A 140,985-nucleotide genomic window follows, 5' to 3' on the forward strand; every position below is an offset into this window, starting at 1 on the left:
CAGTTTTGTACTGAAACTACCATTGTTGCTGAATTATGGGGACAGACATCCCCATTTGGGGGCTGCCAGGGGAGAGGCAGGAGGCTGCCTATTCAGGAGCCTTAGGGCAGCAGCTCTTTACAAACTGTTAGAGGAATCTTCAACATCCTGACAGCTGACCAAGTCCCACCAACACATACTAGCTGGTTGCAGGGGCGTTTGGGCAAGACAGATCCAGGCCCTTTCATGTTCTTACTTGCCTTGGAATTTGCAGTTCAGGACCCCCACCCTCCACCCTGCGCTGGGCTCTGCAGGGCGGCAGGCAGTCCGCTCAGGCGCCTTAGGAAAGACCCAGCGCCATACCTGGCGATGCTGTGCTCCACGCGGACATCTTCCAAGCTCTCGGACTCCTCAGGGACCCAGAGATCTCCAGCGTCCAGGGGGTCTGTGGGAGACAGAGCTGTGAGCTTCCAGCCCCCCTCCTCCTTGAGGCAGCCGGCCTCAGTGAGGCGAACCCCCGGGGCTCTGGTCCTGTGTGGATCAAGTCATTAACCTCTCTGAGCCTCCATTTCCTCACCTGGCAAGAACACCTCCTCAATACCAGCATTGCCAGGATCCAGTGCCAGCACCTCTGTGTGTGCCCAGCACCTCGCAGGAGCTCAGTACCTGCGACTCCCACCCTCCCTCCAAACACGGGCTGTGAAGGGCAAATGGGATCCTGAATGCGCTTGGAGATCCTGGGTGCCCTGTCAAGCTGTCTACACACGCCATGGGTTACTGTTATGTTGTTGTTCATCTGCCACCTCTCGGGAGCTGGCTGAGCCTTAGACCCCAATAGGACTGCAAATGCATGTCTTTTGCTGCTCCCCCTTAGAGAAGTGGTGGAGGTGGGGTCTGTGTACAGGGGTGGGAGTCTCCCCTGGCCTCCCACCGCAGGCAAATACCACTGGGCCCTCATTCCCATGGGAAAGGGCTGTATTGGGAGGAGGAGTTGGGAAAGGGGGAGTCGGAAAAGGCATCCGTGACCCCGGACTTGTTCTCCCGTGGGACACAGCTGTGTTCTGGTGACTCGGGCAGAAGGCTTCCCTGGAGGCTGGTCCCCTTGCAAAGCGCGGGGTGGGAAGGAGCCACCCTGTCTCACCTACTCAAGCCTGGAATGAGGGTCCCAAGTCGGTTCAGCAGTGGGAGGCTCGGAGCAGGGTATCACTCCCCCTGCCAACCCCCAGGAACTCCCAGGAGCCCTGTGGGGTCAGCAGGACAGACATCGTCGTCTCCGCTTAAGGATGGAGGAAACAGAGGCCCAGAGAAGTGAAGCACGTTGCCCAGCACAAGCAAGTGTTCCTCTCTAGGGGCATTTTTCTGCACCAGGTTGGTGCTTAATTTGTGTTGATAGGTCCACTGGTTGGTTGGATGAGGGAATAAATTAATCTCCTCCTTGTTAAGGACCACCTATGGTATTCACATACTAAGCAGATGTCAAATGGATAGAGCTGTTTGGGGAGCAGGACCAAGCCTAGCTCAGATAGTGCCTCAGTGCAAATTAGAGAAAGGTGCCTTTTCTGTAGGCGGTACAGCCCTCACCAGGGAGTACAGCCTGGTGAAGGAATCCGGGCTAGGTTTTGGTCCCCTTGTACAGTGAGCAACCTGCACAACTAACCATGGCGCCCTAAGTGGGGGGACAAGACCCACACTGTGGGTTTTCCCAGGATCCTTGAGAGCTCAGAAGGTGGTCCTTCACACAGATGCCGAAAACATGCGGCCTGTCCCAGAGGCAGGCCAGAGGAGCAGTCAGCTGCCCACTCACCTGCCAGCACCTCCACCAGGACCTTCCTGAGGGTGTCGGCCTCACTGCCATGGAGGCTCTGGCACTGGTAGAGGCCCGTGTCGTGGGCTTGAAGATTGCGCAGTGTGACGGTGAGGGTGCCGCCCAGGGCGTCGTCTGCGATGGCCGTGCTCCCGTTTCGCCTCTTCAGGAAGGACAGCAGCCACACGTTGTGTGTGCTGACCACACGCTGGCACGGGCCCTCCTCGCCCAGCTGGCGGCACCAGGCCTTGCGCCTCCCCCAGTGCTTCAGGGAGTCATAGGGGCAGGACACCTGCAGGGACTGGCCCGCCACGCCCAGGAACACGGTGGTGTTGTGGGCTCGGGCCAGCTCTGTGGAGAAGACACTCATTCACTCCTTCATTCATTTATTTCCAAATATTTATCAAACGTCTACTGTATGCAGTGAACCAAACAGACAAAATCCTGCCCTTAAGGAACTTAGGTTCTTACACAAGCTGGGAGAGGACGGCACAGCCCAGGCATGCGTTTGTGGGAAACTGAGAACCGGGAAACCAGGGGCCTGGATCTGGCATGCTCACGAAACTGTCCCTCTCTGGGCCTATGTCCAGGGACACTTGGTCTTAAAGTCTCCTTTAGTTCTCTTCTGCTCATCTCCTCCCTGGCAGATGCACCTGGACCTCTCCCTTCCCCCGTGCATCTGGAGCGCAGGGCTGGTGGCCCTCGCAGGCCCGGGGCTGGTTCCGCAGGGACCGGCCTGGGCCCCCTGAGCCCCCGCCATGCTTGCCCTGCAGCTGCCCACGCTGGTACCGACCCCGCGCTCTCCTCTCTCCTGACCTTTAGCTTCCAGCTTCCCTATTTCTGTGGCTTTGTTCCCCTTTCAGGAAGGACTTGTCTCGGAGTTATTTTGGGGGATACATGTGGCTGCTATTTTGGGGACCCTTCTTGGGGTGGGGGAGAAGGGCTTGGAGCACCAGCCTGTTGCCAGGGCAGGGCTGCAGGGGAACCAGCCAGAGCCCTCTGCTCCAGCCTCTCCCCTGGGTCTCCCCCTCCGCCCCATCCTCAACCACTGCTGTGACAGAGACTTGAAAGATAGCGCTGTGGAGCTGGCGGCCTGCCTTTTGGAACTAGAGAGACCTCATGGACAGTGTCCCTCTCCACACGTCACCCTGTCCATCCTCAGCCTCCAGACAGGCCATTACACCCCACCTTTCTCCCTCCACTTGCAGCTGAGAAGCTGTGAGGACAAGACTGTTTAGGACAGACAGTCCCCCTGTCCCCCAGGCTTGCCCAGTGCTCTGAGAGAGCAAGAGGTGCAAAGTCAATTGTAAGAATTTGGGGTGTCAATCCCCCTGACTCAGGGACAGAAGTCTTTAGCCCCCTCACCTCTCATCAAGAGCAGAGGACAAGAGGACCTTCAGGGCAAGGAGGGAGTGCCCCAGAGGTGCAGAGTGACAGTCCCGGGTTATTTCCTCCTTCAAATTTTAGGGACTCATAATTCATAGCTCGTAATTTTAGGGGCTTTTACCAGTGCCGCCCCACACTTCCCCCAGCTACCAGCTGGTGCCCAAGACGCCACCACCAGAACGTCCCTCCCAGGCAGCCAGAGTCCACTGGCCCCTGTGCATCCACACGCATGAAAAGTCTGACGGCGGGTCTGACGCTGGGGCGGCAGGGAAGGTGTGAGGGATGTGGGCAGGCTGGGGGGCACAGTGCTGCAGAACAGGGCGCTTGGGCTTCAACCTCCCTCCAAGTTCATTCAGCTCGGTGCCCCCACCACGCTCCCGCCGTTTGCTCCAGGAAGGAGAGGGAAAGAAGGCGTCACGGAGAGGGAGGACCCTACCTGTGGTGAGGAGCAGGAGGAGCAGCCAGAGAGGCCCCATGCCAGCTTCCCCGCTGAGGGCAGACACAGGGCGCCTTGTGCAAGATTCCTCTTTCCTCGAACTGCACTAAAGCGGGGATCAGGCACATCAGGCGCTGCCACAGGAACTGGGCTCCCAGGATTGAGCAACAGTCAGAACTGGGGTCTGGCCTTACGACTCTGGGAGGGCATGCGGGGGCGGGGGAGGAGGAGTCGGCCACGCAGCCCTGGCAGGGGGAGGCTCAAGATCCCAGGCCTCTGAGGAGCCAGCCCACCCTGCTGCCGGTGCCAGCCAGGGTGGCCCCCACGTGCCTGGGGCTGGCCAGGGAGCAGAGCTGCTTGGTCTCCTCACAGAGCCCTGTCTCCCCAGCCGTGCTCAGACCCTCCACCAGCTGCAGTCCCTGCCATTTTCTGGTTCCAGCCTTGCAAGGGACAGGGAGCAGCTGGTCCTCTTGGGGGCCAGGACCCTTGCCCAGCCAGTCTAGTCCTTCCCTCTGGGCCTGGCATTCCCATAGCCGGGCAACCTGGCTTCAAGGCCTTCCCTCCTCACTTCCTGGTGTGTAACCACGTGTCCACAGCCCCTCTGTGGCTCAGTTCCTGGATCTGTAAAATGGGACTAAGGAGAGTGCACGGGGTTACGGGGAGGAAACCATGAGTCAAATACAGGTAAAGTGCTTCCGAACAGGGCCTGACACGCAGCACTCAGCAAATATTAACTATTATTATTACCCTAGTTAGCAAGGCAAAGGGAAAATGTGCTCTCCTTGAGAGGGAGACTTTTCTCTTCCACCTGGAATTTCCTGCCCAAGTTCTGCCTCCTTTTTGCACAGCTGAGCATCTCCAGTGTGCATGTGTTCACGCTGGCATTTATTTTGTGTGCACACAGGCTTGAACTCCCGGTCATCCTACAGGAGAGACATTTGCTGGAGTTCGGGGGTAGGGTGTGTTTTTCTACAGGTGCTCGTCCCCATGAAGGGTGATCCAGGCACAGGCCCTGCCTGTGCAGAGGCACAGAGGTGTGGCATGGCCTAGTGGGGGGGATGGGAAGGAGGGGAGACGGGAAGTAATTCCCAGGGGTGGGGAATCATGCTGTCCTGGGGTAACAGCAGGAGAGGCTGGAGAAGCCTGCAGGGCCCTGCAGATTATCGGAGTCTAGTTTCCTGCAAGCACTCACTTATCTGTTCTTTTATTCATTTATTTACTCGTCTGTACTGTGCATCCACCGTAAGGACAGGGAGCGTGCCGGTGAAGGGGACAGTCCCCCGCATAGAAAGCCAACTGCCCAGCCTTACTCCAGGGGCCTGGGGGATCAGGGGTCTGAGGCCACCTGAAGGTCACTCTCTAGGTACCCTTCTATGGTCCTTTTCTAAAAGTCAGCTTTACTGGTGCATAATTTATGTACAGAAAAATTCACCCCTTTTAGGTGTCGAATTGTATAAAACTCAGACATCTGTGTAACCACCACCATGCTCACCGTGTCTATGTGACAACCACCACAGTACAGAACATTTCTATCAGTTTGATAAAATTCCCTTGTGCCCATTTTAGCCAATCTCTTTCTCTCCAATCCAGGACCTGGCAACCTGGCAACTGTGGGTCTGAGTTCTGTTCCTATAGCCTCCTCCCCTTTCTAAAATGTCATGTACATGGAATCATGCCGTATGTAGCCTTCTGAGCCTGTCTGCTTTCACACGTCATAATGCATTCAACACGCATGAAGCTGCAATTCTCAGTAATACATTCCATTTCATTACTGAACAGTATTTCACAGGTAGTTTATCCATACTCCAGTTGACGGACAGTTAGGTTGTCTCCAGTTTGGGGCAATTATGAGTAAAGCCACTGCAAATATTCATGTGCATACATTTTGTGTGGACATATGTTTTCATTTCCCTTGGATAAAATCCTAGGAGTGAGAGTGCAAGGTCACATGTAAGTGTATGTGAAGCTCTATAAAAGCTGTCAAACTCTTTTCCGAAATGGCCATACTATTTTTGCATCCTTGATGATAATTAATATTGTCAGGTTTTTTCAAAGCCTTTCTAATAACTTTAAGGTGGTATCTTACTATGGTTTTAATCTGCATTTTCCTAGTAACTGATAATATTAAATATCGTTTTACTGTTTATTTGCCATGTGTATATCTTCTTTGGCAAAATATTAGCTCAGAATTTTTGTTTATCTCATATTGGTTTATTATCATCATTATTGTTGAGCTGTGAAAATCCTCTATATACTCTGGACACCAGTCCTTTATTGGATATGTGATATGCAAACATTTTCTTCCAGTCTGTAACTTGTTTTCTCATCTCCTTAATAGAATCTTTCAAATGGGTAGAAAATTTTAATGATGATGAAGTCCAATCTATTGATTTTTCTTTTATGATTTGTGCTTTTTTGTGCTCTACTAAGAAGTTTTGCTTACCTCAAAGTCACAAAGATTTTATCCTATATTTTCCCTTAGAAATTTTATAGTTTTAGGTTTTACATTTTGGACTATGATTCATTTTGAGTTAATTTTTGCATGTGATGTAAGATGTAATTTGCAGTTCTCTCTCTCTCTCTCTCTCTCTACATATACATATGTCCAACTGTACTCATGTCATTTGTTGAGAAGACCATCTTTTCTCCATTGAATTGCCTTAATGTCTTTGTTGAAAATCAATGTCTATTTCTTGACCATGTGTTCTGTTCCACTCATCTATGTGTCCATTCTTTCCCCAGTATCATGCTGTCTTGACTACTTACTGTAGCTTTATAGTAAGTCTTAAAATCAAGTAGTGCCCATAATACTCTGAAATAAAAAATTTTTTAAAAGTCAAGCAGTGCTTCTTCTAAATGGTTTTGACTATTCTAATTACTTTGCTTTGCCATGTAAATTTTAGAATCCGCTTGTCAATTTCTACCCTGCACTCCTCACCCACCAAAACCCTTCTGGGCTTTCCGTTGGCATTGCGTTGACTCTGTTGTTCAATTTGGGGGGAAAATAAACATTGTAACACTGTTGAATCTTTCAATCCATGGACACAGTGTAGCTCTCCATTTATTGATTTCTTCTATAGTTTTTCCCATCAATTTTTTCTAGTTTTCAGCACACAAATCTTGTACATACATTGCTAAATTGCTACCTAATTATTTCATGATTTGCGGTGCTATTTTAAATGTTTCTAGCTTTCTGTATCTTAGGCAGAAGCAGAACTCAGAACTTCCATAAAGTACTTTCTTACTTGCTGGCCCATTTATGCATCATTCGGGCCCTTTGTCCTCCTTGCTTCCTACCTGAGGGATGGGTCTTTTTTGTTCCTTTAAATCCCATAGGAAAGAGCAGGCACCAACAAACCTTTCTGATTACTCACAGCACATGAATATCAGATGCTCTCTTCTTTCAGCTCATGCTAATTTGTGGTTCAATTCTCTGACCCTCATATCTGAGCACGGAAATATTTCTGCATCACCTACTCCTAGGCACAGGGTTCTTCCTGTCCCTTTGCTAAATCTGAGTTCAAGGATACCTGCCACCTCACATTTGGTTGCAGAGATTTTTCCCCCTATCATTCATTACATGTGAATGTCACCATTTACCAATGTGTGCATTCATTCAACCACCACGCATGTGCCAGTCCCTGTGCTAGAGAACTCGGTTCTCTTGGAGCCTTGGTGTTCCTAGGCACAATGGTGGCCATTGTTAGGGAAAGCCCCAGACCCAGAAGCATAAGTGGACACATGACATACTCCTGATGTCTAACTTCGGTGGAGACCTCACAGCTGCTGGGTAATCCTTTTCAGAATTCCTGAAGGCTCCCTAGTAAACTCCCTATGGCAGCTGTTCCAAATCCTCACCCTCCTCAAACACACACCCTAATTCCCTCTCCTTCTTCCCTAGAAATAAATCAAGATCATCAGATGTGAGCATCCTCACCCTCTTTCAGATTCTCCATTTTCCTCCCATCCCCACTCTAGCCAGCCTGAGCCACCGGGAAGGTGCCAGATTCCCATCAGAACCATGGCCAGTGCCTGCACCTGCACCAGGCTGTGGAAGCGCATACCGAACAGCCGGTATTGAGAACAGGCTTCTCAAAGCTGGAACAACTCAAATTCTATAAGGGCACACCCAGAGCCCCACCTGAAAAAGCCCTTTCCCAGCCTGGCCTGAGAAGTGGGTTTGAGGGTATGGTTGGCAGTGTCTACCTCACCCTTGGCTGGCGCCACCAAACTGCAAACATCAGAGCCTGTAGTTGTCACTCACTGATCAGCAGCCACTTAAGATTTCCCTTTCCCAGCTCCCTCTTTGATTCTGTCTTGCTGTGACTTGACCTCACCTTCCTAGATCCAAACCCCTGCCATCAAGTCCCTCCATCCTACCTCTGACCCTCTCAGACTTACCCTTCTTCCCACTTCTCTCTTTCTATTTGTAGCATCCTTCTCTGAAGCCTCCAGCTCAGGCAGTTCTTCCATTCTTAATATATTTCATGAGTTGAGGATCTCAGTCCTTGTTCCACACCAGCGACTCCTCTCTTCTGGGCAGGACCTCTCCCAAGGGAGTGTGTGTGTGTGTGTATGTGTGTTGTGGGGTTGGATTAGGTCACAGGCAGACAGACAATAGTTCAGTTTGGCAGCAGCTGGTGGCCCAGCTGGAGTGATGCAGGATTGTAGCCCCAGACAGAAGCTCTGGTAGAGAACATAGGAGATGAGAGATGAACCGAGGTGCTGAACCTGGCACAAGGCATTGTAGGTGTCACAGAGCTGAGGCAGAAGCATAGGGAGCCTCACCTGCCACGTGACTGAATCAGAACTGGTCCAGGCTCTGGCCAGGGTCAGGGAGGATGCCCAGCCTACCGTGGGGGCTGGAAGTCTGGGGGGGACAGGAACTGGAAATACAGAGTGGAGGTTAAGTACACAGGCTTTGCTTCTCACAGATCTGTTACTTACTAGCTATGTGGCTGTAGGGACCAAGGCCCTTGGCCCCCTAAAGGTTTGCTGAAAAAAAGTCACTGACATGAGGCAGTTTGAGTAATAGGAGAAAAGGCACACAAATTCATTTAATGTGTATACACAGGAGCCTTCAGAACAAAGACCCAATCTTTGTTCTAGTAGAATGAAGAATCTGGTAGAGCCATATCTACCAGAATGAAGATACAGGAGAAACTCGTCGTTTTTATGCTTAGGTTCAACAAGGTATGGGCAGTTATATAGAAATATGATTGGACAAAAAGGGTATGATCTAAAGTTAGTAGATTGAGTGGGCAAATCCAGCAAGCCCTGTCTGTCTAGATTCTTCCTGGCCTCTCTGAGCGTGTATTCCTTTCTTCTGGGTGTGGGGCAGGACCTTCATGGGAATGAGTTCGACCTACAGTCGAACAAGGTAGGTCAGATAATTTCTTTATGGCCATTTTTACATAGAATAATTTAAGGTTTCACGGCTGGCTTTTGGGAAAAGGGGTTCTGGCTTTTATGACTTGCCTTGAGGAAGAGGGATTCCAGTTTCCATGGCTAGTCTCAGGGGAGAATGGGACTGAGAGGCAGGAGGACAGGAGATCAGAGAAAAATTTTTGCTGCTGAGGTTTCATTTTGGGGTACTGTTTTCTGAGCCCCAACATGGCCTTGGTCAAGTTTCTTAACTCTCTGAGCCTGGCTTCACTATCTGGGTATATAAAGCTATGGTTTTATTGTTAAGTGCTTTAAGAAAAAGGAGCTGGTATTATTTTCCTTCCTCTTCAGTATATTTTTCTCTGAAATCTTCCTTTCTTCCTCCTGCCACGTCCATCCCAGGAGTCCATTTTCCTTTTCCAAGGTGACTGCTCTCCCTGTGCCTTGGACAGTCCCCAGCAATTTGCTTTCCCAGCTACGTTCTTTCTTCCAGTGTCTTTGACTTCTTCCCCCCACATCCCATATCTTTCCCCCAATGTTTGCAAGGGCACAGTCTCATGTGTCTTGAAAAACCCTTCACATGCCTCTGTTTCCCTTCAGGCTCTGCCCGACAAGTACTCTGAGACTGCCATCTCCACCCCCTGCCATGCACATGCTGCTTTTTTAAAAATTGTTTTCAACTTTTTCACTATGGAGAATTTAAAAAACATACAAAAGTAGACAGAAGAGAATAATAAACCCATGTACCAATGACCCATCCTCTACAGTTTATCAACTCATGGCCAATTTTGCTTGGTCTACTTCTTCTTCTCTTGTATTATTTTGAAGCAAACCAACACACACCAGTGGTCCCAACATTTTTGGCACCAGGGACTGGTTTCATGGAAGACAATTGTTCCACAGATGTGGGGGGCAGGGCCAGGGGGTGGTGGTGGCAGGGAGGTGGATGCCAGTGACAGGGAGTGGCTATAAATACATATGAAACTTCGCTGGCTTGCCCGCTGTTCACCTCCTGCTGTGTGGCCTCCCCGTCCTGGTTCCTAAGTTTCATGGAGACAGTTTTTCCACAGACCAGCGAGGGTTAGGGAGCAGTGTTGGGGGGTGAGGTGGAGCTCAGTGGCCGGGTCCCTAACAAGCCATAGGGACCAGTACCCGACTGCAGCCTGGGTGTCGGGGACTGCAACCATACACCATATTATGTCTTCCATAACTATTTCAGCTAAAAGACTCTTTCTAAAAGATTAAAATAAAACCTAAAAAGAATTCCAATTGTTTCAATAATGTCACATATATTTTACAGGTTTTAAGAAAAATTCTGGACTGGACACAGTGTCTTATGCCTTTAATCCCAGCACTTTGGGAGGCTGAGGCAGGAGGATCGCTTGAGGTCAGGAGTTCAAAGCCAGCCTGGGCAATGTAGTGAGACCTGTTCTCTTCAAAAAAAATAATAATAATAATTTTTAAAATTAGCTGGGTGTGGTGGCGTGCACCTATAGTCCTAGTTGGGAGGCTGAGGCAGGACGATCACTCAAAAAGAGAAAAAAAATTAGACTCAAAGAAGTTTACATGTTGCAGCTGGTTATATGTCTTGTATGTCTGTTTTAATCCATATTCTTCCCTCTTCATCTTTTTCTTCCCTTGTGATTTATTTGTTGAAGAAGCCAGATTGTCCTGTAGAATCTCCAGTGTGGAGTTTGCGGATTCACTTTCTCCTCCGGCCTCTGCATTTTCTATAAATTGATACTTAGCTACAGAAGCTTTTCAGATTTTTTATTTTGGCAAATACTACATAGTCAGTGATGTGTTCTTCCACCAGGAGGCGCCTGACACGGGGTGGAGGTGTGATGCTAGCCACAGTTCTTGCTCAGTGCCCCAGACCCATTAATTCATTCGAGGTTGCAAGGGTGATTATTCCTTTTTAATGTCTTACTCAGAATACTTTTATAAGGAGCGACTGACTCTCATTCCCTACTTGGCTTGCATAAGAAAGGCAGGAGGAATGTTTATTCTTTTTGTTCTTAGCATGTTTTAAAAATAGTGCATTGGAGGCCAGGTGTGGTGGCTCATGCCTGTAATCCTAGCACTCTGGGAGGCCGAGGCGGGCGGATTGTTTGAGCTCAGGGGTTCGAGAACAGCCTGAGCAAGAGAGAGACCCCATCTCTACTAAAAATAGAAAGAAATTATTTGGCCAACTAAAAATATATATAGAAAAAGTTAGCCGGGCATGGTGGCGCATGCCTGTAGTCCCAGCTACTCGGGAGGCTGAGGCAGTAGGATCGCTTAAGCCCAGGAGTTTGAGGTTGCTGTGAGCTAGGCTGATGCCACGGCACTCACTCTAGCCGGGCAACAGAGCAAGACTCTGTCTCAAAAAAAAAAAAAAAAAAAAAAATAGTGCATTGGTTCATTAGCACTCTTAGATTGTGACTGATTACATTTTAGTTTGGGTATGATTATAAATGAATTATTTAAATATATTTGATACATTTGATACACATTTAATATATTTGATAATAACCCATTGTAGTTATTATCCTTGTTGATCTTCAGCCTATTCTCTGACCAGTGGTTAGTTCTTGATTCCCATGGGCTGACCCAAGTGGTCTTTGACAGCCTCTTTGCCGTCCACATGACAAGATGTTCCAGGCAGAGCCTGTACATTTCTTACTACACTTGGGTCAGTCATTTTTCAGGAAGCCCTGGTAACTATGGGTGCCCATTGATACTAAGTTAGTCATTGTCTGTAAGATTTTTTTAGTGGCCAAAGGTATAAAATATGTCTTTTAAAATTAATTCTTCAAGAGTTTATATTGGTACTTCTGATAGAAAGTCAAGACTAGATAGAGCTATTATTTAACCTCTTTTACCCTGCATCTGTATGTCCTTTCTCTCACATTGAGACTCTTGGTTGATAATGAGATGAACAGGGACCCCTCTTAGGGGCCTGTGGGGGCAGGGAGGGATAAGCGTGGAAATAAAGGAAAAATCTTGAATCCCTTCAAGGGAAATTACGGGCACGTAGATAGCCTTGAAAAGTAGATGAGCAACTGATAAGCAAGAGGATGGTAGCAATATTCCTCCAAGCAAGCCAGAGTCACCCTCAGGTTCCCTATGGAAACTTAAAGAGAACATCTTAGCATATGTTCTTGAATTGTTTTCCAGAAAGCCTCCTAGGATGGAAAATGCAGATAAGGGGGAACTGAACTGTCACCTTGTTCTTTGTTCTAAATTTCTCCCTGAGAGGACTGGAGAAAGTCACACCCACCTGTACATTCCTTTCTGCTAAATCAAAGGATCTCTGACTCCACCTATGACCCATAAGCCTCTGCCACGTTTTGGAGCCAAACCAATGTATAACCTTCACATATTGATTCATAATTTTGCCCGCAACTTCTGCTTTCCTGAAACATGCCCCTGCCTTTTAAAATCCTTGCTTGTAAGCCACTGGAGAGTCCAGGTCTTAAGCATTAGCTACCTATATTCCTTGTTTGGTGCCATACAATCAATGCCTTTTTCTCCCACTGCAACCCCCAGCATCAATGTCTGGCTTGGCTGTGCTGGGTGAATGGACCCCAGTTTGGTTCAGTAACAATAAGGACCTTGGAATGATAGGATTAGACTATCACATAATTACTAATTTGTTTTATTTCACATTATGGTTGAAGAATCTCAGAATAATAATACCAGTGCTCTTACCAACAATATGCTTGTGGAAAACCATTAAAAAGATTTTTGGCTGATTTTTTATTCTTAGCGTTTATCCCATTGGGGTGTAGAGTTAAGTTACTGTGTGTTGTTCCCCTCTGTGTGTTATGCTACCAACTTGTTCCATAGCTTTTGTGATGGTGTGATATAATGAGAAATATATATTTGGCCTCTGTCCCTTGTTTCTGATACAGGATTCCTAACACCCTTGTAGATAAGATTGCTAGGAGAATCTTTGTTTCTAATATTTTGTCTTTGACCAGATTCGTGACACAGAGACCTTTGTAATTTTCTGAATGAGAGGACTCTCTGGAGCAGAGCTCCTAAATCCCTTGGAATTTCCTGGGTGATAGGAGCCTTTTTTATTCTAATGAGGCCACCTTTGATGAGCTCCTGGATAGCCTCAGAAAGGGGGCTGGTTGGCAGAGGAACCAACCATGTGATTAAAGAGTGGGAATTTTAGCCCTACCCTCCCTCGTGTCCAGGGAGCAGAGAGGGGCTGAAGGTTGAGTTGATCACCAATGGCCAATGATGTAATCAGTCATGCCTATGTTAACTAAAAAAAATTAATGTGGTTTTACTTTGGAAAAAAGAGGGCTTTATTTCTTATAAAGTGTGGCAACCTATTGGATGTCCATTCCAACAGGTTGGGAAGCACAGCCCTGGCTAGAAGCCAGGCACATGTGCTTCAAAGAAGAGACAAAAGAGAATAGGATTTTATACTGAGCAGCGTGGTCAAATATGCACATTCAATAAGCAATAGGAAGAGTCATGATGTTTTTGAAGGAAAATCATATACAGGGAATTGTGCTTTATCTTTCCCACCCCATTGTTGCTGAGATTCAGTTTTGAGGTGTTTCTGAAGGTCCCCTTGGCTGAGAGGGGTCCATTCAGTTAGCAGAGAACTTAGGACTTTATTTTCAGTTCACAGTCCCCCCTTCTGACCAAGACGTGCAGAGGCAGTAGTGACGGCCAAACCTTATTTTGTTCCATCATTGACGGGGTGCAGTGGCTATTTGCCCCAGGTCCATCTAGGCCCTCAGTGGGACCCTTACGGCCCAGGAGAGGTTTAGAGCCATAAAAGCTTACAGCCAATTAAACGTTTTGGGCCAGATGGGAATGGGGGTACACAGGTACTAATTGATCCCTTAAAACCTTTAAAGTAATATAGTTGACAACCAAAAGCCAAAAACAAGGTTATAAAATTAACTTATCTATAAGTATCCAGCTACTGTAGACTTGGTTTTAGTATAGACTTGTAGCAATTAGTTATATAAATGTAAGCATTGTGTTAAGACCATTCTATCCCTCAAACTGGCTCTTACAATCTCACATGCCTCCCTCTTCTGCAATAGTCCCTAGGCCTAGAGGGAGGAAGGTCTGTCTGTGTAGTAATGAGGCATTCATTACTCAATGTACCAATGAGGTACAATCCCTCAATGTACCAGTGAGGCATTGGTAATGGAAACAAACCAGGCCCAGTGAGATTTTAGATGAGGAAGATTTGTGGGGTTTGTTGAATCATCCCTAGTCTTCAGGATATTACAACTCTGATTTTCTCAGAAGTAAAATGAGCATATGGAAAAACAAATGTTAATATTTGGAACAGTTTATCCTGGAGTTTATATGTCACTAGGTGTGCTTATAGGACCTCAGGAAAAATATCATTGAGTCAAAGTCAGAAAAAATGGAAGAAGAATTTGAAAACATTATCTGAAGATTTATAGCCAGAAAAGAATTCAGGATTCAGTCTAAATTGTGTGATTTCTAAAGTTAATAGAAAACTGCTTTTTGAGAAGAATTAAAGTAAAATAATAATTGTCTATGGATGACAAAAGATCTTAGAATAGCCATGGTTAAAAAGACAATTGACAAAGAGAATTCTTTCTCATCCTGCACTGGGAGTTCCCACGCTGACATTTAATAATTAATGTTTTAGTATTTTAACTTATAAATAACTCAGATATTTTATGATTATCTTTAATTTAAATATTACTTTAAGATTTTAAATTACTGAAAAGAATTTTGAAATTATAACACAGATATCATCTCTAATGTCCTCCTCAGCATCTTAAGTTTTAAGTAGCCATGTAGCATCCAACATGGCTGCAAAGATCAGAACTTGCCTGCGTCCTCAATTTACATACCAGGTGTACCACTGAGGACAAAAGACAAGATGCCTGGAGAATGGAATCCCTGCTTGAATGGCCAGGAGGCAAAGCCGAGGAAGGGAAGAAGGGGCTAGATCAGGCTTGGTTGTATCTTATAGCTGTTGGTCTAGGCACTGAGAACGTGTCCCCAGGCCTCACCATGGCCACCTATCCAGACACCAGAATCCAGAGGCTCAAAATACAAGTTTGTCACTGAGAATGGAACAAGTAAAATATATATATATATATGTATATATATATATGTGTGTGTGTGTGTGTGTGCATGTGTGTGTGTGTATGTGTTTCTTTTTATAAGCCTGAGCCCTTTATATATCAATACAAAAATCCTCACGTGTCTCTCACAGATGGGAGAAGACAGGAAATTAAAGGTCTTTCAAGGCTTGAAAAGCAGAAAAACAGATTTTCAGAGAGAGAAGGGAAAGGGCTGGACAAGTTAGCAGACGGTGGTCTTGTGCAAATGAAGCCCTGTGGGTAATAGCCCTCAGAGAGTAGATGGCAAATGTTTCTTTTCAGACTTTTAAATGTGGAGATGCCACCCTCAGTTAAATTTTTCTTTTTTTCTTAAAAGACAGTTTTTCAGCTGTAATTTTAAAGTATGTTAAAGAAATACACCTTGGAGCAAAACATTTCCAATCTCTTTAGTCCAATTTGAAGTTAAATGATTTTATATATCAAAAGCCAAAGTGATACTTTTGGAGACATTTGGGTTAGAGGTTGTTAGAGATAGACAAAAAAGCGAGACCAAAAAAAAACAAAACAAAAAAACACCCAAATTGGGATAATGAGAAAAAAAAAAACAAAAATTAAACATATCGTCCTGTATCTTCATTAATTTCTTAGTTCCATGAATAAATCAGTCTAGTTGGGCAGCTGTGTCCCATTTCAGGAGCTGGTATTGCAGAGGAATTTTTAAACAGAGGAAAAAAACAAAGGTCAACATTTGGAGCAATTTGTTTTAAACTAGTTTGGAAGAAAAAACAATTGTTTAGGAGCAAAGATGGAAGGAGAGGAAAGAAAGAAAAGAAAGAAAGAAAGAAAGAAAGAAAGAAAGAAAGAAAGAAAGAAAGAAAGAAAGAAAGAAAGAAAGAAAGAAAGAAAGAAAGAAAGAAAGAAAGAAAGAAAGAAAGAAAGAAAGAAAGAAAGAGTTGACTCTAAATATTTTGCATGCACCATTTTTTTTGGAGTCTCTTTTAACTTTAAATCATTAAGGGAGGCTATGAGAGACTTTTGATTCCATTTAGAAAACTTGAAACACCAATTATAGCATTATCTTCTTTGTTTTGGAAGGTTTGATAGCCACTTTGTTTTAATGGAGCGCACAGATAAACTAGAGGTTTCCTAAGACTTCATTGTCACTGGCAAAGCTTTAAATCATTTCAGGTTAGATTTCAAACATTTATGAGAATTTTTTAAACATATTAGTCACTGGTGTCTCTGATGATGGTGGATCAGAGACCATTTCCTTAGACCGTCAACAGAAAAGAACCCAAACTCTGTACAATAATTTAAAGAGGTTTATTCTGAGCCAAGTACATATGGCCATGAGTTGGAGAGCCACGCCCAAGAAGCCTTGAGTAAGTGGTCTCACTGTGGCTGGGTTACAGTTCGGTTTTATACATTTTAGGGAGACAGAAATTACGCGTAAAGTCATAAACCAATGCATGGAAGGTGTACATTGGTTTGGTCTGAAAAGGCAGGACATCTCGAAGCAGGCACTTACAGCTTATAAATGGGTTTAAAGATTCTTTGATTTGTACTTGGCTAAAGAAATAAAGCTTTGTATAAAAGCTTGTAATGTTTTAAGTTAAGATAAGGAAGTCTGTTAATCAGAGATAAGCCACCGGACATATACCTGCAGGTGTGGTTTTAGCTTTGTCTTGTATAGCCTTAGGCCTATTAATGAACTACAAGGATATCTCCTAGAAGGGAGGGGGCATAACAAGGCATGTCTGATCTCCCTTCTCATGGCCAGCAACTTAGCTTTAGGGTATTTCTGGGGTCCCCTTGGCCTAGAGGGGTTCCATTCAGTCAGCCAGGGGGCTTAATATTTCATTTTATTTCACAGAACTAAGGTTTTTATAACTGCACTTGCCTTTATGGGAGCATCCTCTCCAAGTGCCAAAGCACGCGCATCCTCATAGACCCCTCACCAGCTGAAATCAACTAGGTCCCCACAAACCTGGGACCTATGAAAACATTCCCTCTGGGGTTTGGGATGGAGAGAACCAGGGAAAACCGGAATAGCTCCCCCAAACCCAAGGCTAACAAAGGCATTCCCTCCAGGGTCTTGAATGTAGGGAACCAGAACTGGGGAGAGATGAAGGGAATGGTTGAAGAGAAATAAAGTCTCCAAGATCTTCATCCTAAAATTGGGAGATCTTGGATCCAGGCGAGCTTACTCAAGTTTCTCCCCTGGAGGTTGGGGAGACAACCGAGCTATCAATGGACTCATGCAGATGTCAGTGCATTGAAATCCAATCACACTGTGGGAAACTGGGGGTCTCCCTGGGTCCCTTAGTGGTCGTCATTTGTTAACAAAAAAAAAAAAATTAACAAAGTTTTTACTTTGGAAAAAGAAGAGCTTTGTTTCTCATAAAAGGGAGCAATCTGTTGGGTGGCCATTCCAGCAGTGCCCTGGCCGGAAGCTAGGCACATGTGCTTCAAAGAAGAGACAAAAGGAAACAGGATTTTATACTGAATGAGGTGGTCACATACACATATTCAACAAGCTGTAGGACGAATCATGAATATTTATGGAAGAAATCATATGCACATAATTGTACTTTATCTCTCCCATACTGTAAGGGATGGGGACTCAGTTTTAAGGTATTTCTGGGGTCTCCTTGGCTGACAGGGATCCACTCAGTTAGCAGAGGACTTAGGATTTTATTTTTAATTCATACCTACATAATGAAGTCTCTATAAAACCCCAAACGGACAGGGTTCAGAGAGCTTCCAGATTGTTAAACAGGAGGAGACTGGCACGCCCAGAAAGGACAGGAAGCACCCTGCGCTTTCCCACGTACCCGGCCCTATGCTTCTCTTCCATGCGACTGTTCATCTGCATCCTTTATAATATCCTTTCTAATAAATGGGTAAACTTAAGTATTTCCCTGAATTCTGGGAGCCACTCTAGCAAATTAATCAAACTTGAAGAGGGGATTGTGGGAATCCCCGATTTATAGCCACATGATCGGAAGCACAGGTCACAGCCTGGGATTTGCAACTGGCATCTGAAGTAGGGGCAGGCTTGCGGGATCTAACCTGGAGGAAGAACTGAATTGAGTTGTAGGGGGAGTGAAGGGAGGCCCTCAGCGAGTCACCAGAGAGAATTTGGGACATGTATGGCCAGACCATCTCAGACCAGAAAGGCACATTTGGGCTTGTGGTCTGAGTGTGAGCAGAGAACTCAGGATGCCCACGGGGCAGAAATGGGAACCCAGACTCTGACCACAGAGATCTGCCAACTGAGGACTGGTCCTGCCAAGGCTGGAAGCACAATGCCTTAAAAATGAAAGAAGATTGTTAGAAAATTGTCAGTGCTCTGAAGGGAATGAAAACGGTTCTTCCAGGGAGGGACTCATTCCCACCAATAGCACTAGGCGGACCCCATAGACGGCGGTGCTGTTCCCCGTAACACCAACGTGAGCTAGGCCACCAGTCCTTCCCTTTACAAACACAGCACACTCGGGACCAAACAAGGAAATAGATCCCGAGACCTACGTGCATCCTAACACTGTATAACTGTGAAACCTTTTAAAAACTATTCTAAATTTTGGGGGTGTCAGCAGGAGCTCTGGAGTTATCATTTGTGCCTGGATTAGAGCAGAAAGCAGAAATAGTCCCTAAGACAAATCAAGTGCTGCAAAATTTAACTGATTCTCCAAGACTTTTAAGCAGAATTTTCAAAATAGGAATTTAGAAAAATTAACTAATTTTTAAAGACCTATGTGTTAAAATTGTAACTCAAGATGTAACCGCAGTTACTAAGTAGATGACATATGTCAGTGATATCAATAGTTACTTGGTAAATACTTGATGTGGAGTCAAAACGTCATACCTTCAAATCACAGGCAACTTCTCCCAGAGTCAGCTGCTGAGCTTGGCTGGGGCCCAGCTTTAAAGGGAGAGTATGTCTACTAACAATATAAAATACGTTAAGCATTTTAAAAATCTTTCCAAAACCACATTCAGTAACTTTTATGTGAAAAATACATAAAAATTCTCTCTAAAAAAGTTGTCCATAATTCCACCCCTTAAAACACAAACATTTATTGAGTGCTTACTATGTGCTAGGCATTGTTCTAAACACTTTACATGTTTAGAACATCATTATGTATTAATGATTATATTGGCACTAATTAATATATTAATTATGCATTAATTAACAGAGTGTGTGTTAATTGATACATCATTATCTATGAGGTAGGTAATATTATTGTTCCAGGTAGCTGAGATTCAAAGATATTAAACGACTTGCCCAGAATAACAGAGCTAGCGCAAGCTGAAACTTAGATTTAGAACCAGGTAGTCTGGTGCCTGACCCAGACCTCTTAACAACTTTATTGACTGGAATTTTCCTCCACTCCTCTAATCCTATTCCTTAGAGATAATTGTTATTAATATTTTGGTGTTTGTTCATCTGGTCTTTTTTTCTGCTGTTACACACACACACACACACCCCACACACAAATGAGCTCATGCTAAATGTGCTATTTTGTGGTGTGCATTTTTTTATTTACTGTATCTGGGACGTCTCTCCATATCAACAGATAGAATTTTACTTCATTCTTTATAATGTCTACATAGTATTCCTTGGTATGAACATAACATAATTTATTTATTTACTCATCCTCCTACTCATGGATATTAAAAGAGTTTCTAATAGTTGGTTCTTGCAAATTGTGATAAACATAGCTTACTTTTCCTTACATTAAAATATTTAGAGAAAATATATTACTAGAATGGATTGTTTTCACATGACACTTACTAATATCTTTTAAGACATCAATGTGTTATGAACCATTGAGAAGCGAATCTCAATACTTTAATAGCTACAGGAAGCGTACGGGGCTTAGCTTGTGATCACTGCTCTCGTGCTCCAAGGTAACTGACAGGTAGCAGACCCCACCTATGGTCAATCTCCTGCTCACATTTCCAAACTATCATCACAGCCTCAAATATCACAACTCCTAAAACAGAGACCTAAAATGTCAGGGACCAGAGAGAGATGAAGGACCCATACTTTCACCCACCTCAGGCCCAACTCATTGATTTCTAAGTTCTTGGCTGAGGAGACATGTCTTCTTCAGTGGGGACACTAATGACCTACCAGTGGGCGGGCAAAACATTGCAGAGCCAGGAAAAACTGGCTTGAGGAGAGATTTGATTGGGTGACGTGAGAGAGAAGGTAGCTGCCAGGTATTGCCAGCAAGATAAATGAGGACTTTGAAAATATACACTTGTGTGTCTCCTTGAAGAACAGAATAAAGTTCTCCACTATTTTGATGACTTTTTTTTTTTTTTGTCAGCCTGGGTTTCCTAGAATGAAACTCCATGAAGGAGAGGACCCTCACAAAATCCAGTCTGTAAATCGGTTACACAAATGTTAGTTGAGGGTGGAGAAAGGGGCTCGTTTTGAGAAATCCAACAAGGATTCCCAGGAGAAGGAAACTCAGGCAGGTGAAGAGGTGGTAGCAGTTAGGACAGAGAGGACAGCTCAAATTTTGGAACCCTACAGAAGCGTCCCTAAGGATTTAGAACTTACATTAAGAACGTTTATTTCACAATGTCTTGACTTCTGGAAAAGACTAAGTGGTTGTTCACCAAATCATTTTCTTCTGAGAACACAACTAGCCTCTATCTTCCAGGCTCTCTTATAGTTAGAGGTGGCCACGTGACTGCGTTCTGAAAGAAATGAAGTTTGCCACTTCCAGGCCTGTCCCATAAAACCTCCTGTTCTCTCTCTCCTCTCGTTTGCTGCCCAGACATACAGCAGCCAGTGGAGGGCCCTGAGGCTCCACAGGATAACAGAGCCACTAGTGGGAAGAAACCTGGGTTCCTGAACGACTGTGTGGAGCAGAGCTTCCTCACAAATCTCCATTCTACCATGACAGCAGTGAGAAATAAACTTTTGCTAGGGTTTTTTGTTACAGCAGCTAGCTTACCCTGAGTGATACATTGTGGCATATGGGTATTTCTTCTACCTCTCTGGTGGCTTCTTCTCTGTCTCTTTCCTTGAATCCTCTTCTTTCTCTAATCATCTAAACAAAAGTGTCACCCAAGGGTCAGGGCTCCTCTGGCCACTTTCCCCTGGGTCAGCAAGTGACCCTAGACCTGATCTCTCTTTTGAGCTACAGACTCTGATCAGCAGCTTCCTAAGCTTAGCTGTCCTGCAGCTGCACACAGGTGTAACGGCTTCCAAACCCAACTCATGCTCTTCCTCCCTCCACTGCTTCTCTCTTCTAACTCATCGTTCATTGGCCACCAGCTTCTCCTCGTCAAGCTGCCTGGACATGTCTGTGTGTTTTCAACTCCTCCCTTCTTGTCACCGTCTACAGCAGGCAGAAAGCTGCCAATGCTCCTCTTCTCTGTCCCTCACATCCATCCCCACACCTCTGCCAAACACTGTCCTCAAGCCGGGTGGTGGCAGCCCCAAGCCCTCTCTTCACTGCCACCCCCTCTTCTTCATGTTACAACACCCTGGGCTATGGCTACATCAGCTCTTGCTTGGAATTTTGCAATTGCTGTTTTTTAAAAATTAAGAAATATTTTAAGCACATAGAGAAGTATAGAGAATAATATAACTAATGCTTGTACCCATCACCCAGCTTTGTCAAACTTGAATGTTTTGTTGTATTTGGAAATGAAGAAGAAAAAGAGCGAAAACTGTTTAGATTTACGAAATGGAAACTTATGTTGTCTCTTATGCTATAGTAGATGGAATTTTTCAGTGAACTTACTTAACACTAAAATTTGTACATAGTGCCATATTTAAGCTTTTCCCTCATTTCCATGTCTAAGTGTTATTTTATGTTGCATAAACCTCTGATGTAACAGAAACCTGATATCAGCACATACCCAAAGTGATTTTATACGCATTTTTACAGAACAAATGCCATTTGGGCTGCTTAAATGCATTCATGGAACTATATATATTTTCTGTGATTATTATCATGAAATCTCAGAAAATGTGAAGTCATCTATCTCTTTATTTCTATGACTATATATGTGTGTGTAAATATATACGTATATAGATTTATCTTATTTTATTTTATTTGTTTATTTTTTTGAGACACGGTCTCACTCCATTGCCCATGCTGGAGTGCAGTGGTCCAATCATAGCTCACTGCAACCTCCAGCATCTGGGCTCAAGGGATCTTCCTGGCTCAGCCTCCTGAACAGCTGGGACTACAGGCATGCTTCACACCTGGCTAATTTTTTTTTAAGATGGGACCTTGCTATGTTGCCCAGCCTGATGTATACACACACACACACACACACACACACACACACACACATATTTTTTTAAAAAAATAAATCATTACAGACATATGTGAACCCCCTACCCATCTGCTGAATGCAAATGTATCTAGTTGAGATTTGAATTTCTCCGATTGCTGGTGAAGTTAGACATTATTTATGTACCTTTGGCTTTTAAATTTTCTGTGTTTTGTTTGTTTTTGCCTATATGCTAATTAAAAATGGTCTGTCCTTTTTATTGATTTGAATAAGATCTTTATGAATTCCAGCTACTAACCCTTTGCCAGTTCTATGCATTGCAAATGCCTTCTCCCTGTTGGGTGGCTCATCCTTTCACCTCACTTCTGGTGCCTACCACACACCAAACTTTTCAATTTTAATACGGCGAAGTACATCACATTTTTCACCTTTTATGGTTTGTGCTTTTGATGTCTTGCTCAAGAAATCTTTCTGTACCTTGAAGTCATAAAAACTCAGATTTTTGTCTAAACATTTTATTACTTGGCTACTCATGTTTAGATTTCTAACCCACCTGGAATTTATTTTTTGGGTAAGACATAAGGTAGGAATCTGATTTTTTTTTCACATATGGATCGATAGTTGTGTCAACCCCATAAAATATTCCCTCCTTTCCGCCTGATTCATTATGCCTGCTCATCAAATATCGAGTATCCCTATTTACGCAGGTCTGTTTCTCGACTCTCGATTTTGTCGCCTGGGCTGGTTTCCCAGTCCAGGATTGCGTGGCAATTATTATGACTTCCTAGTAAGTTTTGGCTTCTGGTAGGGTAAGACCATCTTCTTTCCTCATGGCCTTGTTCTTCAAATTTGTCTTGGCTATTTGTTTTGATTGTTTGTTGCTGTATAATAAACTATCCCACAGCTCAGTGGCTTGAAACAACCACCAAAAGATCAAATAGGTCAGTGAACAAAATCTTTACCTGTCATGTCATATGGACAGAGAGCACAGGGAGGTGAAGTGAAGGGAGGACCCACCATAGGGCTGGATGGGCAGGGCCTCAGCGAGAAGGGTGCTGCTCACACGTGATGGCCTAAAGCTCCCCAGGGTTCCAAAGGTCAGGGAGCAGCACTCCCTCTCTACCCTGTCCTCCTCCTCTCCACCCCTGGTGTACCCTGTGTGGGGCCTGCAGTTGCTCTGGATGCCTGGGTACTGGGACAAGGAAAAGGCGCACACTCCTGGGGCCATTCCTCCGGAAAAGTGCCTCCAGGCCTTCGGTGGTAGCAGGAACAGCCCTCTCCCTCTTATCTGGGGCCTGTGGTTATTGGGTATCTTACCCTTGAACTCTCCAGCTGAGTCAGCTGCACCACTGCTATCCCCTCCTACCTCCTGGAGACTTGTATCAAAAAATCATGCTCCCCCATCCTCCGCATCCTCCCTAGCACCTGCAGCACTCCTCTAGCTACAGCCAGGACTGCTTTGTATTGTCATTATTTTCTCATTCATCTACCCAACACACACACACACACACACACACACACACACACACACAAACACACACACACACACACACACACACACACACACACACACACATGAATCCTTAAGGGAAAAAGGACCCAGAGCACAGCGGTTAAAACTTCAGAGTCTAGAATCTACCATTTACTAGCTGTGTGACTTTGAGAAATTACTTAACCTCTCTGTGCCTCAATTTCTCCATCTGTAAAATGAGGGAAAGTACTGACCTTACAGAGATGTCTGAGCCATTAATTCATGAAATCTGGCCCATAACAAGCACTCCATAAATGTCAGCTTACGAGAATTAATCTCTGTATCCCCAACCCTAAGCACAGTGACTGGCAGCCAGTGGGCACCCATAAATGCTTGTCTAATGAATACAGACCAGTCATAACTCTAGGAGCTCTAGTCCGGGTAAATCCTTTGGGTTTTGACAGTTTGCGAGGAACCTCGCCCCCTAGATAGCTCCTAGTGCAGCAGCCAGACCAGCACAGGCAGGAAACCCAGGTTGAGGAGCACATGGTGAAGCCGGGCTCCCCAGTGGGTACCTCGTCTAAAATATAGACCAAAAGAAGGGCACTGTCAAAACCTGTAACTATGAAGGACCAGAGGTCAAATGAGGCCACAGGTCACCTTCTCAAAGCAAGGCCAGGTTGGGTGGGAGGTCAGGGTGCAGCAGTTGCCCAGCCTCCAGGAGTCAGAACTGGAATGCTGGGGCAGAGACCTCAGGAGCCAGGGTGACACTCAGCATCCCTCTCCCTCCCTGTCCCTGCCTCTCTCAACCTGAGTGCCTGGCCCCTATAAGCCTACACAGTTTGTGTCCCCGTGGAGCCACAGGTTGGAGACAGAATGACATCCTTGACACTGGGACCCTGGGAGGTGGATGACGGCAGCAGAGGTGTCACAGTCAGAAGTGACAGGAACTTACTCGCCTTCCTCCTACAGGAAGAACTCATATTCTTGAAGACTGGCCCACCAGACCCCAAACCTCCCACCTACTCCTCTCCAACCCTTCACTCTCTTTCTGGCCATGATGCAACCTGACCTTTGTCCCATCTATGGGCAAAGCTGATGTCTCATGGTGACTGCAAGCAAGCCAGGTCCTGTTTGACAAAAACATTCACAAACCAACTGCCTAAGCAGGAGATGGTGAGTTCCCTGTCCTCTGACTGTGTGACTCCTTACTGAGGTTCATAGAGAGGGCTCGGGCATTGCATTGGCAGGTGGAGTCAGTGACCTTTAAGGTCACTGTTGAGAAGTGACGAATCTGCAATTACAAGCAATCTTCCTTCCCCATGACGTAGCTAGGACATCACCCTTCCACTCACCCGGCGTGGAGTTCCCAGAATTCAAGGTTACTTCTTGGGGGTACATGATGAAAAAGGAACCCTGTTTCCACAAGGGCCTTTTGGAATGAACTTAGACTAGGCAGGAGGCATCCCCCAGGCCACTCTGCTTGCCTAAGATGCAGTTAGCAGAGAGGATGATGGATTCTGTGGAAGGCAGAGGAGCTCATGCCAGTTCTGATGGAGCTGTGTAGGTGGCACAGGCAAGGAAGCTCCCCTGCCACATTCTGCCTGGCAAGGGCCAGGGCTAGGGCCAGGAGGCTCCTGAGCTATGCACACTGCCCACAGCCCAGCCTTCCTCCTGGCAAGGTCATAAGAATTTCATGAGTGGAAGGGGTGTTCAGATCCAGAGGCCAGAAAGGAGAGGAGGAGGCAGGTCTGGGGGTGGGGAGTGGCCAGAACTTCCTAGCCTGCTTAAAGGTCCTGAGAGGACAGTTAGCATGGGGCACTCAAGGAGAGAGGCATCAATTGGGGAACTTGCACAATCTGTCAGAATGTCATACCCCTGGTCAGGAAGGAAGGAAGGAAGTGACGGTCACAGAGGGAGGTAAGCTGGATTACTCAGAGGCACGGGGTCCCAGGCCCCTATCTAGTTGGACTTGTTTTAGTGGATCCTGGGGAGAGGAGAGGGTAGCTGTCCAGAAGTCCCCTATTATCGAATCTCAGCCCTCAGACTCAAAGCTTCCAACCTCTGAGTTGATAAGGACTTTCCTTTCCTTTGCTCCCCTTTCCTCACCTCCCTTGCAGGAGGGCATGGCCCCAGCTAGTTGGTAGCTGTCTTTGCACATGGAAGTCACCCATTGCTGGTAGAGCAGCTCTGCACCATGTGAGCGTTAGATAAATGCTCACTGCCTGGCGAATTCTGCCTTCAGTTCCCAGGCCCCTCCTCTAGAGTAGCTGACTTGGAGGACTGAGGTCCACTTTTAGCGATGCTGGCGTATTCCACAGACAGAATGGGGTCAGGCACGGGCTTCAGATTGGGGAGGGTGTTGGCATAGATGGAGTCCTCAGGGCTGGAGTGGTTTAGGTGGATGAGTGAGGCATAGCAGATATTCCCAGTGTCCTCACCAGAGACCATCTGCTGAGCAAAGTCCTGGGAATCAAAGAAGACAGAGATCCATTGTATGGATCACAGCTAGAGGGTGTCAGTGGGCCTCTGCATGCCCAGAGCTGGGTGGAGGGCAGGGACAGGGATAATATGTGGGACAAGGTGTTGATCCTACAGAGCCTCTGGGAATGAATGGCTGGGAAAAGTTGCTTCTGAAAGCAGTGAGGTCACCATCATTGAACATGGTTAAGAACAGGCCAGGGAAGGTTACACAGAGTGTGGGCCATGGAATCACCAACATCTCCTGGGAGCTTGTTAAAAATGCAGAGTTAGGGTCGACCCCAGATCTATTAAAGCCAAGTGTCTGGGGTAAAGCCCAGGAAACTTTGTTTTAACAAGCTTTTAAAGTGCTTTTATGGTGCTTGAGTAGCATTGAGCTAGAAGAACACTTGCTAGGGATGTTGTTTGTAGGGCAGATTCCAGCATTCAAAGGTTTGGCCAAGATTACTTTAGATCCTCCCAATCCTGCAATTCTGGGATGCCAAGAGACTCAGATCTTTAGACAGGACAGGCCAACACAAGGGAAACTGCCTAGTCCCCAGCCCCTGCTGAGAGAGCGCCCTAGGGAGCCATGTTGTTTGCCATGTGAACCCTTCCCCACAGCTGATTGGACCAACGGCAGCCAATCTGTAGACTGCCTCATCACCTATGAAACAAAGAACACTGTCTCTCATGGAGGTGAAGTTCAAAAGCCGGGTCAGCCAACTTCTTTCTTTCTCTAAGGGATTTGAATTGAGAAACATGGAGAAAGGGGGCATGTAGATAAACCACAAGGCAGCAGAGCATCAGTCAAGTTTCGGAATAAATAGAAACTATCAGTTAAGTGCAATCCAGGAAGTTAAAAAAGAACAAGCTGTGGTTCTCTGTGTCCCAGGGAAGGGTCATTCCTACTCACAGTGGTCTCCTCCTTCTGGACTGAAAGGTCATCGTAGATGTGGTGTGAGTCATCCGCATCTGGGAAGAAAACAGTCAAGGTTAGGGAAGGGGCCTCCCTCCCTGCCCAAATTCCGTGGAAATAAGGGGCAGGGGCTGGAGGTCCTGGATGGGCAGAAGGGTCCTGGATGGGCAGAAGAAACCCGGATGGGAAAGAGGCCAGGGGACATGTTCCTGCCTGGGGAAGTCCCAGTGCCCAGCAATAGTAGTATCCAGGGATGCTAAAGAGCAAAACAAACTGTGATTCATTTACATAAAACTGGTAAACTTAATTTGCAACTCCAGGTCGCTGAAAATTCCAAATTTAAACATCAAACTTACTTATAATCTATTTGCTCGTGGAATTATATGTCGTAATGTCTTCCAAATTTTTTGAACCAGGAACCCCAATGCAATACACAATTTATCTACTACCACATACACAAACACACACACTCACACTGTCACACCCCTATACACACTCACACACTCCTGAAAGAAAAGTTTAATGAAAAACACATGCAAAGCATTTTGACATTTTACCCTTCTGTTTTGTTTTGTAAAGATGCTATTGTGATCTACTAAATTGATTTTAGATAGTTTGAAAAATATGTGTATAAAATTTTACAATCCACGCCTCCCTTAGGATTTTTATAGTTTGAAAAATTAAAACCAATGAGAGCCAATATAACTCTGACCTGCTTACCCATTTCAATCTTGTCAATAGAAACATCTTTTGGGTATATGGTTAATAAGCACACAGTACCTAACTGCTGAACCAACCAAAAACCAAACAAAAACAGCAAGAAAGGAGGTAGGATTCGTCAAAAGGGACTAATCTGATAAATTTTGTACAAGATGCTGCAGATTTCACATTTGATTAACGCTAAAAACTTAAAACTTTGAAAATTCAAAAGTCCTTGAAGTATTTTTAGGGAGACAAAATTTTAAAATGATAGCAACAATTAAAAAAATACACTTAACCGAAAGGTCTTTACATAAATTTGTTTTAAAAGCCTTAACTCAAAAGATGGCAAAAATACATGGTCCAAAATGGATGCTAGCACATCTAGTTTTAGGCAAATTTTCACTAAGTCGCATTGGCTTTGAGTGAGCTGACCCCGAGTCTCTGAAGAGAACTGGTCCACCCTCAGTACTGCCCAGACTGCCACTCTGGCAGTGGGGAAGAGGGTCATTTGGGGTTCCTTTCGGGCCTCAGTTTCCTCATTGGTAAAATGAGCATAACAAGCCTTGTCTCCAGGCCTTTCAGGTGCTGAATCAGTGGCTAAGCACTCTGTGGTCCGCCCAGAGCCAGCAACAGGGGCTCACCTTTCCCGGCTCTTCCTCGGGCTTTCCTGAGGTACAGGACCAAGATGAGGGCAAGCGTCAGCACCAGCAGCAGCAGGACAGCCACGGCCACCGCCACGTCCAGGGTGATGAACTTCTGGTTGTCTGGGGGGCTTTGGAATAAGGACCAGCCGGGTGAGGAAGGTCAGAGCCCAGCCCTACCTCCTGTCCTGTTGTCACGACAGGCCCTCCCCAGCTTGCAGCCTCCCCTGAAGTCACCTCCTGCTCAGCTGACCAGGAGGCAGCCACAGGGTCAAGGACTCTGCCCCACCAGGCCGTGCAGTCTCGGGCAAGACATTCCCTCTCTGGGCTGGTTTCCTCCTCTGTACAACGGGAATGTTGCTGTCTCAAGTCTTTGTTTCTTTCTCTTTGCCGACTGGTGTTCCTTAGCTTTCCTTCCGGGCCCTGTGGCAGGGTCCGCACTCACCTCTCCCAGCATTCTTCCCTCAACCATTCTCATTCCGCCTCCTTAACCTCAGCCCTTCTCTCTGAGATGCGGTGAGCGCAGAGCACACTGCCATCGCTGACAAAGAGCTCTGCCAGGTGACACGTGCATTTTAACAGGTCCTGTCTCAAGTCAAAGGAAGAACACGAGGGCAGACTTCCTTACACCACCTCTCAGGAAAGGTGTCTGGGCTGTCATGGGTGAAAGTGGGAGAGGAAGCAGTTTAGGGACAGCGCTCAGCTCAGGTGACCAGCTGAGCACCATTTGGTGTCTGGTTTAATCTCTTGAAGCAAGGAGCTGTGGTTTGCAAAAGCCCAGGATTCACGGTGTGCAGTGACAGCAGGTAGAGAGAGGGGAGGGGAGGCCAGAGGCAGGTCCCAGTGCTGGGGCCTGGAAACCATCAGGCAGGCTAGAAAGGAAAGCAGGACGTAGGTTGCAGTAACGACAGTGTGCCCTTCCTCCAGACCCTCCGTGGCTCTGGGATAGCTCCCCTGCTCTTGTGGAAAGACAGAGCAGGGCTGGGAGGGGGCAGAGGTGAAAGAAGCAGCCCTGGTCATGTGCCGGCACTGGGCTGGGCCGTTCACGTCCGGGCTCTCGTTTAATCTTCACTATAACCCTGTGAGACAGTGGTTCCAAACTGCAGGTGGTTGTGACACACACCTAAAAGTGTCTGGAGACATTTTTGGTTGTCACATCTGGGTGGTCAAGGGGAGGTCTGTGCTACTGGCATCTAATGAGTAAAGGGCCAGAGGTGCTGCTGAACATCCTGCAAGTCACAGGACTGCCCCTACAACAAAGAATTTCCTGGCTCCAAATGTCAGTAGTGCCGAGGATTAGAAACCATGATGTAAGGTGGGAATGTTATTAACCTGATTCTGAAGATGAGAAAACTGAGGCTCAGGCCAAGTGACCTGAGGTGACCCATCTGACCCCATTCCTTCCTGTTGAGACCCAGGTATCTGTGGCAGTTGTGGTAGCTGGGGGCATCCAGCATGGTCAGCAGAGGGTGGGAGGTAAAGGAGGGTTGGGAGGACAGGGATGGGGGCGCAGTACCTGTCAGTGACAGGGCTGGTGGCAGAGGCCAGGACCGTTACCCTCCTGGTGCTCCTGGTGCTCACAGTGGTGGGGAGTGTTGAAGCTGTAAGAGGTGACAGAAGAAGAAACCCTGAGGGAAGAGCCCTCTTTTAGCCCCCTGCCCCGGGTGGGCGGCACCCACGCATGGCCCAGACCAAGTGAGGACTCTGAGAAGCCCCAGATGCCCTGCAAAGGAAGGGAGGTGTTGGCTGAGTTCTGCTGGAGTTGCCCACAGTGACGGGCCACAGTATGAGTGGCTTTAAATGAAGTATCACATAGTTGCATGTATATTGGATCCATTCTCCAGTCTCTTCTGTTTTTGTTGTGTTTGAACATGTCATGCACTGTCAACCTCTAATGCCTCCTGCACCACCGCTTGTGTCTCCTCTGGATAAATCCCTGCTCATCCAACAAGGCCCAGGTGGTGTCAGCTCCTCTGTGGAGTCCTCCTGGGGTGAGGGGACAGACCCCTGGCCTTGTCTGGTGACCTGACCCCTCCTTTCACTGGGATGGCATGCTTCTCTTATACCAACTACCACCCACGTCATAACCCTTTGTTCACATTGTCTTTCTGGCTGGGCTGTGGGCTCGTCCAGCTCAGAATGGGATCGCGAGGTTTTCAGGTCCCCTTCTGGAGCCTGGCCTGGCCCTGTGCCCTGCATGGAACAGGCAGTGAAGCCCAGCAGCTGGTCTAGGTGCCCCCGGTGCCCATGCAACCACATGGCAGGGCAGGCTCGGCAGCAGGGAGGGCCTGGGAGGTGCTGCTCAGGCCCCAACCACCACAGAAAGACGCAGGGGGCTGGGCAGCTCTGCATCCTCAGGAGGGATGCCCGGGGCTCCAGGATTAGAGGCACCTCCCGCTTCCCATTCTGCAGATTAAGGACTCTCACTTGTTCACGGCAGGTCCCGGGGGAGGACCCAGGGCCCCTGAACCCTAGGCAGCCACACTGCCCAGCCTCACCCCCTAAGTCTCACATCTCCCATCTGTGCTCAGTTCTCGACCCCACCCTGTTACTCTGTGACCCCGCTGTAAGACAGACCCCACAGCCCCGTGAGAGAAGGCTGGGGGTTAGGGGCAGGGGCAGGGATGTCCGGGAATGGGGCATCAAGCCAGCTGTGCTCAAGCATGGGAAGCTTTAACGTCATTCGAGGTAAATGGAGGAGTCCCGTTAGTAGCACCAAAAATGTTAAGCGAATATGTGTGATGTGGAAGGAAGAACCAACTGGAAGCCAGCAGGCCTGGGTTCTGGGCTGGTTCTGCCCTCGGGCCAGGGGCTTTTCCTCTCTGTGCCCCCAGTGTTCGGGGATGAGAGGGTTGCAGGAAAGGATTTCCAGGGTCCTCTCCGGCTCCAGCGCCTGTGATTCAAGATGTCTGAGACGCACACACGAGAAGGGAAAGAACTCACCTCGAGATACCACCAGACGGATGACTTTGAGAACAGAGATCTCGTAAGGTCTGTAGATTCCACACCAATAGGTCCCTGAGTCCTTTACCCTGAGCTTAGTCATGGTGACGGTGAAGACGCCAGAGGAGCCATTGTCCCTGATGGAAAAGCGAGGCTGCCGAGCCACCGTCCTGGAACTGTCCACGACTATGTCACATGTCCCGAGTCTTGTCTGCCTGCAGCAGCTTTTCACCTGCCAAGGCTGGGATCGCTGGTACCGGCAACTCACAGAGACCGCCTCACCCTCCAGGGCAGACACAAACTCTGTCTCCTGTGCCCAGGAAGCTGAAAATAAAGCCTCAGGTCAGGAGCCCCCAGTCTGCCGCCGCAGGGCTGGGAGGTGGGGCCTCCCCCCTCAGGGGGCGATGCTCTTGTGCCTACATTCAGGTTGTGCTCCAAAGCATGGCGTTGGCCATGGCACCACCCTGTCCCCTGCCCTTCCCTCCACATAGCCCCTGTCACGCCCACCTTGTCCATCCATCTCCCCTGCTCTCACCCCTCCCCTGCCCCTCACCTGAGGCCAGGAGCACCAGCAGGACAGGCCAGGGCAGGCGTGTGGCCCCCCAGGCCATGGGTCCTCTTCTTGAGCTGGGGTCCGGGGAGGGACGTGAGGGAGCCGGAAAGCCCCGGGGAGGGGGAAGCAGAGCTGGGGGGTTCAGTGCGGCCGCCCCCAGCTGTGTGGGAAGAGTTGCTGGGGAAGGCACAGGCCACCCTCAGGGAAACAGGAGGCCAGGGTGGAACAGGGAGTCCTTGGCCTATGTGGGACCCTCCAGCTGCAGGCTCTACATCTGGGCCCGGAGAGGCCTCAGCCCTGGGACTGGACCAGGGCTCCAGGGACTCCGTAGCTCCAGCTGGGCTCCCCTGGCCCCAGCCTCTTCCCCCTTGTCAGGCCACCTCCTCCCATGGGGGCGGGGGAGGGGAAAGCTGAGAAAGCCGAGCAGGAAGCTGTGGTGAAATATTGTAACTGGCTCCATAAGCAAGAAAACCTTTTTTCATAGTGTTGTGGGGGATTTTTTTGTTTGGTTTTGGGTTTTGGTAGTTCTCTCGTTTCAAATTCCCCGGGCCAGTAAGATTTGCTGACCAGAACTTTGTAACTTTTTGTTGCACTGATGAATTCCCTTTTGAGTTTCTTTCCCAGAAACCACAGAGCTTCCTTGCAGCCATGAGATAACTACAAAGCCTCACACAACCTGTTTGTACAGAAGACAAGATAAGCAACACTCACCACAGATTGTGCCCAAGCTACTGCAGAGCAACCTACTGCCCGAATCCCACCTGTGTACAAGGCTGAAGGAATGACCAATATTAACCCCTGGCTCATTACACTACTAAGATCCCCACCCCGGGAGGGACTTATCCTCCAAATTTTGATCATGGGATATATGTACTAGCATGATTTCTCGCTGCGCTTGCATGCCCTGAACTCCACCCCCAAACATGCAATGATGCTCACTCCCCTCATGCATTATTCATTTCACCTCCAGAAAAAAAGTCCTGACCCTGTCAGTCAGGGAGGCAGATTTGAGGCAGTCCATACCTCCCACCTCCCAGCTGACACATCTCCTGCAATAAATCCTTGCTTCTTTGACAGTCGTCACTGTCTCAGTAATTGGCTTTCTCTGTGGTGAGCAACAGTGAACCCCTCTGTGGGTTCATTAACAGTATTTCTCCTCTCTCTCCCCAGCCTAAAGTTTCTCCTCCCCACCCAAGTCAAGCACAGGCTGGAAGGCGAGTGACAGAGTTAGGGGAGTTCTGATCAGAACCCTAACCTGCTGGCCCCAGTGGTCAGAGGCTTCATGCTCAGGCTTGCCTGGGAACTGGGAGGTCCCACGGGGACAGGAGGGGAAGAGGGGAAAGGAGATGGAGACCCATTTGCAGGAATGGAGATGCAGGGGGGTGGTCCCTAGCAAAGGCAGGAGACAGCAAAGCTGGGAGGGGAGAGGGGAAGGTAAGCACATACGGAGGGAAGATGAAGGAGGAGGGGAAAGGGAGTCTCAGGCCCCAGATCATCCCCTCCCTCAGCTCCCAGCTGCCACAGTCACTCCATAAACATTTGGTGAAAAACCACATGAATCAAGCATGTTGTAAAAAATAATTGTCCTTAGATGAGCTACAGAAAATCAATAGTCACAGGCTGTTTACAGTTAATGGATAAACAACAAAGAAAAGAAAAAAAACAGTAAAAACACAGTGCCACAGGTTGTGTTCCTGGGTGCAAATTAGCACTGGAGGCTTATTTGGTTTTATTTATTTATTTATTACTTATTTTTATAGAGACAGGGTCTCGCTCTGTCACCCAGGCTGGAGTGCAGTGGAGGGATCAAAATTCACTGTAGCCTTGAATTCCTGGGCTCAAGTGATCCTCCTGCCTTGGCCTCCTGAGTAGCTATGACTACAGGCGTGCACCACCACACCCAGCTAATTTTTTGGTGTTTATTATTTGTAGAAACAGGGCCTTCCTATGTTGCCAGGCTCGTCTCAAACTCCTAGCCTCAAGTGATCCTCCCGTCTTGGCCTCCCAAAGTGCCCAGACTATAGGTGTGAGCCACCGCGCCCGGCATAGCACAGGAGGTTTAAAGGACTCTGGGGACCAACACTTGGGAGACAGAAGAGCAGGGAGCAGCATGGGACAGAAGGGGAAGCTGGGCTGCAGTATAGGCCATGAGACAACTCAGGCCACCTTGGGAGGAGCTCCGAAGACGAGATAGCCCTGCAGGACTTGCCAAGTTGGCAAGGCAGCGTTGGCCTTGAGACCCAGTCCCTTGTCAATCAGTCAGCAGAGGTGGGGCGTCCTGGGCAGGGGTCTGGCCTTGGCTCTCTGCCGCTGAGGGAGCCCCCAGAGGGGCCGGCAGAGGAGGACTTGTGCCCTCACCACTCCCAGCATCGGGGCAGGAAGCCCGTCAGTCCCGAGGAGGAGCTGGCGGCCCAGCGCAGCATCCACCCACTCAGCGGGATGCAGAGTGAAAAGCGCGTTTCGCAGCCACTTGGGGGAACTGTAAGCCTCATGCTGCGCGCCGGGCTCCATGGAGGGCCGTGCACATCCAGCGGGTGCTGCATTTACTGTATTTGTTCTTTCCTTGGTTGTGACCGCAGGCCCTTCGCAGGTGTGCTCCGTCTCTGCAGCCTGCTGCTCAGGAAGCTCCGTGGCCTCACCCACTAAAGTGAGCAGCCCCCCTGATGCCCACCTGCCCTGCACCTCCCTGCCCGGGGTCTGCTGTGGATCCGGGTCCCCGGGAGCCTGGGGAAGAAGGGCGACAGAGGAGGCGAGAGGCTGTGGTCTTGAGGAAAATGTCCAGGGGGAACTGGGCTGTGGGGTCTACAGCTCCTCAGCACCCTGTGTCCTGACCACGGAGTCCCCATGGGAGCAGGCTCCTAGGGTGAGCCACTGCATGCTGGTTTGCTCAGTTCCAGGAACCGTTCATCTGGGCACACAGGGACAGCTGGGCACCCTCACAGCTACCCTGCCTAACTTCAGGACACACTGAAAGGCCTTTGCTTGGGTCTAGCTACCTCCACCTGGGACCTGATCACATCCCCTTCTGTCCCTTCCCACGGCTCCCAGCTGCCGTGGCCTGTGCAGTCTCTGCCCGCAGGTTCCTGGACTCTCACTCAGGGGTGTCGCCTCCTGACACCAACCCATGCCTCAGACAGAGCCCCGCCTCCTCCGCGAAGCCCATCTGGCTGGCCGGAGCCTGCAGGGTCCCCAGTGCCCCCATTTCCGAAGAACTGTCCTGCACCGTGGCATCTGACCCTGTGCTAAGGTCTGGGGTGTACCCAGTCAGGCCGCGTCTCCCTTCCCTCCGAGGCTGGGCGGAGACTGAGGCCAGGGCTGGCTCCCTCTCTCCCCTGTGCCCGCCTCACGCCATGCTGCGTGGTGCGCACGCGACTGGCCCGCACACCCCGTTGGCTAGGAGGTGATGTAGAAGGGGCATCAGAGCTCATCTCCTCCTCCTTTTCCAGATGAGGAAGCAGGATCAGAGAGGGACAGTGACTTGCCAAGGTCACCCGCCCTCACCAAAGGGGCCACCATGGTGGGGCCCCAGCATCCATGCAGTGAGGAAACTTGGGAAGAGAGAGGACAAAACGAAGAAATAGGATCCTTAGGTCTTAAATGCGATGTGAGAAACAGCATTGGTACCAGAAAGAACTTAGGGAGCCACAATAAAGAGGCATCGACTTGGTTGTACAATGTTCATGTAATTTTGTTCTATTGGAAAACAATACTGAGAGGTAGGAATTACTGTCCACTTTCAAAAGAGAGGAAAACTGAGGCCCGGACAGGGGTAGTGACTTGCTGAGGGTCACGCAGTGACAGATGACATCTGCGTCCCTGTCCCTGACTCCTCCTCCAGTGCCCTCCCCCTCCCCGGGCATCTGGCCGGCAGGAGAGGCAGGGCTGGCAGTGGTGCAGGGTCACACGGAGAGGGAGCTTCCGGGGAGCCATTTCCCCGCAGGACAGTTAAGCCCCCTCCTAACTACACCCCAGGGTGGTGGCCGCACTCTCGTGATAAGGAGAGCAGCTTTCTTAGCAGGTTGCTTGCTGGCCATCTGGATGTCAGCGTGTGTGTGTGTGTGTGTGTGTGTGTGTGTGTGTGTGTGTGTGTCCATTCCGCAACCCGAGTCTTCCCTCTACTGCCCCCTCCTGGCTGTAGGGAAGAAGGCCCTCCCTGCTGTGCCCAGGAATACCCCCACCAAGTCCTTTCCCCTCATCCTCCCTGAAGTAGTCCCCCGGCTGCCCACCAGGACCCCGGCTGCATCACCCTCCTGGCTGTGGTGTTTGCTCTCCCACTGGGAGGTGCCTGACTCAGGGCTGAGCGTGCAGATGTCACATTTATCCCCAGGTGCTGCTCTAGCCACTGCAGGCTGATGGACACTCCTCCTGGGGGAGGAATCCAGGCTGCGTTCTCCACCTTCACTGCTGGACACCAGGCCGTGGTCTGAGCAGTAGAGGTCAAGTCTGAGCCATGAGGCAGTGAGGCAGCAGGCAGACTCCTCAGCCCACTGGACTCCCAGCCAGAGGCTAGCTGGGCTTCCTTCCTCCTGCCCCCCGCCTGGGCCAGTCCTCCAGGCCATGCTCAGCTCCGAGTTGTCTTTGGTGTGTCACACATGTGTCTTCTCTCCCCAGGGGACAGTGAGCCCCTGGGCAGTGGGGTGAGGGTGATCCACTCTTTCTCTGAGCCATGGCCTTCCCATCAGTGTTTGTGTGGCCAGCGTCCTCCATACAGGTCTCAGTCTCCCCAGGGTGGGGACTAGGCTTGGCCCTCAGTCCCCTCTGGGAGCTCAGACCTGGAACCCAGGTGCAGGAACTGGAGGAGAGAGCCTCGAGTTCAGCCTCTGCACCCCTGGGAAGAGGCTCCTATCTGCCTGGTCGGTCACAGCTTCTCCAGGAGGGCCGGCCGGCAGGAGGCAGTGATGAGAGTGTGGGCTCTGCAGGCTCACGGGACAGGAGGACAAGCAGCCACCCTCAGGGCAGGGTGCACCCAGAGGCCCCGTCAGAGGACACTTGCCGGACAGGAGGGACTTTGGATAGCTCTGGGATGCCCTGCTGCCAACCCGTCTGTCGGTCCCCAGCTCTTAGTCACTGTTCCTTCTCCTTCACGACATCGGCTGCCTCTCGGGCCCCTGAGCCCCACTCTTTCTCCCCTCAGCATAGGGAAAGCTTGAGGGGAGCACAGGGAAGCCGGGGACACAGGGGCCCTGGCAGCGGAGAGGGCAGCTCTAGCTTGCTAGTAAGGGGCACTGAGGCAGACAGGAGCTCAGGGTCTCTGTAAACAACACTTCCAGGGCTTCTCTGCCACCCACCAGGGCCCTGGGGTCTGCAGCTCTGAGCAGAAACCTCTTGGACACTTTCCCCGGGACATCCTGCCTGCTGCCCACTGCTCTGGGTCCCTCCCCAGGTTCTTGGCAGCGCAGGAGAACTTGGCTGCTGGGCTGCTGGCCCCCACGCAGGTAGGGTGCAGCCTCTGGTTCAGGAGGGCCTGGGCGAGTCCAGCACTGCACGAGTCCTCCAACCCCTCCAATCCAGACTGGCCCTGGTCTTCCCCCTTCCTCTCGCCTCCTGGTGCCCCTCTGGGAGAAGCTCCCGCACCCCATGGTTAAGTGGTCTCAGATCTAGCAGGCTTCCACGGGGGCTCTGGGCGTCTAGGTGGGTCCTTCCAGCGTCTGGCAGGATCACTGTGAATGCTGTAACCTACAAGGAACAGGGAGAGGTGAGGACAGGCCGTCCCTGCTCACAGTGCCCCAGGCTCCAGCCTCTTTCTGGCCTCGCCTTTGGTTCCTGCCAGGTCATCCCCTGAGGGTTACGCTGGGCCACCTGCCTGGCCACCCTCCTCCCTTGCTGGGTGCCTCCCAGTCCTCTTGACTGGACACAGGCCAAGGGACACCCCGCTAGGGACTCCGTGCCACAGCCTTAATGCTGTCACCCAGAGCTCTGCCCTCGGGAGGCTGAGAGGTGGGCTCTACTCACTTCCCACATGTCGCTTCCTCCAAAACCCATAGACCACGATCAACATCATGGGCACCAGGAGGAAGGTCAGCCCCATCACGAGCACAGTGGGGTAAAAATCCTGGTGCCTGAGGAGAAGGGACAGAGTGGCAGGAAGTGAGCACCAAGGGCCCCCGCCCTGACCCCTGTCTTCCTACGCGCCACAGAGAGGGGTAGGGCCAGGGGACAACCCCAGCTTCAGAAGCCCTGACAGCATTTGCCTCTGGAAAGACAGCATCTCTCCCTTGGGGACCCAGCTGCAGGGCAGGACGTGCCCAGGCAGATGGGAACATCCCTCCAGCTTGGCGCCTCTCCTCCCTTATGCCCCCAAATCTGTTCATCGCTGAGGACAAGGATTCTAAGAGATGCCCATGTGTGACTGGAGAGATCAAGGTTCTTGCTCTCCCCAAGGTGACTGTGGACACCCCTTCCCCACTGTGCCCCACTTGTAGCTCCTATTCCCTCGCTGGGGTCATTTCTGTGCACATAGGTCATCAGCACCCCCTTGTGTGGTAAGGGGGAGGGGGCGAGGACTTTCTCCTGTCCCTGGAGCCCTCTAAGCCACACACAGGTAGCTCCCTACCAGCAGCCAACAGGAGTGGTGTGTGACCACCTGCTCACCTGCCCTGCAGAGTGGGTTTGACACTGGATCCCAGCTTCCCCGGGGGATTAGTCTCTTGTTGCACATAGTAGTAGCTGGTTTGATTAAAGACTCTTCCTTGGCTGCCTTCACTTCACTGTCCCACTTCCCCACCCTCTTTGCAGTGTTCCAAATGAGATGCAAATCCTTGTCCCAGAGATGCCTTCGCTAGTGGAGCCCAATTAAAAGTGCCTCCATTTCCCACTTCCTACTCCCAGAGCCACATACATGTCTTGTTCCCGCCCTCTCCTTTCCATCAGTAGCCTCTTCAGGGGAGCCGACTCTGACCTTGATCCCCTGACCCTAACTCCCTGACCCTCATCCCTTGACCCTAACACCGTACCCTTAACTCTGATCCCCAACCCTCATCCCCCTGACCCTTGATCCCAATCCCCCTGGCCCTCATCCCCTGACCCTAACCCCAGGAACTGCATCCCCCTGACCCTAAACCCTGACCCTTGACCCTGACCCCCCAACCTTCATCTCCCTGGCACTTGACTCTGATCCCCTGACCCTCATTCCCCTGACTCTCATCCCCTACTCCCATCCCCACTGCCATCCCCTATGTCACTTCCAGTCTCCCACCTCCCACTCACAATAGGCCACACTGTGTTCCTGGGGAGCAAAGGGGAAGGTCAATTATAAGATTTGCACTTGAGTTTCATTCAGACACTAGGAACTGTGCCATATCTGGCAAAATGTCATCAACCCCCAGCCCCACAGGTACCTGATGGAGGGAAATTTGTTGAGAGATCTGCTGGTGTGGCACATGCCTGTCACCGGCACTCTGGTGCCGAGGTGCCCAGACTCGGGGGAGATGGATTCTGGGCCTGCAGAGGAGGCTCCGGCATTGCTGGGAGATGCAGTCACTGTCTGGGCCCCTGTAGTCCTCCTGGACGCCGTGGTGGTCATGGTACCTGTGAAGCTGTAGCCTGTTATGGAGGTGGGTCTCGAGGAGGGTACGAGTCTGGCCAAGGTGAGGATCCCAGGGGTGAACACCGTCCTGCTAGTGGTGAAAGGCACATCAGGGCCTGAAGAAGGGACTTGGACTGTTGTGCCAATTCCACTCTTGAAGACGTCGGCCAGATGTGTGAGGGGAGTGCTCCTCTCAGCTGCGAGGGCTGAAGGACCAGAGAGGGAGGGAAGTTAGAGTGACTCGGGGGCCTCCGCACCTGGAGCAGATCCCGGCAGCCCACAGTTGTCTGGATGCTGGGGTGGGGGCCTGTCCTCTTCTCTCCCTGACCTTGGACCTAGGGTTCTGCTCTGCCTCGTGACCAGGGTTCAGAAGGCGATGTCAGGAAGGAAGGAGTAGGCATGGTGAAGAAGGCAAAGACTTTCACAATTTCCTTAGCCTCTCATGTCAGGCCACCTGGTCCCGGAGGACACCCTCTCCCCATCCCCACCTCTCTCTTGTCATTTTCCAGACTCTCCTCATTCTTGTGGGCCAAAGGGACCTCTATAAAATGATGTTGAACAGAGACTTTTCCAGATGCCCCATAATTGGCAGTTAGGGTCCAGAGATGAGAACAATAAGGCATCAAGGGCCCCAAATTCCGAAGAAAGCTGCAAACACTGGAGCCAGACACCTTCCTTGCAGGATCCCTAAGATACATCCAAAGTGGTCCTGCTACCCTCAGCCCTCAACCCAGCATGTTTACCACCCCGTTTTCTAGTAGAAGCCTGGAGTTTGGGCGATAGACAAGGGGGCAGCCATAGGAGTGCTGAGGCACCACACGGCAGGCAGTGTCGGTTCTGTCTCAGCAGGAAACACGGACAGTGGAGAGAGAGGCTGCTACAGGATGCCGCATCAGACTATCGTGCATGCAGATGATACTTTCTTCAGGGCCAGATGGTCACCATGGAAGATGGCTGAGTTTCAGCCACTTGGGGGGCCTGAATGCCCAGAGCAAGCAGCACTGGGGGTGGGGGATAGAAGCAGAGGCAGACCTGGAGCCAGCGCTCCCACATTGCCATACTCAGCAGTGGGGACTCCCCCAGGGAGCCCTGCGGAGAACCCACGCAGCAGTGCCTTGGACAGCATCTGCACGCTCACCTCCAAGAGGATCTCGAAGGGCTAGAAGAAAGGGAATGACATCCAACAGAGAGGACTCCCACAATGGTCAGTTAGTCACACAACCATTTCCCTCTCCCTCGTTCCTGCACCAGCACACCAAGGTGTGTGGGAGGGGGAGGACCATGAGGAGGTGACTGAGAGGACCCCACATTCCTCATCTCCCGAGATGAAGGAGTGGGAGCTAGGCAGCAGGCAACCCCCCTCCCCACTTCAGGTGCCTTGGGCCATAAAACCTGGTCTGCACGGGGCAGTGGAAAATCATATATTGCTGGAAGATTAGAGCTTGTAATTGGCTGAGGATTTTCTATTTCCTAATAACTGCAAAGGTCTGCAAACTGGGAATCTCCACAAATTGTCCTTAAGATGTGGAAAGTGAGACTTGACATGGCATGATTGGGGGAAAGGCTTCAGTGAGCCCATTTTGACTCCTTCCCTGGGTCTAAATCAGAAGTGGAGAGGGAAGGAATGGGATTTGGCCCACATTTCAGACATGGCCTTTTCCCCAGTTCAGACCCAACAGGAGACAGGGATATAGTCGAGTTAGGGGAACAGGGTGGACAGTAAATCCCATAATAATTGGCTTCTTTTTTCAGGCTCTTCTGCTGACTCTATTTCCTACCTTATAAATGTGGGAGGACCTCTGCTCGGTTCTTGGTCCTCCTCTCTTCTTTTTCTACACTCTAGGAAAAGCTTTTTACATCCTCTTGAGTTTTACAACAGCTTTACAGAGATATAATTCACATTCCCTACAATATACCCATTTATAGTATAAAGTTCAATGGTTTTTTAGTATAGTCACAAAGTTGTACACCCATCACCACAGTCAATTTTAGAACATTTTCATCACTTTGCAAAGAAACCCCTTGCTATTAAGCTATTACTCCCTCACCCCTTTTCTTTCTCCCAGCCCCAGAAACCACAGTCTGCTTTCCGTCTCCATAGATTACTCTAATCCCTGGCTGTGAAACACTATCTCTGTAGAGATACTTTCAAATACATATCTCAGCTCTGACCTCTCACACGAGCTCCAGGCTGGTGTATCGACTGCCAGCTTCCTGTCTCCACATAGGGACCTAGGAGGCATCTTAAACTTAACACAACAAAATAGAGTTCTTGATTTTTTTCCATCCAAATTAGCTCCTGTTTCAGATTTAGCCTCCTCAGTAAAAGGTACACTCATGTAGCTCCTGACGAACTAGGGAACCTTGGAGTTACCCTTGATTTGTCCTTTCTGCTCACCTCCCACATGAGAAAAGCCTGTCCTCCCTCGAGGACACACATGGCGGACAGCAAGTCTGAGAAACACAGATGTGAGCCCAGCCACTTCCCTCCACCTCTAGCGCCCTCACCCTACTCCAAGCCACCGTCATTTCCAGCCAGACGCTCACAACGGTTCTCTCTGCCCAAGCTCATACCTTCCACAATCCATCCTCACCCCGCAGCCACTATACTCTTACAAACAAGCTGCAACACACCTCTCTGAGCTCGCCGATAGCTTCCTCTTGTACTTAGAATCAAACCCAAACTCCATTTCATGGGCTCAGGGCTCCTGATGACTCTCAGCCTCATCAATCACTGCCCCACACTCCATATGGAGCCTCCACACAGCCTTCCTTAGACAGGCCACACTCCTTGTCACCTCGGGGCCTTTGCACATGCAGCTGTCCCCACAGAGTCCCCCTCAGTGCACCCAGATTTCAACACGGCTGGAGAACTGTCACCATTCGGGGCTCTGCTTGAAGTCATCTGCTCAGGCAGGTGTTCTCTGGTCCTCGGTTCTACAGCAGCCCCCCATCACTGAGTTACATTCTAGTTCATCACACTGTTTTCTGTTCTTAGCAGTTATTGTTCTCGTAATTATTTGTCTGGATGGCGTGCTAGTGCCTGCCATGTCCCGTGGGGCAGGACGGGGTCTGTTTTTGCTCACACTGCATCCTCAGGGCCTGGAATGGTGCCTGGCACATCACAGGGGCTCAACCAATACATGTTGAACCAATGAGTGAATAAAACAAAGCATAGACAGTGATGCGTTTGAACCTCATCTTGGCCACCTGCTAGTTCTGTGACCCTGGTCAAGATCAGAGCCACATAGGGCTTTCGGGTCTCATTTTTAAAGGGTGACAATGATGCCATGAAGTGTCTGTAAAGGCACTTTGAAAAATCCCATGGTGTAACATGACCAGTGATGGATTTCTTCTTATCTGCTGTCAGTGGGGTGTAGGGCAGGGAGAACACCCCTTCCCGCCCAGGGCCCCAGCAGGCCCACTCACCTGGAGAAACTTCCAGCTGGATGCCCACGAGGGGGTAGAGGGTCCCCGAGGTGTTGCGCATGCACCAGTACCGGCCCGAGTCCTGGCGCTTGAGGGCCACCATGGTGATGTTGACCAACTTGGCCTGGGCATCGTCCTGCAGCAAGTAGCGGGGCCCCTTCACCCAGGCCCGGGTGAACCCAGGCTCACACCGCTTCCTCCTGATTTTGCACCAAACCTTGCCCTCCACGCGGTTCTTGTAGCCCTTGTAGGAGCACTGCACAGAGAGAGTCTCCCCTTCAAGCAGCCTCACTCTGGTGTATGCACTCTCTGCCGGGGGACCTGGGGAGACACGACTTGTGAGCAAGATCTGGAGACAGAGGAGGAGGAAGAAGGCATCTGGAAAGGGGGGGATCGTGGTGAAGGGAGAGGAGGTGCATACTGGCCTGCTGTCATGGACTCAGAATTTGAGGGGAAAAGCCCTACCCCCAGGGGCACCCCCAATCTAACAGGGAGGTACCCAGGCCTGCACACAGCTAGCTTTCAGAATTATGGGGGAGATGCAGACCCCTCCCTGGGGAAGCTCTCCGTCTGGTGGAGGAGACAGGCATGTCCCTGAGGGAGTTCCCAGGCTAATGGGGGACACTCAGCCCTTACACTCGGAGCTGACCAGACACAGCCCTGTCCTTCAGTCTTTCCAGGCTGATGGGAGACTGGTCAGCTCTGGTTCCAGGACCCCCAGTTTTGTGGGAAAGACCCACGTCCTGCCCCCAACGAGACAGAGGCACAGACACAAACACACGTCGTTAAGTTCTGAAGTTTCAGGGCCCAAACAACGTAGGTAGATAAGGAAATCCATTTTTTGAAAAAAATGACAAGGAGTTATTTCTTTCACAAATAACTTCACTGTAGTCACCCTTGAAATAGCAAGCTGCCTTAGTTCATTCTATAATAGGTGGGGTTTAATTTTAGAATATTCTAGTTACATAAAACCCATACATTAAGCCGTCCTCCATGTACATATTACTCTCCCAGGGGAGTGGGGACCAAGGAATTCTACGATTTTTCACTTTCCATCTGCTATGACTTGCACTCTGTGCCGAGGACCAAAATGTGGCCCGTGTCCTCCAGAGTCTGGAGGAGAGAGCAGACGGTGTCTCCAGCAGACTGGAGGGAGGGGACTCAGGGGACGGAGGGAGGGAGGCAGGTGCTGGCGGGTCCCTCCCCCTCTGCCCGCTGTAGGCTCAGTGCTTATTCTTCTGATAACTTCACCCCAGAGTTCCACAAACACACACGTGGAAAGCTTCTCCCCCTAGCAGAGAATAGAGAGCACTCATTTTGGAGTCATCGTACACATGGGTTAACACGCTGTTTCTGCTGTTCAGCTGTGTGAGCAGATCACCGAACATTCCTCTTTCTTTATCTGTCAAGTGGGAACCCTATCACGCCCCTCCCCGGTTGCTGTGAGCATTACGCCCCCAGACAGTGCCTTGAACACAGTAGGTACTCAATGCATCCTTCTTTTCCCAAGTGCAGGTGGCTGCAGACTTCCCCGCCGGAGCCCAGAGCTCTGACAGTCCGGGGCCCAGAACCCGAGACACCTGTCCCAGGTCCCACCCAGCACCCATTATAGCTGAGGCTCTGAGGAAGGCCACGCCCCCTCTGAGTGTCACCTTGTCCCTTGCAGACTAAATAGAATGGTCCAACACAATTATTTGGTGGGTGAGCCCAGGAATCCTTAGCAGAGCAGAGACCCCCTTCCACCCTGGCAGAGGGAGTGGCCTCTTATCCCTCTGGGGCGGCGCAGAGGTGGAGTGACTTGGGACGGGTCTCCAGGGCACTGTGTCTTATGTGCCTACTTCTGCCACCAACGCTCTCATGGCGGTGGGGGGTGGGTTTTGCTAACCCCCACTGTGCCCAGAACTGAACAGGAAGTGGTAACTTGGTCGCCATAGCAGCGAGAGGGGCAGGAATGGGTGAGGCCCCCTCAAGGGGCATTAATAGCTGTGGGGGGTGGGGGGAGAACTTCAGGGATTGGTCCCTTCGGGACAGGGGCAGGGACAGGATGTGGCATCAGCATTCCGAGAAAACGTGAGTTCAAAGCCCACACGTGATGCAACGACTCCTCTGAGAACCACACAGGGCTTCCCTGAGGGAGCCAAGCTCTGTGAGTGAGGACACCGGGTGTCCCCGCTTGGAGGGCCCGAGGAAGCCTAGCAGATAAGGGGCCGATGCAGAGGGGTCCAGAGCTTTATCTCAGCCTGGGAGGCCTGGATTGGCGTGACCTGGGGCCCGATATTGGGCCCGAACCTTGTCACTGGCCTCCGGTATGGAGCTGCTAAGTCAGCCCCATGGCCTCCCCTCCCCCAACCCACAGCCCATCAGACAAAATAACTGGGCGAGGGGCAGGGAGGGAGGGTGCAGGACAAGGCCCCTGCGCTCCTACCCCTGAACCCTGCCCTCCCCCGAGTCAGCCCGTGTCCCTCTCACCTGAGACGCAGCCCTGGAGCCACAGCAGCAGCAGGATCGCGGGGGCCATGGCTCCCTCCGGCTGGGGCAGTCACGGGCCCAGGCACCCCGGGGATCCACGGGCAGGCCAGGCTGGCACAGGACAGGCCACCTGGGTGTGCCAGGGGAGGACCTGGGGTTCTAAAAGTGAAGTTGCCCATTTAGGGAAGTGAGGCGGTGTGGGACCCACTGGCCCGGCGACCGCAGGGGCCGCGGAGCCTATCTGCAGGGCGGTGCCCACACTTGTTTCCGCCCTTTTCCTCAGAACTTCAGGCAGGTGTGGCTGCTCCACCCAGTCTGGGGCCTCCCGCCCAGGGGAGCTCACGGAGTCAGGGGGCTCCCCGCCCTCCCAGGCCTCCCCTGAAACTCGTCCCCAGGAGCGTCTGCTAACCCGAGGCACGGGACCCAGCCAGGGGGCTGGGGCGAGGTTTCTGGAACCTCAGGGTCAGGTTTTCTGGAATCCTCCAGGCTCAGAGACCCAGGGGCACTCGGGCTGAGGCGGAGTGTCTCGGCCTCCAGCTTTTCACAAACGCACATTCACAAGGAAGTTCTCATTCATTCATTCATTCATTGCCCCTGCGTGCATGTTGCTCCGGCCTCTCTGTCTCAGACTCCTGGCTGCTCAGGACAGTCACTCGTGTTCACTGTTGCGAATACCCTCTCACGGGCTCACCTGCATCCGACTTTGCCACAGGGGAAAAATGCAAATGGTGAGACTCGGAGCATAAAATTTGGGCTCAGGGAGAGTTTCCTGTGCTCTCACACGAGACCGCATACACATGCACACACTCAAACACACTGTCTCTCTCTTTCTCTAACACACACACACACACACACACACACACGCCGGCTGCCTCTCCTTTTCCCTCTCCATGTCTCCTCTCTCTATCCCTCTCTCCTCTCGTCTCTACTCACCGCCAGCTCTGTCTACACTCCTAGTCCCTCGCACAGGCTCCCTAACGCCACTGCAATGCTTCCCCTCACCCACCTCTTCCGAGACACCGAGTCCCCGGGGCCCCTTCCTCCTAGGGCTCTGGCCCTGCCAGCACACAGGCATGTCCCCTCCACTTCCTCCCGCTCAACCCTATCTCGCCTCTACAGCCACCCGGCTCTAGCCCAGGACCCCACCCTTCACTGAGTCCCCAGGGCTCAGAATCAGAAGGAATGATTTCTGACATCCATCAGCCGTGTCACCTGCTCCTTTGGTGTGTGGGGACCCAGGGGGACCCCCAAGGCTAGGTGTACTCCCCCTACTCACCTGGCCGCCCTTGGTCTCCTTAGATGGGACTGTTACAAAGTAAGCTGAGGCACAATAAAATAATAACTGGGCTATCTGAGCAAACAATGCATGAATCAGGCAGCTCCAAACCAGAAGTGGCTTGAGAGCTCCCCTGAGGGAACCCAAGGAGGCTCTCACAGGACAAATAAATCAAAGAAAATACTTAATTGGTTATAGTTACACAGTTGCCTTCTTTGATTTATCCCATTCGAAAGACTCTAGTTACACAATTGTAAGCTTGTTGGCTACTTCTGATTGGTTAAGCTTAGTTTCCGTTATGCCTAAATATACACATTTACAAGAAATGGCTCAAGTTAAATTTCACTTATGTTTGCTGATTCAGTCAGGGTTGAAGTCACTTATGAGGCCTGCCTCGTTTCGTCTCTTCAGAGATTCTTTGGGCCTGATCTCTATTTTAATTTACTTTAGCAGGACTCAGAGTAAACAGTCTTCAAGCTTGCATGGCCACAGTCTTAACCTGACCTTGAACCCCCAAATCCAAAACCAAAGAAGTTTTGTCTGGGCTGACCACAGAGCTTTTGTAGTCTTTTAAGTCATTCATTCATTCATTTGTTCGTTCCCACACCTCATTGCTGTGCATGGAGCTAAGTTGGCACTGGGGATACGGGAACAAGATGCAGTTGTCATTTCAGACCTCTCAGCTCACGGAAGGTGTGTTATGTTTTCCCTCCTCACCGTTCATTTTTCAGTACTTCTCACCAAGTCCTCAATACTTTGTCAGATCACTGAGTTCACAGGCTAGCTCCCCTCCCCAACACACACGGCGTCTTCCTTCACCCCTTCCTCCCCAAGGCTTCAGGAGTGGGGGATTTCTCTCTTACAGGGACTTTGTGTGCCCGGAATCAATGCTTCTATTAACCCCCTACATAATGTTTTCAAGGTCCATCAGTGTTGTTGCAGTACTTGCTGTGCAAGTTGTATTAGTACCACATTCCTTTTGATGGCTGAATAATATTTCATTGTATGGATATATTTTTGTTTGTCCATTTATCAGTTGATGGACATTTGATCTGTTACCACTGTTTGGCTATTATGAACAGTGCTACTATAAACATTCATGTAGAAGTTTTTGTGTAGGTGTATCTTTTCATTTCTCTTGAGCATATAACAAATAGTAGATTGCCTGGGTCCCATAGCAACTGTTTTCCATTTTGAGGAACTACCACATAGTTTTCCAAAGTGGCTGCAACATTTTGCACTGTCACCAGCAATGTGTGAGTATCATCTTTCTCTACAAATTCCAACGCTTGTATTGTCTTTTTGTTTACAGCCATCTTAGTGGATGAGAAATTTTATCTTGTGGTTTGAATTCTGTTTACCTATTGACTAATGATGTTGAGCATTGTTTTATGTGGTATTTGGTCATCTGTATATCTTTGGAGAGATGCCTATTTGAATCGTGTGCTCATTTTGAAGTTGGGTTATTTGTCTTCTTAGCATCTGAAAAATGTTACGCGACATCATTCTGACTTCCACTGTGTCACCGGAGAAATTCACTGCCCTTGGAATTGGCATTCCTTTACATGGAGTCAATTCTCTCTGGCTGTTTTTAAGGTATTTTCTTTGTCTTTGGTTCTCAGAGTTTATTTATGTTGTGTCTTGGTGTGTATCTCTTTGGGTTTATTCTATTTGAGATTAATTCAGATTCTTGGATATGTAGGTTTATGCCTTTTCCCAAATTTGAGAAGTTTTAAGACATTTTTTGTATGTTTTCAGTCCGACACTGGGACTCCTTTCCTTCTGGGACTCTGATGATGCCAAGTTATCTCTTTTTTAAATGTCTCACAGATTGCTGATGTTCTGCTCATTTATTTTCAGTCTATTTCTTCTCTGTTGTTCAGACTGAGTAAATTTTGATCTGTCTTCAAGTTCACTCATTCTATCCCCTGTCATCTCCACTCTCCTGTGGAGTCCATCAAGTGAGCTTCGTATTTTGGTTATTATATTTTTCAGTTCCCACATACCCTTTTGTTATTCTGCTACTGATTTCTACTGTAATTCCAACAGCTCTTTTGAGTTTATTCTTCACTTTTTCCTTTTCTTTGTTGTGTTTTGTGACAGAGAGAGTTTTTTAAAATTTTCATTTTGGCAAATCTCTCTGCCTTTTTCCCCTATGATTTCTGCTTCTATTATTACTTACATATGTCTTCCATGACCAGGATTTGATCTTTATATAGCTATTTCTTTAGTCCTTTAATATTTTCTCATATAACATTTATCTCTTTAAACCTTTAAAATTTATTTTACTATATGAAGAGGGCATAAAATTTAACCTTTTTCCAAATAGTTTAACATGGTCTTATAAAGAAGTAAATTAGGCCAGGCATGGTGGCTCACACCTGTAATCCTAGCACTTTGGGAGGCCAAGTTGGGAGGATAGCTTGAGGTCAGGAGTTCGAGACCAGCCTGAGCAAGAGTGAGGCCCTATCTGTACCAAAAATAGAAAAATTAGCCGGGTGTGGTGGGGCACACCTGTGGTCCCAGCTACTCAGGAGATTGAGGTAGGAGGATTGCCTGAGCCCAGGAGATTCAGGTTGTGGTGAGTTATGATGATGCCACTGCACTCTAGACCAGGTGACAGGGTGAGACCCTGTTCCCCAACCAAGAAAGAAAGAAGGAAAGAAAGACAGAAAGAAAGGAAGGAAGAAAGAAAGAAAGAGAGAGAAAAAATTAAATAATTTATTGCAGAGGAAGCATAACTACTGGGAGAATAATAATTTACAATAAGCATAATAAATATTCTCAGAGAAATAAGGACAATATTAGAAGCATGAACCAGGAGCAAGCAACAATGACGAAGAACAAATTAGAGATATTGACTTTGAAGTGGATAATTGTGGAAATAAAGAACTCAGTGAATGGAATGACTGGCAGAAGAATGAATGGATGAGGGAAACATAGTCAAGGAACACTACCCAAGGGTGTTAGGAAGGGATAAAGTGATGGGCAGTATAAGAAAAAAATCAAGAAGTATTGAAGAGGCCAGGCGTGGTGGCTCACGCCTGTAATCTTAGGACTCTGGGAGGCCGAGGAGGGCGGATCACTTGAGGTCAGGAGTTCAAGACCAGCCTGAGCAAGAGCGAGACCCTGTCTCTACTAAAAATAGAAAGAAATTATCTGGCTAACTAAAATATATATATAGAAAAAATTAGCCGGGCATGGTGGCACATGCCTGTAGTCCCAGCTACTCGGAGGCTGAGCCAGTAGGATTGCTTAAGCCCAGGAGTTTGAGGTTGCCGTGAGCTAGGCTGATGCCACGGCACTCTAGCCTGGGCAACAGAGTGAGACTCTGTCTCCAAGAAAAAAAAAAAAAAGAAGAAGTATTGAAGAGAGACATAGATATGTTGATCTTGGGCCGGGAGTTATACATTGTCTTATGGCATGTATTTAGTGTCAGATTCATGACCATTTGTGCCAAAATAATGAAGTCTTAACAAGAAAAGTCTGTTTGCAAATGTAGCCCCTAATTACTATGCTTAAAAAATACTGTGAAACTGTAACCATGTTTTAAAACCTTAGGTCAGAATTCCTAAGGGCTTCATGGGGATGGGCTGTGCCTTCACTTCACTTGGCAAAATTGGGATTAATAGTGAATGCAGCTACATTGGCTGGTAGTACAAATAGCTCACTAGTTCCATACCTATGTAAGCTTACCCTGTCTGAATGGGAGCAGACTGACAGAGAGGTTACTTGATGGACTAGTATTATTGCCCTCAGTCTAGACACGTACGGTGGATCAACCTAATGTCCCTTTCAAAGATGGAAATATTTCAGTGTAAGTAAAGAGAAGGAAAATAGTAGCTAAGGATAAAAAAAGAAATAGACATGTCAATATTTCCTCAAGAAGTCTCAGAAGGCAAAAAAAAAAAAAGAGTAAATGGAGGAGACTATTTGAAAAAATAATACTGAGAATTTCTCAGAATTAAAGAAATATATAAGACATCAGATTGAATCTGTTCAGAGAATTCCAAATAGAATGGATAACTAAATACTGCACATTAAACACATTAAAGATTTCAAAGAGAAAATTATAAAGTATTCCAGAGAGATAAAATAGGTCAGATAAGGTGAACAAATATCAGATTTCAAATATCAGATGTTTCCCTCACAACAATGAAGGTAAGAAAACAATGTAATAGTTCAAAATTTTGAGGATATATACCTCTTTTGGATGTTAACTTATGACACAGAAATTTACCACAAGCTCAAAAATACTGGTGAAGGGAATGAAGACAGTTTTGAAGCCAAGGATGTTGAGATAAAATGTTAAAAATTCATAGCTAAATGCTACCTCTTAGCATCTGACTGAGGAAGATGCATTTTTGTTCAGCCCATTTTTACCCCACTACTAAGGTTCTTTAACTGAATCCCAATATTTCCGTACTCTAAGTGAACTTGTCCCAATCCGTTGCAGTTGTATAAATCCAATAAATCAAGAGAAGATTGGGTTCAGCTAGACACAACTGAAAACCAAACAGCAGTGGTTCAATGCATGAGTCTTTATATTTATGTATTATTTTAATTATGGAATCTTCCAAGCATGCAAAAAAGTAGAGAAAATGACACATCTAATCACTATGTGCCACCTCTCAACTCTGTTTATTCTCACCTCCCACTTTCTGTTGGCAAAATCATTCCACAGGTGGTGCTGTGTACTGCTCACATAGACTCAGAGGAAGCACATAATCTCCAGTTGTCTAAGTTAGTGGTTCAGGCAACACAAGCGGACGGCATTAATAAGGTGTCTGATCCTCTCATACAGCCCAGCTGATCCCCTCTGGGCATAAATCCTACGGGAAATTCCACAAGGGAGGATGACTGAGGACATCCATCGTAGCATAGTTTGTGATATGGAAAAGTGACGGCAAAACAGCCTGTGCCCCAGAGCTCCGGATGACGCACTGTGGGGAATCAGCTCTCGCCTAAAGAGCAGTGAGCTGGGTCTACCCGGCCAGCAAGGAGTGACACAAGTATATGAAAAAGGCATATCACGATTTCTTCTGTTAGTTCAAATGCAGTCACAGAAAAAAATCTGCGTGATTAACAAGAATACATTCAATTTGAAGGTTACACCTCGAACACATTGAAGTGGTTGTCTCAGAGGGAGAGGCAGGTATAAATAAGGAATGAGCTTAAAGAAAGAAGAAACGAAGTGAAAGTGGCGCTTCGCACAGGTCGGTGATGGTCATGCGGCTTGAACTGAGATATATGTGAAGAAACTTCTATGTTTGACATTCCCCCCTCCAAAAAAAAGGAAAAGGAAACAGCTCATGTTGTCTATTCGGTGCTGTGTTTACGGTGGCCTCTTTCAGGGCTGGTGTCCAGCTGCTGTGCACTGGTACCTCTTACTGGTTGTCCGTGGTGGGCCCCAACTAGGAGTGGTCACCCCAGGCCTTATGAATGTCACATGTTCCGATTATGACTCTGCCTTTTCCTTTTTCTTCCCCCGACTCCCGAAAAGCCAGCCTCCTACTCAATCAAAAAACACCAGACTGATTCGCAAACAAGATTAGGCCTCCCCGTGGTCACTGCCGCGTATCTAACATTGTACCTGAGGTCTCAGCCAAGAATATTAGACAGGAGAAGAAATTAGAGTCAGAAACAGGGAATTTGGATTATCACTATATGCAGATTACTACTGTATGCCTGGAAAACAAAAGAGAAAAGAAAGATCTGCAAGAGAATGTAGTACAGTCACAGAACAGGGGTCGTCTCGTGTTTTTATGAAGTTTTATTGGAGCACAGCTACACCACGGATGTAGGCCAGACTTTGGTGGTAGACACTAGACCAGCATTTTCAACCTGGGTCACTTGGCTAACGAGTCAGCCTCGTGACTGCCCAGCAGCTCCATCCAAACACAGCTTCATTTTCATCTAACCCTCACAATGGCTGTGAGGTAAAAAGTATCCCCAGCTTCCAGTATCCTTCACATCCAGTTAAGGACATAATTCATTACAGTCCATTGAATTACACGAGGTCCCCAGATATATCCTCAAAGAACATCAATGGTGTACACTTTTGTGAGGGACATAGAACCCCTGAACCAGGATCTTATCAAGGACAGCTGTCATTGTTGAACGCTGCCTCACGTCCTGCTCTCCCCTGGGTTCCTTGTGTGTGTCACCTGACTTAACCCTCAAAACCGTTCTATTAGGAGGCCACCACTAGCCTCACTTCACAGTTGAGAAAACAGAGGCTCAAAGGAGCAAAACGAATTGCACAAGATGGCACCAGTAGAATGTGGAAAAGGGCGCTTTCCACCCAAGTTGGCTGGCCCTAGGCCCCACCACCCTTTTAACCATCCCCTCTCAAGACCTCTTCCTGGAAGGGGCGCATGCCCTCAAAGCTTGGCATTCGCTTTTGGGGAAACACGAGCTCCTAAGTCCACAGAGGGTCCAGGAGGCCCAGGGCATGCTTGGCCCAAAGCACTTCTCACTCCACACCTGCCCTCCCCACCCCCCCGCCCTGCACCCCCCCACACACTCATCTCTTCTCCAGCCTAAAATTTTGTGCCCGAGGAACCTTCCCTTGACTGTCGGGGCTGAGACCTGCTCCACCAGCCCCCTCGCTAAATGTGCTTCTAACTCTGCCTTTTGTTTCACAGATGTGATCATCTTTCCTGCTCCCTGAAACACTAACCTTTCATTCACCTACGGCCAATTATTCTGTTTCTTCTACCTGATTTTCCCTTTTAAGCAAAGAATTATGTACGTCACATGTGAAACACACAGTTTCAGACCCGGGCCATCAGATCATATTTATGGATGAATATTTTCATCGCCTATTTCAGGCTGCCGAGTCATCTGCTCTTCCTGTAATGCCTCTGATTTTCTTCTTTCACCTCTAAGACATCTGCAGGTGTGCTGACAAGAGCCTGTCTTAGATTCAGTTTTATCGTTTATTTTTTAATCATTTGTAACTCATAATGATATCTGGGATGGGAGGGGAGGAAGGGGAGCAGACACCTCTGCCATCTTGCTCAGTGACCCCTGACACGTTTCAGTCCAGAGGCTTGGATTTGCGCACAAGAGGAAATACACAGGACTCTGGGCAGTGGAGGAGCAGGAACCAGGGAGAGGTGAGGCACCCTGGTGCGGCCCAGCTGAGGCAGGGCTGAGGGACCGAGCCAGTCCTACTGACAGAGGACATGGGGACATGCAGGGAAGAGCCTGCTGTGGGGCATTGACCAGATGCAAATGAACCTGGGGGTGGAGCTGGGCTCGTGGGGGCACAGGGATGGTAGGGGCAGCTGAAGTGGAGTCAAGAAGGCTCAGCACCCGGATGAGGGGCCGCAACAGGGAAGTTTGGGGACAGGGAGTGGTCTCCCACAGGCTGAGCGCTGGCCTTTGCTCACGGGGCTGTGGGCTCCATGGTGAGGGCAGCTCCCAGCTGGGCACAGGGAGGAGGACAGGGATTCGTCCTGGATCCACAGGTGTGGCTAAACGTCCCCAAGGGTCCTGGTATCCTATGACCCTGAGGAGGGGGATGAGGAGGAAATTCACAAAGGGAAGTAAATCCTTTCCCTGACCCTCTTCCCTGCCCCTTTCTCCTACCCTGTCCCTGTTACCTGCCTGCCTTCCCACTGTCACCTGCTCCAGCCCCGCCCCTCCTGTCCCCTATACCTTCTGCCCAGGTACTTCAGCTGACTCCTCCTGCCCTTCCTCCTCTCAGGACACAGACCGAGGCAGAGCCTGGGCTTGGGGGCTCCAGGAAAGCCTCTGCCTTTCTCTAAGGTCTGTTTCTAGCGGAGGTGGAGTTGTGATAATAACACATATTTGAATCAGACTCAGTTATACTGTTACCCCCCTCTGTGCTCTCTGGCTCCTCCTTCCTGGACATCTTTTCTGGGACAGAGGCTGGCCCAGCTCCACCACCCGCCCCCCAGGCCTACTCCAGGCCCCACTCACCAGTGCCCAGCTCAGGAGCACAGGCAGGACTCACAGCACCAGCCCCTTGGCCACGAGGAATCCCCACAGCACAGAGACCAGGAGTCCGGGGGCAGCACAGCCACGGCAGAGGGGGGCACTCGATTGCCTGCAGGAGGAAGGAGAAACAGGGATGGACCTTAGCTGGGATGTCACCTGCTCCTGCTTTGTCTCTCAGTCAGGCCCCTTGTGGCCAGAGGTGTTTGTTTAAGACCCACCCTGGGCCGGGCGCGGTGGCTCACGCCTGTAATCCTAGCACTCTGGGAGGCCGAGGAGGGTGGATCACTTGAGGTCAGGAGTTCAAGACCAGCCTGAGCAAGAGCGAGACCCTGTCTCTACTAAAAATAGAAAGAAATTATCTGGCCAACTAAAATATATATATAGAAAAAATTAGCCGGGCATGGTGGCGCATGCCTGTAGTCCCAGCTACTCGGGAGGCTGAGGCAGGAGGATTGCTTGAGCCCAGGAGTTTGAGGTTGCTGTGAGCTAGGCTGACGCCACGGCACTCACTCTAGCCCGGGCAACAAAGAGAGACTCTGTCTCAGAAAAAAAAAAAAAAAAGACCTGAACTATGACACAGGGGAGGGGACAGGGCCCTCACAGGTCTCTGGGCCTGAGAGGAGACCTGGTGGCAGGGAACCCAGGAGGCTCGGATGGAAGCCAAGGCTGGCAGGGGAACAGAGTTAGAGGGATGGGAGGGATGGAGACAGGGGAGCAGGAACTCTCCCGACCGGGTCAGGAAGGGCAGGGCCCTCAGACTGGCCCAGAAGCAGGAGCCTCCTGAGGCCAGAAGGGACAGGCAGAGTTGCCAGGAGAGGGAAGTCTCCGGAACCAGACCGGGCAGGCCAGGGATGGGCCTGCACACAGTCCAGAGGCCTGGGTCTCTGCTGTGTTGGTCCTGAGAGGCCGCTCCGGTCCTGTGCCATTCCGGGCCTCACTTGCTCAGGTGTGGTATCTTGGCTGATCCTGAAGATGCTTTTGAGTCTGAGTCCTAGCATGGGGCCATCAGGGAGGGAGGAATGCCTGAGCCCTCACTAGCAGCACCTCAGGGTCCCTGTGTGCCACAGCCCTCCCGATGTGGAGCACGTAACAGGGCCCTGGCTTTGCTGGCTGAAAGGTGTGCAGTGGCATCTCACGGTTGTTTAAATTGACACTTCCTCGATTAGTCACCTGTGTGGACGTCACACGTCTGCCTTCTAGATTTCCTCTTCCAAAAACTGCCTTTCATGTGCTTTGCCCATTTTCCACTGGGATTCTAGTCTTTTCCTTGTTCATTAGCACTCGCTGCTAATATACATGGTATTGCCTGGCCGGCTTTAGACATTTTCAACTAATTTGTCCCCAGTCTGTCAGCTGTGTGACATTTTCTCACAGTGCTCTCCACTGAATAGAATTCCTCAGTCTCAGTGCAATCAGGTTTATACTTTCTTCATGATTTGTGTTTATAAGTTTTGTACGAGAAGTCCTTCCTCACCCCTAGGTCGCACGGATACACATCTGCAGTATTTTTTCTATTTAATTGAATATCTTTTTTCACATATATAAATCGAATCCATCCGGACTTCACCTTTTTATATACTTAAGTAGGGATCCAGATTTTGGTTCATTTAAAATTGTTTAATACGTTCCGCCAGTTTTCTCAAGGGTGTCAGGCAGATAACGGGCCTTCTCCCCTGCTCTGTGGCGCCACCTCGTGGTCAGGTGCGTTCCTGTACACACGCGACTGTCCAGCTCTCAGCCCCTTCCAGTGTCCCGTTTGTCAGTCCTTGCACAAGCACCGCGTGTTCTCAGCTGTACTGTATTTGGTGAGAAAATCCTCCCTTTTCGTTTTTATTTTTTCATGGTTGAATTAGCTAGTCATGCACATTCTTTTGCCGTACAGTGTTGGAGTCAAATTATCAAGTTCTTAAAAAAAAAAAAAAGTAAACTGACGTTGTGTTTGGAATTACATTTAAAGATGGTTTAACTTGGGAGAAATTGACATCATTATAATATTATTGTCTCATCCAAGATAGGGATTATTTCTATTTGTTCAGATCACCTGTCATTGCTTAGCATTTTAAAAGTTTCTCCAAAGAAGCCTTGAACTAATTCTTTAGAAACTTTATAGATTTTGTTGTTGTAATAAATAGTACCTTATTTTGATTAGATTTTTCTAGGTGATTATTCCTGATAGGGAACTACTTTTGATATTTGTTCCTGGATCTTGTACCTGGCAGCCTTGCTAAACTCTCTCGTGAGATCCAATAATTTGCTGTTTCAGTCTGTTTCTTTCGAGCTAGATGATCCCATCATCTGAAAATGGTTTTTCCTCTTCTCATCTAGTTTTCTCGTTTCCTTACCTGTTCTCCTTTTCTTCTAGCATGGGCCAGGACCTCTAATACTATACTGAGCATTAGTGATAGCTGGGGAAACCCTTGATTTGAGTTTATACTTTTTCCACTCAGTAATATTCATGATAGTCATTGGTATGCAATCATTAGCAAGTTATGTCTTCCTATTTCTATTTTATTAAGAGCTTTCTCTTAGTTTCTTAGATTATAAATGTTTTGAACCTTCCCAAAAGCTTTTTCTGCACGAGCTGACTTTTAGTTTTCCTGTAGTTTAGTATTTTGGTTCATTTACATTAATGGATTTTCTAAAGTTGAACCAGCCTTTCAATTGTGGGATAACATTCTGCCTGATCATGATACACTCTTTTTAAATACACTGTTGAATTCAGTGGGATAATTTTGTCTTGTTTTTTATTCCATGTGTATCAGAGAAGTGAACTTATCATTTAATTTTCTTGTATTACCTTAACTGCTTTTGAGATGTTGATGACACTGGCCGTTTCAGACAAGCTTAGCAGCCTTTGCTTCTTTTTTATTCCCACCTCCTCCCTTTATCCAGCTTTTGTTGCTTTCTATTTTCTGCAACATCTTGTAGAAACTATGTATCAAATGTTTCTTAAAAGACTGCTGATACCTGCAAATCCCCATGAGTCTTTGAATTTCCTGTGAGGTTGGGTCTTTATCGATTATTTTGATTTCTTTCATATGTATTAATCTATTTAAATCTATTTTTTCTTGTGCTAATCTTGACTTTTATATGTTTTTAGGGATTTGTCCACTTCTAGGATTTCAAGCAAGATTTTGCTCAGGATTTATTTGCTAAAGAATCTTTGTAGAATGAGTGTGGTTATTTTCCTCTCTTCCTTCAATTAGTTCTTTATTTATATCTTCTTTTGACTTGTCTTGCCAAATGTGCGTGTATTTTATTAAACTTTCAAAGAATGAATTATCAGCTCCCTTGCCCTCCATTTTTTAAATTCATTTAATTTATTTCAGCCCTCGCCGTGGTGATTTCCCTTCTCTACGTTTCTTGGGCTTGCTCTGCTGCCCTTTCCCACCTTCCTGAGCTCAGTGCTTAGCTCATTCATTTTTACCCACTTACGTTCTCCAATAAATGCGTTCCCAGCTATTAGCTATGCCCCATAAATTTTGATATGCAGTATTTAAGTTATTAAAATATATTTTATTATATATAATAATTCATATAAAAATATATTAATAAATATTGTTTAGTTTCAAAACGTGCTATTTTATTCTCAAGTCTCTTATGCACTCCCAGTTTTGTTGCATTAAGTTGGAGAGTGTGTTCTGTGCTGTAGTGATTCTTTGGGATTTCTTTAGCCTTCTTTCATGTCCACATACAAGGGCTGCTTTTGTACATACATTCCACGTGTTTGAAAGAATATATGTTATCTGCTTTTATTCATGTAGAGGGTTATTTATATGTGTGTGTGTGTGTATACATGGTTTACATGTATTTATAACTAGTGTATTTTATGAAATATTCATAATTTATATAGATGAAAACATTTTAAAATATATAAATACATATTTTATGTATTTGCAACTAGTATTTACTGAGAAGTTTAATTTATGCTTATCATATCTTATAAGTATATATCATAATGTATATGACATATTTGTAAAAGTTATACAGTGGTACAATACCTGGAATATCCTAGCAATCTGGCTGAGAATGTTGGGTCCTCTGTTTGAGTTTTGCCACATTGGTCTCTGATCCCCTGTGAGGGCTGTGACTCCAAATACATGTGTCAGTGATTTACTTCTCCTTGCATCTCTGATAATGTTGCCTGGTATATTTTATGGTGAAATATGTTTATGATAACACTATGTTTATGATGGCTGTATTTTCATATTCAAGTGTGCCTTTTATCAGTATATATCACATATCTTTGTCTCATGATATTTTACCTTAAATTCTATTCTGTTAAATACTAAGAGTGCCACAACCATTTAGTCTGTTTCATATTAGCCAGCTATATTTTTCTAACTGTTTTCTTAACCGTTTAAAATCTTTTTCTAAGTGTACCTCTTGTAGGCAATATATTGTGGGAATCGGTACAAACTCAGAGAGTCTCTGTCATTTTCTGCATTTAATCCACTTGGATTTATTGGAAATGCTTTTATATTAGGACTTATTTCTGCCTTTGAATTTCATTTTTTCCATTTACCCTGCTTTACTTTTTAAAAACGCTCTCCCTATTTTCCTTTGGATAGAGTTGTATTTTGCTGGTTGAAGGGGTCTATGTTTTATTTGCTTAACTTGAAGACACATCTATATTGATCACGCCCTTTGCTACATTGAACTTACCAATATCTACATGTTGCCTCTCATGAGACAAGCCCATGACCAGCCTTTCATGGTTACTGCTCTCTCCTCGTCACGCCATGTTGTTATTGTCTAGATTTTCTACAATGTTATTTTTCCATGGTCAGGGATATATTTTGTCTTTTTTTTTTTTTTACTTTTCTGCTAGCTCCTTTTTTTTTTCTAATAAAAAAAACAAAAATATACTTTACCAAAGTGCTTGGCCACACCTACTTTCTCCCTCCTGCAGCATCTCCAGGATTTGTTGCTCATCTTAACTGAATCTTTCCTGCAGGAGTGTTGGCGGCGGGTATCTTTGCAAGTGGCAGGCCTCTGAGGCCTAAGTCCAAAGGTATCATGACCTCACACTGGAACGACAACTTGGATGGATAGAAAATCCTAGACACAAACTTCTTTTCTGTAATACTTGAGAAATATTACTCAGTTGTCTTCTTGCATCCAGCGTTCCTCTTAAGAAGTCGGATGTAATTCAATGCTGTTTCTCTGTAGGTGATCTGAAAGCCTTCACAATTGTCTCTCTGTTTTTGATGGTTTCACGTTTCACATAATGGTTATAGAGTGAGAGAGAGTGTCGGTCGGTCGGTCTGCCTCTGTGCGTGTTTCCTGTTTTCTCCTCTTGCCAAGGTATGAGTCTCTTCAATCTTGAGGTCTTTCCTTTGTCTGTAATTCTGAAAAATGCACCTAGATTCTTTCTTCAAATATTTCTTCCTGTCCCTGTTGTCTCTCCTGCAGGGCCTCTGAAAACCCATGTGAGTGCATCTACTTTTGTCCTGCGTGTCTCCTAACTTCTGCCTTTTCCGTCTCCTGTCCTTTCCAGGAACCGTCTGTGAGAAGTCCTCACTCTTCCTGCAGCTCGCCCTCCAGCCACGCCGTCCTTTACCCACCACGTCTGTGGCCGTCTGCGATGCATTTCCCATCTCGTGTTACCACTCAGCTCTCTGTAATGGCTCTCCTTGATCTGCATGCTGACTTTGTGTCCTCCCTCACCCCTTAGCTAGATGGATCCTGCTTCCTTGCAATTCCTGTTGCCGTCAGTTCCCACCGTTGCACTCCTGAGATTCTGTTCCCTGCTGTGCTGACATTCTGTCAAGGTGGCAGTTCGCAGATGTCCAGTCACGTTGGCTTGTGGATTCAGGTTCCTCTGGGGCTATCGGACACTGGTGTGGTGAGGGGAAGAAGTGAAGTCTGGATCCCCTGCCTAGTGAGTGTGGGAAGTGGGAGGGCTGAGCCCCGGGGCACAGGACCCCAGAGACCCCCATGGGCTGCCACCCTGGTCTCTGGTTAGGATTTCGCCCTCAACTCCCTGGGAGATACTCCGCGCTCTGTGATGTCCCTGCCTGGCAGTTTGGAGCAGGAGCCCCTCAGCGGGCAACACGCACGGGCAGGTGATCGTGTGTGTTTGTCACCCCTCAGAGCTCTTGCTGTGCCTCACGGTCCCCAGAGCACCTGTGACCTAGGCTACTGCTGCCTGTTTCTCCAGCGAAGAGGAGGCCAAAACCCGTGACTGCAAGGATAGGTGCAGAAAAGTAGTCCCCTCACCTTTTCCTGGCGGGCGTCTCAGCCACCGTGTGCCCTAGGCTGCAGTCACTCTGACACCCACGTTTAACACTCACCATCACTGCCGCCAGCTCCCACACGCTGTGGGCTCTGGGTTGCCTCATTGCAGAAATCACGTTTCGCTGTCTTTTCTGTAGTTCCTCCAGAGTTAGTGGCCTGCGTCCTCCTGCCCATTTCTCCCTACCCAAGTTTGAGCCTGCGCCTGGGGGTTCCTCGGCAGTATCCTGTGCTCCAGCCACCCTGGAGAGATCCCTGGGGCCCCGTCTCCAGTTCTGAGGCTGCATGAGCTATCTGGCCGCCCCTTCCAGGGACCTCCCTCCCCGTGAAACCCCCGACCTACCTGGTCTCAGAGCCATTGACAGAAGGACGGCCGGAGGTCCCCTCTGGGGAAGTGATCAGAACTAAGGAGGACACGAAGAAGACAGTGACTGTGCAGGGGACCCTAACAGAGAGTGGAATTGGGTCTCAAAACTGGGAGAGGAAGTGGGGAGGGGACAGAGCCCACTCCTTAAGGTCCCTCAGGCCAGGGGGACCTGGGGCCTGAGATCTGATCCTTATAACCAGCTGAATTCAAGCATGGTGCTGGGCCCAGAGGGGAGGAAGCTCTGTCCATGCCGGTGGGAAGCAAGCGGCCAGGCTGCAATATGCAGGTGCCCGGCCCCCACCCAGCCTTGCCTCTTGGCACACCCAGCTCATCATGGTACCCCATGGCTATCTCCCGAGCAGATCAGACAGGCATGTTTATCTCCCAGGGTCTTCAGCCCAGCGAGCCCTGAATGCAGCTTCCCGCCAGCCCACACCCCCAGGATCAATCCCCAGAGGCCGGCCACCCTGGTTTCTCTTTCCTGAACGTGAGGAACCCCAAGCTGCCTGGCCACCCCTCCTTCTTCCCCCACCAAGACTCAAAACCTACCTGTCCTTGTTGGAAGCCAGGTGAGGGTCCACATAGGAGACGTGGTTGGGGCTAAACAGAAAAAAAAAGTAGACAACCATCTGGGGCCCCGGAAGAGAGAATGGGATCAGGCTCCAGAGATTGAGAGAAAGTAGGGGGCCCAGAGCCAGTCCCTCAGGATCCCTTAGGGCAGGAGTGACCTGCGCCTAGCATGTGCACACCAGAGCTGTTGGGGCGTGTGTGTGTGTGTGTGTGTGTGTGTGTGTACACGCGCGTGTGTGTGAAAATGAAGAGTTGTAGGTGTGCCTGTGTGAGAAAGACAGAGACTGAGCATCAGAGAGAGACTCTAGGTCCCTGTCCAGGGACCTGTGGGTGCATCTTCCCAGCAGTTGGGGCCGGGATCAGCAGGGTGGAACAGAGATGTGAGCGCTCGCTCCCCTCGGCTCAGAGCAGAAGACATGGCAGCATGGGAGGGGTGGTAGACACACGGGGGGCTGTAGGGTGTGAGGGATAATTCCTCCAGGTCCCCGGAGGGTTGCAGGGATACTTTCTTAAGCAAAGAGCTCACCTGGAGACACCACCAGTCTAATTTTTCTGAGAATAATCACAACCTTGGCAGAAGAGTTGTAAATTCCACACCAGTAGATCCCTGAGTCCGTCTCCTCCAGCTGACTCACGGTGACGTTGAAGAAGCCAGCGTCGGGCTCGTCCCAGATGGTGTGTCGAGAGTCCTGAGCTGCTGTGCGGGGCTTGGAGCTGGTGACTACAATGTTACAGGTATCTGGAGTCTTCTGCTGACACCAGGCTTTGGGCTGATAGGGCCCCCTCTTGGGTGAGTACTTGCATTGCACGGAGAGTGTCTGTCCAGGCACTTGGTGAAGTTCCTCGGGCACAGATAACTTTCCCCAGGAACCTGGGTAACAAAACCTCAGGTCAGAGCCCTGGCAGGACCCAACCTCCCTCTCGCAGGGCCAGAGAAAGGGCAGAGGGAACACTGTGCAACGCCAACACCCAGAACGTGGCCCCAAAGCCAGGCCTCTCGTCAAAGTGCCACCCTGCTCCGCGGCCACCCTCGGCTTCACCCCCCTGCCCCCTACCCCTCCATGGCACCTGAGGCCAGGAGCACCAGCAGCACAGGCAGCAGCAGCAGGTGTGCGTCCCCCCAGGCCATGTCACTCCCAAGCTGTTTCTGACAGTGGTGAAGAAGAGACAATGCAGAGCCCTCAGCAGGGAGGGAATCAGAAGCTGGGTCTGACTCCACCCCAGCTTCCCAGAGTCTCTGGGCTGGAAGATCTGGACAAGGTCAACGCCTTGGTTGGGGAAGTGGGTGGCCCAGAGGGCGGGCTCTGCAGGCTGGGGAAAGGGAGGCAGCCGGCCCAGATTGGGGCCCCCAGCTGCAGGTTGGCCTCTGGGCCTTGGCACCCCAGCCCTGCCCCAGGTGCTCGGACCCCTTTTACCCAACTTTCCCCACCTCTGCCGCTCCATACATGCCAGCCCATCCTGCTCCCTCGCTCTTGCTGGAGGAGCTCTGAGAATGTTTGTGAATAAACCTGGGAAATGTGGGGCCGTTTCTCTTTTCTTTCTCTCTGTGCACTCCCTAAGAGTGGTCAGGGGCCTTGGAGGCCCCTGATTTTAACTGGTTTATTGAAATTGCATTTCTTTCCCGTCAACTCCTGTGCTGTTGAATAGTAATAAAAATAGCATGCCTTCTCTCCAATTGGTCTGTCTTTGTTAGTTTTAATTCACAGGGCCTCGGGTGATGAACCTAAGAGGACATTCTACCCTCCCGCCACAGTCCCTGTCACGCACCCAAATGCGCTGCACTTGCAGACCCGAGGACAGGGCGCTGTGGGGGAGGTTCAGAGGGGAAAGGGCCAAAGGACTGGGGGACCAAAAAGAGTACAAACTCTTTTTTCAGAAAAAACTTTAAAAGAAAAAACGTGATTTTTTTTTCCCTTTCGGAGGAAAAACTGCTTTAATCAAATGGAAAGTATCAACCAAACCACTCAGATATAAAAGCACATTGTGGTATGAAGTGTTTTCATCTGTATAAATGAGAAGTGAAATGTATAGCAAGGAGCTGACCAGCTACGTCGAGGCAGAAGTCTACACTGCAGCTTCGTCCTGCACGGTCTCCTGTGACCGGGAAATGTTCTCTCATTTTGCATGTAATTTTCAATAATTTGCTTTACATTTTTATTGGTTTTTGTAACCGATACATAATAACTGTACATATTTATGGGGTGCATAGTGATGTTTTGATACATACGATGTCCAGTGATCGGATCAGGGTGATTGGCACATCCGTCATCTCAAACGTTTATCATTTCTTTGGGATGTGAACATTCAATATCCTCTCTTCTGGCTATTTGAAAATATGTATCACATTATTGTTAACTATAGTCATCCTATAGTGCTCTAGGACACTAGAACGTACTTCTCTTACCTACCTGTAATTTTGTATGCTTTAACAAATCTCTGCCTCTCCCCTGTTTTCTGCTGCCATTCTCAGCCTCTGGTAACCTCTGTTCTACTCTTTTCTTCTCTGAGATCAGCTATTTTAGCTTCCGCATATGAGTGAGAACATGCAATGTTTAACTTTCTGTTCCTGGCTTATTTCACTTTCTATAATGTTCTCCAGGCTCATCCATGTTGCCACACGTGACGGGATTTTATTCTCTTTTATGGCCGAGTAGCATTCCATGGAGTATATACACCACATTTTATTTATCCATTCATCTGTTGTTGGACACTTGGGTAGATTCCATGTCTTGGCTGCTGTGACTAGTGCTGCAATAAACACGGGGGAGCAGAAACCCCTTCAGTGTACTGATTTCCTTTCCTTCGCGTGAATACCCAGTCGTGGCGTTGCTGGATCGTATGGTAGTTCTATTTGTAATTTTTTCAGGAACCTCCATGCTGTTTTTCATAGTGTTTGTACTAGTTTACATTCCCATCAACAGCATAGAAGAGTTACCTTTTCACCCCATCCTCACCAGCATTTGTTATTTTTTGTCTTTTTTGTAATAGCCATTCTACCTGAGGTGAGATGTTCTCTTACTGTGGTTTTGATTTGCATTTCTCTAATGATCAGTGATGTGGAGCAGTTTTTCATGCATTTCTTGGCTATTTTTATGTATTCTTTTGAGAAATGTCTGTTCAGATCATTTGCCTATTTTTAAATCAGATTGTTTGGTTTTTTGTTGTTGAGGTAGTTGAGTTCCTGGTACATTGTAGATATTCATCCCCTGTCTGACGAATAGTTGGCAGATATTTCCTCCCACTCTGTAGGCTGTCTTTTCACTTGGTTAATTGTTTCCTTTGCTGGGCAGAAGTTTTAGTTTGTTGTAATCTCATCTGTTTATTTTTGCTTTTGTGGCTGTGCTTTTGAGGTCTTACTCACAAAATCTTTTTCCAGACCAATATCCTGAAGGTTTTCACCTGTATTCTTCTTGTAGTTTTATAGTTTTGGGTCTTACATTTAGTTCTTCAATCCATTGAGTTGATTTTTGGATAGGGTGAGAGATTGGGATCTCATTTTATTTTTCTATGTATGGATTTCCAGTTTTCCCAGCAGCATCTGTTGAAGAGACTGTCCTTTCTGGAATGCATGTTGTTGGTGTCTTTGTCAAAAATCAGTGGGCTGTAGATATACGGATTAATTTCCTGTTTCTCTGTTCTGTTTCACTGGTCTATGTGTCTGTTTCTATACTAGTACCATGTTGTTTTGGTCACTATAGCTTTGTATGATAGTTTGAAGTCTGGTAGTATGATGCCTCCAGGTTTATTCTTTTTGCTCAGGATTGCTCTGGCTATTCGAGGTCTTTTATGGTTCCATATGAATTTTAAGATTGTTTTTTCTATTTCTTTTGAGAATGTCAGATATAGAGCCAAGATATGGAATCAACCCAAGTGTCCAACAACAAATGAATGGATAAAGAAAATGTGGTGTATATACACCATGGAATGCTATCCAGCCATAAAAGAGAATAAAATCCCGTCACGTGTGGCAATGTGGATGAGCCTGGAAGACGTTATCGAAAGTGAAATAAGCCACGGACAGAAAGATAAAGAATGCATGTTTTCACTCATATGTGGAAGCTAAAAAAAGCTGATCTCAGAGAAGAAAAGAGTAGAACAGAGGTTACCAGAGGCTGGAAATGGCAGCAGAAAACAGGGGAGAGGCAGAGACTTCTTAAAGCATATGAAATTACCAATAACTCATATTGCAGTTATCCGTCCCCTTTTGTCTGAGGGTGTGGGACAAGAACTACAAGGAGCTGGCAGCTTTGGACAATCTTCCTTTCATTGTCTATGTAAGTATTAAACTATTTGAATCTAAAGGTGACTTATTGTACCTTTATCAGCCAAAGCACTCAGGTCTTGACCTTAGCCCAGCCTTGTCTTGTGTGTGCTTGACAAGTCACAAATGACAAACTGAGAGAAGACATTTGCCACGTTTAAAACTTACCATGGATAAATATCTAAACTAACCTTGGAGTTATTAAAAATCAACAAGCAGAAGAAAGGAAATCCAACAGAAAATGTTCAAAAATGAGGGGTACACTGCAGCAAACATCCACCTGCCTGAGAAGTCCATAGATGTTTGGTCTTGTTAGTTGTCAGAGACATACCAATTTTACCACATGGAGATGTCACTTTGGGCTCATCAGATTAGCGAGAACACGAAAGGCAGACAATACTCAGGTTGGTGAGAACGTCAGAAAGGGGGAGGCCCCAGCCCTGCTGGGAAGAATGCAACATGGCCCAGCATTCTGGAGAACAATCTGGAACTTCCATGCGGTATGAACATGTGGATATCCTGCACCCAATGTCCCCATTCCTGATGGATGCTCTGTTATGGTTACTGTACTTCGTGTTGCCTTTAGGAAATATGTGCCTTCTCCAAGGTCACGTTTTTCATATTTTCTTCTAGAAGCTATATTGTTTTCACCTTTCATGTTTAGGTCTATGATCCATTTTGAATGAATTTTGTGTACGGTGTGAGAAAGAGATAAACGCCTATTTTACACTGTGTGGGTGTCCAGTTGGTTGTCACCATTTCACAGAAATGGTGGAAAGATCCTTTTTCCCCACTGTGTTGCACAGGCACCTCGGTGGCAATCACGTGACTGTCCATGTGTGGAATGTTCCTGAACCTCTATTCTATTCCTTTCGCCTGTTTTGATTTATGCCAATTGGTCGTGTACTCTAGAAAAATTTTGATATGGGCCCTTCAGGAACATGAATGGAGATGCTTATTTTAAACTTTTTCTTTTTGTTCTTCTGTTTGTGTGTCTGCGTGTGTGTGTTGTTTGTTTGTTTTAGGGTAGTAAGGGGTCAAAACAGATTAGGTTTCCATTACCAGGGGGAATGAAAAAGTAAAATCCAATACTATCCATAAGTTATATGAAATCCTACATACCAGCAAAAAAAAAAGACAAAGATTTAGAGTTACATATAGCAACAAAAGATAGATAGTCTCAGAAGTACAATATTGACTGAACACTTATAAAACACAGCTACAATTTTCAAAGACGTTTAAGTCATGTCTTTCATACAGACAAAATAAACACCTGTTAAAAATTTTATTTAACCCATACTCCATAACTCATATTCATACACATGTTATAACCATTAAAAGGATCAAGAAACAGAAATTTATGTGGAGTAAGGAATGTTGAAATGAATTGCATGTGGAGGGACCCAGTTGTAGGTTTGTTTTGCCCCCAGAGCAGGGAAAAGAAGGCAGAACAGAATTTGCTTATTCGTCAATAAGTTGTAGTTGTCAGAGCTGTAAAATCTCTCTCATAGAATCAGAATGAGATACCACAAGGAAGAGAGTGCAAGAGACAATGCTGAGTTTTCAATTTATTTGCAGATTTCTTTATACGAAAGAGTGAAATGTGTAAAAAAACATAAAGCACACAAAATCAATTCTATGTATTTTCAATAATCTACATGTAAGTAAATATATGGAAAGTGCATTGAAAGGATATGTATTAAATATATTTATTAAGACACCTATGGGAGAAGGATAGGTGTGGAGCTAGGGATGAAGGTAGGAAAAATTTTGAAACACACTAAACCAAATGAGTAGTACAGTATTTCCTTTGATGACTGTGGGCCATGAAATAAAAAGTATGTCAACTCAGTTTGGGGCACTTGCAGATCTTTTAAAAAGCAAAACAAAAGCTAAAAGAAAAACAAAGCATGTTCACATATTTTTGTTTAAAATTGACCTTCTCATCTACTGGGGAGCTAGATGTTCCTTCATAACATGAATGACAGGACTGAGTTCCAGCCTGAGAGAGGAACTGACTTATCCAAAAGTGCCCAGTGTGCAGGAGGGAGGATGGGGCGATACCCCAACTGGCCTTCTAATGCCAAATGTCGTATTCTTTTCCCTGCAAATTCCAGTAGGGGGGTGATGGGGCTGGGGGAGCCTGGACGCCAGAGACAGGCCAGGACGTCTGAGTCTCAGTGAGATGAATGCAATGAAGTGGGCAGTCGTGCTGGGTGAGGGTCTCTACACAGCCACGCAGGGAGAGAAAGTAGGGTGGAATGACTGCGTCCCTGCCAGCCCCAAAGAGGACTCTGGTCCTTGAAGACCAGCCCCTACCCAAAAAGACCTGCCTTTGGTTCCAAAAATAATCATTTCTGACTTTACAAGGTTTTGAAAACTCTCAGCTTACAGATTGTTAAACTGCAACTATTTTCACTCATGTGACTGCCATGGAAGCTGAATTTTCCCAGGGTCACGGAACACCTGGAGATCACAGGGCTTTCGCAGGAATAGACTAAAGAAGACTGATGGTAACAAGAGTCATTTTATTATGATAAATACCCAGAAGTGTCACAGAAAAGTACCATAAATTCTGGCAGAGGAAACAACAGGAAGGTTTTCTCTGCATCTATGTTATTTTACACCTCCAGTGTGTTATGTATCACATGATGTCCCTTGTAGCCTTTTTGGCAAATGGGAATTTGTTGATATAACTTTTATCCTAGATAATAGAGCTCATTTGGCATAGCAAAACAAAAAAGCGATGGTTATTTTTCACTTAATCCTACTTGCCTTTCATTGACAGTAAAAGAAAGAACGAAACTCTAAAATTTGACTATTTTAATTTCAGCTGTGGCTGAGGTTGTTTGGGTAGATACTGAAAACGTGCTAGACACTCATTCCCACCTCTCCCTCCGGAGCCGCACTGCGCGAAAGGTCTGCAGGCTCATTCTCAGACTGGCTTGCAGCTGGGGTCCCAGATGGATTTCAGACTCTACCCGTCAAACACATTTGCATGCGACTTAAATGTGGCACTGAGTGAGTGGAATGGAAGGCATCCACGACGCCGGCAGGCTGTGGTTGGGGCAGAGTGGTTCTGCAGCCAGGGCTGTGCTGGCAACTTCTAGATTTGGGAAGTTTCCTGATTCTTCAGAGTCCTGATCGTGCCAGGAGTGGTGGCCTCTTAGTCCCACCCTGCAGTGTGGCTTTGAGAGTCATTCCCAGAAGCTACCTAGGATGTGATTCTGTACACCATTCAATACTCTATTTGTAAAATCTCTCTCTACTACAAATAGGGAGATTGGATTTTGTCACCTTAGTTGATGTGAATCTCAAGAAAATAGATGCCCTCCCTCAGTGCGAGGTGGGACACGGGTGTGGAGCACATGCAAAAGGCATCAAGATCCCTTTTCCTGAACCAATCCCTCACCTACATTAGGGTGTAAAGTTGTGGGGAGTTTGAAAATTGGAAGAGGATTTTTCCAGACTGTTGGTGGCGTGCTATGGCCCTGGAGGAAGGGGGGTGTGGGTGCCTGTCCTTACCTCAACCCTAGGAGAGGGGCAGCGAGGTCACAGCTTGGGGAGCTTGTTACGTCCCTGCCCATGGTAGACACAGCCGCTGTGTCTGACTCCAGCCTGAGACTGTGTCGGGCAGAGACTGCAGATGGCTAGTTGTTTGATTCAGGTGCAGTGAAGGACAGGTGACTGTGTGGGGTCCACGAGGCTCCATGACTTTTGGGGGGGTGAGGGAAGTGGGTCTTTCCCATGAGCCAGATGTTGGGCTACCGGGATGTGAGGCAGCCGGTGTGGGTTGTCCGAGATCCTGTCTTAAAGGGCTGCCAGGAGATGGAGAAACTCAGTGGAGGAAGCTAGAAGTGAACTGTCAAATGCATAGAGACGAAGGAAGAGTCGGGAGCAACCAGCCAGGAAGAGGGAGATGCAAGGGCTATGGAGGAAACTGCAGGTGACAGGCGGGGTGTGTCTGAAGAGCCCACAACAGTGCCCCATGAGACAGGTCAGCGTGCACCCCGCGGGCCCTCACAAGACCTCTGCTGACCCTTTCTCCTCTCGCCACCCCTGCTCCTGGCCTCGAGGCCCCCCAAGCTGCAGCTGAGGTGGAGAAGGCTGAGTAAAGAAAGAAAAGCCAGCCTGTCCCCTCTGTCCCTCTGAGGGGCCAAAATCCAGAATTCAGAGAAGGAGCTTGAATTTTAAATGGGGCCCTTTCTCCACGGCACTCATTACTGAACTCAATCTTGGAATAAACTTTTTACTACTTAAAATGGACCAGACAAAGGGGATGCCCAGGCGGAGCGTGGAGGATCCGAGGGCAGGGAAGCTGCGCTGCAGGGTGCCACAGTGGGGAGTCGAGGTCATGACACGTTTGTCCAAACACATGGAACGTGCCACACCAAGGGGGAGCCCCAGTGGAGAGCGTGCGCTCCAGGTGACGACGAGGCATCACTGGGGCCTCGTCCACTGTGACAAATGTTCCAGCTGGCACCGGGTGCTGACGGTGGGGGTGGCTGAGGGAGGGAGGTCTGTGGGAACTCTCTGTACTTGCTCCTCATTTTGCTGTGAACCTACAACTGCTCTAAAACAAGGTTCTTACACCTTCCAGAAGAGCCATGGGTCTTGGCATAGGTTTCGCCCAAGGGCCAAGGTCTGCCTTGTGCCGGGGACATCTCAGCAGGCGGCCGCAGCTGAGCAGTGGGAGAAACGGGCAGTGCCGGAACAGGATCCATGCCAGCCCGGCTGCAGTCTGCCTCCCTGCCCTGCAGGAGAACCTGGGTGCAGGGCGGGAGCTTCCCCCTGCCCCTCCAAAGACCTCCTGAGAACAGACATGGGGAAAAGGCAGGGGACAACGGGCCTTGGGCATGCCCGGGGACAGTCCCCTGTCTCCTCACTCACTTGCCCCTCAAGCCCGGCCCCAGGCCCCACTCACCCAAGGCCCAGGATTTCCGAAGGACAAACAGGACTGAGAATGGCAGGCCCTTGTTCAGGATCGACCCTCAGGTCAGAACAACAGGCAGCTCAGGCAGGTCTGCAAGGTCAAAGGCAAGCGTCTGGCTCCCTAGGTCTGACCCTCCTGAGTTCACAGGGGTGTCTGCCAAATGTTGTGCTCTGAAGCCCAGCCTGCTCCCTGCTTCCTGGCCATGGGAGCAGCCAAGTGGGACTTGCACCCGTGGAAGATGGGGCCTCCACTTTTCCCGTGAGCCCCAAACCCACCCTTACCCCAAAGGACTCTGACAGGTCTCCTGCCTCTAATACCTGCCCACCCCCTTCGTCCTACACATGGCTCCTGGGGAAGTCTGCAGGTGCCCTCACTCTGCACCGAAGGGCCCAGGGGAAGCCCTTAGCGCTCCCCACTGCCTACGGCACACAGAGCACTTGCTGACTCGGCATTCAAGGCTCTCCACAATCTGAACTTATTGTCCTGCTTTAACCCATCTCCTCTCTCCACTCAGCCAAACCACCTATCTTGGTAAAGGACACACTCTGTGTGTGTCTCCACCACCTGCTCCCACACTCCCCAGCCCGAATGAATGCCACGCTCTTCTACACTCTGTAAGGCCTCTGCTACCTTCAAAGTTTCTCCTCCTCCAGGGAGTTTCCTCTGTCACTCACCTCCAGCCCCCTCCCCTGCCACCAGTGCTGGGTACCTCTCTGCTCATGTGGTCCTTACAGCTGCTCTGTAGGGAAGGACATCTATTGGTCCTATTCTTCACCTCCAGGAAAGCGGCTGCTGATGCCCAGACCACACGCATGGTGGGCCGAGGGTTCTAGGTGTGATGCCTTGTCAGCAGGGGTATAACAAGCCTATGATCACAGCTCTGCAATCTCTGGCTCCTTTCCTCTGGGGCCGGTGGGTGGGACATTCGCTGCCTTGAAGCAGGAACATGAAGGGCTTGTGTTAGGGATTGGAGACAGAACAGAATGCAGGGCACCCTGCCTGCTCAGGTTCGGGATGCCTTGGGCCTGCCTAGAGCAGGAGAGAGCCCATGTGGTCCAGCCTGGCTCTCTGGGGTCCACAAGTGAGGCATGAGCTTAGGACCCCAGCTCATCTCATAACATTACTCGGCTTAGCCCTGGCCTCTGTGCAGTGACCCTCACTCAGACACGGCTCACTTTCAATCCAGACGGTCGTTTAGAGTTTGTTCTGTTTGGGAATTGCCATGTTCTGGCAGAAACAAATTCTCTTCAGGGTCTTGATTGAGACCAGGTCCCTACTGGGTGCCCAGATACTGCCTGAGAAGGATGGTTAGCACACTCTGGGCTCGCCCAACTGTCTGTACACCCTCCTGGCTTAATGTGAGCCAGAAAGGGACCTCCCAGGTGTTTGGAACCACTTCTCCCAAGGTCATGACCATGGGATTACACTCTGGTTGGGGGAGAAAGGTTCACAGGGTCCTAAAAGGTCACAAAGGTGGAAGGAGTGGTCCATACCATGCAGTCCAACCTCCCAAGCAGCAGGGTAGACAGGGAATGCCCGTGGTGACATCGTACCCGGTGGCAGAGCCAGCCACGGGACCCGGGGCTCCTGAGTCCTCTGCCTGTGTGTGCCTGTGACATCTTGCTGGTGTCAGTCCAGGAACTCGTTGAGTGAGCCTGGCCTAAGTGCTCCGCTCTCAGCACCCTTCTGCACCCAGCCCACCACAGTGCACGGGCCTGCTCACGGGGCCCCCAGCAGCCCTCCTGCTCTTGCTCTGACCCGTCACGAAGCCCCCTCCGTCTCCCCGCCTTGGGCTTCCCTCGATTCCCATTCCCAGCCCCACTTCCCGCAGCGGGGTTGGGTGGACAACGCTCATCCCCCCCAAATACCATCCCACTGTGCAGGTTTATTTGCTGTGGTCAGCCACGGCCCCACCCTGCCCAGCCCACCTGGAAAAGTGAGGGAAAAAGATAACGATTCCCCACCATCTGTGGCAGGAACGTCCTCTAGGGGGCGCCACGACCACCCCAGAAAGAAGCCTCCTCCTCTGCTGTTCTAACCTAACTGAAAAAGCAGCAGGGCCGCAGGCACACTGTGCGCAGGATTATGTCCCGTCCTCCTGCAGGTCAGTAATTCCCTCAGGCAGGAATAATCTGTACCAGGTGCTGCTTCTTTGGCCGCATCAGCCTGAAGTTTTCTGCAATTCCTGGAGAGAAAGGAACACGAAGGTGCTATGGCAACTCCACTGCGTGTTATTTGTGGTTTGATGAAAATAATTATGTTCAGTCTATCCTTACTCCACTCGATACAGCTCCCATTTGATAATACGGGCTCAGTCCTTCTCAATCATCTCTCTTGTCTTTATTAAGACTTGGGTTAGAACGGGGCCAAAATCCAATGACCAAGGCCCCGAGCCGTACCCTGGTGCCTGGAGTGGGCCACCTTTGCAAAGTGTAAAATACAGGGCCTTTATTTCCCCGAACTCAGTCAAGACACAGGAAACGAAAAGGTTGGAGCCATTAAATGTCACCGTGGGGAAGCCCACTGACAGGAATGACAGAGGCCTAGGAAAAAGGGTGAAGTACTTGTCCAAGATCACTAAGTATGTGCAGGGCACGCAGGGATGGAGAATCCGGAAGCTCCTATTACGCAGCAGCGGCCGCCCTTGCCTTTGCGAAGGGCTGTGGTGTAGTACGTCCATAGCACACGGGTACTGAGACCAGGCTAACAGAATGTTCCTGAGCCAAGGCCAGCTCCACTGGCTGCATAATTAATTTGTAACCGGCCTGTCACTTCCTGCATATCACTGAATGTTTTTCAAGGACGGAGGGATTCTGTTCTTCTATCACAGGGCTTCAGTGGGTTCCTCCAGTCCTGCCATGGCGCTGTCCCTTCGCTTGGTCAACCATTTACAGATCTCGTGAAGTTCAACTTCAGCCCGGCTCTGCCGTGATGTCCACATGTTCAGCTTAGCCTGCATTCGAGCAGCAGGAGACCAACGCTCTGTGGTCACAGAGGCCTCTCCAACTCACCAGCCTGAAAGGAGAGGTTTGTTTCACCAGAGGCAAAAGCATGGGCTCCTCTGTCCCTGTTCCATCTCCCCGAGTGGGCACACAGGCTTTAGCAAGGAAGAGGGGGGACTGGCAGTGCTCCCACCAACCAAAAGCCATTGGACGTCAGTGAAATGCCCTTCATTCTGCCCTCTGATATCTATTCCTCATCTACCGCTTTTTATTAATAAATCCCTTGAGAAAGGGAACAGCTTTCTATTGGCCAATCAGGGACCATTTCACAGATTCGCCAGGAATGATCGGATGGGTGTCTGGGACCCCAGCTGTACCACTCACCTGCAGAATGACATGGTGAATAACTTAGCCTCTGAAGTCACAGCGGGAACAGCAGCACTTGTTCCACAGCAGGGAGATTAACAAATCCAAGGCTCAGCACATAGTGCATGCTCAGTTATCTTCTTTCTCCAGCAGGTTCTCTGCCACAGGAAAGGTGATTTCTGAGATCACCTAGTTCAACTTCCTTGTCATACAGGTGAGAAAACTGAGGCCCAGAGACGAGCTATGACTTTCTCAAGGTTACAAAGCAACAGAGTAGAAGACCCAGGTGCCCTGATTTCAGGTCTGGCACTTTCCCCATTACTCTGCCCTATCTCTCCAAAGTGGCCCCTCATGGCATATAGGGTCCCAGCCCATTGGCTGTGCCCGAGGCGACCCTCCCCGTTCTCACAGCTGCTCATCTTTGCACTGTACCAGCCGAGTCCGATGGTACAGGACGACGAGGTCCTGATAAGACCGGTGGGTCACGCACTGGTTCAGCCCCAAGTCCTGCCTCTGGAGTTCTGTCGCCATGACCCTGGTTATGGCTTTGGTGGGATGATCCTCTGGCAGGTACCTCCCGGCCTGGGGGCCGGTTAGGTCCCCATTTCTAGTCTCTCTGAGCACCAGAGTCTCTGGGGGACCTGGCCCCTCACCCGCTGCCAGGCCTTCAGGCTGGAGGCGAATCTCATGATGTTGTAAGGACAGACCACAGTCAGGTTCTTCCCTTTCAGTGGGCACACTTGCTCCTTGGCTTCGCCTTCAGCGCGCAATCCTAGAATGGAGGGTCAGGCGATTCACCGAGCAAACGTGGCTTCTTCTGTCACCCCTGTACCCCCAGCCTCAGACCACACCGCAAAGGACCACAGACGAAGAGTATTCATAGCTCCATCAAGCATGAAGGAGTGACTTAGGATTTCTGTAATCGTGTGTGCATGTGTGTGTGTGTGTGTGTGTAGGGGTGTGTGTACAGCAGCAAGATACACACACGTACGGAGCAAATAAGGCAACGTATCTGTCACAGGTGAAGGTTTGAATCTAGGCGATGAGTTGATGGTGGCTGCTCTTTCTGCATTTGGTAGATTGGAAAATGTTCATAATAAAAAGATACAAAAGAATTTTGCCAGATTCACCCCCATTTTCTACTCTACCTGAGGTGGCCCAGACGTGCCCCTTGCTATCCGGTACACAGTCCTTTGCATCAGCTCCGGGGTCTCCTGGATGTCGCTCCTCCCTCCTCTCCACCCACACCCACCCCGTTCAGTCCCGGAGCGGAGTCTGCCTGAACCCTTCCAGCTGCACTGGTCTCCTTCTGCTCTTCACCTCAACACCACGGTCACCCTGGTCACATCATCATCACCCGCCATAATTGTTTAAGCAGTTATTATGCGTAAATACTGAGCCAAGAGCTTTCCCTCTGCTGCTGTCTAATTCTTAGGACACCCGTCTGAAGGAGGCACTACCTGCACATAAATACCTATGCGTAGGTGCTACTTACAGGTGAGGAAACTGAGCCTCATAGAGGCTGAGGACTTTCTCAAGGCCACATATGTAGAAAGTGGCAGAGATGGGATTTGAACCCAGCTCTGTCTGATTCCAGAACTCTTGCCCTCTTTTCCACACTCCCTCTCTGTGCCTTGCTAAAGTGGCTTCCACAGCAGTTTTGTCATCTTGTTGCTACTTGGCCCTTAGTTGTTATTTACCTTCTCCTCTGCTAAGGCCTCCTCCACACCCAAATAGCCCTTGGGAGAGCTTTGCCTGACACCTCTTTACATCTCCCGGCACACCAGCACGGCGCTGGGGGATTGCTTGGTTGACTCCAGCCAAGTTTTTCAACTTCAAGATGCACAAGAGGAACCTCCAGCTCGTTTCCTTGCCCAGTCCCTGCTGGTTCGGGGGGTGGGGACCAGTGCAGGTACATCCACTCCCTCCCTTTTCCCTTTCCTGTCGGCAGCACATACCCTCCTTCCCCCATTCCAGTCCATCCCAGAGAAATGAGAGACAACTGCTCACAGTGGGTACCTCTGCTCAGCTGTCTGCAGCCCTCTGCCTGCCCCCTCTCCCCAGCATCCTCACCTGCTCTCCTCACCTGAGACACGGAGCAGCAGCTGGGGCCACCCCAAGAGCCCTGCCCCCTCCATTCTATCCCACTCCCCAGGTGCACTGTCCGCCGGCTGCCCAGGGCCTCTTCCAGCTACTGGAGGATGTTGCCCCACACGGGTGTTTACCATCCTCCCCGGGAGCCTGGGCTCTTACTGTACAATTGAGAAACCCTGGGGGAAATGTGACAAGGGGAAAAGAGCTCAGGAAGCTGCAGAAGAGGAAGAAAGGAGCACTGGGTGCCCTTGAGACAGCTTCCTTCCCATTGTCATTGTGTCACAGTCCTGATGGGACACGCTCAGTAGCTCCCCATTCTGCACCATGGTAAGTCTAGATCCACCCCCTGAGGTCCCCACTGCTCCACTCACTTCCTCCAGTCACCAAGATCTCCTCATCACTGGCCACGGACCCCTACATGCTGCAAGCCCTCAGGCCATTCTCCCCAACTGAAACAGTATGATGCCTCCAAATTTTGCTCACCCTCCGAGGCCAGCTTCAAGCCTTTCTGATAATCCACCCTCTTTAATCTACGCTGCACCATAGTTCTTATGCAGGGGCTTGTGGCTGACTCACTCAAGAAGCTTGGTACACACGCACGTGCCCAGGCTCCACCTCCAGACATTCTGATTTGACAGGTATAGAGGACCCAGAAATCTGCATTTTTTATATATTTTTTTAGAGATGGGGTCTTGCTATGTTGCCCAGGCTGGTACCAAACTCCTAGGCTCAAGCAATCCTCCTACCTCAGCCTCCCAAAGTGCTGGGATTACAGGCATGAATCACTGCACCCGGCCAGAAATCTGCATTTCAACGAGCAGTACAAGTGGTTCTGAGGCAAGTGGTCCAAATAGACCACACCTTGAAGAGCTCTGTATGAGGTCAGATGGGCCCTGCGGCATGCCCCAGGTGCTCTGCCTGTGTACGAGGTGTGTGCTTCCCCGAGCTACCCTGTCTAGGCCAGGCATGCAGACCACAAATAAGACAGAAATAGCAGTAACCGCCATGGATTGAAGTTCTGTTGTGTACCAGGTGCTTTACTCAGGTTATCTCATTTAATCCTGCCAACACTGGGACACTTTGTAATGAAAGTTTGTCATCTTTGGGCTCTCCAGCACCAAACACGTTTTCCGTTCGGGGGACATGTCCAAGTGTGTGAGTGTCACTTGGAAGCAGAGCTCTGCTTCCCCTTCTGCACAGGGTGGAGGCAGATGTCCCCCCACCCCCACCCCTCTCCCTGGCAGCTGTGTTGCAGGCATGTGACTTGACCCAAGCCTGGCCACATCCGTGATTCTGCCCAGGATTCTAGATCCTCAGGATGAGGCACCAGATACAGGGCCAGCTGGAGGTGACTTACACAGAGGCAATTTAAGCATTCAGAGTCCAGCATTGGCATTGTGGCAAGAGATTGGTGGCCTCAAGTGGCCAAGGCAGTGATCAGTGGCAGCATAACCAGACTGTCTCATGTTGTGACCTCAGCTATGGCCTCTGCTATCCATTCTCGCTTGGTTTCTGTCTAAATCGACAGAGTTTAGGCAAAAACCTTGTCCACCAGCCTTCTCATTGATCCTGAGTTGCTGATATCCTTCTAGAATTCCTTTGTTGTTTCTGAACAGCCAGAGTTGGATGCTGTTGATGGCATCCAGAACCATCCCTCGAATGGTTAGGCAGCACCATGGCCTGCAAGGATGCAGAGCTAGGATTCAAACCCAAACCCTGTTTTACTCCAAGGCCTGTGTCATTAACCACACAATACTGTTGTATCAGTCACGGCCCCGGAAAGACACAGGTAGCTCACTGAAACTGGGTAATTAAGGAGTGTTTAATAAAGATGTGGTAGAATTTGGGGGAACTGGTAAGGGATGCTTCAGTACACTGAGGCTGACAACAGTGGCGAGTCATTGCCACCTCTGGGCCTGCAGGAGCAAGAGGATGGAGCAGGAGGCTGAACTTAGAGACAAGAGCTGTTTGGGGAGGGGCTTGGCCAAGCCTTCAGAGAGGAATGCAGCCAGTCCTGCCACCACCAGGGAGGGAACCCCAAGGACAGAAACCCTGACCTTGCTTTCCCCACCCTCTGCTCTTCTGTCTTGCTGGCCATTGGCTCAAGCCACCAGAAGCTGGTGTCAAGGGGCCTGTTGATTTAGCCACATTGGCTGGGTACCTAGAAAGGGCAGGGAGGGTGGCCTGCGGGTGCAAACAGGAGAGTATCCAGCACAACCATTTCTCTCCCAATTTAGCGTATATAATTTTTCAGGCAAGTTTAATACATTGGACTTAAATACCACTTTATCTATAACTAAATCTAGCATGCGAGCACACTAGACCATGCAGTTGGTATCTATATGAACGTGTCATGGGCTTTGCTAAGGAGCACGATGACTTCTTGAAAACAAGCTTGAGCACCACCCACTAAGAGAGGGCCGTGTGCTAGAATGCAGCGGGGTCTGGAGGGTCCCTGGAATCTAAGAATTTGTTTTATGCTCCAGGAAGATCTGACTCAGGTGGTCTAAAGACTACACTTTGAGAGACACCGCCCTAGTGTGTTCAGACTCTCCTAGAGAGTATTTAATTATAGTTCCCCCCCGCCCTGCATGTTTTATCAAATTCATAAACAGAAGCAACACTGGAATTGCTAAAGGGCAGGTCCCAGACCGGCAGCCTTGGCACGCAAACACTGTGTGACAGATCAATAGCTTCTGGGTCAAGTGCTTCTCTGAAGAGTCTCACCAGAGCACCAGGATGAAACACATGCCCCTCGCACATCTTCTAATGGACTCAAAACTGAGGGGTCAGAAATAACCTCTCTGGGGTTAGTGGCATCACCTGGCAGGTTCTCACAGAGCAGTGTTCAGGTTAATGGGGAAGCTTTTATGTGACAGAGGAAGGCTCAGAAAGAGGGAGACTGTGCCTTAGTGCTCAGGGTATTTTTTTTCACACTTTGTGCTGATTGTAGGAATGTGTTTTCCAAATGTAAGACAGACTGAATGTGTGGGAAAGTGTGATTGCTCTTGGGGAATTTAGGATGATACTGGCCTTGGCCATTGCTAAATTGGAATGGAAGGACCCGCCATCCTTCCCCCAACCTCATGAGGCCCCTTTCCCTTTAGAGCCCAAAGAGGTAGGAAATAGCAAAATCCAATCTGTGAGAGATCACCAGACACAGGTGTGCCTGTGTACCTATTTCCCGGGTTAGGGCACTGGAGCGGGGACGGGAGCTAAAAGGGGAGTTCTGCGGAGGAGGAGTAGAGAGTGGAGAACCAGGAGAGCACGTGGGGACAGCTTTCAAGAACTTCAGTGGAGAGAGTTTGTCACCCCACCCTCCCTGCCCCCTGTGAAATACAGGAAGAGAGGCATTTCGACATAGGCAGAACCCCAGGTTGTTCTATTCTATATGGCTTTGGGGTCCTTCAGTAAAGGAGCTCTTCAGTTTTTGTTCCTGCCAGTAAGTGGTGACATTATTCATGTGGCTTCGTTCTAGTCACATGCATCTCTGCCTTCATGGAATTATTTGCAGGATCCAGAGATAAATGCACACAGCATACCAGATATTGTCTATCGATGCTATCCTACAGATCCCAGCTCCTCCTGACAGTATTTTCCCAGGACACGGTATTCCACTTAACTTGTTTTCTCTTTCCCAAATACGCAATTCTTGCTGTGGTACCTTGTTTTTCCCCACGTTGCATGGTTTTCAACACCCTTTTCTGGAAGTGTTGGAAAGTGTCGTGTGTGAGGAGTGACGCGCAAGCGTCTGAGGCTAGAGAGAGAGAGGAAGTCCCAGCAGTGGGGCGCGCGGGATGCCCCTGGAGCAGGAGCTCTGCCCAGGTCAGGCCGAAATTGTACTTTCCACGGCAAGGACGAGCCAGAGAACTACCAGGTGTGCCCTCTGGTCCTCACGACCGCCACACACAACAGCAGTGAAAAGCACTGGACTGTCCACAGTCCATGCAAACCCCGAGCTGCCTGTGGAAGGAAGGGCACGTTCGGGGCTACATCTTCTCCTCTGAGAGCGCAAAGTGCACACCCGAGGTTATTAGTGAAATGAGGGGAGTCGGCAGGGCCAGGAAGGTGGGATCCTGACCTTAGAAATAGCCAGTGATCACAGATAAAATCCATGGCATTAACACACACACACAGTTTTTCCCCCTCCACCCCCCACTCCTCTCCCGGCACAACTGCCAGATGGCTGTGGCTGGAGGTCAGAGGTCATTCTCATGGGTTCATGGGTCTATAGTCCGAATGACTTCTGGGTGACAGCAAGCAAGACGGTGAAGACCAGGCTCTTAGTCAGGAGTCCACAGGCCACGGGGATGACAATGCTGAACACAGAGACCCTGGAGGAGAGAGGAGATTGAGTGCCGCTCCTGGCAATGACTCCTCCACACTTGAGAGTTCCCTCTGCAAAATTCCTTCATGTCCTCATCCTATCCACCTAGGTCCTTCCAGCACCTTTCCCACACTGTCTGACCCTGTGCCTTCCATTTCCCTGATGGGAAATACGTTCGGTAGACAGCACAGGGTCCACGCCCAGGAAAGGTGCCCGGGAGCAAGGGCGAGCTGATCGGCTCCACTGTCCCTCCTGTGTCACCTGGTAGAGAGTGGGGCCCCAGACCCACCTCCTGGGATAGTCACCTCACCTCTTCGGCCTCAGTTTCCTCATCTATAAACCGAGAAGAATCCAACCGTACTGAAAATCCTATTGTGAATTTTTATAGATTGTAGTAAGTTCATTCTAGATGCTCTGGGCGAACATCAATAGGTATCATAAGAAAGAGCCGCAAACGGGTGAGGGAATAAGCCCGTGCCGTCAGCGGACATGGACTCAGATGAGAACACGAGGAGTCTACTTGACAGACACGGGGGAAAAACAGAGGAATGGGTGCAATGGAACAAATAGAAGGCCCGACGTACAGCTAATGTTATATGAGAATTTAATGTGTAAGGAAATCAACGTCCCAGTACGTAAGGCAAGGATTGTTTAGCAAACAGTCTTGAGGAATCTGGAGAGCAACATGATGAAAAGAAATCTTTTCTAAAATTTATACCATGCAGCAAAAAATCTTCCCCACGGACTAAAAATTTAAAGAAAATGGTAAAAGAAATCATAGGAAAGGTCACAGGGAAACAGAATCAGGCACATTAAAAAATAAAGCAAAGCAATCAATTCAAAATCAATGCATCTGCCTACATAAAACTTAAAACCAAACGCACAAATTAGCAAAGAGGGAAACAACATGATGCTGACAGAAAGCAGAAAACTGTCCATTTGCCTGAAATTCACCCCTGGCGGTGGGGTCCACCCTGTAGCACAGGGGGCTGCATTCCCAAGGCTGCCCGGTCAAGGTCAGCAACTGACAGCATTGGCCAGATATGGGACAGGTGTCTCTCTTGCCTCTCACATTGTTGCAGTGCCCTCGCAGCCCCTGCCTCTGCCCCGATCGTAGTCTTGCAGCCGGAAGGTCGGGCTTCTGGGCTCAGCTACCTCTGCCTCCTCCCCAAGTCTGTCCTGCCAGCGTCTGCACCGTCCCCTCACAGCCTTCTACCGTCTTCCTACATGGGGCTCCCAGGCCCATCCGTTTCTAGCAGGCCACCAACCACATCTCTTTCAGAGGCTGCACACAGGCTACCAATCCCCTGAAGTGTCTAGGAATCTGTGAGCCCCTGGTCTTGGTTAGAACTGCCCTTTAAACAATCACCATGGATGCAAGAGTGTCAGGACTCCAGCTCCCTGCCCCGTACAACTCTGAAGGTGACCCATGGTCCCTAGAACTCCCTTGCAAGACGGAGCCAAAGCTACCCCGGTGAGACCCCCCTTGGTTATGACACATTTGCTCGGCTTCCTTCCCTTCCCAGTCCCCCTTCCTCAACGGCTTTGCCAGAGATTTTGTTCACAACATGTTAACAAGACTTTTTTCCTGTGGCCTGCTTCTGGGGAACCCACCTTGAGCTAGAGCGATAGTGGCTATCTCTGCAGTGCCTCACTGTCCCCAGGTTGGGGTCTCACCTCTTCTAGCACCTGGGAAAACAACTTCCTGCATTAAGTTCCTTCTTTTTCAAACAGCTGGAGGGGCTTCTGCTTTCCTGACTGGGCTCTCACTGACAGAAAAGTTAATATTTGATAATATTTTTTCTTTTTTGAGACAGAGTATTGCTCTGTTGCCTGGGCTAGAGTGCTGTGGCATCAGCCTAGCTCATAGTAACCTCAAACTCCTGGGCTCAAGTGATCCTCCTGCCTTAACCTCCTGAGTAGCTATGACTATAGGCATGCACCACCATGCCCGGCTAATTTTTTCTATATATATTTTTAGTTGTCCAGCTAATTTCTTTCTATTTTTAGTAGAGATGGAGTCTCGCTCTTGCTCAGGTTGGTCTCAAGCTCCTGAACTCAAACGATCCACCTGCCTCGGCCTCCCAGAGTGCTAGGATTACAGGCGTGAGCCACCGCACCCAGGCCTCAATAACATTTTTAATAGATCACGTTAACAGATAAAAGAGGTAGAGCCTCTAGAGGGAATACAGGCAAAGATTATATACTATCAATTTACGTATTGGAAAATGAAAGTAGTGAAAAAAGGAAAATGTTGACTCTCACCTGCTCTTTCATTTGATTTATTCCACAAAGCTCTAACGAGCACTGACTATGTATCAGGCACTCAGGCCGGTGTCGGTGAAACGATATAAGGGAAAAATAGGCACCGCCTCTACTCACAAGGAGCGGCAGTCCACATTCATAGAAAAATTGAGGCAGTACCACTTTGCATCCATTTTAGCAGGAATACGTTTAAAATACTAACTTTACGTTGTCAGCAAGTCTACAGTGGCTCTGCTTCACTTAGCTTCATGGCTCACACTGCAAACTGTGTCCAATCTGTTGGAAGACCATGGAACTATGCTATACGTATGCAGAATAATATCGATGTTCAAATTCTCTTATGGGAATTATGTTTGGATTAGCATGACTTAAAAAAAAGACATCTGCAAGAACATGGCCATCTCAAAGTTATCAATACTATAAAAAATGAAAACGATATCAGTGTCTCAGAACAGGCAAACGATTATGTAAGTTATGGCTCTTCCAATTGATACAAAAGTATTCATCCATTAAAATTATATTTATGAAGACTAGCTAGCAGCATCGAAGAATAATTGTAGCAGGGAAAATAATGGAACTGTTTATAATTAGAATTGCTGCTATGTTAAAATATGTATAAACATGAATAAATACTAGGAAAGAATATGGAGAAAAACAGATTAGTGGGAATGTGGAAGAATATTTCTTTCCCTATTAATTCAATATTTAATGATAAACCCATTCTAAGATAAATCAACATTTAATAATAACTGCAGGGGTGTGTGGATGCTACATTAGTGTTTCTTAACTTTGTCTGCACATTAGAAATCTCCTGAAGAGCTTGTAAAAAACACTAACAGACCTTGCCTCTAAAAATTCTGATTCTGATTCTATTGATCTATGATAGGGCACACGCACCAGTATTAAAAATAAAGAAAAAAGAAAGCAAAGCGAAAACAAGATAACCCAGATAATCCTAACAGGTAGCTATTCTGAGAGCTGTTGGGTAGATCATCTCACCCAGCTCTGGTTTTCTAGCATCCCTGCTGAGTCAACAAGGGAACTAAAGCCAGAGAGGGCTCCTGACTCGCCCAAAGTCACACAGTCTGGCTGACACTAGAATGCAGGTCCCCACTCGGAGTGCGTTTACCACTACCCATTAGACCCTGGGGCTGGGTAAGGTCCGTTGGAATTTGGGAAACACGCCGTTTCCCTCTTCCTTACTAATCTGGTGCGCAAGGAAACCGGGAGGCTGAACTGAGGAGAATGACAGCCTTGCGGAGAGCCTCCCCTCCCTCCGTCACCACCTCCTCCTTCCCGCCGGACATTTCTACCCAGACTGAGGTGACGCAAGCCTGCTCATGCCCCACCCTCCCCAGCTCCCACTCCCCACATCCTGTCAGCACATGGAGTAAGGAGCAAAGGGTTCAGTGTCCAATCCAGGGACCCAGAGGCCTGGAAACCATACCTGGTGACATTTGTCACATTTTGAAAGTTGACTCCAGGGCCAGGAGTGGAGATGACAGGAATTGACCTGAATGGAGCTTGGGTCATGGTGCTGGAGCTGGTATATTGCAGGCTGGAGGCCTTGGTGGTAGTAGGAGGAACTGTGGTAATCTCAGGCAAGTTCTGAACAGGATTCTCATTGGAGGCAGTAGTACCTAGAGAATCTGCAAGAAGTCACATTAGAAGGATGGATGGATGGATGGATGGATGGGTGGGTGGATAGATAAGTGGGTGATTTGATGGGTGTATTGTTGGTAAGTGGGTGGAGGGGTGAATGGATGGATGGATGGATGCATGAGGAAGGGGGTGAATGGGTGGATGGATGGATGAATAGATGAGTGAGTGGATGAATGGGTAGGTGGTAGGGTAAATAGCACTGAGGAAAGAAATGCACGTGGCCAAGAAACAAGGTTTTCTTTTGCTAAAACCAAAGAAATACTGTTGGATCCACCTGAGTCAGAGACAGAAAGAAGGAAAGGAGGAAGAGAGGCAGGGAAGGAGGGAGGGAGGAGGGAAGAAGAAAGGAATGTTCAGGCAATTCGTGTTGTTGGACCTGCACTTGCCTGCTACTCCTCACCAATCCCTCTGCCCCCACCTTCTCCAAGAATAATTCCCTGATTACTCTGCCATATATCATTTACTCTGCTTTTCATTCACCTATAGCTGTGGCATATTGCTTTACAAGTTATCTTTTATTTACATAGTGTATATGTACCTGGTCTTTCTTAAGCTTAGCATTGCCCTGATGCTAGGAACTTGAACCTGTCTCCCTTTTGCCTGCCTTCCATACATTATTACTTAATTCAACGGCTACTGACGTCCTACTACGTGCCAGAAACTACATTATGTGCTAAGAATAGAGAGCTCGGAGCGGCGCTGGTGCTCCCCTCAAGCAGCTCTGAGATGAATAGGGGAGACAGGTAAGTACACCGGTCTCTACTATCCAGTGAGATGATGTTGTGCACAAAAGGGACACAAAGTGAGCTCTGGAGATTCACCCCGCAAATGGGAGCCTCAAGGACCCACAGCACAGTAGCACTGGCATCACTGGAGAGCTCATTAGAAATGCAGATTCTTGGGTCCCCTCTGTACCTATTCAGCTGGAGTCTGCCTTTGAAATAAGATCTCCGGGTGGTATGTGCCCATGGCAAGGTCTGAAGAGCACACAGGCGGGCCACCAAATGCATCTGTGGGAGGGGGACAGGGGATCACAGGAGGCTTCCCAAAGACATGGATTCTAAGTGGAGACCTAAGGAATAAGATTAAATTATCCTAAATTTGCTGTTCAGCTTGATTGTACCCCAATTCCTACAACAGCACCCCGAATTAGGCACTGCTACCCAAAGGGAATGCCATATATAGCAGCCCCTACTTACTATTAGACCAAATGCTTCTCAGGGACCTCAGATGAAAGACAAGGAGCTTCTAGGAGAAAGACAGGCTGCTAGGAATCTAAGCCCCAGCTCTGCTGGTGCTACCACCACGGCCCCATCCTCGCCTGGCCTGCCTCTCCCCACCCATCCCCAAGTCACTCACCCTTGGTCACCACCAGGTGGACAGGAAAGAACAGGGTTTTAGGGTCTATGGGAGGGTCATAGACCACACACCGATACAGTCCCGAGTCTTCTACTTGAAGGTTTGTCATTTGTACGTGCAGTAGGGAATGCTCAGGGCTTTCTTCTAGCGTGATCCTCCCCACTTGGACTTGAATGGGCTTCCCCGAAGGCTTCTCTATGACTGCTACAGTCACTGGCTTCCCTCCATCTATCAGCCTCTGCCAAGCCTTCTTGCTGTAGGTATATTTCAAGTAGTCAAAGTGACAATTCACATCCAGTGTCTCTCCCTCTGCCATTTCATACCGTTCTGCCTCAGATAATTCAGTTGCAGCTCGGAGCTCTGTTAACAAGGAAAGAGAGTTAGGTTCTGTGAGGAATAGTTTTTCCCTCTTTGGAAAAAGAACAAAAGGAGAGGAACCACCATTTTTTCTCATCCAACCACCCATTTTTCAGACGAGGTCCTTGAGGCCTCCAGGGAAGGTGCAACTTTCCCTGCAAGCCCACACTAGACCTAAGATCTTTCTGCGGTGGGTAGTTGTTTTACTAGAAGAGTGAGAGCATATGGTGCATGCTAATCAAATTTTGCAAATGATCATTTTGAGAGGAAAACATTTCCCGACTGGAGACAGAACATTTTGCTGAGATCATGAGTGGCGGGGGCATGAAGAAAGGGAAAGATTATGGAGAGGGCCGTATAGTATGAAAAGAGAATTCAAAGACATGGTACTAGCAGAGAGTGTCTCCCCAGGACAGCTTGAGGAACTTCATCCAAGTCCGGGCAAAGGGATCAGTGTGAGAGACCACCGGACAAACAGTGAGGAAGCCATCCTGAAAGCATGGTAGACATTGACATCTGACTGTGATACCTGGCACTGCTTTCCACCTTCTTTGGGTAGCAGAGCACCTCTTTCTCAGGGGAGCCATCCTCTGTGGCTCCACGGATGGGGCTGTCCACATCAGTGGACACATGACACAGACTTTGCCAATCAAAGTCCTCCATCATCCTGGCCATGTTGATTGGTTTAGGAAAGAGCACATGACTTGGCTGGACCTATCCGAATCCTCCCTGAGACTGCTATAGCTATTAAGAAAAATATGCTGGGGTTGATAGATCAGTGAGATGTGAAATGTTCTACAATGTGGAAATAGGCTACCTGTGAATGAGGCCAGAGACAGAGAGAGAGAGCATGCCCCAGCATGTATGCACAAGCTAACAGCATTATGTGAGTCATAGACTCAGCTCCTGAGCCTAGAAATCCTCCCTCCTATTTTTGATGTCAAGGAGTCAAGGCAGTGGTTCTCCCCTGGGGGCACAATTTTTGCCCCCCTGGGGACACTAGGCAATATCTGGACATTTTCGTTTGCTATAACCTGGGGTGGGGTGGATGCAACTGGCATCCAAAGGAGGCCAAGGATGCTGCCGAGCATCCTACAGTGCACAGAACAGCCCGCATAACAGAGAATTGCCCTGCCCAAAATGTCAATAGTGCCCAGTTTGAGAACCCCTGGTCACAGGGACAATAGTTTCAACCACACTTGGAAGTTGAACCAGATTAACCACCTAGAATTGGGAGTGATCTCTGGTCCAGGGCAGCCTTGCTGATGGGCGGCCAAGCAGAGTGGAACTGAGAAGATCCAGGTGTGTGGCTTCAGCTGGACACATGAGGTTCTATAAGTTTACTGAGGGACTGTGGCTTATCCACTCCAGCCTGGGACACCTTCCTGCATGGAACACCAAACAATGGGCTAGACAGCCATGCTGGGTCAAACTGTGGGGCAGGTTGCCACAACTACTGCTGTTGTTAATACTACTACTCACACACACTGTAATCCTTACGTGCCAGTGAAAAATGCCAAGGGCTGCCTCTTTGGTGGAGGCCCTGCATGCCCACCCCAGGATAGGCTAACAGCTCTGTCTGACTGTGGGAAGACCCAATTCAGGGACTCACGAGCATTTTGAAGGTGAAGCCAGGTTTGCAGGCTGATTTTTCTGGGGCCAGACTTCAGTTTCTAAGGAAACCTTGCAAGCAGGCCTCCTGGGCAGTTCCCATGAACTCTGGCCAGGAATTCCCCTCCAAGAGACAGACGAGCAGAGGCTGAGGGGGCCCTAAGCCAAGTCTGGTTCCCTGGTTTGTTCAGTCATTCATCAGTCTGTGGCTGAGCATCCTCTCAGCGCCAGGCACGGTGCCAGGCTCTGTGAAAGTCACGGGGACTCTCTCCTCAAGTTGCCACCACCGAAGCCCTAACCTCTTAAATTGATGTCACAGAGAAATCTCCGTTATTTGCCAGCTCCCCAGGAGAGGGGGAAGTGACAGGTGACTGGGTGTGCTTACAAATTTGCCTAGTCTCTTGTGAAAAGAGACAGTACGAAATGAAGGCTGAAGTGCTGTCTATGCACCATTACAAGAAAGAAATTCCTTGTAATATGTTAATAAAAAGGATAACAAATTCTATCTATTGAATATTATGTGCTAAGTGCTTTAGAAAAAACTATCTTATCTAATCTTTACAATTTAAAAGGTTAAAACCATTATTCTTCCCATTTTGTAGATAATGAAACTGAGGCACAGACAGGTTAAGACATTTGCCCAAAGTCTCACAGTAGTTAAGTGGTGGAGCCAGGGTACACACCTGAAGAGTTTGATTCCAGAGTCTGCTCTAAAGCACTGAGCTACGTTGCCCAGCACGGCTGTCGGATAAGGATTAGAACAGTCCTGGCCCAAGCATGCATAGGTGTCTGGAAGGAGCTTTTAGGGTAACATACTCCCACAGGGCATAATGAAATATATACCACTGGCTTCCTCTTGCACAGTTACACAACCTTCAACCCTCTGCCATCTCGCAGTTTGCCTTCAGAAAAACACAAATAAAACACAAAGAAACACACTGGTCCATGAGAACCTAATTCCCACCTGCCCACTCAGATTATCACCCAGCTCCAAGGAGACCCAAAGCAAGGTCTGTGGTCAGGCTCTGCAAGGCAGTTGTCCATAACCTTGCTCAAAGTAGTGGGTCCCAGGGGAGCACCCTCTTCCTGATCTTTCATGTCTTCCCAAGGCAAACCTTGCTTTCAACTCACGTCGACATTTCCCTCTGTTATTCATAAGGGTTAGGAGGAGGAGTGACTAAAGTTCCAAATGCTTCCATTGTTAATGCAGGTGTGATCTGCACAGATTATAAGAGGAGAGAAGTAAGAGTTGGGGGATGGACCAGCCCTGCCAAGCCTGAACAGCCGTGCCCTCCAGCCCCAGCATGCAGTGGAGAGCTGGGGAGATGCCCTCCACCAACAAGGGCACCCGGCCTCTTCTGTTCATGTCTGTGTCCTCCACTGTAGCATATCTGCTGGCCCATAGAGGGCCATAGCAGGGAAATATTTGTTAAATAAATTGTCTTTTGGGTTTAACAGACAGTCAACATCAAAAGCATCATGATAGAATATAAGGAAAAATATTCAACATCAAATAAAATTATTCTAGATCACGCCAAAGTTAGATTTACTTTATCATTATTCTGCTCCAGGGCTTTGCATGTCTCTGACAACATCAAAATATAGACATCTGGCTTCCCTAACCCATCCCTGCTTTTATTTCTGTGCTCAGGCCCTGGACGTCCTCCTGATTCTGCTAAGTTTGGGTACAGCAGCCCCATCTGCCATAACTGCTTCTTGGCTCTACCTTGGCTGGCCACATGCTCTGGAGCTTCAAAACAAAAGGACTCCCCGAGGCCTCCCCTGCTCACGCCTCTTCCTTGCCTTACCTGAGACCAAGAGCATCCACAGCAGCCCCCAGAGCCAGGCCTTCCTCATCCTTCCGGTGCATCAACTCCAACTGCTGCCTCAGGCTCCTGGGACAGCTACGAGACTCCACTGTGACCTACAGGCTCTGGAAGGTTGCACAACAGGATATGAGGCCATTCCTGGGAGGCACTGATGCTCTGTTTCATCACGGGGAGTTCTGGCTCCAGACGTCAGCGCAGGAACCCAGACCAGGGCTCAAGTTCTTCTGTGAACTCCAGTTTCCTCTTCTCTGGGGCTAATGAAGATTACAAACCTTACAAACTCTTAGTGAGAATAGTGCTTTTGTGTAAATAACAGTAAGTTATTACTATTAGGAGGAACAGAGGGCCCTCGGCTCTCCTGAGATCCCCTCCCTTCCCATCCAGATCGGGATAGTGAAGAGAGTCCGGCCCATGGAGGGACAGGTTGGGATAATTCTGTCTTACGTTTAGGGTTTTTGTGAGGATGAAACAAGCTCTCTGTGTAAAGTGCTCAGTACAGCTGTACCTAACACACACGTTATTTCGACATCTTGTCCTGCTCACGCCCACCCTGTTTCTCATGGCTTCTGCTGACTTAAGCCCACCTCTTCTTCATCACCAGCCGGCCACACCTTGCACTTGCCCTCAGCATTGTCACAGACATGGCCCGGGAGCTCAGAGGGGTGTAGGTGACCCCAGAAACGATTGGCGAGGCCATTGCTTCCATTAAACAAGAATAGACTTAGATAAAAAAGGAAGCGGGGTTAGGGACAATGAAGAAAGAAGGAAAGAGAAAGAAGAAAAAAAGAGAAAGAAGAGAAAGCAGGTTCCGTACAAGAAGCAACAAAAGGCAGAGTTGACAGTGCAAAAATCACCTCAATAACAGAAAGGACTGACTTCAGAAATACTCCCAAGTGCGGAATGAATGGGTATTTTAAAGAGCTCAGAAATTTATGGGAGCACAAATCGTAGAAATCCAACCTTCAATAAGAGATGTCGTTAAGGAATAAAATGGAATGGTGTATCATAAACAAAGATTTAAAAAGTATATTTTTAAAAAACACTTTCTAGATCTGAGAAGAAATCTAAAATTGGAGGTTGGGGGAGTTCAACATGGGCAAGGAAAAAATTCATGAAGTGAGACCAAGACTACGAAGTTGTTAGGTGAAACTTTTACAATTTAAATGGAGAGACTCCTGCTGCAAAACAAACTGGGGAGGCCGGGCGCAGTGGCTCACGCCTGTAATCCTAGCCCTCTGGGAGGCCAAGGCGGGTGGCTCGATCGAGGTCAGGAGTTCGAGACCAGCCTGAGCGAGACCCCGTCTCTACTAAAAATAGAAATAAATTATCTGGACAACTAGAAATATATATAGGAAAAAAAAATTAGCCGGGCATGGTGGCGCATGCCTGTAGTCCCAGCTACTCGGGAGGCTGAGGCAGTAGGATCGCTTAAGCCCAGGAGTTGGAGGTTGCTGTGAGCTAGGCTGCGCCACGGCACTCACTCTAGCCCGGGCAACAAAGTGAGACTCTGTCTCAAAAATAAAATAAAAAAAAAAAAACAGGGGAAAACATGGCTTGATTCCTTCAAAGGAATTGACATAAGAAGGACTCATATTTCTTCTCTGAGTAACAAATGCCAAGAATGAGATGAGGTGTAATGAACAATTTGACCCTAAAAGTTTAGCCAAACTGATTTTGAAATTTTCTGACTCAGAGAGGAACCTACGTGATTTCCGTAGCAGTGAGTCAGATGAACACAATGCATTTACGTGACCAAATCCCTTTTCTTACAACCCGTAAATAATGGCTATTCCACACACTTTCTCCATTTTTGTGTCTTCACATACCCTTTGTGGTGAGGGTTAAGTTCCTGGAAGATTAAGAGGAAACTTTGAATTACATAGTCCAAGAAGGATTTCTAATTAGACTTGAATATCACCAGAAGCTGACTGCTCTTACACACTATCATAACTACACACAGCACCTGCATTTAAATTAGAATTAAGTCTTGCTCCAATAGTTTGAACGCTTTGTGCCCTTGAGGCTCACAGAATGTGAATACAGTCTTGTGCAGCTTCAAGAGGGGGATATGTTCTGAGAAATGAGTCATTAGGCAGTTTTGTTGCCATGGGAACAACATAGAGTGTACTTTCCCAGCCTAGAGGGTACAGCCTACTACACCCCTAGGCTACATGGTACAGCCTATCACTCCTAGGCTGCAAACCTGCGCAGCATTTACTGCTCTGAATACTGTAAGCGATTGTAACACAGTGGTATTTGGGTATCTAAACACAGAAAAGGTACAGTAACAATACAGTATTATAATCTTATGGGTCCATCCTCCTGTATGTGGTCTGTTGTTGAGCGAAACACCATTATGCAGTGCGTGACTGTACTCTCCAATCCTCAACCCCTTATTTTCCTGGGGAATTCAATGAGCAGTCCAGTATTTGAAATTCTCAAACTACTTCTCTCAACAAGCTATTGTCTCTTAAGGCCTCCCATCAAATAGCCTTGTGACTTGTGACCTATGGTTTCTTTTAATTTTATTAAGACTGAGTCAGAAGTCCCGTTTCCATGCTTACTTGTTTGGTGACCTTCTCTAGCAACAGGACAATCTATTCCTGGGATACCACGATCCTTTTCGTATTTGTCAAACTTTATCTTCAGTGCTATATAAAAGTCTATACAAATATTATTCTGTTTTCTGTGGTATTTTCTTCAGTAAGCCACTGGTCCAAGTCAGTAAGTCCTGAACTTCACTATGGGGAAAATTAGTGGTTCCTTTCTTAATAAGGATTGCTTAATCTAACCTAGCTAAAACATACATGTGACACTTTTTAACACTAAGGTTGCACATACAGTATCTTCTTTTCTGGCTCAAAGAGGGGCCCTGTGAGTCCGGGGCCAGATCTCTAAGGACAGTGTGCCCTGCCCCTGCTACTTGTGTCTCTGAGGAGGCCCAGTGAGGCTGATTTGGGGGATGGGAAAAACTGCAAACCAGAGCCGACCACCGTGTTCTGGGTGACAGGCATTTCTGAGGCTCCTCACAGGAAGGGCATGGGGGTGCAAGGGGAAGCAGTGTGCATGTCCTATTCCCCTCATCCAGCCTCTCAGTCTCCCTCTAGTGCTCCTGTTGACAGAGGCCGACAGGGAACCAGCTAGCCAAGAGAAGTGGAGTTTCAGAACCTCTCCTCAGACTGGTGTAGACAAGTGTTCATCAAAGAGACACCTGCATGAATAACCAGCTCACTCACACAATCAGTAAAGCAGCAGCACAATCGTGGGACGGGAACCTTTGAAAAGCTTGCTGACTGTGACTGCACCAACCTTTCACCTACTCTGAAAGTGTGTGTACAATTAAATGTGAACAACCTTATTACCGTATAACCAAACCAGGCAAAAATGTCACAAGATAAAAAAACTACCGATCGATATCCCTTTTAAATATAGACACAAAAATCCTCAACAAAACACTAACAAATTAAATACAACAACATATAAAAAGAATTATACACCATGACCAAGTAGGATTTATATCCAGAATGCAGCATTGATTCAACATATGAAATTAATCAATGTCAGACACCATATTAATAGTATAAGGAGGAAAAAAATGCATAATCATCTCAACAGATGCAGAAAAAGCATTTGACAAAATTCAACACTCTTTTGTGATAAAAGCACTCAGCAAACTAGGATAAGAAAGGAATTTTCTCAACTTGATAAAGGGCATCTACGAAAAACCTACAACATTATGTTTAATGTTCAACATTTTACTGGAGGTTCTAATCAGGGAAAATAGGCAAGAAAATAAAATAAAAGGCATCCAGATTAGAAAGGAAGAAGGAAAACTATCTCTATTCACAGATGACATAATCCTGTACATAGAAAATTCTAAGGATTAAAAAAATTTATTAGAGCTTATACACAAGTTCAGCAAAGTTGCAGGATGCAAGATAAATATGTAAAGATCAGTTGTATTTCTATACAATAGCAATGAATAATTAGAAAATAAAATGAAATGAAAAAAGCATTTCCCTTTATAACATCTAAAGAATAAATACTTAGGAATAAATTCAGCTAAAGAAATGCAAGACTTGCACACTGAAAACTACAAAACATTGTTGAAAGAAACTTTTTAAAAGACCTGAATAAATGGAAAGACATCTCTTGTTCATGGAATGGAGACTTAATATTGCTTAAATGACTATATTCCCCAAAGTGATCTATAGATTAAATGCAATCCCTATCAAAGTTCTAACTTCCTCTTCTGCAGAAATTGACAGCATTTACTGGCATAAATATGAACACACAAATCAATGGAACAGAATTGATGGTCCAGAAATAAACCTATGCATCTATGATAAATTAATTTTTGACAAAGGCACCAAGACAATTCAATGGGGAAAGGATACTCTTTCAACAATTAGTTTAGGACAACTATAGTCAACATGCAAGAGAATGAATTTGGACCCCTACTTTATACCATATACAAAAACTAACTCAAAATATATCAAAGACCTAAATGAAAAGATAAAACTAAAAAACTCTTAGAAGAAAACACAGGAAAAAAATCTTTGTGACCTCGGATTAGGTAAATGTTTCTTAGATATGATACCTAAAGCACAAGCAACTGAAGAAAAAACTAGATAAATTGGACTTTATCAAAATTAGAACCTTTCCTAATCTTGTGCTGCAAAATTATACTATCAGGAAAGTGAAAGGACAACCCACAGAATAGGAGAAAATATTTGCAAATCATAAGTCTGATAAAAAGTCTAGTATCCAAAATATGAACTCTAACAAATCAACCAAAAAAAGACAAATAACCTAATTTGAAAATGGATTCCTCAAAGAAGATATTCAAGTGACCAGTGTACATTGTTCTTGGGTCACTCATACTCAGTGATGTCATGGTAAGTGTTTAATAACCAGCTCTCTGAAAAGATGACTGATTTGTAGTGATGGCCAATTTCTGTGATGTAGGTACAGAAGATGTAGATGTGATGGTTGATTTTGAGCTGTCAATATGGCATCACTGGATGTGAAGTTGAAAAGATGCTTGCAATCAATTTTTGTGAGCCAGTGCAAGCTGCCTCTAGCACCCCACTGCTCATATTAATAATAATTCTTAATTCTGTTTTGGTTATATAAACAGAGTTTATATAAACTCTTCCTGATGACCATTTTTGTTAATTTTTCAATTCAGGAGTATTGGTGCTCTATTAGCTGACAGCTGGGTTTTGCTACTAGCCCTTACTTCACAGCAGCATTTTGCTACTGCAAGATAGTGAAGTTGGCTCTACAAATCCAGATTGTGAGCTGAGTGGGGGAAAGTGAGCAGTGCAATCTATAAGCTTTTTATTTAGTGTCAGGAGGTCCACCATCAATGACCCAGTGCATGGTTTTCTATGCATGTTAGTAAGTGGGAGTCTCCACTAAACAAACCCATTTTGCATTCACTATGCAAATCAATATAAATTCTAGTAATGTAATTGGAATAAAACATAAATTTATAAATGAGCTTCCAGAACTCTTGTTTATTAACTTTGATACAACTGCCAATTCACATCAAGGTTAATGACAAAGATCAAACAAAACAAAACAAAAAATAGCATGTACAATCTTCAAGTGCAATTTTAGTTGTATCCAATTCAATTTTAACTTTACTGTCATTTTCTATTATATCTTGATATGAAAGCTTATTAATTAGATTTTCCTCTTTCATGAGTGTCTTAGTCTGTTTTCTGTCACTTTTAACAGTATATCCAAAACTGGGTGATTTGTTTTAAAAAACAAAAAAGGAATTTATTTCTTATGGTTATGGAGGCAAAGAAGTCCAAGCTCAAGGGGCCACATCTAGGGAGAAACCTTCTTGCTGGTGGGGACACTGCAGAGTTCCAAGGCAGTGCAGGGCATCACATGGCAACAAGGCTGAGCAAGCTACCAGGTCTCTTTCCCTCTTCTTATAAAGCCACCAGCCCCACTCCCATGATGACCAATTAATCCATTAATCCATGAATGGATTAATTCATTCATGACCCAATCATCTCTTAAAGGCCCAACCCCTCACTACTGCCATATTGGAGATAAAATTTCAACCTGAGTTTTGGAGGGGACAAATAAATAATAGCAATGAGCTTTTTTTCCTTGCTCATCAAAAATATTTCCTTAATTTTAAAACATGTCACTTGTCTTGCCATCCCGTATTTTAATTATACTTTCATTGAAACTGTGGTCACTTTAGGGCTGTTCACAAATATTTAGTCTCTCCTCATTCCTGGCCCATTTCCTTGCACTGCCCACATCCTTTGCAGTCAGGCAGGTCCTGTGATTTGCTTTGGCCAATGGGTAATGAGCAGAAATACATACCACTGAGAGTGAGGCTTTAAGAAACAGCATAGAATGCACCCTGTTTCCTTTTTCTCTAAAGTGGTGGTAGAAGATTCTATCAGCTGGTCCCTAATAGGAGTCTTTGGTGAGCGGAGCATTAATGCCTCATTGGCATCAGAAATGAGGTATGGGATTGCTGGATCAAATGGTAGGTCTACTTGTATCTGTTTAAGGTATCTCCATATTGCTTTCCACAGGGGTTGCACTAGTTTGCAGTAAGACATCTGCACCCGAATGTTTATAGCAGCACAATTCACAATTGCAAAGATGTGGAAACAACCCAAATGCCCGTCAATACATGAGTGGATTAGTAAAATGTGGTATATGTATACCATAGAGTATTAGCTATAAGAAATAACGGTGATATAGAATCTCTTACGTTCTCCTGGATAGAGTTGGAACCCATTCTACTAAGTGAAGTAGCCCAAGAATGGAAAAATAAGCACCACATGTACTCACCAGCATATTGGTTTACCTGATCATCACCTAAGTGCACATTTGGGAATAACACCAATTGAGTGTCGGGCAGATGTGGGGGGCAGGATGGGTGTATACCTACATAATGAATGAGATGCGCACTGTCTGGGGAATGGACACGCTTGAAGCTCTGACTCGGGGGGATCAGGGGGCAAAGGCAATATACGTAACCTAAACTTTTGTACCCCCATAATATGCTGAAATAAAAAAAAAAGAAATGAGGTATGTGTGAGAAGGAAGTTTTTGTCAGCCTAAGCCAACCAGATGGGGTGAGGAGGGAGGGAGAAGATTATTTGTTCTTGAAGCACAATCTAGCCCAGTCTAATTCAATAATTAAATCTAATTCAAACATTTAATAAAACAATGCCTACAATAGATTTGCTTCCTTACTTTTTCATTTTGGGGTTTTGGAAGAAGTAACCTGTTCTATAATTTGACAAATATACATAAGTATAGACTCATGGGAATTGTGTGAGAACTATGCATTTTTTTTGCATTCTTAGCCCAAATATCCTGGCATTTATTTTACATTGCATTTATCCAGAGTATCGTCCTTGTTAGTAGCACCCTACCACAGTGCCAGTAAACTGAAAAGAAACCTTTCTGTTCTAGCCTCAGGGAGAGATTAGGGAGGTATCTAAGAACTTTAGAAAGAAAATTATATGATAAATGAAAGTGAAAATACAGGTGAGAACATGTTTTTGAATTTTTATCTAAAATCTTCTTAGTCCTTTATTCCATTGGTCAAAATTACATATGTGTGTATGTTTATATGTGTGTGTATTGTTTACATATATGTGTATGCATGTATGAATGACACATATTCGATCTTTAACTTAGATTCAGTCCCTAATATTACTAGTATTATTTTATTTGACCATCATCCATTTTTTTAATTTCATACTATTAAGGGGGTACAAATGTTTTTGTTACATGGATAGCTTTTATAATGCTTAAGTCAGGGCTGTAAGTGTGCTCATCACCCAAATAGTGTTCATTGTATCTGTTAGGTAGGTTTTCTCCCCTCCCCTCTCCCCATTCCCTCTTGATTTCCAATGACTTTTACTTCTCTGTGTGCCCATCAATTAGTTCCAAATTATTAGAGAGTACATGTGGTGTTTGTTTTTCTATTCTTGAGATACTTCACGTAGTATAATACTCTCCAGTTCCATCCAAATTGTTGCAAAAAACATTAATTTATTTCTTTTTATGGCTGAGTAGTACTGCATGTTAAATATACACTTTGTTAATCCACTCATGAATTGATGGGTACTTGAGTTGATCCCACACCTTTGCAATTGTGAATTGTGTGCAAACTGTCCATTTTAACGAACTCCAGTTTCTCAAAAATATTTAGATAGAAATATCTATTGTCTCAGTATTATATTAGTCCAAAGTACCCAAAATTTATTAATAATCTCATAAATATGACTAGATTATTGTCAACAATCAATTCAATTATATTAAGAATTATTACAGAAATATGCTTTTAAAACTTTACCAGGTCCAAGTACAATTACACTATTTTCAGTTTTATATGGATTACAAGAACAAAATTATATAGATATCAATTACTTATACAATAACCAGTTTGATGACAGTAACAAATTTTTTATGAAATAATTATACATAAACTCTCAGCCATTTAAATTTTAATGCCATTCATTCCACAGTAACTGCCTCATTATCAAAATCTGATGAATGCTGCATATAACAGAAAACTCCAGTACAAGTGGCGTAAGCAAAATACTTCATTATCTCTCACTTAGGAGTTCAGAGAGAGGCTTCCCAGGGCTGGCAGGATGCATCATCTGGGACTTGGGCTCCTTCTCCCTGTCCCACCCTGCCAGTCCAAGGCCTCCAAAATGACTGCCAGGGCTCCAGTCATCACATTTGTGTTCTAGGCAGCAAGAAAGTCTTTCTTATGTACTTCCTTAGCTTCAGTGGGTCTTCATCTCCTCTCTGGGGGTGACCAGGCTTGTTGTCCCTACCCTAGTGGTTTGATGCTTTTGTCCCACAGAGGATAAGTGTCCATTTTCCCACTCCTTTCCTGCATGTCTTCAGCCCTGAGGGACCATCTCTGCAGTTTCCCACTCGGCCTTCAATCTTTTTCATGAGCACCTGGTGGCGGTCCCTGGGAAAGAGATTAAAAGTGGTTGTGACCACTTCTCTTGTGTCTTGGGTTCCCAGAAATACTGCACTGCCATGCTAGCCTGCACTTGACCTTTACCAATTCGTTAAAAATCTTAGCTAAATTGTTCTCACCCACTTGTTTGTTTTTCCACATCTCTTCTTCCCTTTCTATGAGACAGGTGAGCCGGTGCCGTGTCTCAGCTCTCCCTGGAGTGGCCTGCCTTTCCTCGGATTTTAGGTGACTTGGCTGCCTTATAACTTCAGCTCTTTTATAGAGTCAGGAAAAGTTATGACTTTTTAGCTAACCTGGTTTTATCTTCTTGTTCTAATGGGAGCAGCACTCATTGGAGCTTTCCACATTCTAAGCATAAACTGAACTTGAGAGGCAATGTGTGATGATGTAATGGCCCAGAATTTTCCAGTGCTTTGAAAAGTCATTAAGCCACACATACAGACCATCATAAGCCAAGAAATAAAAACAAAAAGAAATCCCGGCCTTGGCATATTGCAGAGAAACTGCAGAATACAAACAGAGGAAGCAGCCATCATTTATGAAGAATTTTAAAGAACAGGCGTCCCAACTGCAACCCCACAAGCCAGAAAGTGGTGACATAATATCATCAAAATGCTTAGGAAAAATAAATGTTAAGCTAAAATTGCATACCTAACGACACCCAATAGTGAGAGCTGTATTAGTTAGGGTTAGGTTTATTTATAAAGAGCCCAAAAATTCCAAATAATAGTGTTTAAAATAGCTTCCAGGTTCATTTTCATCTCAGGTAAAAATCCAGAGGGTGCTGTCTAAGGAGGGATGAAGGTTGTGCACCATGAAGTTTGCAGGGCCTCGATCTCCTACAGCTTAACGTATGGCCCTTATACTCATGATCCAAGGCAATATTTGCAGTTTCACAGTGCCTTTCTTCTTTGGAAAACAATGGTCATAGAAGATGCAAGTAATTTTTCTGGCAAAATAAAACTTTGGTCTTATGTCAGCAATGTAACATGTTTTTTAAAATGCTGTTGGTCTGAGAAATCCACACCTCCCAGAGCCGTGGTGCTAGAGGGACGATCTAGCCTTGAGCTTCCATTCGCAGTGGTGGTAGGAGTAGGAAGAGGGCCTCTTGTCTCTTTTTCCTTTAGACTCTAGAGCATTTGAAAGAATATCAAAGCAGCTGTCTGCTAGTCTTCCCAGGCTTGAAGACACTGCTTCAAGCATCATCAGTTACTTCCATCCTTATAAAGTTCGCACAAAGAATCCCCCCCGAAGGGTCCTGACTGGTCTGCTCCATGTTTCACAGCTGCCCAGGCAAGTCATTCTCAGAAACCATTTGACCACGCAGGCTCCCACTGCTCCCAGGACTGAGGGATGACTGCCCCAGGCTTCCCAGGGCCCCCACCCCCAAATCCACTCTGAGATAAGGGTTAGGAATGCTCCTGGACATTGTCGTGACTGGCCTTCTCAGAGGTATCTCTGGACCGGCCAGGCACCTGGAGGACACAGGAGACAATGACCGGAGTATTGCTCCTTGACCACAGGAAGATATACTTCCTCCCACTGTTTCTGCTCCTCGGGCCCTGGGCTGAAAGAAGGGGACACAGACAGAGCAGGAAGATCGGACAGAGGGACAGGGTCAGAGAAGCACAGTCTGCTGTGAGGGGCAGGCTTGAAGGGCTCAGGAGTTACTGAGTTTTCAGTTTGCTCAGCTTTTTACTTGTGGTTAGGATGCAGTGACAACTCTTAAGCTCCTTACATGCTGGACTGGGAATTGGAAGTCCTATTATTTTTCACATGTGTTTAACTTTGAACAAGTTACCATAACACCTCACTGCCTCCAAAATAAGTTTCTGTCTCCTCCGCTTGGCTTTCTTTCTCCAGAGGCTGAGCCACCCACCATCCAACCTTATCACTTCTTATTCTTTTCTAAGAAAATAGCCTGAGATCTGCAAAGAAGTAAAACCTCTTAAAAATTTTGGAGAGTGCCCTATGCATTCCAGCCTTGCAGCCTAAAGCAGGCAAAGGTCAGCCATGCCTGTCTGTCCTGTGGTGCGATTCAGCCCCACGTGTGGAAATGGGATTGGGAGAGAATACGGTGTGGAAAAGCAAAGAATGCAATGGTAATGCGTGTTCCTGGAGAAAGCTAAGCACGTGTGTGTGAGAATGTGCTCATAGGTGTGTGTGTGCATGCGCAGCTATGTGTGAGCATGTTTGTAGATTCTTACTCTCAGTGCCCCAAGCATGACACTGATTGAAGTCAGCAGTGAGTGGGTTGAGTTGAGTCTGTGGGACTTCTCTGTAAAACAGAGGGAGCACAAATATTCTAAATGAGAGAGGGCTGTGTGTGCGCTGCCCAAGAACATGCTGGGGGGCCTGGGGCAGGGCGGTAACCTCCGGTACTCTCGGCAACAATGACAGACAGGGAAAGCTAATAACAGAGCTGCCTGTGGTCTCCAGGGGCTGCAGGCAGGGCCTCCGACAGGCTGTGCTCTCTGGCCACAGGGAAGATGGACCCTTGAGAGGGGCACAGCCATCATGTAGGCTTAGCCTTCACCTAGGGGAGTGTCCCACAGGGTCAGCCCCAAGCCACCTTTGCAGACTCCTGGGCTTTCCTCTTCCCAGATACCTCCAGTCCCAGGGGGATGGGAGGGGGAGAAGACAGACCCTAGTATTCTGGCCAGGAGTTACATGGCTTCTGGGGGGCCCACTGGAGCGGAGCAGTTTAGCTAAAGTCACCCCATTATTCCCATGGGGATCAATTTGCCTATTGAGAAATGTTCCTGGGAAACTTAATTATCAAACTGGAATAGTTTCATACAAAATCCTACGGGGGTAGCTCTTCTAAAGATTTTATCAAAACCTTTGGTACCTGTTTCTGTTGGGTATAACTTTATTCACAAACATATTCTAGCCCATTAGTTTTTACTTATTTTTCTGCTTATACTAAGTATTTGTCCATTTTTAATATAGTATATACAAGTTATCAAACTTAACTTTTGTAAGGGTTCTAGCTTTTTTTCTGGATTAAAAAATTATTTTATGTATGGTATGGCTGTATTAAAAATAGATGAATAAAACAAGGAAAGGGATATATAGATTCATATATACTTCTACTGTAGTTTTCATGACACCTCAATCAAAAATCATATCGCTCCAGAGTCCCACACTTAGGTTCATAATCCAAATTAGATTATAAGAATGAGCCACCTGAATTGAGTAAATTATAAAACCTCTATAAATTTCTGGGTTTTGATCCCTAAAACATTTAATATCACCTAATTGGATATTTCTAAATATTAAATGAGTTAGCCCTCTCAAAGCCCTTAGAGCAGAACTTGGTGCATACAAAATAAATTCCAGTTTAGAAAATATTTATTACCTACTGCTCTACATCAAGCACTGTTCTAGGGCTGGGGAAATGGGAATACAAGATGGACAAAGTCCCTGTCCTCATAGGGCTTATGTTCTCAGGAAGGGATGGAGACAAACAAAACAATCGACCATATATCACATGGACACAGTGCTATGGGGGAAAAGAGCAGGAGAGTGGAGAGAGGAGTGTGTGGTTTTGTGCTGTAGCCACCTACATAAACTAGAACTGCATTGCTCAATATCCACCTCCCTCTGTGGTTCTGAGTCAGGGTTTGCAAGGAAAGCTTGCATGAGATTTGGAAGGCAAAGGTGAAACAGCAGGCACCATGTTCTGAAGGTTGGTATTGGTGCTAAAACAGGTAGGGTGCACTATTGCTCAGCTCACCTTATTGGCTTGGGCAGCAGCTGGACTGTAGCTCCTCCAAGTCGGCCTCCCTGAGTCCCGGGCCCAGCCCATGTTCAGCTCTGTGGCCAAGGGCATCAGCTGCCTCTGCAGGCCACCCTCACCTTTGATGCTAGAGGCTGTGAGAAACAGCGGCAAGGTCCTGTTTGTCCTTGTGGGTCTTGCTTGTCCTCGTTCTCCTTGCCTTCAAGTCCAACTTTTCTTCCAGTTGTCATCCCTGCTGACTTACAGTGACTTCTGGCCCGTCCCCAGATGCCAGGTCAGCTTCACAGACTGGCTCACCAACTCCCACCAGCGTGTAAGATCTGATCCCTTTAATAATCCCCTAATTCCAAATGACTCACAATACTCTGTTTCCCCAAACAAACCCCAACTGGTGCAGGGAGTAAGGGGTTGCTATTTCAGAAAGGGTGGGCAGATAGGGAGACATTTAGACAGAGACATAAAGGAACAAAAGGAATAAGGCATCTACTGTCTGGAGGAGGAACATTCAGGCAGAGGAGTAAAAGGTCAAAGGCCCTGAGGTGGGAGTCTGTTTGGTATATGTTCAATGAATAGCAACAGGGTGAGTGTGGCTAGAGCAAAGTTGACAAAGGGAAGAGTGTTATTGTGGGGGAGCAGACTCCAGGAGACCTTGTGGGCCCTTTTATGAATTTATCTTTTACTCTGAGTCAGAAGGGAAGCCATTGGAGGGTTTCGAGCTGATTTATAGTTTAAAAGGCTTATTCTGGCTACTGTATGGGCAATACACTATAGGGAGGCGGGGGCGAGGGGTGCAAGAAATCGGCGGACAATCTTTTGCAATAATCTAGGTGAGGAGTGATGTAGCCTGGTGGAGGCGGTGGTAAGTGGTCAGATAAATTCTGGAGGTAGACCCAAGAGGGTTTGTTTATTAATTGGATATGGGCCACGAGAGAAAGAGAGGAGTCTAGGGAAACTCCAGATATTGGCTTAATTTTTAACTATATATTTTTTTCTAGAATGCCATTGGTTAGAAAAGTTCTAGAAGAAAAGTATGTGAACATTTATACAAGCTTGCAATAAAACAGAACTATCCTAGCATGACTCAGTGGCAGAAACCATACGATAAGGATGGAAAGATGTGACTACATACAAAACTAGAACCCAAAAAATTTCCAGAGGATGTAAAAAACCCAACTAAGAAAAATGTCTATGCGTGAATATATAATATTCAAAGCACTGTTCCATGTCATATATAAGAAGTCTTTTAAATCAACTAGAAAGATATAACGTGAATAGAAGAGTGATGTCAGTCAGCAGTGAGACGTTCACTAGAGAGGGCATACAAATGCGCTATGAGTAAATATGCAATTGTTCAACATACCTAGTACTCAGAGAAATGCAAGTGAAAGTGAAAATGGGATATATTTGTTTTACCATCAGATTGACAGAAATAGAAAGAGTGATAACATACACAGTGAAGACACTGAAGGACAGGTCAAGGTCACATGATGCTGGGGAGGGGTGGAGGTTGCAAAGGGAACTGGTGCCATCTTTTTAGCAAACAGGAGGAAGGAAGAAGGAAATGAAAGAAATGAAGGCAGAGAGGCAGAGCCACAAGGTGCTCACCAAAACCTATTTTCTTTTCTTCCTGGGCTCTCAGGTAGGCCCTCTTTGTCCATGCATTGAGGGCTGAAGTAATGTGCACTGTTCCAGATCAGTTCCGAGCCTGGACTGTCAACACTCCCTTGCACCATACTTTCTCTTGTCCCATCCACTGCCAGAGGCAAAGGACGCTGAAGAGTCGGAGGGTGGCAGAGCCACAAGACAGAGAAACCCTGGGTCCTAAATGGTCCTCTAGAAAGTCGCCCCCAATCACCCTCACTGGTCTGTTAGGTGAGAAGTCAACTTTTACTCTCTGCGATTTGGGAATACAGTCATTAGAGGAGCTAAGATTATCCCAATTAAGACAGGCAGAAATCAATTAGAGAAATGAGAGACAGAGAGAGACAGAGGCAAAATAAAATGCCATTCTTAGAAAAAGATAAGAATAAGATGTACAAATCTCTAGCAAGATTAATCAGGAGAAAAGTTCAAACGTGCAAATAGAAAATAAATGAGAAATACCTGGAGACCCAAAAGAGATTTTCAAAGTAACAGATTTATGAATAATCATATACTAACATATTAGATAACTTAAAATGGATATATTTCTGGGAAAATATAAAATTTCAAAATTGGCATAAAAAATTAAAAGATTGACTAGATCAGCAACAATTGAAAAATTAATATCCAGTTATATGACTATCCTGGGAGGGGAGAGGCAGGGAAAGTCCCAGCCCAGAATTTTCAAGTTATATATCTATTCCGTAATTCATACAATTTATTTCAGGAAATAGAAAAGAAGAAAAATATGGCCACATGATTTGTGTGACTACAACAACATTGATATGAAAACCAGGTAAGGACCCAGTGAGAATAACAGGTTATAGGCCCATTTTATTTATGAACATAGATCCAGCCATGTAAGATCAATATTCAGACTCTCAAGTAAGGATGGCCAGTGGAACACACACTTTGTTTCTGCTCCTTCCCAAACTCCACAAAAATAAACATCAAGAAATGGCAGGAACACAAAGATGAGGGGAACCAGCAGATAAAATAGCAATAAAATTTGGGGAGTTGAAAAAAATACGAACAAATGGGGAGTGACTTAGAAGTGAGAAAACAATATTTTGACAGAGTTGAGGAGTTCTTAAGAAAGCGAGTCTGGTGTACACTGCAGTACCTCCAGGATGACTGAGGAAGTGCCGGGGTGGGGCATCCAATTAAGGAGAAATGATGAAAAATTGTTTAACAAGCAGGGAGGTCCCAAGATCCCCGTACCCACTCTCTGCAGATTAGTAACCATGTTCCCCCTTGGCAAAAGATTGGGAGTGGATGCCTTAGAGAGGTCACAAAGAAGGCTGGGTCTCTGGGTGTGGTGGGAAAGGGCAGGTGACAGGCATAGTGCAGGATGTTGCTAACATCCTCAAATCAAGGGATTGTGTGTAGAGTGCATTCCAGGGCTGGGAAACAGACTATTTTCCAGACCCCTTCTCCTATTTGGATTCCAGAAAGCTGCCAGCCAGATTTCTTCCCCCTGTCACAGGATGAGGTGTGCCTTCCCCGGGAATCCTAAGCAGCCCAAGGGGGAGGCTGAACATACTGACAAGGTGCTTCCTCAACCAAATGGCCCAGGACATCATCCTCCCGTGACACTCTCAGAGCACAAGCCCTCCCATGGGCTCACGGCACCCACCTATCTTTGAGATTTGAGCACATGACCTAGTATTACCAGGTTCTGGGGAAAAGGTCTTAAGTGAAAGAGAGAAAAAGAAACTAAACAGAGGGTGGAAAAGGCAACTTGGAGGAAACAGGGACCATCTAGGGAGCCATAAACAAAAACACAAAACTTTTTTAAAAGAGACGTTCAGAGAACCAAAACAGCCCTTGGAAATCTTAAAATATATATGGTAACAGAAATTAAAATTTCTGTCAAATGATTGGGATATACGATTGAGAAAATCTCTCCAGAAAATAAAGGTAAAGGAAAAGGAGAGGTTCAGGGAGAAGGGGAGAGGGTGGAGAAGAGAGAAGGAGAATATCAGAGAAATGGGAGAGAAAAAAACAAAACAACTGGTCCAAGAGGTTAATATCTGAATTATAGGAGTTCTAGAAAGAGAGCATAGAAAACAGAGAAAGGGAAATCATTCATGAACTGATTCAACACATTTCTAGATTAAAAAGGCCACTCACTGTGCTGAGTAAATGGACGGAAACAGACACAGTCCAAGACTCATCCCTGTGATGTTCCAGGACACTGGGAACAAAGAGAAAATACTAATAAGGTGAAAATAACAGATCACATATTATCATAGTTACCATCACTGCTTTAGACTTTTCAACAACAGTGGAAGCAGGAATGTAATAGAGCAATGCTTTCAAAACCCTGAGGACAAGTGATTTCCAGCTCAGAATTTTATATCAGTCTAACTATTAGTGTCAACGTAAAGGGAAGACATTTTTAAATATAAAAGGTCTTAGAATGGCTTTCTCATTTTTCCTCTCTCTGGCAGGTGCTGAAGGATGTGCTCCACCAGTACAAAGGAGTAAACGAAGATACAAAAACAGGAAAAGGGCACAGGAGAGACAAAGGGAAGCCTCCGGCTCACAGGGAAGAGAGATCCCAAATGACAGCTGTGTTCCAGCTGTGGAAGCAGCACGTCCTCACCGGGGCAACAAAAGGCTGCAGGAGTGACTTTTTAGGAAGATCATCAAAAGAGTACGTGCTTTAAAAAATTTAGAACTGCTAGCCCAAAGGCTACATGCTTTGTTTGTTTGTTTTCCTTGTTCTGACTTTTGGTTCCTTACATCACTGCCCTCCAGGAGGAGGTTATCCATCATGCCTTCCCAACAATGGGTGGGAATGCCCGTGTCCCTACCTCTCCAGGACAGAATATAACCCTCATTTATTTTAATCTTCTTTGAACTGTTAAAAAGTAAACTGAAGCACAATACAATTTCAAAGAGTTTTCTTGAATAAACAATGATTCATGAATTGGGCAGCTCCAAACCGGAAGTGGTTTGGGGGCCCCGCTGAGTGGACACAAGGGCAGGGCTCCCACAGGACGGACGCAGAAGCAAAGCAAAGCTAATATTCGATTGCTTGAGTTACACAGGTGTCTTATTTGGTCTATCCCATTGGAAAGTCCCTAATTATATCATTATAAGTTTGTTGGCTACTTCTGATGGGTTGAGGTTAAGTTCTGTGTTTCTTTATTATAGGCATTTACAAGAAATAGCTCAAGATAATTTTGTTTGTGTTAGCCAGTGAAGCAAGGTTGAGGTCACTTACGAGGCATAACTGATTGTGTCTGCTCAGGGTTTCTTCAGTCCTGGTCTCCATTTTAATTAATTTAACAATTCCTCCCTTTTGGTCATCCTCTTAGCAAGCTGAGAGTGTGACCAAACAGTACAGCATTACTGTTGGTTACCACTATGGACACAGGCATTGGGACAAAGAGTTGGGTAGATGTTATCACCAACAGTTGTACTGGGACGTAAGGTTACACGGTCATCGTTGTCTGCACCATAGGCCCGAGTGGTAAGGTTGTGGAGTTCTTCAAGTTGTCCACTTCTGGTGGCAATCATTTCATGTGTGGGTGGCTTCTGGAAAGCATTGGAAATGCTTGAGAAGATACAATGAACTAGGCAGGTAAGTAAAATGCCTATAGGGAGAATAATAGACAAGGATTGAAAAACTCCATGGAGCAGAGATTTCTAGGAGCCAATATTTAATCAATTAAATAAATCAATGGAGGAGGCAGCACCTAACTGATGAAAGACATATTTGTTCCTTAAGATCCTTTAAATCGGGGGCAACAGTTTCTAATTTATTAACATAGAAACAACATTTTTTTTAGCCAAAAACAGCCCCCTTGTGGCTGTTGAGATATCAAAAACTTCAATTTTGGAGTACTATTGAGGCTAAATTGTTTATTTCAGCTTATATTGCTAGAAGGGTTCAAAGTATCATTCTATAAAAACAAAAGAAAAACAAAGGTTAATATCTGGAGCAAATTGTGATCTTAGGCTAAGTCCAGAGGGCAGCTAGTCAGGAAGATTTCTAAATTTGAGTTTGAAGCAGTTTTAGATGGTGGAATGAGGGTGGCAGCTGCAATCTGGTGGCTTTTCCCGGCTTGCAGTTTGGATGCCTCTGTTAACGTCCTCAGGTTTCTAGTGAACTCTCCAGGTGAGCCACACAGTGACAGGCATGAAAATCGTCCATACATGGTCTGTCATAGTGATTTTTCTGAAGCTTAAAATCATCCAGTTTCAGCTTGCAGGGCTTAGGAAAGGAGTAGTTTTAGTTTTTGGTGAAACTAGAAAAATTCAGGATTCAATCTAGTTTATAAGAAGATAACAAATCCTCAAAGAAAATGAATAGGGCTAGAATTTGATAATGGGTGTGCTATAGTTTTCTATCAAAATATAATCTTTTTTATAATCACTCCCATTTGTACCAAAATTAATCATAGTTAATTTTTTTATAAAATAAGTATAATCTCATTAAACTTAACCTGATAATTTATATAACTGCAATAAGAATAGTGATTCTATGCATATTTTAAAATATGACATTTTAATCAAAGCTTTGGTAAAATCCAAGGGGTTTTATGGACTTTGTATTTAAGTCAAGCTTAGTTATTTGTTTGTTTTACTATTTGGTAATAAGGAATCTCAGATTAGACAACTTCTCTAGGCTAAGAAGCCAAGTCAAGGATTTGCCCAGTTATGTCCTGTTAGAAGGAGAACAGATTCTTATTGAACCTATGCAAATACCCATATTGCCATGAAAATAAGAATATTCAATAAGAGCTTCCAAATTCTGAGGTGATCAGGTAAAGAGAAAAATAAATGTTTTATTTTTGTTTACAAAAGTATATTTTATCAAATTGTTGTAAGTTACAGACAGCTTAAGAGACAAAAGTTTTCCTAAATCTAGAAAACAAGACATTAAAGAATCAGCAATTTTTCGAAGAAAAAGTTATAAAAATTATAATTATTCTCATCCATCAACTTATCTTCATATAATTAATTTTTGTTTTGCTTGATCTTGGGTTAGCAATTTTATAAATTCATCAGTTTCCAATCAGAGTTCTAGAAATTCTTACCCAGTCTAATAGTATGATATTCAAGTTATCAGAAACCTGTACTCTCCAGCCTTTTTCATCAATCTCTTGTAATTTTGTGTCATGCAATTGACAAGGAAATGTGGTTGTTTTGGTGACATACAACATTTTAGTATAGTTATAATTATGAATGTTAACATTGTACTAGGACATATCAGATTTCTAAGAATTTTATATAATTTCTGGAACATTCATATCAATAACAAATATAACTTACAGAAGGTTTAGCATCACTTATCATTTGACAAAGCTCCCCATGCAATTTAACATATCAAATAAGCCTAATTAGTTTAACAACTTTCTTTTTATAAGAAGAGAAGATAAACTCTTTTGAGATATTCCAGGGACCTTTCTGGAAACTCCCAAAGTTAGTTTAAGGCCAAAAAACCTACACAGGGTGGCCAGTTTTGGGGGTGAGGCTGTGTCTGTGCCAGTGTGTGGCCTGGGGTTCAATACCCAGTGGGTCCTGAGTGTAGCTTCTACCTGTTGGGGCCCGGACACACAGGATGGAGGTGATAGCTTGAATCTGGGGATTGGGAACCCAAGTACCCCACAGTCAGCGTGGGAGGGAGCTGAGAGCTGGTGGGATTTCAGGAGGAGGCACAAGAAAGGGGTGATCAATTTTATTTCCCTAAACACCCCAGGAAGGTGCCTGCCTTCAGCAAAGAGCTCACCTGAAGTCACCATCACGCTGATGTTTTTGAGCATAGAGGTATACTTCCTGGCTTCATCCACCATTTCACACCGGTAGTGTCCTGTGTCCTTTGTCCTGACTTCATTTGTGGTGATGATGAAGAAGCCAGCAGCAGGGCTGTCCCAGATAAAATACGAGCCATTACCTGGGGCCTGGAGCTGGGGACTAACCTGGAACAATGATGTGTTTCCGTTTCTTTACGCTGGGTTTTGTTCTTATACTCACTGTCCTGGGCAGAGGACGGGCATTTCACAGAGGCCACCTGCCCTGCACCGCCCACACCACCGCACTGTCATGGTTCTGTGCCCAGGAGCCTAGGAAACAATTCCTCAGGTCAGGCAGGCTAAGGGATAGGGCACAACCACACCTGGAGCTTGGCCCCAGATGGCCTTCCAGCCCAGGGGCACACCAGCTTTCTGTCCCATCTGTCCCCAGAGCCCACTTCACACCTCTCCTCACCTCCAACTTCCCTCCTCCCTTGTCCTGGTTCCTGCCTTCACCCTCCTCCCTTGCCCCTCACCTGAGGCCAGGAGCAGAAACCCAGCAGCAGGTGTAGGGCCTCCAGCACCATATTGCCGTCTCCTTGTGTGGAGTGGGAGGTACAGGGTGGTCTTGGGACAGATAGACCTGCAGTGATGGCTGACTCTGCCCAGACATCTGCATGGAGGGGGAAGATTGAGAAAGGAAAAGGCCTTGATTGGGTAAATGTGAGACCTGCGGGGCAGGCTCTGTGGGCAGAGGGGTGGGTGGAGGTCGTTGTCCTGCCCAACTCCCCAGTCCAGCCCCACCGTCGGACCCGGCAAGTCCCAGGAGGAAGCAAGGATGAAAATAAGAGGCTACCTTGCTTCTCATGAGACTCTCTCTCTTTCACTTCATTCTTCCAGACCCTGGCTTTCTCTGTCCCCCTCCAGCACCCCAGGAAAGGACAGGCTGAAGGCAATAGGGACTCGGGAACATTTAAGGCTCCACCAGCTCCTCTGGTCGGGGGGGATGGGATGGGCAGAGACCTCCTGGCTAGGAGGTGTGTGGTTGAAATGACCTGGGGCCCCCCGACTCCCAGGCTCTCACAGCCCCTGAGAGTGTGTTGTGTGGCGATTTGCAGACAGCATGAACTTGGATTCACTACAACACATAGGAACCAGAGTCAAGTGTTCCCAGGCCATCCGATTCCGAGCCAGCTCCCCCAGTTATCACAGCACCCTCTTACTTCCCTCTCTAAGGTGCTCCAAGAAGTATGGCACAGTCGTAATCACCAAAATACCAAGTGCCACGCTATTCATGTTTAACGGTCTCAGTGCATAGGTTTGTGTGCAGCACACAGACTCTGCCCGGCATTGACACAAATTACATGTCCCTTCTACGCTGTGATGAACATTGAGTGTGATGTAAATAAACATGAAATAGTGAGTTAAAGCTACAAAGGATCTTATCTAAATTAGACCTGGGTTGGACGTGCCCCTAGGCACCTTACAGAACTAAACAGTGGGAACCCCAGAACCCCACCCCATCGGGAAACAGCTGAGACGCCACAGCCACGCACCCACCACTCTCTCCTGCACTTAAGGCACCCTGATGGTCTTCCTCAGTACACGGGGACATTCGCCATAGCGGATTTTTAAATCAGATAGTACATTTTAGATACACTTTGAACAGGTCGTAGGAGTCAATGTTTGAATAGTTGGAGTTCAGATCCTGAAAGAAATCTGCATTTTCCATTTTGAGGTTATTATGCGGAGCTCGGGACTACAAGCAGAGAGATGGAATGTCAATTTTACGGAAGCAAGGTAGAAAAGAAGGGACTTTGGAAAAAAAGGGTAAAATCACATTTGTAACTTAGAGTTCACGAAGACCGGTCACGGGAGCACCCAACTCCGGGGATCCCCAAACTTGTCAGCACCTCAGAATCACCTGAGGATTATTTTTTAAATACCAAAGCCCAGGCCACACGCAGACCAATGAAATGAGGCCCAGCGGGGCGCCCGGGATGGTCCCGGCCGTGCAAACCAGTCTGGGAATGACTAGTCTAATCGAAGCTCCACGATATCCTTGTGAAGCAGCCGGCACGATCCCCTTCCCTTCCCTGAGGTTCCCCGGTGAATTCGTGGCACCGGAAAGCGCAGGCGGGGCTCGCGCGCAGCCCGGAAGAAGGGGCCCCACGGGCGCCCAGCGGGGCTCAGCCGCGTCCCTGCACAGCGGGTGGCGGACAGGCTGCCCTGCCCCCTGCCGGCCGGAGGGTGCTAGTACCGCCAGCGTGCACGCGCGTGCGCATTTGCCCGCAGCTCTGTGCTTTCAGATTCCTGTCTTGCCTGCTCCCCGCAGTGTACCCAGAACATTTTCTTCCTGCACTCTCCTCCCGTGGCCCTCCGTCCTTCTGACTCGCTCTTTGCCGTGTAACCAGGGAATCCTTACTAGCAGCCTGAGAGCCTTGCGGGGTTGAGTCGCCCTTTCCCTGCGCTGCGGTGTCCCCACCGGTGTCCGTGGGTGAACACCCTCCACGCAGAGCCACGTCTCGGGCACCCCCAGGGGTGCGGGCTCTGCATCTGGGTCCTGTCGGGAGCTCAGTTGGATCCTCAAGAATAGAAGATGCCAGGAGAGGGCCCCGATCAGTCTCTGGTCCCCAATCCTAAGATGGAGCCTGGGGCACATTACTATGAAAGAACCTGGCCCTGGGAGGTGCCCCGGAAATGTGGGACTAGGGGTCGCTGTCAGGGAATGGCATAGTCTGTGGCGCTGTTAGCCGAAACAGCCCTGGGTGGCCACCCAGTTGCTTCTGGAATCCCACTCTGTTGACCCTTCTAGGGAATACCTACATGTACTTCTTCCCCCGACCCCAAGAATCAGGACGTGAGAGGAATCTGGGAGAAGATGGGGCCACAGCACTCAAGTCCCATGAGGTGTAGGAAAGACAGCTCTGCCTGTCCACTTCTCCCTCTCAGTAAGGCTGCAGAACAGAGGGGACTCAGCTTCCCTGTCTGAAACACAGGAATATTATATGCTCTCTCCCATGAAGTCCCTGAGGTGAATAGCTCTGGATAGACAGACTTCCAGTGGCCTTGCCTTCCCTTAGATGTTTTTTTCCTGAGTCTTCCTGCCGGGGCCTTCTGCTCTGGGTCCCCTGCGGAGGTCCCCACCAACCAGGAGAATGCTCAGAGCTGGGTGTCTCAGAGCTGAATGGGTCTCAGCTCCTTCCCCACTACCACCTCCACTCCCCAGGTGCGCGCGCGCGCGCACACACACACACACACACACACACACACACGGTTGAGGCAGGGGTCTTTGCACTCCTCCACACAGAGGAGGAGTGCCCTCTAAAGCTTAGTGTTCATTTTGTGTCTTCCGGGGGCCGGGGCCGGTTGCTGCAGGTGCAGCCCACAATGCAAGTGCAGACCCTGGGAGGGAAAGGAGCCTGGGTGGGGGGGGTGCTCTTACTGTCTTCTAGGTAGAAGGAGATGAAGATCTGGGCAGTACAGGCTGTAAAAGATCTGGAGAGTTTAGTGACAAAGGAAATCACGGATTTGAAAGCTGCTTGTCACTTTCAAGTTCTATACAAATTTGGGATGGACATAAGAATCTAGCACAATTGTCTCAAATTTCATATTTATCACAATGGTACAATATTGTACAAGAGAGGAAAACACAAATGCCTTGAGTGGGGAGGGTTCTTAAGTATGGAATTTTTTTTTCTATTTTTTCCCATCTTGACCATTGTAAGGGTTTAAAACGTTCGTATGGGGAAACCTGGACAATCATTTAATGAACTGAACTTGCCCCTTACGTTGGCTCTAATTGTCACAAGCGCACTTGCAGCTCCTTGGCAGCGAGGCCTTTAAGACAAGTCCGGCACACAGGACGAGGGCCCGTCATTCTTGCATGCTTAGTTTATACCAGGTGAGACTTTCCACCCTCGAACATTTTCCAGACTGCCATCTGCTGAGGTGTGCAGTCTCCTCTGGCCCAGGTCTTCGAGCCTGTGCCCCATCTTCTGTCATGTCCCCTCACCAAGCTCAAGACCCCACCAAGCCACCCACACCTCCCACTGCCTAATCATCTTCACTCTTGGACACAAAAAAAACCTTCCAGGTTTTGCACTTGTGGAGCTTGGGATCTCTGTCCCTTGCTTAGGAAACCGATGAATTTATTTTTTCTCATCTCTACCATGCCAAGGTGGGTGGGACAGTAAAAATCCCCACCTCCCAAGGGCATTTTTCCTAAAGCACAGAAATGATACCATCTATTCTCAGATCTTGAAGTTTCTCCAGGGCTCTGGCCTGGCCTTGGGGACATGGGACAGGGGCACACCAGCCCAGGCCTCCCAGTCCACTCTCTTCTTTCATTTAGCTCCTCTCTTTCTTCTCCCCAGCTCAGAAAAATCTTTATTTAGTCTAGGGTATTGAGGGTAGAACTAGAAGGGTTGTTTCTGTCCAATCACATGCAGTTCAGAAATTTTTTACTCAATTTGTTGAGTTACAATGTACATAAAATAAAATTCACCCATTTTAAGTGTACAGTTAGTGAGTTTTGACAAATATGTGTACCCATGTATCAATAACCACTACCAAGATATAGATACATCACACCAGAAAGTTCTTTCATGTGCCTTTACAATCAATGAACTTCCGCCAAATGTCCTTCAACAAATGAACAGATGAATAGCAGTACATCACATGATGGAATATTACTCGGCAATAAAAAGAGATGGACTACTGATACATCAACAACGTGGATGAATCTCTAAAACATCAGGCCGATGAAAGATGAGAAATAGAATATGTACTGCATGATTCCATGTATATGAAAATTTATTACAGGCAAAGATTTTCTCCAGTGTTTTCATTCAAAAGTTTTCTAATTTTGGCTTCCACGCTCAGGACTATGATCTGATTAGAATTAATTTTTCTGTGTGGCATGAGGTTAATTCATTTTCCTCCATATGGATATTTAGTTGTTCTAGCATCATTTGTTGAAAAGACTTTCCTTTTGCCCATGGAATTGCTTTGGTGGCTTTGGCGAAAATCAGTCATCTGTATATGTGTATGTCTATTTCTGGACTGTTTATTCAGTTCTATTTATTTAATGATCTATCCTTAATCCAGCACCATATTGTAGCTTTACAGCAAGTCCTGAAGTCAGATGGGGGAGCCATCCCACTTTGTACTTCTTTTTTAGATTGTTTTGGCTACTCTGTGTCCTTTGCATATCGTAAGTTTTAGAATCCTCTTGTCAATTTCAATAAATGCCTCCTAGGGTTATGTCTGTGACACTATTGAGTTTATGTGACGAGAATTAATATCTATCTTAACAGCATTGAGTTTCCCAGTTCAGGAACATGGTATTTCTCTCCATTTATTTAGGTCTACTTTAACTCTCATTAATATTTTGTAGTTTTGAATGTATAGGTCTCACACATATTTTGTCAAATTCATCCCTAAGTATTTAATGGATTGGGATGCTATTTTAAATGTCACTTTTTTGGGGGTTTTTTGTTTGTTTGTTTGTTTGTTTTCGGTTTTTTGTTGAGACAGGGTCTTGTTCTGTGGCCCAGACTAGAATGCAGTGGTGTCATCACAGCTCAATGCAACCTCAAACTCCTGGGCTCAAGCAATCCTCCTGCCTTAGCCTCCTGAGTAGCTGGGACTACAGGCGTGTGCCACCATGCCCAGCTAATTTTTCTATTTTCTGTAGAGACACTGTCATGCTCTTACTCAGGCTGGTCTCAAACTCCTGGCCTCAAGCAATCCTCCTGCCTTGGCCTCCAGGAGTGCTAGAATTACAGACATGAGCCACGATACCTGGCCAAATGTCATTGTTTTTAATTTCATTTTTCTATGGTATACTACAATTATATAGATAGTCACTTTGAGATTTCTGTGTTGACCTTTTACCCTGAAACATTGCTAAATTTCAGTATTGGTTCTTGTAGCTTTTTGTGTAGATGACTTAGGATCCCTTTCTTTCTTTTTATTTTGTTGTCAAGTAACTAAACCTCCAGCATGATGTTGAATAAAAGTGCTGAGAAGGATAGCCCTGCCTTTTCCCCTTAATTAGATAAAAAGGATGAAGTTTTTCACCATGAAGCATGACACTGACTGTAGATATTTTGCAGATACCCTTTGTCAGGAAAAGGAGGTTCCTTTATTTTCCTAGTTTGCTAATAGGTGCTACTTTTTCAAATGCTTTTTTCTACATCTTTTGAGGTGGTCGAATGGCTTTTCTTTCTTTATTTCTTTCTTTATTTTAAATATCATGAATTACATTGATTCACTTTTCAAATGTTAACCCAACTTTGAATTCCTGGGATAAACTCCATCTGACCACAGTGTATTATGTTTTTTATATGTTGTTGGATTCAGTACACTAATATTTTTTCAGGATATTTGTGTTCATGAGGGATATTGGTCCATCATTTTCCTGTCTTCTAATTCCTTTTTCTGTTTTTTGTAAGAGGATAATTCTGCCCTTATGAAATGAGTTGAAATGTGTTCCTGATTTTCTTAAGTTTTGTATTAGTTGTTTCTTAAATATTTGTGGCATTTTTGTCTTGATAGATACTCTATTTGTCTTGAAGCTAGAGGATCAGATGGCTTCCTTGGTAAATTCTATCAAATATTTCTATGTCTGAAATGGTTAATTTTGTTATAAAGGATTATTATTTATTTGAAATGTTTAATTTAAAATTGACCATCACAATATTCTATTTCTGCCTAGGATTTACATTTTTTTTTTTTTTTTTTTTGAGACAGAGTCTCACTTTGTTGCCTGGGCTAGAGTGAGTGCCGTGGCATCAGCCTAGCTCACAGCAACCTCAAACTCCTGGGCTTAAGCGATCCTACTGCCTCAGCCTCCTGAGTAGCTGGGACTACAGGCATGCGCCACCATGCCCAGCTAATTTTTTTCTATATATATTTTTAGTTGGCCAGATAATTTATTTCTATTTTTAGTAGAGATGGGGTCTCCCTTAGGATGGTCTCAAACTCCTGACCTCGAGCGATCCACCTGCCTCCGCCTCCCAGAGTGCTAGGATTACAGGCGTGAGCCACCGCGCCCAGCCAGGATTTACTTTTATTATAACTTTATTATTATTTATTTACCTTTTTAAGAATTTTCCATCTCCTTTCTACCTTCCCCATCCTACCAAATTTGCTTCTTGAATATAAACTACTTGAGAGCAGGAAAACATTTCTGTTTTATCAGTCTATTTCCTGTGCCTGGAATGGTATGCTCTCAATAAATATTTGTTGAATGAATTCTATGAATGAATGAATAAACTCTGCTTTTGTTTTCATAGTCTTTCAGCTAACATCCTTGAGTTTTCGGAAGCTGGAAAAAGCAAGGGAAGGATTCTCCTCTAGAACCACTGGAGCCATGCAGCCCTGCCAACACCTTCCCCTCAGACTTCTACCTTCCAGGCTGTATGAGAATTAATTTCTCTTATGTCATCCAATTCGTAATAATTTGTTACAGTAGTCCTAGGAAACCAATACACCATCTAATCAGGATTTTTACTATTTTATAATTGTAGAATTGTATTAATTCACATGTTTTCTAATATGCTTCATTTCTGTAATTTCTGCTGGTTTGTCATTCCTATGTATGTATTCTTTTTACAAATATTTTTCTAACAGTATATTCATTTAATTTAATTTAAATATTTTTGCCTTTCTGGAGGGACATTCTTATTTTTCACCATATGTTTATGTTAAATATTTTGTATGTACACATACTGAAATATAAATATGTTCTTATAAAATATGTAACATTTTATGCATGTTTTAAATTTACACTAATTACATTGATATAGCTTTATTATTTTATGTTACAACTAAATACATATAAATCGCAAATAAAAATTATTAGAAAAAATAGGAGAGATTATTAATTTAGATAGGTATAAGATCCATATGCAAAATTTAATTGCATATATATTAACAAACAACAACCAATTACAAAATGTGATTTTTTTTTTTAAAGCAAGCACAAAAATGAGGTTTATTGGGGAGAGAACGAACAATAGGATTATAGGGCAAAAGCAAGATATGGGTTTACAGATCGTGATACATACACCACAGATGACCACCAGACCCATTGTCACAGCAAAGGGAGAGCAAAAGGAAGGGTGCAAAAAAAAAAAGGCACAAAATGTGATTTCATAAAGACACCATTTTTGGTCACCTTTATAACCAGAATACAATAAGTATTTAAATTTATGTCTCTTTGGTCTTGTCTCAGCGCTTACCGCCACCATTTGTCAATCCTTTAAAAAATTTAAGTAAATATTCAAATTATTGTTTTCCAAGAAGGACGTTCTTTTCTATCATTTGTAACACTGTCTGGTCATCTTCACAGAGTGAGGATAATTTAGTGAGACTTAAGAGTCTTGGATGACAATGACTCCCCTGCTCTCTATAGAAATCCATCTGTCATCTTCTGACGTTTGGTGTTGTAGCAGGAAGCTCTGAAGCCGATGAGACTTGAAGGAAATTAACTTCTTTCCAGTGCTGAAGCGTATAGGATTTTCCCCAGGGAAATGTGGCGGACGTTGCTACTGCTGGCCAATATTTGGCTTCCCTTTACCCCTGGACAAGCAGAAGGATCATGTTTTTCAGCTCCTTGGTGACCTGCATGGCTAATGACGTGTGAGGGGTGGTGATACGCCTCATTCCCAGCAGAACCATTTAAGGGCCAGTGCTCAAGTTTCCAAACTCTCTTTTCTTTCCGTGACAACCAGGGAAGCAATCATTGCCCCTCAAATGCTGAGCCAACCCACCCAGGGGACTTCTGCCCTGGAGAGTCACTGGATTGGGTGGTGGACTTCAAAGGAGCAAGGGAAGGGAAAAACTTTCTTTGCGTGAACCCACTCAACTGGTAGTACTACTCATAAGGCTTATGCTAAAGGATACAGCTCACATCTCTTCCACTGGTTATTAACAGAGCTTTGCAACTGGCCTTGTAACATGACCGCCTTCCCAAGATACTTTTCATTCCCACAGACTTTACCAATCAAGCCTTACAACCAGACTTAACTAGCCTCTCCATGGGACTTGCTAATGACTCACCACCCACCACCCACAGCTGATTCCTGAATCAGACCACCTGAAGACCCTATGCCTTCAAACCCTATGCAAGCTGACCTGCGTTCCACAACCCACCTTAAAAGCCCTTGCCCTTAGTCCGTCAGAGAGATGGATTTGAGATTATTTCTCTTGTTCTTCCAACAGGTGTCTTTCGCATTAAAACTCCTTTCTTCCTTGGCAGTCCTTCTTGTATCAATAATTGGCTCTTTGTGCAGCAGGTGACATGAGCTAGGCTGGACCCCTTTTTGGGTTCGGAAACAGCTTTACATAAGCCATCCTTCACTTGGGAAAATCTTCCATTAAGCCTATATTTGTTGCTTGTGTTCTCATTCTTCTGGCCTGTCCTTTAGAAGCACCGTTATTTATTGGCCGCCTCTCCATTCTTTGTCATCTTCCATCTCTGGGGTCAGCAAACTTCTTCTGTAAAGGATCAGATAGTAAGTATCTCATGCTTGTGGGCCATGTGATCTCTGTTGCAGCTACTCATCTCTGCCATTGTGGCATGAAACCTTCTATAGAGGACACAGAAGTGAAGGAGCATGTCTGCATTTCAATAAAACTTTATTTACAAAATCAGATGTCAGGGTGGATTTGGCTCAAGGGCTGTAGTTGCTGACCCCTGCTCTAAAAGTTGGGAGTGAATGACGAAAGAGTTAGACGTGGGATCAGAGAGAGCACTTTCAACACTGGATGGGGGCAAAGGGAGTTCCCAAGCAGATGAGGAAAGAATATCTCAGAGAGGGATATTTCAGCTGTGCTGAAAGCCTAGAAGAAAATTAGTCCAGACAGGGGCAGGAAGACATTAGACCACATGGGATGTCTTTTTTTTTTTTTTTTTTTTTTGAGACAGAGTCTCACTCTGTTGCCTGGGCTAGAGTGAGTGCCGTGGCGTCAGCCTAGCTCACAGCAACCTCAAACTCCTGGGCTTCAGCGATCCTACTGCCTCAGCCTCCCGAGTAGCTGGGACTACAGGCCTGTGCCATCATGCCCAGATAATTTTTTCTATATATATTTTTAGTTGGCCAGATAATTTCTTTCTATTTTTAGTAGAGACGGGGTCTCGCTCTTGCTCAGGCTGGTCTCAAACTCCTGACCTTGAGCGATCCACCCGCCTTGGCCTCCCAGAGGGCTAGGATTACAGGCGTGAGCCACCGCGCCTGGCCCACATGGAATGTCTTAAAGGAATAATACCAGTTGAGAACTGAGAACTGTATGAACATACTGAGATGAAATTTACATTTTTGGTGTAGAGTCTGGAAAGGAATTAATGATGGCACATAGAATATGAAGAAATTTTTTTAAAATAAGGTAATTAATAACTTCATGGGAAATAAAAAGTATCAGACAGGAAATGTAGTCATAATAGACTACATGACCAGGCTATGAAAAATATTTACATGGTCATGAAATAGAAAATCTAAGTATTAATTTTACTGGTAACCATATTGGGAGAATGAAGGTAGGGGAAGAGGGATAGGTGTGACAGTGATGGATGTGGAAGAGGAACAATCCTCACCTCCCATAGTATACACTTAATAGATAATACCTACAGCTGTAAAACAAGGGTCAGTATAAGGATAAATATGAAAAATACTTCAAATTGACTCCCATAGGAGAAGGGGAATTGACGTGTAGAATGTTAAGGCATAGAACTGCTGCACTTTTTTTTTTTTTTTTTTGAGACAGGGTCTTACTCTGAGTGCAGTGGCATCATCATAGCTCACAGCAGCCCCAAACTCCTGGGCTCAAGTGATCCTCCTGCCTCAGCCTCCCGAGTAGCTGGGGCTACAGGTGCACACCATCACACTGGCTAATTTTTTCTATTTTTAGTAGAGATGGGGTCTCACTCTTCCTCAGGCTGGCCGCCAACTCCTGGGCTCAAGCGATCCTCCCACCTCACTCTCCCAGAGTCCTAGGATTACAGGCGTGAGCCACCATGCCTGGCCTGCATTTTCATTAATATGCATTTATAGCATAAAATTTTTGCAGATGTGTACATGTATTATTTTGATTAAATGTTAAAATAACACTTCAACAACAGCCAATGTACCCTTTTTTAATTCCTAGACTTAGAATTGCTGAGTTAAGGATGATTTCTTTTTTAAAATGGACTTTGATTCATCTCCCCGCACTGTCTTTCAGAAAGGTGGTATCAATTATTTCGACCCAGCAGAATATGCAATTGCCTTTCCCTAAAGCCCTCGACTCAGGTTATCATTATTTATTTTAACTTTTATCAATCTGGGAGAAGAGTGGTTTTGCATTTATTTCAGTAATATCCCTTTTGAATATATTTTATTAACATTTTTCATTAATATTTCTTCTGTAGAAAATTGCCTACTCACAGCTTTATCCCCTTTTTCTACTGAAATATTAATTTTCTCTTATTGTTTAAAAGACTTGTTTTTATATGAAATCTAATAACCCTTTATCTGCCAGGTAGGAAGAAAACATTCACATTGCGATTTTCTTTTAAACTTTATTTATTATATTTTTGACAATGTCCAAGTTTTAATTTGTATATAGTGTAAGCCATCATTTATCCCTGTATAGTTTCTGGCATTGGGATCATAAATAGAAAGTTCTGTTCCACAGAAAAATTATATAACTTTTTTTTTCATTCAGAATTTTTGTGTACTGCTATTTTATGTATGCACATATAATTAAAAGTCAAGCAAACACAATATTGTGGATGTTGCTTATTCATGATAACAGACATTAATTGGGGAGATACTATGTAACAGGCACTTCTATAAATGTTTTAAAGGGTTTACTCATTTATTCCCAGAACACTCACATTAGGGACCCATTCACCCATCTAAGAAGGGAGGGAACCTAGACTTTTATTGGTTTAGCAATGTGCTCAAAAATGTCAGCACCCAAAGAGGCAGAGTAGGAACCCCAAAACAGGGGGTATGTTTCAACAGTCCCAAGTTCTATACAGCACAAGTCTATGAGTTAGCTGCCTTGAAACCTAAACCTCAGGGCACGTACATGTGCACCTGACATACCACCAGAGAATACCCCTTCCTGTGTCACTGGGGGGCAGTTTCAGGGGCCAGAGGAAATATTTTCATTTTTATTTTTAAAATGATGGGACCCCTTTAAGGACAAATATATTAGAGATGTTTTAACTCCTTTAATAGATCTATGCAGTACAGAAAGAAATATTTTTAAATGAAAAGAAGCTAGAACTCATTTGCTTTTAATAATAATAGCTCATGTTTATTAAGCACCAATATTTTACATGCAATATCACACATAACCCTCACAGTAATCTTGTGAGACATGTGCTGTCTCTCCATTTTGCAGACGATGGGATTGAGGCTCAAGTTGGCCTGATTCATAGGAGCTCCTAATGGGTCTGGGTGTACTGGCTGCATGGATTGGCTTAAGATTAATCCACTTGGCCACACTGGCACTGGCCCCTCCTTGGATCCCAGAAGTAGCAATGACAGGGGTATTTCTGGTGGACCACCCCACTTTGTCCGTCTTGGGGTACCTAGAAAGCACAGAATGCATCTGAAGGCAGCTGAAAAGCCCAGACTCAGGTTAGGAGCCTTGTGAGGGTCTTGGGGAGATTCCCCCAGGGGCTAGTGGAGAGCCCAGCAACACTCCTTCTGCTCCATGTGGGGACCCTTCTGCAGATGCGTCTGCAGCCCCAGCGCCTCAGCTGCACCTGAGCCCAGCAGGCAGCCAGCTGCGCCTTTACCAGCTGCCCTCCCGGTCTTGCACAGCCCTCACCCTGCCCACACTTCCTGCTGCCAACCTCACTTAAATCCCCTCTCTGTAGGCTGGTCTCCTCTGTGCTGTGTTCTCACTGGTCCCCCTCTGCTTTCATTCAAATTTGTACGGTCCTCACAGTCTTTTGGAAGAGCCCTGACTCTAGCCCCGCTCTGCAGCCTGCCCTGAGGCCACCACCCCTACGCCCCCCCCAGTGCTGACCTTAGGGTGTGCAGCCGCTGTGTCCTCCACTGTTCCCCTTTTTCCCATTCTACCACCCTTACCGTTTAAAATACTTTTTAATATAATAATTTAAATATAATAGTCATTACACAAGCAACTTATGATCATACATATATAAAGACTTTCATTAAAAATCAACATTGCCGATGTTGGTTGAGGGGTACAAAGTTTCAGTTAGACAGTTTGCCTAAGTTCTGGAGCTCTATTACACAGCATGGTGACTGTAGTTAACGATAATACGTTGTATACCTGAAAATTGCTAAACGAGTAGGTCTTAAATGCTCTCACCACAAAAAACAAATGGTAAGTATGTGAGGTGATGGATACATTAATTAGTTTGATACAATCATTTCATAATGTACACATATATCAAAACATCTCATTGTACACTGGAAATACATACAATTTGTATTTGTCAATTCTACCTTAATAAGCTGGGAAAACCAACAAACATTGCAGCAGTATGCAGACGAAGAGTTAAAGTTTCCTTCACCACTGCTTCCCAACACTAGTCATGGTCATTTTCCCAAAAATTCCCGTTATTAATTTGATAGGTCGTTTTTCACAGACACAGACAATTTCTGTGTTTCTACAGAGAGAGGTTTATGTGCACGAACAAATGAACAGTGTTGAGTTCATTTTGCTTTATATAAGTGGGATTATACTGTGCATGCCATTCTGCAACAATCATTCGATTTAACAAAATGCGTGGAGATCTAACCAGTTTTGGGCACCAACTGTGTTCCTTTTTAACTGCCACGTGGGATTGTGTGGAAGGCATGGACCAGAAGTTATTCTACTAATTCCCCTGTGGGGCTCACTATGATAGACAATATGTGATAAACATCTTTGCAAATCTTCCTTTGTGCCTGTGCGTGTGTATTTCTCAAAGATGGGTGAATCCTTGAAGTGGAATCGGTAAGTCAAACAACGCACATGTTAAATGTCGTAGATCCCTTCTGTTCACATTCAGAAATGCTGAACAGTATCTGTTCCCACTTTAGACATGTGATAATATTTGCTTCGCTGCACCCCTGCCAACAGAGTATGAACAATCTTTTAAAATATTTGTCAAATCAATGAATAAAAATAATACTGCAATTTGCTTTAATTTGTAAACATTCAAGGAATAATGTGATATGGTGTTCTTATAAATATCTCTGAGAATATTTATTCAGTTATTTAAAGATTCTCATCCATTTCATGCATCATTGACATGAATTGTAAATTCAGGTGTTCTGTGTTCCTGTGTGAATACTTTGCCTTTGTGCTATTAATTTTCCTCAAATGTAGGAGATACTTGATTGTCAAGTAGTGTAATATTAATGAATGAAGGAACTGAGGGAATACTCTCATGCTGGTAGTTTGAGCTGTTGCATCTTCTGACATTCTAATTTTTCTGATCTTATTTTTAACCCTCAGAAATCAAATTTGTTGATGGCTGCTTTTCTTGTTTAGCTTGGATTTAACTTCTTTTTAAATTTGTTTTCTGCCATTTACCAAGATTGGGAGTGGAAAGAGAGAAAGCCGGTGGGCCCAGTGGACCACATGGATCCTTTCTCCTCTGCACTCTGCCATTCAAATCTAGACACAGGAGAAAGCACATGCAACCTGCCTTTGCAAGACGGTGGGGCTTGCAAAGGCGCATCTGAGCTGGAGGTGGCAGAGAAGGGGCACCACCCAGGCCAGGCCTTGAGGAACCTGCAGTGGGTTCCCTGTGGAGTGGGAGACCCCAGGAGGCTTCTAAGAGGACAAGAGGGCTGTGGCCTTATCAAGACCCTGCATGGGGAAATTGACCAGTAGCCAACTGCAGAAGCCAGTTATGGGACAGACAAACAGATATGGGTGTGAGGTGCGGCACCCGAACTGGGGGGATGGAAAGGAGGGAAGCAAGGGGCAGAGGGCAGCCAGAGCTGGCAGTGGTGGTGACCGGGTGATTTAGAGGAACTGAGAGCACGAGAGGAGATCCTGGAGGAAGAAGACTCTAACGTTAGGCCAAGAGGCTGAATGTGGTTTGGGCCCCACTGTTGGGGGCATTGGGTCAGAGGCACAGGGAATGTCTCAAATGGGGTGGGGATATCAGAGATGGGGACAGCAATATGGGAGGCCCGGGTCCCACCACAGCAGTGACTCAGGTTCTGGCAGCGTCTTCTGCAGGCACTGCATGGCCCTTTCCTTACTGGTGACCTCGGTTGTCATGGAGGGGCAGGGAGCCCCTGGGCAGGGGTGCGCCCCAGGGCCTGGGCTGAGCTGAGGCCATCAGAGACCCCCATTGCGCCACTCAAGGTGTCCCCATGGCCTAGAGGAGGGAAGAGATGGAATTACACAAAGTGAAATGTATGCAGTGCCTGCCCCACGCCCGCTCTCATCACCAGACCTGGTGGTCTGTTGAAGGAGTGAGTGTCACACGAGTGTCTGTGTCAGCATGGGTACATTTGGGCCAGGGGCAGGGAGTTTAAAGGCAAGGACCTTGGTGGTTTGTAAGAAGTGAATGAGCAGGCAGAGGTGACAAACAATATTCAAACTGGCACCAAGGATAGTTTTCAAACCCACCTCTGTGATTTTGGCCTCATCCCTCCTTCCCAGCACAGCTGTCCCCACTGTGCTCCATGTCACCCCACCCCCTGCCCCAGGCCAAACCCAGTCCCATCACCCTGCCCACCTGCAGCTCAGGAGCCTGATCAGGGCTGACAGCACCAGGCCCTTGGCCACAAGGACTCCACACAGCTCAGAGCGCAAGGCCCTGAGGGCAGCAGAATAGGAGGACAGGGGGCTTTTGTTTCAGGGAGAGATGGGGAGAAGCAGGGGGTGCCCAGCTGGGGCGATTGCTGCCCTCTGCACTCCCAGAGCCCAGGCCCTGGGGCTCGTGGGTTGGAGCCTGATTCTGTACCTGACCCACACTAAACTTCCTTGAAAGAGCAGCGGGCCAGACTGCAGGCTTGTGTGGGCGGGCCCTAGGGTCTCTCTGACCGGTCTGGTGGCAAGAAGGCTGCTTTGAGCCCAGGTCTGTGGGAACCTGGCACCCTGGGAGTCAGGAGCTTCCAGGAACCAGGAAAGGACTAGTGCCTGCTGTCACAGGGGCAGGAATAACCCTCTGAGGGCAATTGGTGACAGAGAGATCATCCTGGAGTGGGAGTAGAGAGCCACTGGGCCAGTATAAGCAGACTTTTTGGGATTCAGGGGGAGGACTCCTTGGATCTGCAGTAAGATAACCGGGCTGGGGGCTCAGGAGGTGCCTGTGGGGAACTTGAGCCCAGAAGGAGCACCGGGCCAGGAGACAGGAAGCCTGGGTCCTTGCCCTGGTTCAGCCCTGAAGTGGCTGAGTGACTTTGAACCGGCCACTTGCCTTCTCTGGGCCTCACTTCCCCCAGCTACGACATCAGCACCGATGGCAATTCCCTTTCATCCCTGCCCCTGTGGCTTTTCTGGGCTCCAGCATGGGGGCAGTTTAGAGCTGGTCCTTCACGGCTGCCGAGCCCGGCCTAGCTCTAAGCTGAGTCCTGGGGACCCCTTCAGACCTCCCCGTCCTGTGTCAGAGGCCAGACCTCCCTTCTGGTGAAATCCCAGCGCTCCCTGGGCTCACAGCCACTGCTGGAGGCTCGACTGGTCCTCTCTGGGGCCACAACTGCAGCTGTTGACAAGACAGAGGGGGCAAGGGCTGACCCCCGAGGGGAGGGACCTTCTCCCGGAGCTGGTGGGAGCAGAGAGGCAGGGGCTGGCTAGGCCTGGGCACACAGAGAAGCCGTGATGCTGGGTCACCCCCAGGGCCTCTAGTCTCTGTCCCCCGGAGCCCGAGAGCAGCCTTCACATCAGGCTGAGGGATGGGCATCCCACCCCAACCCTGACCCCAGAGACAGCCCTCAGCCCGGTGCCAGGCCTGCTCCCCCAACTCCCTCCGCTCCCTGCCCCTCACCTGAGCAGCAGCAGGGCCGGCAGCAGGTGTGGGGCCTCCTGTGTGGGGTGGGGCCAGCGGGGCCTCAGGAGGGACCCTGCCCAGACACAGAGAAAGGGAGGGGAAGACTGAACGAGGTGGAATCTTTGGCTGGGTGCGTGTGAGGCCTGTGGGGCCGGGTCTGTGGGCAGAGTGGGGGGTGGAGGTCGCTGCACTGCGGGCCTCAGCCCTGCCCAGCTGTAGTCCCCACCCGGCAGGCACCTCCCCTCTCCCCACTGTGCTGCTGGGTTCCCCACCACGGCCTTCCTGTCACCTAACACCAGGGAAAGGACAGGCTGAAGCTTCGTCCTGTGTCAGGGGCCCATCAGCCCCTCTGCTCCCTAGGGAGGGCAGAAACCTCATTTCAACCTCGTGTGAGCACTCGGGGTAAGGGGGCACTGAACCCATGTTGAGCTAAGTCAGCGGTGTGGGGTCCGGTCCACCTGGAATCCAATCAGAGCTCCCAACACGGGTGTCTGTTGAGGAGGGGGCAGGGGAGGAAGGAGCCCAGACTCCCTCGGTTCTGACACCCTGGGCTGCCAAGGTCCCCTGCAGGGCTCCCCAGAGCAGAGGTCACTGACAGGAAGGCATGGATGGAGGACAGCCTGGGGTAGATGGGAAAGAAGGCACAATGTGTCCATTTTACAGACAGAGAAACTGAGCTCTGGTCTGCCCCAGGCCCATTCAGGGAGAAGGAGGGGAGGGCCGGGCCCTCTGGAAACACCATGTCTTCAGCTCCCCAGCTCCTTCTCCGGTCTCCCCCGAGAATGCTGCCAATGAGGTCGGGTGAGGACACTGCTGAGGCTCCCGTGGTCCCTGAGTGGCCCTCTCAGAGGGAGACAGAATGGTTTCCCCCCTAGAACCCCAGGCCCCCATCAGAACTCCTGGCTGTGCCCTCCCCTGGTGGTGGCTCCTCGCCACCATCGCTTGAGGAGACTGCTGGAGGAGCCCCAAGTCCCACTACAGCTGCCTGTCCCGGCCCCTCCTGCAAAAATTCAACATGTGACAGAGGCTGTCATGAGCCCCCCGGAGCAGGGCCAGCCCCACCCCAGACAGGGTTGAGCCTAAGCTCAAACTGCCTGCTCCCACACCTGGGGCTCAAGTCCCAGATGCTGGAGGAGACCAAGGATCTAGGTGGCTCCAGCAGGGTCCCCGCCTGGGGCACCTGACGTCCCAAGTCTATGCAAAGGGTGCCCAACCCCTCATGCTGGTGGGGTGGCCACAGCGCAGAGAGGGGGCAGATCCCACCCTTTGAGAGGTCCCTGTCCCATGGGACACAGCAGAGAGCAATGCAGAGCCAATCACAGGGGGCTGAAGGGACACAGAGCTGGTGGGATGTGGCAAGGGCAGCTCTTAGGAGCCTACCGGGAGGACGTGTCACTTCTCAATGGTCAGCAGTGGTTAGAGAAGAGGAAAATCGTTGTGGGAAACCAGTCACTGACACCCTCGCACGCAGTGACACGCTTCTGAGCCATCCCTCGCTGATATGGCATGTAATTAGGTCCAGAGAGAGCGAGCTGGGCCCCACTGGAGGTGAGAAAGCCCCCACGAGCGAACCTCTGCTCTGCCTCAGCCCTGGTTTCCTGTCCTGTCTGTGGGTCAGACTTCAGCCAGGCCGCAGCCGGAAGACTCCGATCAAAAGTCAGGAGGCCTGTTCTGGTAATACCGCCAACTCACCGTGTGACCTTCAGCAGGTCACTGACCATGCCTGGGCCTCAGTTCCCATTTCTGAGAAAAAGAAAAGTCGTGAGAGACAGTGTGCATGCACAGGCCTTGCAATCATGGCGCGAGAGTCAGGCGTGGCGGAGGGACAGCGGTCTGCCTGCAGGGGTCCTCGCTCTGCAGCTCCGGCCTGTTCTCCCACCTTGCCCCTTGGCCCCGACACCTGCTATCCCCACTGCGTCCCTGTTGTCCGTCCTGCTGCCCTTCTCATCCTCAGTCTCTGCTTCCTCCTACTGTGAGGAGGAGGGCACTGCACCGGGGCGGAGCAGGGAGTCGGGGTCCAGGGGTGGGCACAGCAGTGCACATAAAATCAAGTCCACTTGGTGGGTTCAGGTTCCCGTCTCAGTCATTAACTCTGCGCAGACGGTAGCCTGGCAGGGCCCCCGGGCGCAACTGCAGTGACACGCAGCCTCTCCACCAGTCCTAATATAGATCCTCTATCTCTGTAAATTGCACCTTTTGTAGAAAATTAAATCTTAAAAATGCTAACATTCACTAAAGAGATGCCAGAATTTTTCATCCGTTTGTGTTTATTAACATCTGTTTATTCTCGATTAAACAAATATTTCCACAGTGCCCTGAGGCAGCGGGAGCTGAGGACACAGAGATGAAGCCAGGTCCCGGCTCCTGGGACCCCGCCCCCTCTGAGAGCCCCTGCTCCGGGCTGTCTCCCCACCTCCTCTCTCCCCTCCCCGCCAGCACCCACAAAACTTCCCGGGGGGAAGCACATCACTGACCCACTGGGCAGGCCTAGGCGTGACGTCTCTGACAACCCCTGCGACCAGTGGGGCTGGGGTTCATGGTCAGGCTTCAGTGTCTCTGAGCTTGTCACCCACTTTCAGCCTGACTTTCCCTGGAGATGCGGCAAAGCCAGGGCCCTGCAAAGAAGAGGCCGTGCACAGGGGGGAAACAGAGGGAGCCGGTCTACTACTTGACCACAGTTTCCTCCTGGCCCTCTCAGCTCCTCCCCCAGGGTTGGGTCATGGCAGGAGAGAGGCTGGGCACCAAGGAGAGCCATCTACAGAGGCCAGAGAGCTGTGTGCCAGCCCGCCAGGCCCAACCAGGCCTGCAGCTGGCGGCCCCCACTTCCCTGTACCCACAGAATCTGCCCCCCAGTCTCCCACCTCCCCAAGCCAGGCCCTGGCCTATCTCATTTTTCATCTCATCCATTTTTCCCTCTCCCCAGTGTGTCCCCATGTCCCTTCTCACCAGCACACAGGACAAGGGCCCGGCCGGGAGAGCACTCCCAGAACTGCTGCTGCTGCTGCTGCTGCTGCTGCTCCCAGGTGAGGGGAAGAAGAGTCTGGGGAGGAGAGGGGAAGGGTGCGGTGGGGACTGTCGGGACAGCAGGGGCAGGGAGCAGGTAGCTCTGTGGCCAGAGGCCTGGTGTGAGGCAGATTCTGCATGTGGCCCTGACCTGGGGCCTTGTTCTCCAGGCTCCTGGGCATTACCCAAGGTTCATGAACTTCAAAGCACAGCAGGGCAGCAGCTCTCTGTGAGATGCCAGTACCCACCCGCCAGCAGGTTCTACGAGAAGAAAGGCTGGTGTAAGGAGGTGTCAGCGCTTGTGTGCACCAGGCTGGTCACCAGCTCCAGGCCCTGGACACAGGTTCAGGTCTCTCGATTCTCAATCTGGGACGACCCTGTTGCTGGCTTCTTCACTGTCACCATGACTAGTCTGAGAGAGGAAGACTCAGGCCACTACCGGTGTAAAATCTACCATGCTTCCGGCAACTCTGTCTCTAAGTCCGTCAAATTCTACCTGGCGGTGTCTCCAGGTGAGCTGCTTCCCTGAAAGGGAGAATGCCCCTCCCTCCCTCTTGCTGCCTCCATCCCCGTTTCCTAATCGTGGAAGCCAGCCTCGCCCTGCCCCAGTCTCCCAGGAAGGCTGCAGGTGCCCGGGTCACACATATGCACACGTGCCGCCACCCTACACTGTCTGCCTGCGGCCAGAGGCCTCCTCAGAGATGCTCAAGGGGTCAAACACATCAGCTGAGCATGCTGCCCAGCCACGTCCATGTGACCCCGCCACAGGAGGGCCCAAGGCTGCCCGGCGTCTTGGGCACACAGCAGGTGTTCAGTAAATGCGTACCCACTGGTTGCAAACCTGCCCCACCATGCGGAGCCGGGGACTCACAAGGGCTTGTTGGTATCTGGGTGGGGACCTGCTCATCCCTCCTGGTTCAGATCAGAGGTCAGCTAACTGTGATCTGAAAACTAAGAATGGTTTTTAAGTGGTTGGGGGAAAAAAAATCAAAAGAAAAATAATACTTTGTGACATATGAAAATTATATAAGAAATTCACATTTTAATGTCAAGTAAAGCTGTTCTGGAACACAGCTATGCCCACCATGTACCTGTTGTGTATGGCCCTTTTCATGCTACAGCAGCAGAGTTGAACAGCAGTGACAGAGAATGCATGGCCCACAAAGCCCAAATTTTTACCCCTGACTCTTTCCAGAAAGTTTGCCAACCTCTAGCCTAGAGCAGAGCTTCTGGAAGAATCTGTGGTGGAAGACCCTTTTTTAAAAATCTGTAATTCATAAGTGACTACTTTTTTGGTAACATACAGTAAAAACAAATTACTAGAAAAATAAAATGAGATAAAAGAAAAACACAAAGTAAAGCTCAAAATGTTTATTAGGTTTGATAGATATAAAACCACATTTCAACAAATATAATCAGAATAAATATAACATAGGGAAAAATTTAAACTATAAAAACTGTACACATCTATCCTCTGAAAGTATACATGAAGGTGATTAATATAGTGGCTTAACATCATACCCATAATGCTTTGTGGTTCCCCAGTCATAACTAAACACAAGGTTAAAAGGGAAGTAGCAATTCTCCATATTAAATGCCAATATGCACATTTTGAACAAATACCCTGTATATCCATATTTAATGATTTTAACATGACAAATGAGTATTCTTACTTCTTAACTTGCCTAATCTGAGTGCTATTTATGACACCATGTCTCTTAAGAGATAATGGATGAAGAAATTGTATTGATGCTTTTTTTTAAATAACACTCATAGTAGAATACTGGTCTCACAGAAGTATGTTGGCAGAAATAGAAGGAATTGTAAAGCAGTTTCAACAAGCTCAATATTGTTATTTTTAACTTTTAAAAAGGAAGCACCTGATGCTGTATTTTCAAAATGCATCTTCAATCCTTCTTTGGTAGCCAGTTCCAAAATTTTATCCTGTGAAGTTATAGTTTAATTTAAATTATCTTTTGATGGGAAAAATGGATTCTGGATCTATTATATTAATTTCCTCTGCATACTCTTCTTTTGACAAAAAACAAAATTGAAAACATTCTATCAAATAATTAAGGTTTCTCCATGAGCACTTGTGCAGATATGCAATATCAAGATCATCTATTTTGTTGATAATTGTTATTACGAACATGTCATAACAATTCATAGAAACTATTCTAAGCATGTTTCACTTTTGCACTTAGATTTTATTTGCCATTGAAAAGCATGTAGCATTCCTTCCTTGCATGGAAACATTAACATCAAAACTATAATACAAACAAGTCTGATTGTGCAATTCACTTCTTTAAAAAGTTTGTACTAAACTGGTTTCTTGTCTTGTGGAAACATTAGGAGTTCTTTCCACCGATCAAACATTCTCAACAGAACTTTTCCCCTTGTAAATGGTATGCACTAATGGCTGGCCATGATAATAATAAAGGGAATGATTTTAAATTTCATACATTCACCTTTTGTAATTCACAATTTTTTCATGTTGGTCAGCACACACTGTTCAGTTCGGCTGATACTTTTTTCATAGCAAAACTTTCTCAATGAAGGAAGCAGTGCATTGATTTACAATGTAGCCCAAGGCTTCTTAATCTGGATCACTGTTCCAGAACGTTTTCCTGTCATAGCAACTTCATCCATCAGATCATACTCCTACATGAAACTTAGCACAAATAACACTTTGATAATGTGATCTTTCATTGTTTTGTACAGTTCAGAGCTAGTTGTGTTTTGGGCAATGAAGCTAAAAGATACAGAATTCCTTCATATCATTGTGCTCAAATTGCACATATAGTAAAACAATAGCTATGCTAACAATATTTGTGCATTTTTCCAATTGCCATGCAAAATGCTTTGCTAGCTTTATATGTTCTAAGAGGTGGTCTCCATGTCATTATCCATTTCGACCTAAGGTGTCAATGAAAAGTGATATTTAAGCTCCCTTCTTTGCTGTAAATTAACCCAATATTGTGAACCCAAGGTCTCCATAGCAGTCTTTCAATAACGTTTTAGCAATTGTATACGGATTGTAAGTCTTTGCAATACAAAGTGTTACTTCACAGGAAACCCGCTAAACTAACGTTTATAAGCAAAATACTGATTGCTTTTAAAAGCTTCTTAATCCAATACTCTTTTTTTCCTGAAAAAAAAAGTTTGTTTTGAACTTGTGTATTTATGTTGTATATGTATACGCCACTTGTTTTTATGGTGTATTTGCTTCATTAGCCAATACATTTCAACAAATAACTCATTAGGTTTTAATATTTTACCACTAATTATAACTACAAAACTCACACTGTACGAGAACAATAGTTCCCTGTTGCTGCTATAACCAATTACCACAAATTTAGGGGCTCAGAACAATACAAATTTATTATCTTACAGTTCCATAACTTGGGAGTCCAGTGTGGGTCTCACAAGACTGAAATTAAGGTGTCAGCAGGTTGTGTTTCTTCCTGGAGGCTCTAGGAGAGAATCCGTTTTCTGCTCATTCAGATTGCTGGCAGAATTCAGTTTCCTGCAGCTGTGGGTTTTCTTGCTGGCTGTCCCCTGAAGGCTGCCCCCAGCTTCCAGAGGCCACCATATTCCTAAGCTCGTGGCCTCCTTCTTGCGTCCGTCTCACATTGCCTCGGTCTCTCATAATACCTAGGAAACGGTCTCTGCTTTTACAGAGCCGTATCATTAAATTGCCCTGAATAATCCAAGATACATTCCGCATCTCAGGGTCTTTAACTTTCATCACATCTGGAAAGTCCCTTTTGCCATAAAAGGTGACATGTTCACAAGTTCCTGGGGTTCCAGGAGGGAACATTTTGGTAGAATACCATTATTCTACCTACCGCAATGAGGGATTCTATTTTCAAACAAAACCAGTACAAACTCTTTGGAATAATCTCAGAAGGAAAAAATTTCTTTGGCACCAATTCTACCACCTTCATTTGGTTTACTGTTACTGGCACATTAGAAAAAGAAGTGTCTTTTCTTAACAAAAACTCCTGTTTTGCTATCTGTTCGTTAGAACTCTAGGTAATCACAGCTCTACCATAAATTAGCTAATTGTGTTAAAGCTCTAAATTTTAAAAAAAGATTAGATCAAAAATGAAAAGCATTTAAAAATAACAGTTGTAAAAAATAAATACTTTTTTTCAGGTGTTTATATACTTTTGGGTTATAGCTAACAACTAACCTTAAAGTGTCACACGCTGTAACCTGGTCCTGTGTGTTACTGGCACACAGCTCACTCCACATTCGACTCCCCACACCATCCTGGCAGCACCCAATCTGGTCTACACCCTGTTCAAGCAAATGAGACGAGTTTACTAACCACGTGCTTGGAGGTTGAGGCAGTATCAAAGTGGCATAAAGGTTTTGCAATCCTTACTCCCAATTTTTAAACTTACCTTGTCGTGGGTGGGTTACAAACAGGTCATGGACCAGCACCAGCCCGTAGGTCACACATTCACTAGCACAGGTCTAGAATTTTCCCAGAGTGCCCCAAACACCTCCTCCAGGCTGGGCACAGGGTTGTTCCTGGCCAGCATCCGCGGCAGCCTCAGAGAAAGCGCCCCTGTGGGACAGCATCGTGCCCACGTGTCCATGAGCTTGGGGCCCTCTCCAGGGAAGGCCTTCCAGAGCAGCCCCTGGGACGTGGGATGTCCCAGCCTCTGGCGCCCTCTCCTCCAGCCATCCCAGCCCTTGCCCTCTCTTCCCCTGGCTTTCCAGGAAGCTCCTCCCCTCCGGGACAGGGATGGGGATGTAGACCCGGTCGAGGACATTGGCAGTCCCCACTTGCTCTCACAGCCTTGGGGCCCACCCCACTTTCTTCCTCTTCTGGGCCCCCCACCCACCCACAGTAGCCATTGTCTTTTTGACCCTGGTGGCCCCCACCACTTTTCCAGAGACAGCCATCCCCTGCCCCCCACCAACAAGGGCTCTGAGTACAGGTAGGGCTGGGGGCTTCCTGGGAAGGTGAATGGTGGGAGTGGTGTGCTGGCGGCTCATGAAGTCTCAGAGTCAGGAGGGGCCATACAAGGCACTTTCCAGGCTGTGGGGGCTGTGGGGGCCCGGGCTGTGACAGCAGCCCTTCACATTCCCGGCAAGGGGCTCCTTTCCTCAAACAGCCACAGAGGAGTGAGGACAAGAAGGGAGGTCAGAGAAGAAAGGACCCTCAGGGCGGTGACTGTCCCCACCCTTGAGGGGGCTGAGGCAGGCAGCCGCCCAGAGGTGCAAAGGAGCTGGGAGGGGGCCGGGCCTCCTGGAGCCTCTTCCAGTGCTCCTGTGGGCGCCCTGTGGAGCCCAGGCCACCGCTCTGTCCAAGCCTGAGCCAGGGACTTCACAACACAGTCCCTACCCTCCCAAATCAGTTTTCTCCTTCTGGGCCAAGGGGCTCTGTTCCCAGTCTGGCCCAACTCGCTGACCCGGCTTTCCTGCTGGCAGGCTGTCCCACCCACTAACCCACCGTCCTTTCTCTCCCCTGGCAGCCCCCACCTCCACACAGGCCACCTGGGCTCTGCCCGACCTGGTCTCGTCACAGACCCAGAGCTGTGTGCCCCCAGCTGGAGGAGCCACAGAGACCCTTGAGTCTCCATCTGCCACCACTGCCCCTCCACAGTGAGTTTGGGGTGGGACCCACAGCCACCGAAGCCTGGGCAAGGGACTGCAGAGGAGACTGCCTGCCCAGCCCGTCCTCTCTGCCCTCCAGGCCACGCAGCTCCACGCCCCACCTCGGCCCCGCAGTCCCCAAGGCCCTGCTCCCTGTGCTCTACGGACTCCTCCTGGCCAAGGGCCTGCTGCTGCCCGCCCTGCTGCTCTGGTGAGTGCGGTGGGTCAGGCTGGGGCATTGCAGTAGGGAACGGCTTCTGCTCGGGATAGAGGGCTGGGGGGAGTCAGCCAGGGAGCAGAGTGGGAAACGATCCCGCACAGGGCTCCCCAAATTAAAGCCTCACAGAGTCCGTCCATCCGACACGCTCACGTGGATGTTACAGGCCCACCTCTGTCCCACTGCTGCAGACTCGCAGGGATCTCATCCACATTTCTGTTTGCTCCTCTCTCTCCCCCACCCCACTCTCTGTCTCTTTCTCTGTCTTTCTGTCTCTCTCCTCCTCCCTCCCCTCCACTCACCTCCCCTCTCGGTCTCCCTTTACCCCTCCCCCACCCCCTCCCCCCACCCCATCAGTGACACTGACCCGCACACCCAGAAGTTCCGTCCCCACCTGCCCTCCAGCAACACCCAAGTCCCAGGACTCGCCTCACTCTGGTCCTCAGGGAGAGAAGGTGGACACAGGAGGGGAAGAGCCACCAGCTCTGGGCAGAAGGGGACACGTGAGGGAAAACCTAGGTGGGGCTGTGAAAGGTGCGGGGACAACGCCAGCAGTGAGGAGGGTGGGAAACAGAGTCAGGGCCGGCCAGGAGCAGACTTGCTGGAGGAGGAGCAGGCTGTGGGGAGAGGGAACAGGGTCAAAGAACAGTTAGGGTTCCAGCTTCTTCCTGTGTTTCTTCCCTTTCTTCACATCTCAGGGCCTTCAGGAATCGACACGTGCGGCATCGCATGGAGGGCAGTCTCTGCTGCGCCCGGCTCAGCCCAGGCCCTCGGCCCACGGGCGCTTCCCACCGAGCCACGGGACCCCAAGTGGGTGGCCAGTCTCCTCCAAGCCCAGACGCCCAGGAGCTCCTCTCTGACCTCTGGGCTCTGCCTTCCCTGCAAAGAAAAGGCCAGAACTTGACCTGACCCACAGCCCTTGGCTCCTCCTCCCTCCAGAGCGGAGGGCTCCCCTCCAGGCCCCCACCCAGCTCAGTGCAGGGTCTGGGCCAGCGCCATCGGGTTATGGGAGCAAAGCCCGGGGCAGCATCTTCCCACCAAACCTGAGCCACTAATGACAATGCCTCCTCTCCTCCTCCTCCTCCTGCCTGTAGCCCCTGATGAAAGAAAACCCTTAAACAGAATAAATTTGCAGGAGTTTATTTGAGCAAAGAACAACTCGTGAATCAGACAGCCGTCAGAACCAGAAGAGGTTTAGAGAACTCCCCTCTGCAACCTGGCAGTGTTTAGTGACAGAGCTCGACTGAAGAGAGCAGAAACAAGGACAAAAAGTCGGTTGGTTGTTTCAATGTTACTTTCCTTGTAAAGGTTAAAGCAGGGGGGACTTCCTTGGCATTTCGGCTAAAAGTGGCCTGTTTGGAGATTTGGCTGTTCATTCTCTCCCCACCCATCACCCCCTCCACCCAGCCACCTCCTGATTTCTTGGAAGGTCAGATAAGCAACCTCACTTCAGCCTGGTGGCACTGTGGAACTTCAGCACGTGTGACTCCTTTTTGGTCTGGTCTGTTGGGCCCAGCACAGGAGCCCAGAACAAACCAGGACCTCCTGTGACTTACATCGAACACCCCCAGCCGGACTCCTAGGTCGCCTCCGCATTTCTGCCAGGGCCACTGTGTTGCTCGGCCTCCTCCCACCTTCCAAATCCCTCCCCCTGGCACCAGCGCCCAGACACCTGACTGGTGTCCCGTCCCCGGACCCCCTCCTGGCTGGGTCCCCTGATACAACCCTTCCCAGCAACACCTCTGAGCATTTTTACCACCTGGGAATTAAAGTCCAGAGTCACTGCCGGGGCCCTGGCCCTGCCGGCACTGCACATCCCTGTGCCGTCCTTACCACCAACAGTGTGGGTGGAGGATGGAGAAAGCAGAGAACCGTCCTTTTCTCTGCACCAGCTGGGCAGGGAGCTGCTCAACTCGGGTAGGTCACTCTGCATCCTACCCCAGGCCTGTCACCCCCGAGGGGCAGGTCTCTCTCTCTGACACCTACTGTCCCGATGTCAGACCTTCCGGACTGAGCCTCTAACTTTATTATCTTTTCTCTCCTGCTCATCGTCTATTTTTCTTTATTCCTCCTTTCTGGAAAAGTTCCTCTAGGTTACATTCTATCCAAATGTTTACAATTTATACTATCACATTTTTTCATTTCTAAACGGTCCATTTGTTCTGTGAATATTCCTTTTTATAGTACAGCATGTTTTATTTTGGCATGCCATATTTTCTCTGGAAATATTAAAGTTTTAACTTTCGAACATTTTTTTAAGCTTTGTGTATGTTTTGTGTCCCCTGAGTGCCTGCTGTGTCTTTTGTCTTCTCCTGCCGTGGGCCTCTGTCTTCCCTTGAGCTTTCTGGAAGCCTCTGCTGCTTCTCAGCAGCCCATGGCCTTGCAGAGCTCAGAGGCTGTGTGTCTGCCACGGGGTTTGTGGCTCTACACAGATTGGGCAGCAGCTTGGGCCCATTTTTTCTCTCTGACAGCTCAGTTCCTCCAGAAGGGATTCTTGCCTGCCCTCCTTGGGGGCGTAAACCTGGCTCCAGGGTTCTAGGCATCAACTGGTCTCCCTGCCCCGTGTCTGTTCCCACTCTGCCCCCGTCACGCTCGCTCTCTGCATGCCTGGTGCCCTAGCGAAGCACCTCTGTGACTCACCCTCACCAGAGACTAACCTCAAGCCCTCTGCAGGGTGGTGGGCGAAAGGGAAGCGAGGAAGTGGGTAGCTGACCTACTCTCACTGTCACAGGAGGCAGAGGATCTAGGAGCCCGACCGATTCTAAAACAGACCTCCAACCCCCCGTCTGGTCTCCAGCACCCGCTTTCACTCTGCCTGCTGAGATGCCCAGGCCTCTGCTGCTAAGCCGGTCGGGGGGACTCAGGCAAAAATGACTTGCTGCCTCTCCTCCCACCCCACCAGCCTTCCCTGCTCCGTGGAGTCATCTGATTGTCACTCAGCTTCAGAACTTGTCTAGAGCTCTCCCTTCACCCTCCCATGGATTTATGCAAATTGTATCTGTTTGCTGCCCCCCCCCAGCTTGCACACCACTTAGCGGGAGTGAGGAGGGACCCCAGATTCTCCATCAAACGCCCCTCCCCAGGAGCGAGTGCGATCCCAGACCTCCACTCGCACCAGTACAGACTCCTGTCCCCCAGCCGTCCCTGATGGTCAGCCTTTTGGTGCCCTTATTTCATCCCTGTCCACGCCAGTCACCACGAGAATCCCAGGATGCCCCTGTCCTCATCACCCCAGAATCCCATCTCAGTAAGACCTTATTTGAAATCCACCAAATTAGCCCCTTTTCCCACTCTTCACCAAATCCATAAACCTTTCAACTCTGGCCACTGAAATGCACAGCCCTGAGCACAAGCCCCTATCTGCTCAGCCTCTCTGAACTTCTCACTCTCCCAGAAACCTGCCTCTGCTCTAGGATGCTGTCTTCCCTGCAGTTCTCTTGAGGGGTGGCTCATTGCTGTCCTTTGCCTCGTGACACTGGGCCTGACGGTGGGCTTGGTGTCCTCTGTGCTCCTCTGGCCCTTCCTACCTTCCCGAAACCACCCAGCAGCTGACTCGCTGCCATAGACTCTCCCACCGTTGTCAACCACCCATCCTTATTGCGGGTCCTATATAGCCTGGGGTCCTCCTCTTTATTCCTCGAGGGTCTTAACCCCTGGCTCACTGCCACTGTCACCGCTCCTGCCACAAGTCCTTGGTGACCTTGGGCCCATGCAGACTCATGAATGAGTCTTCCAAATCCCCGGGCTCTCAGTTGACTGAGGGATAATGTCTTCAAGCTTCTTGGAAGCCTTAATGTTTGACTGAAAAAATCTGGGAAGCACATACCTTAGACTCACTCGAAGGCCTTTTGTCTGAGGTATGATGTGAAATAATAAGAAATATGCATGCTGGCTTTTGACCCTCGTTCCTGACACAGAGCTTCTAAGACCCTTGTAAATAGGGGTGCTAGGGGGACCTTTTGTCTAATATTTGGTTTCTGACTCTGGTTCCTCACACAGAACTTTTAATCCCTTGGAATTTCCTGGGAGATAGGAACATCTATGGTTGTAACGAGGCAACGTTTGGTGGGCTCCTCGATGGGAACTACTCACAAGGAAGATCAAACCGTGATTAGAAGCTTGGAACTTTCAGCCCCACCTCCCATCCTGCAGGGAGATAGAGTTAGTCACCAATCATGCCTACATGGTGAAGCCACTGTAAAAACCCCACAAGCAAGGTTTTGAGGAGCTCCTGGGTGGGTGAACATCACGACGTGCTGGGAGGGTGGTGCACCCCACTCCATGGAGACAGAAGCTCCTGCACTCGGGACTCTTCACACCCCATCCTATGTGTCTCTGCACCCAGCTGTTCATCTTAATCCTATAGCGCATTTTTTATTATAATACTATCCTATGTGTCTCTTCACCCGGATGCTCATCTTAATCCTTTAGCACATCCTTTATTATAATATTATAATAAGCCAGGAGACATAAGTAAGTGTTTTCCTAAGTTCTGTGAGTCATCCTAGAAAATTACAAAACCTGAGACAGGGTTCCTGGCAACCCAATTTATAGCTAGTCAGTCAGAAGTACAGGTGACAACCTGGGGCTTGCGATTGGTATCTGAAGTGGGGGCAGACTTGTGGGACTGAGCCCTCAACCCGCGGGGTCTGTGCCGACCCTGGTTAGTGTCAGAAGCGAACTGAATTGCAGGACGTCCAGTTAGTGTCTGCAGAGAAATGGAGAATTTCTTGGGTAGGGCCCGGGGTGGGTGCACTCACACATCTGGTCACAGAAGTGTTCTGTGTTGAGAGTATAGTGGAAGAAAACAATTTGGTTTTTCAGACTAAACACGTTACCTTTGATCTTTCTGAGGTTTTAAGGGATTTTACAGTCACACCTTTGGTTTCATCTTTAGATTATATATCCCTGAAAGTGCCTGGATTTTATTTTAGCATCCTTTATCGTCTGCAGGCTGGGAGTTTTAAAGTCAAGTCCCAGCTCCTTCACGTTGAATAGTCCTGCCTATAATTTCTCTCTCTCCTCTCTCCTTTTACAATGAGACACAGGGAGAAACCAGGTAGCATCTTCAATGCTTTGCCTGGAAATCTTAGCTGGGCAACCCAGTTCATTGGGTACGTGTTCTACTTTTCACAGCACTGCAGGTGGCAGCGTTGCTTTTGCCATTGCAGAACAAAGAATGCCTTTCCTTCTTACCT

The 140,985-nt window shown here is 47.5% G+C and overlaps 6 protein-coding genes and 1 long non-coding RNA gene across 9 annotated transcripts in view; 1 reads left to right on the forward strand and 6 right to left on the reverse strand.

The window, feature by feature from the left end:
* Positions 1-5,489, reverse strand: part of TREM2 (triggering receptor expressed on myeloid cells 2) — a 6,427-nt gene extending 938 nt beyond the window's left edge. Inside the window, exons 1-3 of one of the 2 annotated variants that reach the window (XM_045543662.1) lie at positions 3,606-5,489; positions 1,784-2,134; positions 343-424 (exon numbers count right to left, since the gene is read on the reverse strand). In XM_045543662.1, coding sequence (XP_045399618.1) covers positions 343-424; positions 1,784-2,134; positions 3,606-3,645 — 473 coding nt within the window. In that variant the 5' untranslated portion in view covers positions 3,646-5,489. The remainder of the gene's footprint in view (positions 1-342; positions 425-1,783; positions 2,135-3,605) is intronic. The other variant, XM_045543663.1, reaches the window with a different exon arrangement.
* An 18,448-nt stretch (positions 5,490-23,937) lies between these two features.
* On the reverse strand, positions 23,938-32,391 carry LOC123632903 (trem-like transcript 4 protein). The gene is made up of 6 exons (XM_045543664.1): positions 32,014-32,391; positions 31,461-31,784; positions 30,034-30,118; positions 28,518-28,648; positions 27,172-27,230; positions 23,938-26,261 (listed from the first exon to the last, which is right to left on the reverse strand). The coding sequence occupies exons 1-6, from the start codon at positions 32,069-32,071 to the stop codon at positions 26,037-26,039; spliced, it is 882 nt and encodes a 293-aa protein (XP_045399620.1). The 5' UTR covers positions 32,072-32,391; the 3' UTR covers positions 23,938-26,036.
* A 3,280-nt stretch (positions 32,392-35,671) lies between these two features.
* Positions 35,672-45,675, reverse strand: TREML2 (triggering receptor expressed on myeloid cells like 2). 2 transcript variants are annotated; one of them, XM_045543667.1, is made up of 5 exons: positions 45,437-45,675; positions 42,968-43,288; positions 39,351-39,744; positions 37,966-38,072; positions 35,672-37,689 (listed from the first exon to the last, which is right to left on the reverse strand). In XM_045543667.1, the coding sequence occupies exons 1-5, from the start codon at positions 45,483-45,485 to the stop codon at positions 37,595-37,597; spliced, it is 966 nt and encodes a 321-aa protein (XP_045399623.1). In that variant the 5' UTR covers positions 45,486-45,675; the 3' UTR covers positions 35,672-37,594. The 2 variants fall into 2 exon arrangements, with proteins under 2 accessions (XP_045399623.1, XP_045399621.1); XM_045543665.1 differs by lacking the exon at positions 37,966-38,072 and having other exon boundaries at positions 45,437-45,673.
* A 7,579-nt stretch (positions 45,676-53,254) lies between these two features.
* Positions 53,255-63,072, reverse strand: LOC123631975 (trem-like transcript 4 protein). The gene is made up of 6 exons (XM_045542115.1): positions 62,923-63,072; positions 62,381-62,725; positions 61,834-61,884; positions 61,261-61,321; positions 54,663-54,789; positions 53,255-54,228 (listed from the first exon to the last, which is right to left on the reverse strand). The coding sequence occupies exons 1-5, from the start codon at positions 62,981-62,983 to the stop codon at positions 54,693-54,695; spliced, it is 615 nt and encodes a 204-aa protein (XP_045398071.1). The 5' UTR covers positions 62,984-63,072; the 3' UTR covers positions 53,255-54,228; positions 54,663-54,692.
* Positions 63,073-72,984: 9,912 nt separating this feature from the next.
* LOC123632905 lies at positions 72,985-77,164 on the reverse strand. The gene is made up of 3 exons (XR_006733499.1): positions 76,443-77,164; positions 74,375-74,514; positions 72,985-74,063 (listed from the first exon to the last, which is right to left on the reverse strand). It is a non-coding gene; the product is annotated as an uncharacterized LOC123632905 (long non-coding RNA).
* Positions 77,165-78,254: 1,090 nt separating this feature from the next.
* On the reverse strand, positions 78,255-89,959 carry TREM1 (triggering receptor expressed on myeloid cells 1). Its single transcript, XM_045543668.1, has 4 exons — positions 89,840-89,959; positions 86,064-86,423; positions 84,490-84,691; positions 78,255-80,784 (listed from the first exon to the last, which is right to left on the reverse strand). Exons 1-4 carry the CDS (start codon positions 89,886-89,888, stop codon positions 80,679-80,681), a joined length of 717 nt encoding a protein of 238 aa, XP_045399624.1. The 5' UTR covers positions 89,889-89,959; the 3' UTR covers positions 78,255-80,678.
* A 39,901-nt stretch (positions 89,960-129,860) lies between these two features.
* The window catches only part of LOC123632084 (trem-like transcript 2 protein), a 13,116-nt gene continuing 1,991 nt past the window's right edge, over positions 129,861-140,985 (forward strand). The window contains exons 1-9 of the mRNA XM_045542206.1: positions 129,861-129,980; positions 130,131-130,472; positions 135,450-135,579; positions 135,671-135,781; positions 136,145-136,202; positions 136,486-136,597; positions 137,522-137,704; positions 138,407-138,464; positions 138,980-139,034. Of these exons, the coding sequence (XP_045398162.1) occupies positions 129,890-129,980; positions 130,131-130,472; positions 135,450-135,579; positions 135,671-135,781; positions 136,145-136,202; positions 136,486-136,597; positions 137,522-137,704; positions 138,407-138,464; positions 138,980-139,034 (1,140 nt within the window). The 5' untranslated portion in view covers positions 129,861-129,889. The remainder of the gene's footprint in view (positions 129,981-130,130; positions 130,473-135,449; positions 135,580-135,670; positions 135,782-136,144; positions 136,203-136,485; positions 136,598-137,521; positions 137,705-138,406; positions 138,465-138,979; positions 139,035-140,985) is intronic.

This window comes from Lemur catta, chromosome 2, assembly GCF_020740605.2.
Source record: "Lemur catta isolate mLemCat1 chromosome 2, mLemCat1.pri, whole genome shotgun sequence".
Lineage (NCBI taxonomy): Eukaryota > Metazoa > Chordata > Mammalia > Primates > Lemuridae > Lemur > Lemur catta.

Coding starts and splice junctions, on each gene's coding strand:
- TREML2 (XM_045543667.1), bottom strand. CDS start 45,485: ATGGCCCCCGCGATCCTGCTGCTGCTGTGGCTCCAGGGCTGCGTCTCA. Junction 39,745..42,967: donor CCAGCTGGAAGTTTCTCCAG/GTGAGTGGGCCT, acceptor CTGGTCCTTCAG/CCCTCGCAGCTGAGAGGAGC. Junction 38,073..39,350: donor AACAAATTTCCCTCCATCAG/GTACCTGTGGGG, acceptor CCTTCTCCTCAG/GCACCAGGATTTTTACCCCA.
- LOC123632903 (XM_045543664.1), bottom strand. CDS start 32,071: ATGGCCTGGGGGGCCACACGCCTGCCCTGGCCTGTCCTGCTGGTGCTC. Junction 31,785..32,013: donor GCTGGTGCTCCTGGCCTCAG/GTGAGGGGCAGG, acceptor CTTTATTTTCAG/CTTCCTGGGCACAGGAGACA. Junction 28,649..30,033: donor ACCAGCCCTGTCACTGACAG/GTACTGCGCCCC, acceptor CTTATTCCAAAG/CCCCCCAGACAACCAGAAGT.
- LOC123631975 (XM_045542115.1), bottom strand. CDS start 62,983: ATGGCCTGGGGGGACGCACACCTGCTGCTGCTGCCTGTGCTGCTGGTG. Junction 62,726..62,922: donor GCTGGTGCTCCTGGCCTCAG/GTGCCATGGAGG, acceptor TTTGTTACCCAG/GTTCCTGGGGAAAGTTATCT. Junction 54,790..61,260: donor GTCAATGGCTCTGAGACCAG/GTAGGTCGGGGG, acceptor TTCCTCCTGCAG/GCAATCGAGTGCCCCCCTCT.
- TREM1 (XM_045543668.1), bottom strand. CDS start 89,888: ATGAGGAAGGCCTGGCTCTGGGGGCTGCTGTGGATGCTCTTGGTCTCA. Junction 84,692..86,063: donor CCACCTGGTGGTGACCAAGG/GTGAGTGACTTG, acceptor GACTTCTTGCAG/ATTCTCTAGGTACTACTGCC. Junction 80,785..84,489: donor AATGTGACAAATGTCACCAG/GTATGGTTTCCA, acceptor TCTCTCCTCCAG/GGTCTCTGTGTTCAGCATTG.